Source organism: Bufo bufo, chromosome 2 (genome assembly GCF_905171765.1).
Source record: "Bufo bufo chromosome 2, aBufBuf1.1, whole genome shotgun sequence".
Classification (NCBI taxonomy): Eukaryota; Metazoa; Chordata; class Amphibia; order Anura; family Bufonidae; genus Bufo; species Bufo bufo.
In genome coordinates this window covers 262629693-262773871 of record NC_053390.1, presented here as the reverse complement: position 1 = coordinate 262773871, position 144179 = coordinate 262629693, and positions in this window count along the sequence as shown.

Genomic DNA, 144179 nt, shown 5'->3' with positions numbered 1-144179 from the left:
CAGAAGAGGACTTTTGCAACAGCAGAGGCCAGGTACAAATTTGGCCAGCCAGGGCAAACTACTGGAGGACGAGGAGTATGAGGAGGAGGAGGATGGGGATGAAGCATGTTCACAGCGGGGTGGCATCCAACGCAGCTCGGGCCCATCACTAGTGCGTGGCTGGGGGGATACGGAGGACGCAGACGATACACCTCCCACAGAGGAAAGCTTGTCCTTACCTCTGGGCAGCCTGGCACACATGAGCAACTACATGCTGCAGTGCCTGCGCAACGACAGCAGAGTTGCCCACATTTTAACATGTGCTGACTACTGAGTGGCCACCCTGCTGGATCCCCGTTACAAAGACAATGTGCCGTCCTTAATTCCCTCACTGGAGCGTGATCGGAAGATACACGACTACAGGCGCACGCTTGTAGTCGCGCTCCTGAGAGCATTCCCGACTGACGCCGGGGGACAAGTGGAAGCACAAGGCGAAGGCAGGGGAGGGGGAAGAGGTCGCCAACGCAGCTGTGTCAGCGCCAGCACCTCAGAAGGCAGGGTTAGCATGGCCGACATGTGGAAAAGCTTTGTCACCTCGCCGCAACAACCGGCCCCAACTGCTGATATGGAGCGTGTTAGAAGGAGGCAGCATTTAAACAACATGGTGGAACAGTACCTGTGCACACGCCTACACGTACTGACTGATGGTTCTGCCCCATTCAACTTCTGGGTCTCCAAATTGTCCACATGGCCAGAGCTTGCCCTGTATGCCTTGGAGGTGCTGGCCTGCCCTGCAGCCAGCGTACTCTCTGAACGTGTATTTAGCACAGCAGGAGGCGTCATTACAGACAGACGCAGCTGCCTGTCCACAGCCAACGTGGACAAGCTCACGTTCATTAAAATGAACAAGGCTTGGATCCCACAAGACTTGTCTGTACCTTGTGCAGAATAGACATTTATACGACCATCAAACATACATTCTTGTACTCAAGTCAAGTGCATTGATTCTTTGTTTTCTTTTTTTTTATTTGTCCCAATATTTTGGGGGCTACCTACCCCAATAAAAAAATAAAAATAAACATTGTTGGCTGCCTCCTCCTCCTCTATTGCTGCCTCCACCTACAACACCACATTCACCGCCTTCTCAACCTCCGACTCCATATCCACCTCCTTCTCTGAGTTGCAGGTTAAAAATTTGTAATTTTTAGTTATTTTATTTCATTTTAAGTTATTTCCCTATCCACATTTGTTTGCAGAGCAGTTGCCATGCTCTTAAGCACATTTTACTGCCTTTTACATCCCTCTAGCCTTTTCAAGGACTATTTTAGAGCCATTTTAATGCAAAAAAGTGCCAATTTTAGTGCCCTAAATTGAAAAAATTCCTATTTTCAATTGTCGGGTGACATTTTACAATTTTTGGTGTATAGAGACTCTGCTGTGCCTGGGTGACAGGGGCCTAAATCTCTCAAAATCGTCTGTTCTATTGCTAGGTGACATGAAACCCATTTTGCCGTGAATGAACCCCTGCTGTGCCTGGGTGACTGGGGCCTAAATCTCTCAAAATCGTCTGTTCTATTGCTGGGTGACATGAACCCCTTTTTGCCGTGAATGAACCCCTGCTGTGCCTGGGTGACAGGGGCCTAAATCTCTCAAAATCCTCTGTTCTATTGCTGGGTGACATGAACCCCCTTTTGCCGTGAATGAACCTCTGCTGTGCCTGGTTGACATGGGCCTAAATCTATCAAAATCATCTGTTCTATTGCTGGGTGACATGAACCCCTTTTGCCGTGAATGAACCCCTGCTGTCCCTGGGTGACAAGGGCCTAAATCTCTCAAAATCGTCTGTTCTATTGCTGGGTGACATGAACCCCCTTTTGCCGTAAATGAACCCCTGCTGTGCCTGGTTGACATGGGCCTAAATCTATCAAAATCATCTGTTCTATTGCTGGGTGATATGAACCCCCTTTTGCTATGAATGAACCCCTGCTGTGCCTGGGTGACATGGGCCTAAATCTCTCAAAATCGTCTGTTCTATTGCTGGTTGACATGAACCCCCTTTTGCCGTGAATGAACCCCTGCTGTGCCTGGTTGACATGGGCCTAAATCTCTCAAAATTGTCTGTTCTATTGCTGGGTGACATGAACCCCCTTTTGCTATGAATGAACCCCTGCTGTGCCTGGGTGACAGGGGCCTAAATCTCTCAAAATCGTCTGTTCTATTGCTGGGTGACATGAACCCCCTTTTCCCGTGAATGAACCCCTGCTGTGCCTGGTTGACATGGGCCTAAATCTATCAAAATCGTTTGTTCTATTGCTGGGTGACATGAACCCCCTTTTCCCGTGAATGAACCCCTGCTGTGCCTGGTTGACAGGGGCCTAAATCTCTCAAAATCGTCTGTTCTATTGCTGTGTGACATTGTGGCGAAACCAACCTCGCCACTGGGTTTCAGAGGGGCCTGGCTACCAGCCTCTTGCCTCAGGATTATGGCCCATACTAACTTTAAAGGAGAAGACAGACCGGCCGCACAGCTTAAATCTGTCTTTGGAATTGTATTTTATGTTATGTGAGGGTACCCAGATAGCTAATTTTATTGTATTCGTGTAGTCTGAGTGCCATTCACCTAATAATATGCAATCAGACTTGAGCTATCTGGGGATATGTTAAATGTCTGTGTTTATTGTAAGGGTTGTGACATTGCATGTTTAAATGGTGATTTCTGTCCTGTTGTCTTAACATGTGTATTGGGGATTTCCCTTTGTCTTGAGAGATAATTGAATTACTCCTCGGGTGTCTCCAGGGCAGAGAGGAGGAAACCATGATGCATTGTGGGGATGTATTGTGTCTGTGTATCCTGAATTGCTGCATATCTGTCCTGTGTCACAGTCTTCCTTCTGGTCCCCTAGGGGCATGTAGACCAGATGGGGACCTGCATAAATACGGGCGGGTAGCCCTCAATAAAGAGTGCCTGTTTTATCCTTCATCATGTTGAGGCTGGTGTTTGGGTAACTGATCAACACTGGGGGATTGCTATACGCTGAAGATTTGCTATACTCCCCTGGCTTTACTACTAGCTCTTGTAAGAGCTGTTCCTGCTCTCTGGTTTTAGGAGAGGTTCACCCACTGGAGCCTGGAGCCTTGTTGTAGGTCCAGGGTGGGTAGGAGACGGTGAGACCTCAACCAAGCTTCGGTGGTTCGTGGGGTCTGCAGTGCGTACGGTGTCAAGTGGAGTGCTTGGAGTCCTCGGAAAGCACTAGGAGCTTCTATCAACGGAGGTACCCGGTCGGGGTGCCAGGAGATCCATTACAGACATGAACCCCCTTTTGCCGTGAATGAACCCCTGCTGTGCCTGGGTGACAGGGGCCTAAATCTCTCAAAATTGTCTGTTCTATTGCTGGGTGACATGAACCCCCTTTTGCCGTGAATGAACCCCTGCTGTGCCTGGGTGACAGGGGCCTAAATTTCTCAAAATCCTCTGTTCTATTGCTGGGTGACATGAACCCCCTTTTGCTGTGAATGAACCCCTGCTGTGCCTGGGTGACATGGGCCTCGTTCTCTCAAAATCCTCTGTTCTATTGCTGGGTGACATGAACCCCCTTTTGCCGTGAATGAACCCCTTCTCTGCATTGTTGACAGGGAACTAAATTTAGTGAAAACATCTGTTACTGATCAGAAGATGCGCGACTACAAGCGCACGCTGCTGATGGCATTCCCACCTGACAGCGGGGGCACAGTGGAAGCACAAGGCGTAGGCATAGGAGGAGGAAGAGTTCGCCAACGCAGCTGGGGAACCGTTAGCTCCTGAGAAGGCAGGTTTAGCATGGCCCAAATGTGGAAAAGCTTTGTCAGCTTTGGAGGTGCTGACTAGTGTTGAGCGCGAATATTCGAATATCGAATTTTTTTCGCGAATATCGGCACTTCGCTAATTCGCGAATATTTCGGATATAGTGATATAAATTCGATATTTTGAATATTCGTTTTTTAAATTATTTTTTTTATTGTTAGATTTTTTTCTTTCCCACTTCCCTAAAGTTGTTCTTACCTGTCCTTTGGATTCCTGGCTGCTCCAGTCAGTGCCCGTTGCCGCTTCTGCCGACTTCCGTGCTCATAGAGCGTCCCCATCACCATGGGAACGTCTCCATATATTAGAATGTACTGTCGGATTTGAGAATTACGTGAAAAATCGCAATTCGATTATTTCAAGTTATAATAATCTAATTTTGATTTTAACTTAGCACTGCTATATTTAATTCTAGCCTAATATGGAATATAGCAGTGCAAAGTTAAAATCGAAATTCGATTATTATCAAAAAAAAAAATTTTTTTTTTATTGTTATATTTTTTTCTTTCCCACTTCCCTAAAGTTGTTCTTACCTGTCCTTTAGATTCCTGGCTTCCTGGCTGCTCCAGTCAGTGCCCGTTGCCGCTTCTGCCGACTTCCGTGCTCATGGAGCATCCCCATCACCATGGGAACGTCTCTATATACTAGAATGTACTGTCGGATTTGAGAATTACGTGAAAAATCGCAATTCAATTATTTCAAGTTATAATAATCGAATTTCGATTTTAACTTAGCACCTGCTATATTTAATTCTAGCCTAACATGGAATATAGCAGTGCTAAGTTAAAATCGAAATTCAATTATTATAACTTGAATTAATCGAATTGCGACTTCAACTTGGACCTGGTTTACTATGGTTGGCTTGGTAGAATTAGCGAATATGACGAATGTATTCGTCATATTCCACAAAACGAATATAACGAATGTATTCCTCATATTCCACAAAACGAAGATAACGAAGTATTCTGCATCTTCGTTTTAGCTACCTATTCATCAACTTCGCTAATTCTAGCAATCATATAGGAAAGTTTACTATAGAGACAGCTAAGTTTAATTCGCTATGCGATTATATGACTGCTTTTAAAAAAAAAAAAATAGAATAATTATAATACCTGATAATTATTATAATTATTCTATTTATAGAAAAAAAGCAAAGTAATGTAATCGCATAGCGAATTAAACTTAGCTGTCTCTATAGTAAACTTTCCTATATGATTGCTAGAATTAGCGAAGTTGATGAATAGGTAGCTAAAACGAAGATGCAGAATACTTCGTTATCTTCATTTTGTGGAATATGACGAATACATTCGTTATATTCGTTTTGTGGAATATGACGAATACATTCGTCATATTCGCTAATTCTACCAAGCCAACCATAGTAAACCAGGTCCAAGTTGAAATCACAATTCGATTAATTCAAGTTATAATAATCGAATTTCGATTTTAACTTAGCACTGCTATATTCCATATTAGGCTAGAATTAAATATAGCAGTGCTAAGTTAAAATCGAAATTTGATTATTATAACTTGAAATAATCGAATTGCGATTTTTCACGTAATTCTCAAATCCGACAGTACATTCTAGTATATGGAGACGTTCCCATGGTGATGGGGACGCTCCATGAGCACGGAAGTCGGCAGAAGCGGCAACGGGCACTGACTGGAGCAGCCAAGAAGCCAGGAATCCAAAGGACAGGTAAGAACAACTTTAGGGAAGTGGGAAAGAAAAAAATATAACAATAAAAAAATAAAAAAAATTATTCAAGTTATAATAATCGAATTTCGATTTTAACTTAGCACTGCTATATTCCATATTAAGCTAGAATTAACGAATATGGAATATAGCAGTGCTAAGTTAAAATCGAAATTCGATTATTATAACTTGAATTAATCACATTGCTATTTCAATAGGAGAGTAGCCTTTAAGTTAAAATCGCAATACGCGATTATTTAAATCGCATATTAATCGCGATAACAAGAATAATGACGAATATTCGATTTCGACGAATATAAAACGAATATTCTATCGAATATTCGCGAATTTCGTCGAAATCGAATATGGCACCTGCCGCTCATCACTAGTGCTGACCTGCCCTGCAGCCAGTGTATAGTGTGAACGTGTGTTTAGCACAGCAGAGAGCATTATCACAGGCCGCAGCCAATGTGGACAAGCTTACGTTTATTAAAATGAACTAGGCATGGATCCCACAGGACTTGTCCTTACCTTGTGCAGAATAGACATTTATACCAGCCTCAACCATCCATTCTTGTACTTAAGTGCACTTATTCTTTGTTTTATTTTGTTATATGTCCTAATATTTTGGGGGACACCCCAATTTAAAAATAAAAAACAACACAAATCAGTGTTGGCTACCTATTCCTCCTTCACCAACGCTTCCACCTACACCGCCACGTTAACCTACACCGCCACATCCACCCATCCACCGCCTCCTCATAGATCCAGATTTTTATTTTTATTTTTTTTGTATTTTATGTTATTTTAAGTCATTTCCCTATCCACATTTGTTTGTAGAACAATTGCCATGCTCTTAAGCACATTTTGATGCCTTTTGCATTCCTCTAGCCCTTTCCAGGACTATTTTAGAGCCATTTTAGTGGCCAAAAGTTCGGGTCCCCATTGACTTCAATGGGGTTCGGGTTCGGGGTCAAGTTTTTTTTTCAAGTTCGGTCGAACCTGCCGAACCCGAACATCCAGGTGTCTGCTCAACTCTATTTAGGGATGCTCACACTTTAAACAGGAGATATGGCACGGATAAATTAACTGTCTGCAGGGGACACCATCTATGGAAAAGTGTACTGAATGTCACTGATATTTTAGGGATATGCACACTTTAAACAGGAGTTGTAACACGGATAATTTAACTGTCCGCAGCGGACACCTACTACGGAAAAAGTGTACTGGATGTCACTAATATTTTAGGGATGCGCACACTTTAAACAGGAGATGTGGCGCAGATAATTTAACTGTCCGCAGCGGACACCGTCTACGGAAAAAGTTTACTGGATGTCACTGATATTTTAGGGATGCACACACTTCAAACAGGAGATGTGGCGCAGGTAATTTAACTGTTCGCAGGGGACACCATCTATAGAAAAAGTGCACTGGATGTCACTGATATTTTAGGGATGTGCACACTTTAAACAGGAGATGTGGCGCAGATAATTTAACTGTCCACAGCGGAGACCGTCTATGGAAAAAGTGCACTGGTTGTCACTAATATTTTAGGGATGCGCACACTTTAAACAGGAGATGTGGCGCAGATAATTTAACTGTCCGCAGCGGACACCGTTTACGGAAAAAGTGCACTGGATGTCACTGATATTTTAGGGAGGCGAACACTTTAAACAGGAGATGTGGCGCGGATAATTTTACTATCCGCAGGGGACACCGTCTACGGAAAAAGTGTACTGGATGTCACTGATATTTTAGGAATGCAAACTCTTTAAACAGGGGATGTGGCGCAGATAATTTTACTCTCCGCAGGGAACACCGTCTACGGAAAAAGTGTACTTGATGTCACAGATTTTTTAGCGATACGCACACTTTAAACAGGAGTTGTGGCGCAGATAATTTAACTGTCCGCAGCGGACACCTTCTACGGAAAAAGTGTACTGGATGTCAATGATATTTTAGGGATGGATGCGCACACTTTAAGCAAGAGATGTGGCGCGGATAATTTAAGTCTCTGCAGCGGACACCATCTACGGAAAAAGTGCACTGCATGTCACTTATATTTTAGAGATGCGCACACTTTAAACAGGAGATGTGGCGCTGATAATTTAACTGTCCGCAGTGGACACCGTCTACCGAAAAGTGCACTGGATGTCACTGATATTTTACGGATGCGCACACTTTAAACAGGAGATGTGCCGCGGATAATTTAACTGTCCGCAGCGGACACCGTCTATGAAAAAAGTGCACAGGATGTCATTGATATTTTAGGGATGCGCACACTTTAAACAGGAGATGTGGGACGGATAATTTAACTGTACGCAGCGGACACCGTCTACGGAAAAACTGCACTGGATGAAATTTTAGGGATGCACACACTTATCAGGAGATGTTGCACGGATAACAACTGTCCGCAGCGGACACCGTCTATGGAAAAACTGCACTGGATGTCACTGATAGTTTAGGGATGCGCACAATTTACACAGGAGATGTGGCACAAATAATTTTATTTTTTTTTTGATTTTTTTTTCTTTATTCATCTCAAGAAACACTTACAGAATTAGGAAAGACAAAATGCATACATTCCCACCCACCCATCCACCTCCCTCCCCCCACAATGCCGCCATCCCCGGGGGGAAAGAACAAGAAAAATAATTAAATATATATATATATATATATATATATATATATATATACACATATGTATGTATATATATATATATATATATATATATATATATGTATATAAAAAATAAGTCACCGTAAGGTCTTTTCCAATTATTCTTTCACCCATTCCATACTGCCCAAACCCTAAGCCATTTATCATATGAACCTCTCTGCTTGTACAAGATGGCCTCATAGTGATTTTATTGACTAGTTTCAGCCACTGGTTGACGTGAGGAGGGGTGGCTGCAAACCAGGACCTGGAGACCAGGAGATGGACCAAAAGCATCACCCTAATCAAAAAGCACTGCTTTGGCTTCTGGCAGTTTAAAGCCAACAGATCCCCAAGGATCCACAGCTCAGGCTGGCGAGGGAGCTCCATCTGCAGTAGCCGAGCAAGAAGTTCTTGTATTGCTCCCCAATAACCATCTAGAAGGGGCAATCCCAAAACAGATGAAGATAGTCTGCGTTCGGGCTCCCACAACGTATGCAGTTGGAGTTATCTTGTAATCCGCGCCTCTGAAGCCACACCGGCATATATCCTGTGCATAATATTAAACTGAACAACTATGTGGTTAAAACTAAAAGAAACTAAACCCATATTCTTCAATACACTTTCCCAAACCTCAGAAGATAAGTTAGGGTAAGTAAGTCTCCGGGACTTTTGTCCAGGCGAGAAACAATCCAAAAAGCGTGCCCTGATTAAGTGTTTATAACAATAAGCTATCTTAACCTTTACGTGGTTCTTTTTCTTTATTAGACTGTGCAAAAAATTAGACGTGTCTATACTTAATAAAGTTCTATCCACAATACTACAAAGTGCCAATCTTAACTGAAAGTATCTAAACCAAACTATTTCACCTGTGTTTTCCTTTTGCGCAATCTCCTCAAGAGAGAGGATCCAACCATCACCAACTACTTGCGCTATGTAGTGAATATTCTTAGCCCTCCAATACTGCTGACAGTCAGGGTCCCCCAGCATTGGAAGTCTTTGATTTTGCCATAGTGCGGTGCAAACCAGTGAGAATGTAATAGAGAGCCAGCTCCTGATCAATGTCCAGGCCCTGGTAACCAGCTTAATGAAACTTCCAAACTCCTGCCTCCGACTCAGTAGGCATCCTGACTCTAATAGAGTAAAGAAGTCAAGAAAGCCAAATTGGTCCACAAATTTTTTACATAGGGGGCTGGTCTCCCACTCGTGAAAAAGACATAGCTGAGATGCAATAAAATATCCCCTGAAGCTGGGGAGGTTCAAACCCCCCCCGTTACATCGGCATTGAAAAATAGTCCAGTTTCAGCCTTACCCGCTTTCTCCCCCATAGCAAATCATTAATCATCTTCTCTATCAGTTTAAAGAATTTGTCCTCTATCCAGACCGGAGAGTTTCGGAGAACATAAAGCAGTTGGGGAAGAACTATCATTTTCACCAAGGAGACCCTATCTCCTCTCGAAAGGGTGAACCAATGCTATATTTAAATTTTAGACCTAATCTTCATAATGACCGTGAGTAGATTAAGTTGAACATAGTGCTGAATATTAGCAGAGATAGTTATCCCCAAGTACTTCATGGAATCCTCGACCCCCAGGTCCAGAGGTAGATTCTCCACTGACCATTGTGGCTTATCTATAGGGAGGAGGGTGGTTTTGGACCAGTTAACCTCCAGGCCCGAAAACCTGGAGTACCATTCTACAATCTCCATAACTTTTGGCAGGGTAGTATTGGTCTGTTGCATGAAGAACAGAATATCGTCTGCATATAGAGAAATCCGATCATGATCTCCCGCAATCCCAAATCCAAGAACACCCGAGTCCTGTCTGATTTTTATAGCCAAAGGCTCAATATAAATGTTAAATAGGAGTGGCGAGAGAGGACATCCTTGGCGGGTGCCTCTCTCCAACATCAGACTCCTGGTCAGGGTCCCATTGATCTTAAGTTTGGCTGAAGGGGATTTGTAAAGCAGATGGACCATGGCTATGAACCTTGGACCAAATCCCATTCTTCCCATCACCCTCCAGTGGAAGCTCCACTCGACCCTGTCAAAGTCCTTCGTGGCATCTAACGACAGGATCAAGCGGGCAGTCCCCCCGGAGGATTGCATGTTAGAAAATAATCGATGTATATTATAATGGGTACCCCTCCCAGGCATAAACCCATTTTGGCCTGGGTGAATTAACGATGTGATCACCTTGGAAAGTCTATTGGCCAGGACCTTGGAGAGCAGCTTAATATCAGTGTTAAGTAAAGAAATAGGTCTATAAGCACCCATCTCCAAAGTATCTTTATCTTTTTTTAGAATTAGAACTATCAGTGCTTCATACATGGAGGTCAGGAGGCCCTCTCCCTGCAGCCCCTTTGTAAATACTTCTGAAAGATACGGGAGGACTATTTCCCCGTATTTCCTGTAGAATTCATATGGAAGGCCATCCAGCCCTGGGGACGAACTACCCGATATTGACCCAAGGGCCAAATGGATTTCCTGGACGGTAATCTCCCTCTCCAGGAGGATCCTCTGGCTTTCTGACAGAACCGGAAAAGAAAGACCATTCAGATACCCGTCCACGAAGCTGTCCGGCACAGGAGGAGCCACCCTGTAGACCGCTGCAAAGTATTCCCAAAAGACCTCAGCTATACCCTCCAAATCTCGCACGATCCTACCGTCAGGCCCACGAATGCCAGTTATTTCTTTCCTCCTATTCTCTTGTTGCTTAACTATCCTAGCCAAGAGCCTGCCTGGTCGTCCTGACTCCGAGAAATATTTCTGTCCCTTAAAAAACAAGCTATGGTGGGCCTTATCAAAGAGAAAATTTTTAAGGTCCTGACTGGCTTTCTGCATTTTTTCTCTATTTTGTTCCGTCTTCTGGGTGATAAACTGCTCCGTAGTACTAGCTACTAAATTAATTAATTCCTTCTCTCTTCTCTTGAATGATCCTCTCAGTGCAGAGATATTGCTGATAAACAGCCCCCTCATATAGGCCTTCAAAGTATCCCATACACAACCAGTACCAGCTGAGGGGTAGTTGATCTGCCAAAAGGAGGTTATCTGTTTTTTAATAAGCTGATGGTCACCCATTATAGCCAACCAATATGGGTTCAATCTAAATAGCGAGTCTGATTTGGCCTGACCTGACCCTACCAGAATTTCTATTGAAAAGGGAGAGTGATCTGAGAGAGTTTTCGTTCCAAATTTAATGGATTTAATATTTCTAATATTATCTCTATTGGTCAGTAGAGATGTCCCGAACTATTCGCCGGCGAACATCGCTTGTTCGTGTTCGCCGCGGCGGGCGAACATATGCGATGTTCGGTCCGCCCCCTATACGTCATCATTGAGCAAACTTTGACCCTGTACCTCACAGTCAGCAGACACATTCCAGCCAATCAGCATACCCTCCCTCCCAAACCCTCCCACCTCCTATAAAAAAGCAAGGACGACAGCCCTCTTAGATTCATTCTGAAGCTGCAGTGTTAGTTAGAGCAGGGAGAGTGCTGCTGCTGAATTAATAGGGAAAGCGTTAGCTAGGCCAGTGTTCTGTGTCCACTCCAGTCCTCAAAGACAGCGTCCTGACAGCACCCCAAAAAGCCCTTTTTGGGGCTGGTACACCAGTCTGCTTTTTTTATATATATATATATATATATATATATATTGCAGTTGCCTGCCCGTGTGTGAGAGGCCAAAGGCCCACAGACTGTACTGTGTGCACACCACTCATATAGGGTGGCACAGTACCTTGCAGATAAAAAAAAGTCATTTAATTTTTTCTCTGTAATATAATAGCAGTTGCCTGCCAGTGAGTGTCAGGCCCACACACTGTACTGTGCCCACTGCCCACCACTCATATAGGGTGGCACAGTACCTTGCACGCATAGTACCACTAATCTAAAAAAAAATGACAGGCAGAGGCAGGCCACCCCACAGGGGCCGTCGTGGTTGTGGTGCTGTGATTTCCTTTGGCACTAGAATAATGCCCAGTGTTCAGAGGCCACGTACCCTGAACTCGAAAAATTCTGAGGACATAGTTGACTGGCTTACACAGGACACACAATCTTCTACCGCATCCGCTCGGAACCTTGACGCACCATCCTCCTCCAGCTCAGCTTCGGGCACCTCTCAAGTTACCACTCGCCCGCCCGCCAACACCACCAACACTAGCACCACAGCCGCTTCACTTGATCTGTCAGAGGAGTTATTTACACATCAGTTGGAAGAAAGGAGTGATGCGCAACCATTATTGCCAGAGGATGTAGATAACAGGGATATGTCTCAGTCAGGCAGCATTACACACATGGACGTACGGTGTGATGATGATGATGTTGTACCCGCTGCTGCTTCCTTTGCCGAGTTGTCAGATACATGTGAAGCGGTTGATGATGACGATGTGTCCGTGGGTGCCCGTTCGAAGAGAAGAAAAACAGGGGGAAAGTTCAGATAAGGAGACAGAGAGGAGGAGACGAGTTGGAAGCAGGGGGAGGTTGTCGCAAGGAGCTAGTGGCACAGTCAGACAGCATGTATCAGCACCCGGGGTCAGCCAGACAGCACGCCAATCAACGCATGCTGTTGCCACTACCAGAATGCCGTCATTGCAAAGCTCAGCAGTGTGGCATTTTTTTTGTGTGTCTGCCTCTGATAACAGCAATGCCATTTGCAACCTGTGCCAAAAGAAACTGAGTCGTGGGAAGTCCAACACCCACCTAGGCACAACTGCTTTGCAAAGGCACATGATCTTACATCACAAACGCCTATGGGATTAACACATGAGTACAAGCAGCACACAAACTCAAAGCCACCATCCTCCTCCTGGTCCAGCATCTTCACTCACGTCAACCACTGCTGTCCTCCTTGCCTCTCTCAACCACCCGCCACTCCGCCTCTCACCTTCAGCAGTTCCTGCTCATCTGCCCACAGTCAGGTGTCTGTCAAGGAAATGTTTGAGCGTAAGAAGCCAATGTCACAGAGTCACCCCTTTGCCCGGCGTCTGACAGCTGGCTTGTCGGAACTCTTAGCCCGCCAGCTTTTACCATACAAGCTGGTGGAGTCTGAAACCTTCAAAAAATTTGTAGCTATTGGGACATCGCAGTGGAAGGTACCCGGCCGAATTTTTTTTTCACAAAAGGCAATCCCCAACCTGTACTCTATTGTGGAAAAGGAAGTCATGGCATGTCTGGCACACAGTGTTGAGTCAAGCGTCCATCTGACCACTGATACCTGGTCTGAAAAGCACGATCAGGGCACGTATATCGCATACACTGCGCATTGGGTCAACCTGCTGACGTCTGCCAAGCATGGAATGCGTGGCTCTGCAGAGGAGTTGGTGACACCGCCATGACATGCAGACAGGCCTGCTGCCACATCCTCTACTCCTCCTACTCCATCCTCTTTGCTAACCTCCTCGGCTGAATCCTCTTCTGCTGCTGCGTCTTGCTCCACATCAACTGCACCCCCCCAGCTGCCCAGGGCCTATTCCACATCCTGGATACGACAGTGTCACGACGTCTTGGGGTTGACTTGCCTGAAAGCAGAGAGTCACTTCGGACCAGCACTCCTGTCCGCCCTGAATGCACAGGTGGATCAGTGGCTGACCCCGCACCAACTGGAGATCGACAAAGTGGTGTGTGACAACGGAAGCAATCTGTTGGCGCCATTGAATTTGGGCAAGTTGACACATGTGCCGTGCATGGCACATGTGTTGAATCTGATCGTACAACGCTTTGTGTATAAGTACCCAGGCTTACAGGACATCCTCAAGCAGGCCAGGAAGGTGTGTGGCCATTTCAGGCGTTTCTACACGGCCATGGCGCACTTTTCCGATATTCAGCGGCGAAACAACATGCCAATGAGGCTCTTGATTTGCGACAGCTCGACACCTTGGAATTCAACACTCCTAATGTTCGACCGCCTGCTCCAACAAGAAAAAGCCGTCAACGAGTATTTATATGACTAGGTTGCTAGGACAGCCTCTGCGGAGCTGGGTATTTTTTTTGCCACGTTACTAGACGCTCATGCGCAATTCCTGTAGGCTCATGCATCCTTTTAAGGAGGTGACAAACCTAGTCAGTCTCACCGAAGGCACTATCAGCGACCTCATCCCATTTGTTTTCTTCCTGGAGCGTGCCCTGCGAAGAGTGATGGATCAGGCCGTAGATGAGCGGGAAGAGGAAGAGGAAGAGTTGTGGTCACCTTTACCACCAGAAACAGCCTTATCATCATCACTTGCTGGACCTGCGGCAAGGCTGGAAGAGGAGTCTGAGGAAGAGGAGTCAGAGGAGGAATGTGGCTTTGAGGAGGAGGAAGACCAACCACAGCAGGCATCCCAGGGTGCTCGTTGTCACCTATCTGGGACCCGTGGTGTTGTACGTGGCTGGGGGAAGAACAGACCTTCAATGAGATCAGTGAAGACAAGGAACGGGACATGAGTAGCTCGGCATCCAACCTTGTGCAAATGGGGTCTTTCATGCTGTCATGCCTGTTGAGGGACCCTCATATAAAAAGGCTGAAGGAGAACGACCTGTACTGGGTGGCCATGCTACTAGACCCCCGGTATAAGGAGAAAGTGCCTCAAATGTTACCGAATTACCGGAAGTCGGAAAGGATGCAGCAGTTTCAAAACAAGTTAAAAAGTATGCTTTACACAGCGTATAAGGGTGATGTCACAGCACAACGGGAATATAACAGGGGAAGAGGTGAAAGTAATCCTCCTCCTACCAAGACCACGCCTTCAAGGACAGGACACTTTACAGACGTGTTGTTGATGGAGGACATGCAAAGCTTTTTAAGTCCAACGCATCGCCACAGCCCTTCGGGGTCCACCCTCAGAGAACGACTCGACTAACAGGTAGCAGACTACCTCGCCTTAACTGCAGATATCGACACTCTGAGGAGCGATGAACCCCTTGACTACTGGGTGTGCAGGCTTGACCTGTGGCCTGAGCTATCCCAATTTGCGATAGAACTTCTGGCCTGCCCCGCTTCAAGTGACCTCTCAGAAAGGACCTTCAGCGCAGCAGGAGGTATTGGTCACTGAGAATAGAAGTCGCCTAGGTCAAAAAAGTCTAGATTACCTTACCTTTATTAAGATGAATGAGGCATGGATCCCGAAGGGACTGACAGTGGGGGATGCATTTGACTAAAAAAGGCCTGATGAGATGCCTTGGGCTAAAAATGGTCCCCACGCTGCTGTATTTAATCTCTGCATGCCGGATGACTTGCTTGACTTCTCCGCCACCAACTAGGGTTCAAGCTGCAATGTTTTAGTACCCTTTCTGCCTGGAAAACATAAATTACAGCAGCGGCTGCAACAATATCAGATTTTTCAGGCATGTGTACATGCCTAATTTTTCTGGCCTCTGGTGCTGCACTGTGGCTGCAAAAACAAAACAAAAAAAAGGCACATACATGTATCAATTCTCCTTTGTGATTGTTACCTTGTTGTGGTGAAGGGGCTTGCGTATCACAATGAAGCGATCACCTCTATGAGTGTGTTGGCAATGTTGGCACACCCCAGATGATAAGGTCGTTGCGTCATTGTGAACAGACCAAAAGCGATCGGCTGGATAATTTTGCATAGAAAAAACATTAATTTTCTTTGTGATCATCTAAGGTCATCATTAAAGCCTACTAGGCCAACAATGGGCCCACACTGCAAAATCATTGTTTTCTGGGTCACTTAACTGTCACTGAACTACCTCCTAATTTTATTATGTGTCAGTGTATCTTGTAGTTTGTCCTGCACGCTGTTTGTTTTTTATTTTAGCGGTGCGGACGCTTCTCATTGGCAGCTATGTTGCCTCCCCTGTCAATCGTTAGCCTGTCACGTCACAAGTAGGTGCGGCATTGTGACTCAAGCCGGCCACCCTCTGATGACACTTACGGACTTGCGCTGTGTGAACATTGGGACGCTAGCCACCACGCTGATGCTTACGTCATAAGTGGTTGCGGCGACGCTCTGTATGTGTCGTCCTCTGATGACACTTACGGGCATGCGCACTCCCTACCTTGAGACGCCAGCCGCCATGTGGATGTCTGCACGCTACAACCCCACACAGGTAAATATCGGGATACAGCTGATACATGTTTGAAACAGCTAATTAATGTTATTCAACAGCATGGTGATTGCATGTTGGGTAGGTGTGACATAGAACATCATGGTCGATTGGATCATTATAATTGTGGGTGGTACCAGTATGTTGGATTTATATGCTGTGTTTTTAGTTGTAAAATATGCTTGACAAAGGCTATTCCTAGCCGAAACGTTGCTGCTGTTTTTATGATGTTATGCGGTGATCGACTTAAATAAAGAAGAATTGTTGGATATGCTGCTGTGGCCTTCTACTTTTTCTACTGAACTACCTCAGCATGACCATAGGCTTTGAAAAACCGCCATCACCTGCAATCTCCCGAACGTGCGCATGAGCACAGTCATCACTACACCAAGATTGACGCATAGAGGAATAAAATTTATATCATGAGTGTGTCAACTATTGACAACTCTTTGCGGTTGTTTGCGATGCGTTAAACGGGGAGTTTGGTGTGTCAGAGTTTGGTCTGTCACTGTGAAGCGGGCGTAACCCTTACACTACCTGATCGATACAACATCATACCTGATCGTATATACACACTGGATGTTTTAAAGCACGTTATTCCAAACAATTTAGGAATGTTAGGTGATTTATATCCTTTATGGATTAAAACCCAACTCTGCGTCAACTATGTAATTTTCCATGGGAGTTTTGCCATGGATCCCCCTCCGGCATGCCACAGTCCAGGTGTTAATCCCCTTGAATCAACTTTTCCATCACTATTGTGGGCAGAAAGAGTCCCTGTGGGTTTTAAAATTCACCTGCCTTTTGATGTCTATGGCGGTTCGCCCGGTTCACCTGTTCGCGAACATTTGCGGAAATTCGCTTTAGCGAACGGAAAATTTTATGTTCTCGACATCTCTATTGGTCAGTGCCAGGTCGATCCTCGACATTGACCTCCTCCATTACTAACACATGAGAAGACACTCTTTCCCCTCCCCATGTACTCCCACACATCCACAAAGCCTGTCTCTCGGCAGAATCGTGACAGCAGCGTCTCAGTCCCACTAATTGTGGTGCTGGGATCTGCCGTCAACCTGTCTCTACTGGGATCCATCACATTGTTAAAGTCGCCTGTCAGAACAACCCGACAGTCTGGCCACCGTTCCACAAAGGACAACAGGCAATTGAGGGGGTGCATGGAGAATGGAGGGGGTATGTAAAAAAAAGCAAGGATATATGGCTGACCGCAAAGTCTGCCATAGAGAAAAACAAATCGTCCCTGATCATCTATCCAGGAATCAGTCAGGACAAAGTCCACTGCGTGGTGTATCAAGACTGATACCCCCCTGGAGTAACTGTTACATTTTGAATGGTAGATCTGTGCTGCCCAGCCCCCCATAAATGGGGGGTCACCATCCCTGAAAAATGAGTTTCAACTAAACAGACTATTGCAGGGAGATAGCTCCGAATTGCGTCCATCACTGCCTGTCTCTTAGCTCTCTCTCCAAGGCCCCTGACGTTCCAAGATAAAATCATAACCATTAATCAACGGCGACACAAAAAAAAAAAATCCGGGCAGGCAGCATACCCCCATGTTCCTCCCCCCTCCCCCTTCCTCCCAAATCCCCGTGACCCTCTTGCTCCATCACTACCAGTGACAGACCTCTTAACTAGGACCATCCCTCCCCCACTCCCTCAGCCGAACCTCCAAAAATAGCAAAAAATACTGATTTTAAACATTTTTCCGATCTAACCAATCCGTAGCCGCATCTGGAGTATCAAAAAAGAGCACAATATCATTAAACACAATCCATAATTTATCCGGATATAGAAAAGAGTACTTAATATCCTTGGACTGAAGACGTTTTTTAACATCCAGAAAAGTACGTCTCTTATCTTGCACTTCCTTTGAGAAATCCGGAAAGAAAGAGAGTTTACATCCATTATGCAAAATCGAAGGGGAGTCTCGTGCTTGCCTCAGAATCGTATCTTTACCGATCTTCTAAATCAACAGTTTTTTTTTTTTGCAGGTAGTTATAATCTATTTTTAATGTAGTGTTCTCTTGTTTTAATGTTTTCACTTCTTGCTTCAAATTAATCACTGTATTTTCTAATTCTTTAATTCTATCCCGGATCTTTGTCAAATCATCCTTTATAATAAGGACATCTGTCTGTATTGACCCCAATTGCACTGCCATGTTTTGTATCGCCTTTCCGTTATTTTTAACAATTGATAAAATTTCCTCTAATGGAGAGGAGTTATCCATAGGCATCTCCCCATCTCCAATATGGGGGTCCCCCTCAAGTGCCTCCTCCGGACTATGTTCTGAAATGTTCTTTCTCGTGTTAATATCCGGCGTCACTTTTAATCCCGACCTGGTGCTTAAGTTTGGAGATCTCAGAAACTGATCAATTCTAGAGGACTCTATTTGTTTCTGAGTTGCCTTACCCCCAGTCAGGTCTGTTGAGTGTCTGTTCTGTTTAGGGGCCATTTTATTTATTTATTTCCTCCCCACCCCCTCCTTGCCCCCTTTCTCGTCCCCCTTTTATATATTGATTTTTTATTTTATATATTTTTTTTTCTCCCTTCTTTCTTCTTTCTCTCCCTCCTTCTTCCCTTTTCCTTTCCCTTTATCCTTCGGTTTCCAAATGAACAATAACAGGAGGTTAGTATAAGTTATTAGTTGAAAAAACTCGGTAATGAGGGTTAAAAAGAAAAACACAATGTCCATGGGGGGAAAACAGGTTAGATATCACCCATCCACGGTCTTCACAGTCCGATTCAGATCCCAGCACCAGTCCAGAAAAGCAATGCAGATGAGCCGCCGGTCTTCACACCCAGTCCACACAGCAATGGACTCAGGGAGACAGGACACCGGAGACAGACAGAGAGCACAGGAGACCCCGCAGGTCCGACACCAAAACAGGGAGCCAGCCGGACAACAAACCATCCAGTCCAACCAGCCAGGCGGCACACAGAGGACGCAGCACACGGAGGAAGCACCACAAGGTACGGCACAGGATACACACAACAGGGGGGGGGGGGACAGCGTTCAAGACATCTGCACTTGCACTTTCATCTCCCTCAGCAAACAAGCGGTCCTATGTCCGGGAAGCAATTCAGCATAGCAGAGGGGTCGGCACAGATTCAGGCTCTCGATATCATCGATCAAGCAAGACGTTCGCTACATGGCAGCGGAGGTGAGTCGGTAAGCCTCCGGCGTTGAAAGAAGAGGGAGAGCGCGATGGTGCGCAATCACGTCATCACGTCCTCCTTAAGATGCGCTTCTGTGCCTCCTGTGGCGCAAATAATTTAACTGTCCGCAGCAGCCTATTTCATGGTATTTTGCGCAGGATGCGCTAAAAATATATATTGCTGCTGTCACACACAATAGTCCTTAAAACTTTTGGGTCTCTGAAAAGTTTTTTGTATAAAAATCTTCCTATTACACTTCCTACACTGTCTGTCCTTTTCTATGCACAGCTCTCCCTAACACTGAGTAATTTAGCGCAGGTTGCACTACAAACATATTTTGCTGCTGTTACATACAGTTGCAAGAAAAAGTATGTGAACCCTTTGGAATGATATGGATTTCTGCACAAATTGGTCATAAAATGTGATCTGATCTTCATCTAAGTCACAACAATAGACAATCACAGTCTGCTTAAATTAATAACACACTAAGAATTAAATGTTACCATGTTTTTATTGAACACACCATGTAAATATTCACAGTGCAGGTGGAAAAAGTATGTGAACCCCTAGACTAATGACATCTCCAAGAGCTAATTGGAGTGAAGTGTCAGCCAACTGGAGTCCAATCAATGAGATGAGATTGGAGGTGTTGGTTACAGCTGCCCTGCCCTATAAAAAACACACACCAGTTCTGGGTTTGCTTTTCACAAGAAGCATTGCCTGATGTGAATGATGCCTCGCACAAAAGAGCTCTCAGAAGACCTACGATTAAGAATTGTTGATTTGCATAAAGCTGGAAAGGGTTATAAAAGTATCTCCAAAAGCCTTGCTGTTCATCAATCCACGGTAAGACAAATTGTCTATAAATGGAGAAAGTTCAGCACTGCTGCTACTCTTCCTAGGAGTGGCTGTCCTGTAAAGGTGACTGCAAGAACACAGCGCAGACTGCTCAATGAGGTGAAGAAGAATCCTAGAGTCTCAGCTAAAGACTTACAAAAGTCTCTGGCATATGCTAACATCCCTGTTAGCGAATCTATGATACATAAAACACTAAACAAGAATGGATTTCATGGAAGGATACCACAGAGGAAGCCACTGCTGTCCAAAAAAAAAACATTGCTGCACATTTACATTTTGCACAAGAGCATGTGGATGTTCCACGGCAGTACTGGCAAAATATTCTGTGGACAGATGAAACCAAAGTTGAGTTGTTTGGAAGAAACACACAACACTATGTGTGGAGAAAAAGAGGCACAGCACACCAACATCAAAACCTCATCCCAACTGTGAAGTATGGTGGTGGGGGCATCATGGTTTGGGGCTGCTTTGCTGTGTCAGGGCCTGGACGGATTGCTATAATCGAAGGAAAAATTAATTCCCAAGTTTATCAAGACATTTTGCAGGAGAACTTAAAGCCATCTGTCCACCAGCTGAAGCTCAACAGAAGATGGGTGTTGCAACAGGACAACGACCCAAAGCATAGAAGTAAATCAACAACAGAATGGCTTAAACAGAAGAAAATACTCCTTCTGGAGTGGCCCAGTCAGAGTCCTGACCTCAACCCGATTGAGATGCTGTGGCATGACCTCAAGAAAGCGATTCACACCAGACACCCCAAGAATATTGCTGAACTGAAACAGTTCTGTAAAGCGGAATGGTCAAGAATTACTCCTGACCGTTGTACACGTCTGATCTGCAACTACAGGGAACGTTTGATTGAAGTTATTGCTGCCAAAGGAGGTTCAACCAGTTATTAAATCCAAGGGTTCACATACGAAAAAGTGCATGTTTACATGGTGTGTTCAATGAAAACATGGTAACATTTAATTCTTTGTGTGTAATTAGTTTAAGCAGACTGTGATTGTCTATTGTTGTGCCTTAGATGAAGATCAGATCACATTTTATGACCAATTTGTGCAGAAATCCATATAATTCCAAAGGGTTCACATACTTTTTCTTGCAACTGTACAACAGTCCTAACAAGGATTTTTGGGTCTATGAAATGTATTTGTAGAAAAATGAAATTCAATTACACTCCCTACACTCTCTGTCCTTTCCTATGCTCAGCTCTCCCTGACTTAGAATGAACTGAACACGCGTCATCGGGTTCTATATAGCACCCGATGACGCATTCCGGCCAGCCAATCACTGTAATGCCAGTTGCCAACATGGCTACTGGCATTGTAGTGAGGGTAGTACTTACCTGCACATTTATTGACTGCTTAGCAGCAGCGAAACGTGCGGGGAGGAGACCGCCATGTGTCGAGCATAGCGATGCTCGAGCCGAACTGGTATTCGGCCGAACATGCTCGCTCAACACTAGTGATCAGTATAGGTTTTTATCCTAAAGAATATTTCTGTTTAATGATGCCAAGAGATTTCAAATTGTATGCAAACATCTAAATGTTTGTTTCATATTTTACATTAACTCCTCTTTAATAGTCAATTGTATTTTGTATGCGGTGTTCTAAAGAACACTTCAGCGTATTTTAAAATAAACTAGAGAATCACTATATTATAGAAAATAAGTAGTACCCATTACAATATTATTTTCAATAGGTGTCAGTAGGGAAGCACAAGTCCAGGTTAATGAAGCACCAATGAAATATATGCTTTATTCAAATTACTACTCTAGAGTTATCTCGAGAGGCACATCTTCATTAGCTAGCCATTCTGTCTAACACTTTTAAAGAAGCTGCAATTTCGGTTTCTCTTCGAATTTTTTTCTTCTCATATTTATTTCAAGAATGCAAAAAGCACTTGCTACAAAATCTAGCATAATCACTTTCAGAATAAACTTTATGAAATGAAATTAGTTCCTTATAGCCACTGCAGAAATGGGTATATGTGGGTAAAGAAAGAAATTCATTGCTAAGGCCGACAATTTGGAGAATTGCAGTATATTAGCTGCTCCCTGTAGAGCTGTAATGCATACGTTTCAAATATGGGAACACTGTTTCTTAGATAAAAAATGTTTTACAATTATTTTAAATTATGTCATAAAATACAATAGAGAAAGAACCCGAGCAAGTGAAATGTAAGAATATTATATTAGTACAATGGTAGAATATTGGAGCCTATGGACCTTGTCAAGCAGGTTGAAAATCCCATATCACTTGTTATCTTGTAAAGTTTTCTGTTCTAAAAAAAAATCACATTGAGTCATCTTTAACCTTCATAGGTCAAGCTATCATGTCTTTAAATTTCTCAGATACTGTATGCTTTTCTCACTTAAAACAATCTTTTATAAGAGAATCTTCTTGTTGGTCTTTTCAGATCTAGATGTTAAGTCCTTTTTCAGCTTACACACTTTCATAGCATGTCAATGAGATGTACTATAAAAGTGTATAGGAAGAAAATTCCTGCAAACTTTATTATTATAAATGAGGAAGCTACAGATCTGTGTTGATTAAGGGTTGAATTTCTAATATAATTTAAAATGAGTAGATTTTATAAAGTTTATACAAATTGCCAATGTGGCAAGCAGCACTTAATGCCTATACTTATAAAACACTTTTTTAACATAGTGCAAGAAGAAAAAAAAGTGGGGGAAAAGTATGAGCTTGCTCCTATGCTTAGACTCTCAATGTAAACAGATCTAGTAACAGTATACAGTACTTCTAAAAGACACTAGCGCTTATCCCCCACCTATGGTTCCTATCCTCTCGCTGCAGTACCGCAGCAGTACCAATTCTGCTGCTTGTATTAAAGTAATCAAAACTCTATGTATTCTGACAGGATTAAAATCAGAAATAGAACTGTTTGCATTTGAATGAAAAAACTATTTACGTATATAAAAGGATATAGATAAAGAGGATTTATTGTGCAGTCGTTCAGGATAAAAAGAGGGTGTGATGAGTAGCCTGTATAAGAGAGACTAAAAAGGAGTCAAGCCATTTTTCCTGATGAAGGATAGTGTTCTATCCGAAACGCGTTGGTTTGACACCTGTAGGCATCTATTGTTCACTAAGTGACGTCACTTAGCGTTCCTTGCGTAAGCAAATATCTTACATAGGAAGGTGTTGAGCCACTAGCTGGGATACACTCTGAAAACCAGAGCACAACTAGCATACCCTGATATGAGTGCCGGCGCATAGGAGAAGAAAGGCAACATGGCACACAGAATCATAAAGCGGAGCAAGGTATTTCTATATCATGCGATAAGCTGTATATAGGCACAATACTTCTCATAGCCTGGCACATCAGTAAAAGATAGGTATACCATCGCGTTGAACCATACACAGAGATCTAGTAACAGACTGTGATCCAGCTGTAATGAAATAATTGTAGCGCACCACTATAATTCCAAAGCTATTGAAATGCAATTGCAGTTCATATTACACTCATTTTTATTGGTAAGCAGGACCAGATGGCATAAGTAAAATTCAGCATCAATGCCCCCGACATGTTTTGCAATAGAACAAGAATCTTCAGTGGTTATGGGACAAGGGTATCCTAACTACTACTCTCAACCCTTTTATAACCTATATGTAAACAAAACTCACTCATGGTGGTATTTAAAGGGGTTATGCCATGATTTAGGTAAACAATGAAAGAAAAAACATTAAAATGGATCCAGAGCTTGCCTTATTGTTTGCTATGATTGCTTTTCTAGATTCTCTTCAGGCTGGCAGCTCAAGAGACATGTCCTTACTGCTGCAGCTCTCTCCCTGTAACCATCACAGCTTCTAACAGTAGATACAAATGGTGCAGTTAAAGGATGGTACCGAGCATGTGCGACCACTTCAGCAGGTGGACGCATACATTTTTTGCCAATTAAACATTGTGGGGCTCAAAGAGTGTTATAAGTAATGGACTCCTCCATCTTAAAATGGTTTTCCAGGCATATATTTTAAAAATAAAGATGGTTGAGGACGGCTTAAAAAAAAAAAAAAAAGAAGTGATGCCTCACTGATCCCCAACTGCTGATGTTCTGATGCTGCTCTGGTCCCAACTGCTCTCCACTTCCTTGTACACACAAGAAACGGCTAGCTCTGACTGCCTGCTCAGCCATTCACTGGTTGAGGTAGGTCACCACTGCTTTATCTGAGAAAATATTGAGTGATTAAAGGTAAATTCAAATAGAATTGAAAATTTCCAAAAAAATATGTTTATAAATTTCACCTCCACTGATATTATTTCCGTTAAACACCTAAACTTAACAAATTTCCTAAATAATATTTTAGTACTTTGAGGGAAGCCATTTAAAAAACAGGGTCATTTAAGCTGGGTTCAATTAGATAGGACTTTCAAAGCCTCTATAGAACCCAATCGGCCAATAAAAATTATTTTGGAAATTATCTTAAAAATGTGAAAAAAATTGCTGCTAAAATTATTAGTCTTATAATCTCCTAAAAATTCCAAAATATTTACAGCATAATATAGATATATGTTAAATAGTAACTCTTTTAACTCTTTATGGTATGACTCACAAGCAAATTAATGTAAATGTATTTTTTGTTTATATTAAAAAAACACAAAACATATAAACCAAAATTCACAACTAACATGAAGTACTATGCATCACAGAAAAAAATCTCAGCCATTCTGCTACCATGACACTTCAATAGTTCCTCACTGGTCTCTGCTTCCCTGTGCCTCTTTAGATATGCCATCTTAACCAATCAGTGACTACAGTGGTTACTCACCTCAGCCACTTATTGGATAAGATAGCATTTCCTGTGGGTCAAGAAATCAAAGCGCTGAAAACTGCCAAACTATTGTTTTTTCCCATTTTCCCATAAAGTTTTTTTCATTGCATTACATGTATTACTCAAAATGGTGCCATTAAAAAGAGCAACTCATCCAGCAAATAAACAAAAAACAGCTCTTAACAAAAAATTAGAATGTTATGCTTAATGCGTGAATGAACAAAAATAAAAATTGACTTGGTCACTAAGGCCCAAACAGGCCTTGCAGCTACAGGCCTTAGAAAATGCTCTGGGAAAAACTGTGGTGTGGTGGTTGGTTGTTATGGGCAAGTCTGTTTCTGTCAGACATTTTTGTTAAGTAAAGCCTGATGTATAAGGCATTATAAATAAATGTAGAAGTACTGCTGATACGCATGCTACATCTGTTATAGGAAAAGTCTGTAGATAACATATCATTTGTTAAAAAGATATAAAGCTCTAGGCCCGTTATCTTTGGTTTTACACATCATTATCAATTTTTCAGTTGACGAATCAGTCTAGCTTATAAATTTGTAACATATAGGAGACTGACATGATCCATCAGACAAATGAAGTAAAACCCAGTAAAAGCTTCTCAGAAGGAATCTATTTCTTTTACCCCAAGTTGCAATGGATTGTGGCATTAACGTCGACTGTCATATTGACATGTTTCAAATTATGTGTTTTACCGTCTTGAATTGAGGCGCTAAGAGGGTGATGACCTATTAATGCAGGGTAGATTTTCCTTTCAATAATTTATTTCTCCTTAGTGTAGGATGTTATCATGGGACATCTCACCAGTAACAGCTAGACCCCAGGAGAAGCATGTATAGTTAGCTGGTAATCCTTAAAATCTCCTAGTCTGACAGAAAAATTATATTTGTGCTCTTCTGACATCGCTCATATTGGCAACCTCCTAAAACAAGCCTGATATCCTGAATTTTCCTGGTAGCTACAATTTTATATTCATGGTAAGTAAAGTATAATAAAAACAGTAGCGGCAACCTGGAAGAATGTTACTACCTGTCTTTCCACAGCGGCGCACATTTTCAAGTGGTAAAACAGTTACTCTGGCAACAATGCATTTTTTATGAAAAGCAGTGTAAATAAGGAGCTGCAGTGTGCAAGAGCATCCACAGTGCATAATTTATATCTCCCCAGAGGGCTTAATACATTATATGTCTCTTCACTGTCTGCTTTTCACAGGTTTACTGCTGATAGGATTCCAGACTTCAGCAATGTCCCTATACTGCTGTACAATATAGAAGATTATATTATTAAAAGCTGAATGCACTTGTCAGTGGGAATTCCTTAGTAAATGATAACATATTTGCCTCTATAGAGGTAATGTGAGTAGGGACATACAACCAAAAATACATCAAATTACTGGCACTGCTTGCAAACAATACATACAAAAGAGTTAATAATTAGAGATGAGCGAATTAAAAAAAAAATTGATTCGGCCGGTTCGACAATTTTTTTTCAAAAGTTCGGATCAATATGAATTTATTTGCGACGAATCGCGTTAGAAAATGTCTATTTCCTGGCTGCAGAGAGCATTTATAGTTGTGTAGAACACTGTGCCTTGCAGACACACATAGGGAGTCTGCTGTGGTAGTGAAATAATACTGTTAGTCAGTATGACATGCAGATGACAGGCGTCACTCTTAGAATCACTGCACATGTAACTTATTTGGGCAGTCATGGGGCCAAAACTGACCAAATAACTCAAGTATCAACTCAGCCTTACAGGTCGATGTTAGCGCCAAAAAGAAGCACACTCCTTTTACACCGTCGTCAGCTGATTCCACATAGATGTCTACAGAACTTGTTCTATTAAACACTTATACAAGTAGAGCCCCCCAACAGAGTGGAGAGGGTGTCAGCAGTAAGTTTGGGTTGAAGTCACTGATTATTTTTCCCTTCCTCTGATCTGTAAGAACAATAACCCCCAAAACATGGATCCTGTCTGTTGAGCATCCACCTTCACTCGCTCAGCATTTGGTCAGTAATCCATCAGCATTGCTAATGGCAAAAAAACTGGAATGGATCCAAAACAGATGACAAGTGAATGGAATATTTGCATGTCTTCTGTGTTTTGTACCCACTCCTGCATTTGGCTACCAAATCACAAGCTAATTCTGATGGGACCATACAGGTCTTACAGCTGCTACACAGAAAGGATCCATTGTTTGTCTCATTTTTCCTTGCTTCTGACAGATCAGAAGAAGTGTCAAATAAATGATGATATCAGCCAGGCCGAAAAGCAAAAAAGTGGCCCAGTCATGAAGTGGGGAGGGTGGGAACAGCATGAGAAGTCCACAGAGTGGCCCTATGACATAGTGGTGAGGTGGAAGCAGCATGAGAAGACCACAGAGTGGCCCAATGACAGAGTCTGGAGGTGGCGGCAGCATCAAGAGGCCACAGAGTGGCACAATGACAGTGTGGAGGTGGCAGTAGCAGCATTAGGAGACCATAGAGTGGCAAGGTGAAATAGTGTGGAGGTGGCAGCAGCATGAGGAGACCACAGAGTAACCAGGTGACAGAGTGGGGAGGTGGCAGCAGCATCAGGAGACCACAGAGTGGCAAGGTGAAATAGTGTGGAGGTGGCAGCAGCATCAGGAGACCACAGAGTGGCAAGGTGACATAGTGGGGAGGTGGGTTGCAATACAAGTACCAGGTAAAGATGGTGGGTGAAAAAAGGAGCACTTAGCATCAGATGTGTGGCATCATCAGAATAGTGCGTAGTGGGGAGAGAGGAGGTAAAATAATCGCGGCACTCACCGGAGTAGGCAAAAAAGTTGCTGCTTTATTGAAGCTTCCTTAGAAGACACTGCATAATGGATCCAGGGGCGGACACACTGTTGCAAGCGGCGACGGCCGTTTCGCGCGTGGGATCGCGCTTCCTCGGGCCGCTGTGTACGTCATTGCGCTGACTAGCGCTTTATACAAGCGGGCTCAGGGCGGCCGGTACCATCGGCCACAGCTGTGCGTCCCTGGATTAATGACGTAAGTTAAAAAGCATGTGAACAGCGAGTACAATTGTAAATGCTGGAGACAAGCTGGTGAATGAAAGTACAACACAGATTACATAGCAATCTCCATGACATGAAGTTCATGGCTGCAAGTTAATACATAAATAAAAAGAGGGGGAGGGGAGAGGGATTTACAAATATAGCGCTTCAGACATAAACATGATTGGATGCACTAAGCTAAATGTGTTGGTAATATTAAGGCTGCATATGCTGCGGAGTGTGGATACCGCACGCCTCATTGTAAACTATTCGCCCCCCTATTTGAGACGCATCCGAATTACAAAAATACTGACATGTCGTTCTTATCATTCATACCCGCTGCACCCATTGCTCCAGTCTGCATAATCCACCTTGCTTCCCTCTGCAGGAGTAGGCGATGCCGGTCACCCCCCCTAGGGATGGGATGGACATGTTCGACCCCTGCAAAGGAGAGACACCGTGGATGAGCATCATGGGCGGTGCGGATATGGTCAATAAGACGTGGACTGCCTCTACCTGACCGTATAGAACTGACATGTTCGCGGATGCGCTCAAATAGGGGGCGAATCGTTTTGCCTATATAAAAGCGCTTACAGGGGCAAAAAACCATCAGAATAGTGGCTGAGGCAGGTAGCCAGAAGAAACCGTTCTCTTTTGTCAAAGTGTTGGTGTGGCACCATGGATGATCTAGCCTGATGCATCAGGGATTGGTGGGTGCAAATCCTGGCTGATCCATGCCTGATTAATCTTGACAAAGATCAGTCTGTCCACATTTTGGGTGGACAGGTGAGTTCTTCTTGGTGTAACTATGGCCACCGCCGCACTAAACACATGCTCTAATGCCACACTACTGGCCGGGCAGGACAACTTTTCCAGGGCAAACTCTGCTAGTTGTAGCCACAAATCCAGTTTGGCTGGCCAGTAGTCCAGTGGATGTTCAATGTGGGGTAGGAGGGTACTGTCCTAGTATGCCACCACTTGCTGGTTCAGGTCCTGCTCCAGGTCTAGCTGCTGCTGCTGGTGAGTAGTTTTTTCACTAGGCGGGTGAAGAAAGCTGCTCATCAGCGACTCTAGACTCAAGTTGCTGCTGTTGGAGCTGGAACTGCTCCTACCCCCCCACCCTGCCACAGCAGCCATGGCAGTGGAACATCAGCACAGAGGGCCCCCCGCGGTCAGATCTTAGGCCCCTTTCACACGAGCGAGTTTTCCGCGCGGGTGCAATGCATGACGTGAACGCATAGCACCCGCACTGAATCCTGACCCATTCATTTCAATGGGTCTGTGTACATGAGCGTTGTTTTTCACGCATCAGTTCTGCGTTGCGTGAAAATCGCAGCATGTTCTATATTCTGTTTTTTTCACGCAGCCCTGGCCCCATAGAAGTGAATGGGGCTCCGTGAAAAACGCATTGCATCCGCAAGCAAGTGCGGGTGCGATGCGTTTTTCACTGATGGTTGCTAAGAGATGTGGTTTGTAAACCTTCAGTTTTTTATCACGCGCGTGAAAAACGCATCAAAACGCATTGCACCCGCGCGGAAAAAACTGAACAACTGAACGCAATCGCAGACAAAACTGACTGAACTTGCTTGCAAAATAGTGCGAGTTTCACTGAACGCACCCTGAACGCATCCGGACCTAATCCATCACGCTCGTGTGAAAGGGGCCTTAGAGAGGATGGATAGGCAGCAGCCAACTAACTACATAGGATGTCTCTATAATAGTTCAGTTTGTCCTCCCTCTCAGCGGGTGTAAAAAAGGCCCTCATTTTTGACTGGTAGCGAGGGTCCAACAAGGTGGTGACAATTCGGCTGTCACTACGAAAGAAAGTGAGCATGCCTCAGGCCATTTGTGTAAGTGACTCAGAGGGATTCCCTGCCTCCATCTTCACTGCATACTGCTACGGTGTGTCTGGGTCCTCTGTCTTATCTTCCTCATCGCCCTGTAGCAAATCTGGCTCCTGCTCCTCCTCTCCTGTCACCTGTGTGTAAAAACCACCCATTTCGCTACACATTGCTTGTGCTCCAATGTCCTCCTCCTCCTCCAGTTCAGCCCCCACAGGGCTCATGTGGCCGTGAGATCTAGGCACCACATCTCCAGTCCCCTGACCAGCCAGATTTAAAAGCATCTGTTCCAGGACATGAAACATTTAGGCCTCTGCCACTCCCCTGTGCAGGGCCTGGCACTTCTCTGTCTGACATACTGTTAGATCAAATAAATAAATAGAAAAGGAAATTTAAACACCCCCAAAAAGTCTGTAACTTTCTCACTTCACCACACAACGGCTAATAAGCCCTTTCCCCCCCACTAATACACTCCAAAAAGGGCTGTAATTTTCTTACTTCACCACACAACGGCAAATTCTTTTTTTTGTGCCACTAATACACGCAAAAAAGGGTATTAGAACATATAACTGCACCGCTGAACAGCAAATAGGCCCTTATTTTTTCTACTTATACACTCCACAACAGGCTTTAAAACATATAACTGCACTGCTGAACGGCAAATATATTTTTCTTTTGCACTAATACACGACAAAAAGGGCTTTAGAAGATACAACTGCACTGCTAAATGGCAAATAGGCCTTTTTTTCCACTTATACATTCCACAAAAGGCTTACGAATATATAACCTCACCACTTAACGGCAAAAATATTTATCTTTTTTCCACTTATACACTTCACAAAAAGCTTTTGAACATATAACTGCACCGCTGAATGGCAAATATATTTTTATTTTGCCACTAATACGTGCTAAAAAGGGCTGTAATTTTCACACTTCACCACACAACGGCTTATATGCCCTTTTTTCCCACAAATGCAAACAAAAATGCTTTAGAACATATAACTGCACCGCACAAGAGCAGATAAGACATATAAATATTTCCTTGTAATAAACCCTGTTAATGGCTGTATCAAACAGCACTTGCACCCCAATAACAAGAACGGTTTGCTGGAATTACAGAGTTATGGTAATTTGGAACCCCAGTCAGTGCAGCAAGGTGTAATAGGATTGTTCCTATTACCTAGACTGTAACCTCCCCTACTGAACCCTGTTCTACATAAATGCTGTGGAATGATTCCTCTCTATCCTTTCCCTACACCTTGAATAATCTTTCCCTGAAATTGTAAATAGTTTTTTTACCACAATGAAGTCTTTCCTAGCACTGTCCCTAGTGCCTGCTGACGTCTCGCCCTGCACTAAGTACACTGGAAAATGGCAAAATCCAAGATGGCTGAGGCTATTTATAAGGCTGTGACATCACAGGGCTGGCTGGATGCTGATTGGCTACATGCATGGCATTATGGGAGATCCTGTGTTCCCAGAGTTCCTTGCTCCATTTCCTCACATGTGCAGCAGCCATTTTTGGAAAAATTTTAATTCGTTACCACGAAGAGTGAGGCAATTCGGTACAAATCAAATTTTTCCGGAAATTCGGATCGAATTCCACTTCGTCAACTTCGATTCGCTCATCTCTAATAATAATAATAATGATAATATTTATTTATATACAGTAGCGCCACCATATTACGCAACACTTTACAAATTCAGAGGGTTCATGTACAAAATAAAAGACATCATAAAGTACAGTAACTAGCTAATATACAACTGAAACACTATAAGTGAGGGCCCTCTTCTCAAGCATTTACAATCTATGAGGGTTATCTCAGGAATTTAAAAAAATACAGTATCTGGAGTAATGTGCACCACTATTTTAACTGTATCATTGCAAAAATGTCACTCTCCAGTGTTATTTTCACTATTCCACAGTCCTTACTATCTTTAGTTTCTTTAGGGGTCGGTAGTAGATCATCAAGTGCCTGTATCTCCCAGGAAAATATTGCAGTCATCTCTTGTTAACTCCTCCCTTCCTTACCTAGAAAATAGTCCCTTACAGTGATTCCACTAATAAATAGCACTATAGTATGTAATGCCCCCCAATTTCCTTCTTTAGAGTCTCGGGAGAGAAAGAGTTTTATATTTCTATACATTTAGAAGTAGGGAATGAGATTAATGAATGAAAAGTGTCTGGGCCACTTTACCTGCTATTTCATTGAACAGGAGGGAAAGCAAGGAGGAGATATACTGTAGTTGATATACTGGTGGTAGTAGTACTTACAGATCATAGTGGCAATCTCCCTCTGGCTCTGTGCAGTCACTGGAGGGAGCATCCTTCAGGACACACCCTGTTTTGGGACTCCTGCTTGGTTGTAGTTGGGGTGCCCTTGATGGAGTAGGTTTGGGTGGTGCAAAGTAGGAGTACAGATGCAGAGGTTGGCAAATGGTGGAGACAATAACCAGGCCCATTGATTGCAATAAATACAGCTTCTCTTTACTGAATATAATGAAACATTCAACACCACAGATAGCAGTAAAAGTGTCACGAGTATGTCACAACCTATTACTGACCCTATTGTGCCTGGGGTCAGAAGGTTGCAGCGGGTGGTTATGCGCTCGGTTTCTCAAGACATCGCTCCAAGATCTAATGGTGAGAATAGTTTCCGGTCCAGGTTTTTCTGCTTAGGTTTGCGATCCTTTTTGTCCCATTTAAGAATCTGTAGCTTTTCCTTTCAGCTGTTCTCTGTCAGCCACTCCCAGCTACTATGTATTCTCCCTTTCCAGGACGTCCCCCATGGCAGCACATAGGAGGATGTGCTTATAGGCCTCTGTAGGGACATGAAGCAAGAGAGTTTAAAAGGCCCCTTCCCACCCCACCCCTATCCTGTGTTCTTCTGTCCCTACAGGGAGTTGCAAGAAAGGCCCTCCTTAGGGTGAAGAAAAGGGCTGGATCTGGGTCGGGTGATGTCCGGCCATTCCTCCCAGTTTCCTCAAGGCACTGCTAGTACCTTTTTGCGAGGTTCCCTAGCCTTTCCAGCTTACCTCTCTCACACATGGCTGCGGTATCTGGGAGTCGAAGCTGCTTCCCCTCTGAGGGCTCTGGGCTCGGCAGTGGGGACGTCACTTCCAGGGAACACTCCAGGTACAAGAAGTGACGCCACTCCCCAGGATCCAAGATGGCGACACCCAGTGTTCCATGCTGGAGACCTGGATGAGGGCCTTGCATGAGTGGTCGACTCTCCCCTAGGGGATAGAGTCATAGAGTCCCCAAGAAGGAAGGAGGAGCGCAGCTGCAGCAGCGGGTGGACCTTTAAGGTAAGGTCATATAAAAAAGATGCCAGCCAGCAGTCAGGCTTGTCTGCTGTTCCAGATGGAGTCCCAGATATCTACCAAGCCTGAAATGGCTGGCGATACCCCTGCTCAGGGATATGTAAGTTGTTGTTTTTTTTACCAAGTCCTGCTTTATCCTGTTTTATTCTGCTTTATTGGTGTACTCTAGAACTAAGGGATAGTTCCTTTGTTTCTTTCTAGGGGGAAAAGGATCCGGGACATAGATCCCAGACAGAACCTAAAAAGAAAACAAAGAAATGTATTTCCTGTGCTAGAAAGTTACAGGAATCATACAAAAAAAACTGCTGTGCCCTGATTATATTGCAAAACTTCTGAAGGAGGAACAGCCGTCCTTGATTCCTCCTTCACCAGCTTCTCCACCAGTTTCAGATTACAGACGAACAAGGCGATAATACCTATTATTCGGACGGGGAGTTAGAAGGAGAAGAGTTAATCTGTCCCTCAGGTTCTTCTAAAGACCAGAAAAAATGGAAGAGGTTCAGCAACCCAGAACAACTCAAGACGAGATGTTTGCAGGATTAAGGGCAAAGAAAAGGAAGCTGTTTCCGGTCAATTACAGTCTGAGAAAAATGATACTGGAGGAGTGGGAAGGTGCAGAAAAGAAACTTTCCATTCCTTGAGAATTCAGAAGTCGCCTTCTATTTGATCCGGAGGACACTAAATTATGGGAAGAAGTTCCAAAAATAGATGTCCAGGTAGCAAAAGTTGCAAAAAAGATGACCATCCCATTTGAAGACTCATCCCAATTGAAAGATCCCATGGACAAAAAATCTGATGGTCTCCTAAAAAGGGTCTGGGAATGTTTAGCCGCAACAATCAATACTAATATTGCCGCCACATCTGTAGCCAGAGCTATGGGATTATGGCTCAATCAATTGGAAAACCATTTAAAAATCAAGACACCTAGAGAAATAATTCTGAATTATCTGCCTTTGCTTTTATTGGTGACGCTTCTGCAGAATCTATCCGTTTTGCCACACGAAGTGGAACACTATCAAATACCACTAGAAGGGCCTTGTGGCTGAAGACCTGGACAGGCGACATTTGCTTAGATTAGATAACACAACTCAGAAATCTCAGAAAACAGGAGTGTTAACTCTACTCCATCTGTAGCTTCAAAAAATAAGTTATGTGCAATACCATTTTTCGGTTCTTACGTATTCGGACCTGTATTGGATACCATTTTGGAAAGAGCAGCTGACATGAAAAAAGGATTTCCAGAAGAGAAGCCCAAGAAAAGTCAACCCTTTCGGAGAACAAACAGACAGTCCCAGCACTCATCGAGTAGAGGGAAGGGAAAAACTGGTAGATGGAGCTACCCCAAAGAAGGCAGAGGAAGAGGGTTCCTTCTCAACCCGAACACAAATAATCCCGGAAAACAATGACGCCATCCCTGTGGGAGGAAGACTTTGTTTTTTCAGCCAGGAATGGGTTTCCATTACAAAAAAATCCCTGGGTAATCCGAACCATTCAGGAGGGTTACAAACTAGAATTCAAGCCTCCTACCCCACAAAGATTTCAGATAACCAATCCTCACTCAGAAACACTACAGAATCAACTTCTTCTGGATATTCAGTCTCTGTGCAAGATGAAGGCCATTGTTTCAATACCCTCACATGAACAGTTCAAGGGTCATTATTCCAAACTATTCCTTGTAAAAAAAAAAATGGATCGTTCAGGACAATTATAAACCTCAAATTCCTGAACAGGTAGGTGGATCTCCTATCGGAAATTCAAAATGGAATCCATTCAGTCAGCCATTCCGCTCATCACCCCGGTAGCATTCATGTGCACAATAGACTTGAAGGATGCACATTATCATGTCCCTATTCATCCTCATCATCAAAAATATCTGATATTTGCAATAAAAGTGAACAGCCACAAACATAATTTCCAATATCAGTGTCTGCCATACGGAATCTCATCAGCTCAGAGGATTTTTACAAAACTGATGGTAGAAGTGATGGCTCACCTAAGACAGTACAAAATAATTATAATCCCATACCTGGGCGATTTCTTATTAACACCCCAATCTCAGAAGATATTGAAAGATCATCTTCAATTAACACTGGATGTGCTGACCAAATTGGGTTGGATTATCAACTTCAAAAAATCGGATCTGCGGTTGTAAACCAGGAAGATTTTCTTGGGTACCCTTCTAGATTCAGTGAAAGAAAGATCCTTTCTACCTATAACTAAACAAAATACCATGGTAATAAAATTCCAACACTTCAAAAAGAAGAAAAGTTGCACGATCAGAGAGGCAATGTGGATTCTGGGCATCATGACATCTTGCGTACCCATGATTCCCTGGGCCCATTTTTATTCAAGACCATTACAGAAACTGATACTATCTCGGTGGGACAAGAATAAAAAATTTCTAGACAAAAGGATTTTCCTTACCACAGGGATAAAGAACTCCCTAAACTGGTGGTTAACTCCAGACAACCTAGTGAAGGGAATTCCCTGGAAGCTGGATCCAATGGTGATGGTAACCACAGATGCCAGCAAGTTAGGCTGGAGGATCTATATTTTCAAAGAGAATGGTCACCTCAAGAGAGTCTGGGATCATCAAACTTAAAAGAGCTAACAGCGGTTCTGAAGACGCTGAAACAGGCTGAAAATATCATAAAAGGGAAGCATCTAAGAATCTAATCAGACAACATCACTACGGTGTCTTACCTCAAACACCAGGGGGGAGCCAGGAACCTCTTGCTGCAGAGGGTGTCAAATCAAATTTTTCACTGGGCCCAATCAAACGCGTTATCAATCTCAGCCTTACATCTGAGGGGCAGAGAAAACACGACGGCAGATTTCCTGAGCAGGAAAAGAGTCGATCCTGGAGAGTGGATGCTAAACAAAGAAGTGTTCCAGGAGTTATGTCACAAATGGGGTCAGCCTCAGATAGACCTATTTGCGACCAGAGTAAACACACAGACAAGCTGTTCTTACTCTCTAAATCCAAGAGACAATCCTCTAGCAGTGGACGCAATGTCGCAAACCTGGAACATGGATTTCGCATATGCTTTCCCACCAATTCCTCTTATTCTGGCAGTATTGAGGAAAATTGTCGAGAGCACTACAAAGGTGCTATTGATTACTCCGGCCCGGCCAAAAAGGAGCTGGTACTCGCTCCTCAGAGCAATGTGCATAGAAGAGCCATTGATCCTCCCAAGCAGACAGGATGTTATAGTTCAGGGCCCTCTAAAACATCCAGATATGAAAACCTTGAACTTGACGGCTTGGATCCTGAAAGGGAAATGCTAAAAAGGTAAGGTCTTTCGGAAAAAGTAATTGCAACGTTACAAAATAGTCGCAAACCAGTTACTTTAGCCATATACGGTAAAATCTATTTAAAATTTGGTTCCTGGTTGTCTTCAGAATACCTAGACGGTTCCTCACCTATCATTTCGAACATCCTAGACTTTCTATTTTTTTTTTTTTATTAAAAATTTTTTATTATTTTTTTCAACAAGAAAAACAGGGGTTACATGGTGTCAAGGTATAGGCATGCAAGCCTATGAAGCTACAAAGAGTAGAGAGATAAGTTACTATGCAATTGAACATATGGTGCAATAAGGATCCAAGTAATGCATTCTGGACATTTTGACACGTCACCTAGACATCACATAGACATGAAAAGCAATGTTATGAGAGAGACTTAAGCATTACAGGAAGAATAAATTCCACTGGAAAAGAAGATCTGTAATTTAAGGGCCGCAGGGCAAGAGGTAGAGCTTTCCGCCCTCTAGTGTGGGTTTCTGAAAGTAATCCAGGGGGACCATTTTTTGAGAAATATGTCGTGGGATCGCATTTCCCAAGAAGAGAGTTCTTCAAACCTATGGATTTGGTCCATTTTTTGGATCCAATCATCCATGGTAGGAACTTGAGTTTGAAGCCAATGCTTGGGGAGCAAGAGGCGGGCAGCCATTAACATTTGCATAAAAATGTATGGTGGATTTACCTTCTGATCTTCAGTAGGGAGGGATAGGAGAGCGAGCTGTGGAGATGGTGGTATAGAGGACCCACAGATCTTATTTGATGTAGCAAAAATCTCTACCCACCATCTATGTATGTTGGGACAAGTCCACCAGATGTGGAAGAAAGTTCCCTTTTCCCCACAGCGCCTCCAGCACGCGTCCGAAGCGGATTCAGAATAGAGTGATGTTTTGTCGGGCGTGTTGTACCATCTGGTAAGAACCTTGTAACAATTTTCCTGGATTCGAACACAGCGTGAGGCGCCGTGGGGATAGCTAAGGAGACCGGGTAGACTATCAAACGAGAAAACTGTATTAAGGTCTTTCTCCCAGCTACTCACGAATGAAGGTTTGGCAAGCATAGGCGGTAAGCGTAGCTTACTATAAATTAGTGATATTAATTTCCTAGGCATGGATTGGAGTGAAACAATTGACTCAAGCCAAACTATGGGTCGTGTTAAATCTCCTATAATAATATGTTGTTTCAAGTAAGCTCTTAGATATGCTATGGTAAAGATATCACATGGATGCGGATTTAAGATGGTATTTAATGCTTGAGGACCTATCCATTCACCCGAAGGAAGAGCCAGAGTGTTAATGTATATAGAAGAAGACTTTAGTGCTTGGGAGGTTGCTGATTTTAATGTTAAGGGGGCTGTGTCGATTATATCCTTCACCATCAGCAGGGGGAGGGGTATGGTATAGCGCAGTGTGAGGAAGAGAGCCATTTCCAAGCCTCAAGTGTAGCTTTTATTATTGGGTAATGGGAGAATTGTCCTGGGAAAACTGTTTGATGGCCAAGCAGCAGTGCTTTAGGGGATTTCTTCAAGATATCCAACTCCATTTCCACTAAGGAGGAGGGCATTGAGGAGCGCAACCAGGCAACTACTCGGGTCAGGAGGATAGCCCTACCATATATTTCAGGATTAGGCAGCCCGATCCCCCCCGCATGTCTAGGCTTGGAGAGTAAGGAGAATGGGAGTCTCGCTCTCTTACCATTCCAGATAAATGTCCTGAATTTTTTAAAGATTTGCTCGTAATAATGTTTGGGGACTGGGATAGGTAAAACCTGCTGTAAGTAGGTAAGGCGAGGGAGGATCAGGGAGGTAAGGAGATTTTTGCGTCCGAACCAAGAGAGGGTTGGGTTAGATTTAGCTAAATTATCTATGGCCTCAAAGATGGACTTCTTGAGAGGAATATAGTTAAGGGAAAAGAGATCATGTATATTTGTACTTAGTTTGACCCCGAGATATGTGATTGTTGTTGAGGACCAGTTAAATGGAGAATCTGTCATCAGAAGATTCTTTGTGGAATTGGGAATTCCCGTACAAAGTACCAAGGATTTAGCAGCATTTATTTTAAAGTCTGAGGCTATGCTAAAACATTTAAGGTGACTTTGAATCCGTGGTAGGGAGATTTTGGGGTTAGTTGTCATCATTAGGACGTCGTCGGCAAAGGCTGCAACTTTTTGTTCCCTGCCTCCCAAACATAGACCTGAAATCTCCCCGTCAAGTCTTATGTTAGCAAGAAGGGGTTCTAGTGCTAGAATGAAAAGGAGGGGCGAGAGGGGGCAGCCCTGTCCATTACTTATTGGGAACGGGACAGACAGGTTTCCATTAACCTGCACTCTTGCCGACGCCTGCTCATACATGGCAAAAGTTGCCTGTATAAAGGGATCAGGAAGGCCAAACCTCGCCAGAGTATATTTTAGGTATTGCCAATTTACCCTATCGAATGCTTTCTCCGCATCCGTACTAAGGAGAAGCAGTGGGGAAGAAAATCTTTTGGCATGGCAGAGGGTATTAATTACCCTGGCCGTGTTGTCTTTGCCCTCTCTGGTGCGGATCCTTCCCTTCTTTCGGTATAAGGGAGATATGTGCCGTGGTCATGTCTCTGGATAGGGGGTGACCCGTTAGTGATTGATTGCAGACTTCTAGGAGATAGGGGAGAAGTATTTCCCGAAAGGTCTTATAGTATGATAAAGGGAGACCGTCTGGGCCGGGGCTCTTTCCTGATGGTGTTTGTGACATGGCATTTTTAAGTTCTGTAATGATAAAAGGAGCTTCCAATTTTGATTTTTGATCAGGGGAAAGATAGGGTATCCCAGATGAATCCAGGAAATTTCCTATAGCAGATGTTCTCTTTTCAGGCTCTCAGGGGGGGGGGAGATTATAGAGGTTATTGTAGTAAGTCCGAAATTGCTCAGTGATCTGGGATAAAGAGAAAATTGGTTTGCCATCAGATGTAGATAGTTGATGAACGTAATTAGAGGATCTTCTCCCCTTAATCCTGTTCATCAAAAACTTAGTGGCCTTATCACCGTGAGCAAAAAACTTGTGCTTAGTGCTCATGTAATATTTGGCTGCTTTGGACGATAGAAGGGATTTTAGTTTCGCCCTATTTTCTGATAGTTCTTTTAAGTGGGAGTCAGAGGCGGAGGATTTATGGGAGGATTCCAGGCTCTGGATTTTTTTGAGGGTTTCATCTATGGCTTTTTCTTGAAGTTTCTTTTTATAAGAACCAATGCTTATGAAGTGGCCTCTGATGACCGGTTTATGAGCGTCCCAAAGAGTGTTGATGGAAATGTCTGAACCTTTATTTAGGGAAAAATAGTCTGCTAAGTGTTTAGATATCTGGTCTATTGAATCTTGGGAACCCAATAGAGACTCATTTAGACGCCAACTAAAACATGAGGGGTTATTTGTGGGGGCTAGTATCTTAATAAAGATAGGGGAATGGTCTGATAGGTGAATAGAGCCTATCGAAGCTGTACTACACAGATGAAGGAGTTCCTTAGATATGAATAAGTAGTCCAGCCTGTGATAGGTGTCATGGGTAGAAGAATAAAAGGTGTAGTCCAGGGCATTAGGATGGTGAGAGCGCCAGGAATCAACCAGGTTAAGACTCCAAAGGTTATTTCTGATGGATTTAAGGGATTTGCCAGATTGGGATGATTTGTGGGATGAGACGTCTAGTTGCGGGAAAAGTGCAACATTCAAATCACCTCCCAATATCACCACACCCTCTTTAAAAGGGGTAATAATTGGAACTATACTGGCTATCCACTGAGATTGGTTAATATTAGGGGCATATACGTTAGCGAAAGTGTTTATTTGTTGGCCAATTGAACCTTTTATTAAGATAAACCTTCCGTCTGGGTCAAGTTTTTGGTCAATAAGTTTAAATGGGACTTTTCTATGGAACCCTATACTAACCCCACATGAAGCAGACGAATTGCCTCCACAGTGGAACCAATCTGAGTAGTAGGAAAACTGCATATTGGGGTAATGGTTAAAACGGTAGTGTGTCTCTTGGAGGAACACCACCTCGACTTTGGCTTTTCTTAGAATGGTAAAGACTTGGCTCCTTTTTGAAGGGGAGTGAAAGCCCTTAACATTGTAAGAAGCAATGTGTAAGTCAGTCATTTGATGAGGTGTAAATAGAGTTACCTCTAAGCTGGAAGTGTCTCCTCCAAGAGAGGGCGTGGGTGATGTGTGATCTTGTCTCTAGGCGAGCAAACTGAGTCAGGATATTACAGATCTCTCTTGTAGCCAATTTGAGTTTCTCATACCTTGAGGGAAGAACAGGGTAAAAACATTGAACATAACATAAGGGTACAAACATAGAAAAAATCAGCATAATTGAATATACTGCATACATGTGGGGGGAAAAGTGGTCTGGAGACCGAAAAGGAGGTCGAACAACACCTCAATTGAGGCTAATGGATTTTCAGGAAGAATGGATCTGTCTAAGCGGTGTATCAGGTATATTAACACTGAATAACAGATCGAACATTAAGCCAAGTTAATCACATAAGATTATAAAAACCTGCTCGGAATAAAGGGTTAAAACCTTTGCGCCAATATAAGGGCAGAAATTCCTATGGTTTTGCTTAGTGTTCCTGGGAGAGGCTTCTAGGAGTAAGCTGCAAGCTTCTTTTCTTAGACCTGGAGGACTTCGGGGTACGAGGGACTTCAAATGGAACCAATTTAGGAAGCTCCGGAAGGTCACGTAAGTCCTGGAAAAGTTCCCAATTCTCAATCGGCATGGGATCCATATTCAAGAGATCATAGGTGGCTTGTAGATCTGTGAAAGACTTGATAAAGACCTTTTTCCCAGCAAAAGAGAACGCAAGTCCAAAAGGATAGGACCAACGGTAAGGTATTTTGTTGGACCGGAGCCAATCGGTCAGGGGTTTGAGTGACCTGCGTTTTTTTCAGAGTAGAGGGTGCCAAGTCTTGGTATATCTCCAGCTTGGAATCTTCGTAAGACAGGTCAGCATTACTGCGGGCTTCTTCTAAGATGGCGGATTTTATCGGAAAGTTTAAAAACTTACAAATGACATCCCTGGGTGGGTCGGAGGGCTTGGGCTTCGGACGGAGGGCCCTATGAGCCCGTTCTATGATCACATCCTGCGGGAAGTCGGGGCCTAGCAGCGAGCTACAGATAGCGAGGACAGCCGCCGGAATATCTCCAGGTAGTACCGCTTCTGGAATCCCACGGAACCTAAGGTTGTTTCGGCGCCCTCTGTTTTCTTGGTCCTCAATAGTGCTATGCATCTCGTTTAGGTAGTTTGAGCAGCGGCGCAGGGCATCTGATACTGCTGTGTGATGGTTCAGGGACGCTGCTTGGTGGAGCTCCAGGGTCTCTACCCTGTCCCCTATGTGCCGTACCTCTTGTCTAAAGGCTGAGATTTCGGCGAGGATGGGTTCCATAACCCTGCTCAGGGCACGATCTAGGTATTTCCTAGTAAGGGGTAGGTCGGAACTGACCTGGGAGTCCTCCGTTTCGCTCTCATCTTCCGAGAGGGCAGGGGCCCGCTTCGGCGCCTTAGGATGCGTTGCCGGCGCCATCTTAGTTTCTCTCACCGCAACCGTTGCTGCCGCTTTCTTAAGGAATTTCTCCATATCTCCAGGAGGTATCTGACCCTTTGGGTTGGTGGGGTGATCACCTTGCTTCTGGTTGCCGATTTTCACCATTCTTATCCAAATGTGCTAATGTAAGCTGGTGTTATAGACGAGCCTCCTGGGAGAGCAGGGAACTATGCGACCATCTTCGTCTGGCGCTAGCTCCGCCCCCCACATCCTAGACTTTCTGCAGAAAGGGTTTTATTTAGGTTTGAGACCGAGTACCTTAAAAGTCCAGGTATCGGCTATTTCGGCTATTTGTGAACCTCCGTTTGAACCATTAGATGATATCTCATCAAAATATTTGACCATGAAAGCTGCCTTCCTGGTAGCCATTACCTCTACCCATAGGATAGGGGAAATTCAAGCTCTCTCTATGAAAGAACCTTATCTAAAAATTCTTGATGATAGAGTAATCTTAAAATTAGGATAATTTTCTACAGATAATAAACAGGTGGCTCACTCTGGTTTACCACGACTGGTGCACAGGTTCAAAGAAGCACCCCTAGTTCTGACTTCTACAAATATATAATGGATGGAACCGGCACTCAAAACAATAGGAATTCACGTGGAAATGAGGTGAGGGTATTTAAAAATTTATTAAACACTACAACATGTGTACACAAGAAATAAAATATGTAAAATATCAATAAAAAACATCAATAAAAAACATATGTCAATTCTATAAGTATATTGCCTTCGGGATTGACTATGTCAAAAGAAGCTGCATCTGTATCTTCCCTGTTAGGTACGACTCATTGGATCACAGCTGTTTGTGACAAAACGAGTCTTACTTCAAACCACGTTTATGGCTATGTTCCAGATTATATTAGGCACGTACAGGTTTCATATGACATATATTATTCCAAAAGGCACCACCGTATACAACACCCTGGAACATAAATTGTTAAAACATAATTAACTCTCTCGCTCCACTTTATACGGTATACAGATTGTCTATCCGATGTGATTTTTTCAAAGGTCTGGGCACACCATGTATGTGACTCCAACCATACGGTAAGTCTAATTCACCCACACATATAGGGCCTTTTAGCTCAAAGATATAGCCTCTATGTGGTTCCGGTTTTATTTGTCCAGATTGTATATCTACTCACTGTGTGCCACGTAGGTTCACTTTATTCGTTCTGCGGGGGTTCCTGCTGTGGCGTCCCACGCTTCAACCGTTCTCCGCTCTGGCTGTATTGGTTTTGGTTTCACCGGAATCTCGCCTCAAGTCTCGCGAGAGTCCTTATTTTGAATATTTTCTTACGTGAGTAGAATAGAGGATTCTCACGCCTCTTTAGTGATGAATTTTTCGTCTTTTAGTACATGGCCATGCACCGTCGAAACAATTGTCTCACAGGTATTACGTCCAGACGCGTTTCGAGATAGCTTATCTCTTCCTCAGTGGGTAACCTGTGAATTGTGGTGTCTCGATTTTTATGTTCTCCTCATAATTGATTAATTAATTTCACTTGTTTTGCAAGCCTTGGGGACTGAATTACGGTGTTCAGACCTTGCTCTCTATTGGTCTTTTCGTTTATCATGTGATTTTTCTTCATGTGGTTTGCGATTTTTCATCATGCGGTTTGCGATTTTCCATCATTGGTTTTTAATCATGCGGTTTTTTATTTGTCATAGTGCCATATGTCCTTGTATATATACATAAGTTGTTTTATATTTTCAAAGGCAAATTAATATCTAATACAGAATAATATAATATAAAAATCTCCATCTTGTTGGGTTTGAAAATATTTTGGTTTGTATTATGCACACTCATATTTGAAACAATCGGATCAGTTTTAAGACATTCATTCCACCCACCTTTCTTTCTTATAGACTCAATCTTGTGTAGGTGGTGTATTCTAATGCTGATCTAATGTTTTTCATCCATTTCCCTCCAATCTTGATGAATTTTGTTGCATGCGTTTGTCATGCGTTTGGAAAGCGCCTGACTGTATAGGGAGGGTGCTTAGGGACTGATGGTCCTCCCCCTCCCCCTTTTCCCCTTAGGGGTATTTAGGAATCTGGCCCCGTCTCAGTAATGGTTAAGTAGGTTGCAGATTAGGGTCATTGAGGGTTAATCACTGGGGAACCTCCTTAGACAGGATGGGGGCGGTGCAGGAAATCCTGAAGGTCACATATACCTTCTCTCTGTCCTGGTCACTTCCTCTTGCAAGTGGAAGCAGATTGGTATGGACATACCCCTTTGCTCTGTCCACACCAGGAGTCCACAGGTGGTTCTGCCCTTTTGAGCTGCTTCCTGGTGAGTTACATGAGGAGGGGAGGGTTAGCTGTGCTCTGTTAGAGCAGCTTGAGCTCTACCCTGCCATCCTCCTCCCCTGTGCCTGCTTCTGGGGCTTTGTGCAGCTGCTGCTGCAGTATACATGCAGCTCCAGCGCTTCAGCGAAGGTCCGGCGGTCTGCTCGCCGTTCCTCCTAACCCCCCCGACTTTTATTATTCCCCAGCTTCCCGCGTGTGTGCGCCGTTTCTTTAGACCCATCCTGTGATGTCTGTGGTGCTGCGCTGTGTCAAAAGCCCCCCCCCCTCCCAGCTTCTGTTCCATGGCGTTAGGGCTAAGCAAGCCGGGCGGGATTGTTGGTCTCCCCGGTAATACAGGGCAATATGGGGTCCTCACCCCTCCCCCTGCTGCTTTGGACGGCCTGTTTTAGCTCCCATGGCGCAAGCTAGGTCGCTTCGCCTAACCCCCGCCCCCCTTCCCCTGCAGCGTTTACCGGGTCCCGTACTGGGCACCGCTGGGCAGGCGAGTTTTCATATGTGCTGCTTGTTTTAGCTTCCCCCAGTCTCCTGTCCAGTATTATAGATTAACCCCTCGTGCTTGCCATGTCCGATTTCGGTGCACCTGTGCCTATGGCTTCTAAGGGGTATTCCTACTGTCCCAGCTTTGCGATCAGAGCCCCTTCCGTACAATGAGACTCTCTGGGTCTTATTTGCAGCCATTATGGCGACACCCCCCCCCTCCTTCCTCCCCTTCACGCAGGCACAGGTGCGGTTTTTCTCTTCCCTTAGGTTTGCCTGGAGGCATGGCCGTAATGGATTCCACATGCGCCAGTCCTGTCGCCGTTCCTGGGTTTCAGGGAGAAATGGGCGCTCCAGATCCTCAGGTGGCGCTTATCATCATCTTTAGGACGGATGTCAGGCGCATCGGAGGAGTCTGGTTATACAATCACCGTATCGAGGCTGTTGCCTGACCATCACTCCAGGGCTCGGCCTGGTCGCTGCAGCCCGTACCCGCTCCTTTGGAGGTTCCGTCCCTCTCTGTGACTGGTGAGTACTGCGGGGAGGATGGTTCTTGTGCAGAGTTAGAATCACTGGTAGATGCGGTGTCCCTGCCTTAATAAATAAAAAATTAAAAAAAAAAAAAAAAAAACAATCTCGATGGTCGCTTAAGGCTTAAAAATAGGGTGGATTTACAGAGCCTGTAGGTTACCCGCACATATTTTCCTGGAAATTGGGCAACTCAGGTGCAGCCCTGAGCAACGGGATATCATTAGCATATATGGCGGTTTTTTCTGTCTATACGTTTAAAAAAAAAAAAAAAAAAAAGAAATAAAAGAAAATTACTAACCGAATTAATATATTATAGGCATTAAAATATACAAATGAATAACAAAGGGTATTATAAAAAAAAAAAAAAAAAAAAAAAAAATAATGGAACTGAGTATATATATATAAATATATATATATATATATATATATAGGTATTATATAAAAAAAAAAAAAAGTAAAAAAAAAAAAAAAAAAAAGTGATTATAAAGAATGAAATTATACTAAAAATAAATGATTTAACAATGTAATTTTATGGATAAAAAAAAAAAAAATGGAATATATATATTACGATAAAGGTATAAAAAATAAATAAAAAAATAAATAATAAAAAAATAAAAAAAGAATAAATACATATATAAATAAATAAACAGGTTTGATCGATGTATATATTTATTATGTATGTTTATATTCTCCTGAATGAGAAGCCTTGCTTCTATCTTGTGTCTTGTTTATTGGCTGGCCTTTTTTGCGGATGTTTTTCAGGATAGATCAGTCCTGTCGGTTGTTCTCACAATTTCCCTTTCAGCATGGAGTGTAGTATTTAAAAAAATAAAAAAATAAAATAAAAAGTAGTACTGCCTGTTATGCTCCTATCTGCGGGCACTAGGCCGTGTGTATATAAAAAATTAAAATAAAAAAAATAAAATATATAAGCGTTTTATTTGGCCTTTCAACAATGACATACAGGACATGGTTAGTACATATATACGGAGGCGAGACGCAGAAGTAGTAATCCCTCTAGCATTCAGCTCTATAGCTCGTGGCTATGGACCTTCCTTTAATGTAAATGGTTGTGAGTTCATATCATCACAGCCGCAATTACGGTTTTCTCTTTCTGCAGTCTACGGTACGGGTCTCCGTCCCAAGGTTCCGTTGGTATGGTTGATACCTGGGCACTGCTGCTGAGCTTATAACATGTCTGTGCAGGCGGGCAGCTTGGTGGTGATGCACTTTCCTCATGTCCAGTGTTACAGGAGTTACAGTGCGGTGGGATCCAGTTGGGTCGAATCCAGGGGAGATGTACACGATGTTAGCAGTTCATGAGACTTTCTTCTAGTCCAGCTGGGTTGGTTGCCGTGAGGGCGGTATTAGTATACTGGTGCCACATGGTTTGTATGAAGCAGGGCTGCCCCTTGTTGAGTGGATATGGCGGAATCAGTAGTCGCAGGTATAACTAGATCGTAAGCCAGTAGCGGATAACCAGGTCCGTTCGTAGACATCGCTCAGGGGGAGCCTTGATATAACACCATTCATGGAGTTACACTGTTAAACTGCAGCCTTTCATTCCCCGTTCGGATCTAGGTTGTGATGCGGGTCAGACCCACTGACAGGTCCTCTTGACAGGACTTCACAGGTCGGCATGGTGACCCTCCAAGCATTATTTGCATGTATCGTTTCATTGTATGGTAGGCGATACCGGTATAGTTAGGGAGTATTTAGTTTGGATAGTCACGTCCCGTCTCCTTCAGCCTTCTGTTCTGGCTGATTGATATTTTCTCCAAGGTGTTTGTCTCTTCATTCAAGGCCGCACTGCGCGGGGGGTTGTTATTCCAGAATTTTTGTATGGGGTAATAGTACTCGGGATTGGGGTCCGTCTATACATGTCGATCCAGTTAATATAAAGGGGTGGGTACCTCCCCTCCGCCTGGTTTCGATCCGGCTGGTCGGTTCGTTTGGTATTCTGTAATGACTTCACGCATGGTGGGGCTCCAATTTTTTTTTTCCTTTAGGTTAGGTTTCCCCCAGGCGGTTTGACAATTTGTGGGTGATTTGGGCGGGCGCTCGGGGCGCCCGGGGGGTTGTGTACCCGGACTGGTTTGTTCGGGTACGGTAAAATAAAATAAATCTGGTTGCATTTATTATCTATGCCAGTCTGGACAGGCACAATCCTGTTCTCTATATAGAGCTTTGAGGATACAATTCTGATTACTCCTACTGGGACACAGCTTTTATCATCTCCACTGGGACTCACCCATATGATATGGGCTTATTACACTGGGACTTTAATTGTGAGAAACATCTAGGTCTCCAGGAAAATCGAGTATTCATCGATTAAGGATATTGTTTTGTTAGTTGCTTTTTAATTTTATGCATGTATCTTACCTTCTCCAGAGCAAGGGGTGGCTCTCTTCGTCCAGAGCACCTAGCGTGATCAATTACAGTGAGCCATCCGTTAACTCTTTCCAAGTGCACTATGGTTTGACAATTTACCTTGGTCTTTAAAAAAAAAAAATAATAATAATAATAATAATAACAAAAAAGAAAATACTTTTTGGATGAAATATAACTATTCTGTGTCTAGTTGTGCGATCCTCTTTTGCGTGTTGTGGCTCGGGCTTATTGTTTTTTCTTTCAGATTGGGGGCGTTTAGCCGTTCGATGGCTGGCTTTCGTATACCTTCTGTGCGGTGCGGAGAGAGGAACAGAGGCTGGTGGGCCCTCTTTGGTTTTTCGAGAGGTGGAAATCTTTTGGACAGGGATCCTGGAATTCTGGTGGTCATAACTCCTTCCAGAGGTGGTTGGTATAGAGTTCCGCCGGAGGCACGGTGATGCTGGTGACCCGCGCTGTGGTAATGCACCTTTGTCTATTCCAGAGCTCTGGACCTCATGTGTCCTGACATATGATTATCCCTTTCTCACCCACCTCCTCAGGCAGAGTGTCCCATAGTCTCACTGCTCTTACCGTAAATAATCCTCTTCTATGTTGTGAAAATACATTCTTACCTCCAGACACAGAGAATGTTCCCCTTGTCACAGTCCTGGGGATAAATAGATGAGGGGAGTGATCTCTGTACTGACCCCTGATATATTTATACACAGTTATTAGATCTCGCCTTAGTCGTCTTTTTTCTACAGTGAATAAACCTTATTTTGCCAATCTTCCAGGGTACTGTAGTTGCCCCATTCCAGTCATTACTTTAGTTGCCCTCCTCTGAGCCCAGAGCTGTACACAGTACTCTATGTGTGGTCTGACTAGTGATTTGAAAAGTGGTTTGCCTATGCTCTCATCACGGGCCTTATTGGCCTTGTTTTTTAATGGGACCTGATGGTGTCTTCCTTTTGGGTGTTAATTTGGACAATTCCTTTTCTGGCCTGTACGTGAGCTAAAACAGACTCGGTTATGCTGGGTGGTGGTCGGAGCCCCGTTGGGAGAACGGGCCTCCTCCGTGGCGGCATTTGAGTACAGCGGAGATATGGTGGTAGCAGATGGAGTAACTGCCCGCTGGGAGTCCAGCGGTTGGCAGACAGCTCTGATGATTACGGTTTAACTTGCCCGCTGGGAGTCCAGCCTTTGGCATACCGTTCCAATATTATGGTTTATTAAGGTTTGCCGCTTTAATAAAGAAGCTGTGGCCGATCACCATCCAGCAATAAAGTGATACAGTTGTCGTGTTTGTTATAAGTCAATGTTGGGTAAAGGGGCCAAGGGTGAGTTAAAGGTGGTATCCCCTCCCCCTGTTACCCTGGATACCAGCAGTCTGGAAAGCGCCTGACTGTATAGTGAGGGTGCTTAGGGACTGATGGTCCTCCCTCTCCCCCTTTTCCCCTTAGGGGTATTTAGGAATCTGGCCCCGTCTCAGTAATGGTTAAGTAGGTTGCAGATTAGGGTCATTGAGGGTTAATCACTGGGGAACCTCCTTAGACAGGATGGGGGCGGTGCAGGAAATCCTGAAGGTCACATATACCTTCTCTCTGTCCTGGTCACTTCCTCTTGCAAGTAGAAGCAGATTGGCCCTCCCTCCCTCCCTTTGCGGTTATTCTTGGGAGGCGGGTCGAAGTGCACGGTTCTGTTCAGTTATGGATACTTGGTTATTCTGTTTTGTTTTTCTATTTTTAAGAGACCCTGCTGGGAGTCCAGCGGTTTTGGATATTGCTCCGATGATTACGGCTTTGGAGAGCTGCGAATTTTGGTCGAGTTTATCAATAAAGTGAAAAAAAAAAAAAAAAAAAATGAAAAGAAGTCACAGCTGGCGGCATTTGAGTACAGCGGAGATATGGTGGTAGCAGATGGAGTAACTGCCCGCTGGGAGTCCAGCGGTTGGCAGACAGCTCTGATGATTACGGTTTAACTTGCCCGCTGGGAGTCCAGCCTTTGGCATACCGTTCCAATATTATGGTTTATTAAGGTTTTCCGCTTTAATAAAGAAGCTGTGGCCGATCACCATCCAGCAATAAAGTGATACAGTTGTCGTGTCTTTTGTTATGGGTCAAGGTTGGGTAAAGGGGCCAAGGGTGAGTTAAAGGTGGTATCCCCTCCCCCTGTTACCCTGGATACCAGCAGTCTTATTTTTATAGTTGCGTTTTTTTCAGGGAATGTGCAAAGTGGTCCTATCTACCTTCTACATAAAGGATTTTTTACAAACTCATTGCAATTTGTAATTATCAGAGGTTTCCCAAGTTTCTTTGATTTTGTTAGTGGATCTACATAGGTGCGTTCTACAAATCTTTATAGGGGCTTTACGTTGTGTATCATCCATATTATCGCACCTATACTGCTATGGAAATATTTTTATGGTATGTCTAATTACTATCCATTCTCTAATATATCCATAATCTTTATTTGAGTCAGAAATATGGGCATATCATTGATAATCTATTTTTATACGATGCTCTATTTTTATACATATGTATCCTCATAGTTTAGTTTCATGATTCAATTAAAATCAAAGATTTCTAGATCTGAATTCAGACCTGCAGGGAGGAGGCTACCAAAATCGTAGATTCTTCTGGACTCAGCCCGGGACATTCTCATAATGTGATTGCCTCCTCTCCAGTGTAGGTCTACCTTCTCCAGGGCCACAAACGAGAAACCCCTGGGGTCACTGTTATGTGACACTTTGAAGTGCTTTGATAAAGAGTGGTTTTCATAACCTTTTTTGATGTTGTTTAGATGTTCCGTAATTCTCACTCTCAGGGGTCTCTTGGTTCTGCCAATGTACTGTTTCTGGCAGGGGCACTGGACAAGGTAGACAACACTGGAGGAGTCACATGTTAGGCAACCTTTGATGTCCAAAGTAAACTAGTTTTGGGTAGATTGGACCCTAATGGTCTTTTTTGGGAATGTTGAATTTTTACACCCCAAGCATCTCCCACATCTATAAAAACCATTCATGTTCAGCCATTTTTGAAGTGTGGGTACTTCTTTTTCCTTGTGATTTTTTATTGAAGGTGCTATTTTTAATCCAAAATTAGGTGCTTTAGTGAATGTGATTAGGGGGGAAGTGTGAAGCATGGGCCCAATAATCCTATCTCTTAATAAAAAGTGCCAGTGTTGATTTATAATGTGACGTATCTGTACGGATTGTGTGCTATATAGTAAAATCAACCTAAGTTCACATTCTTTAATTGTGCCTTTGTGCGTGTGTGGCTGAAAGAAGGTCTCTCTATCTGTTTTTCTTATTTTCTCTAGAGCGTCTGTCAGAACTTTTTCGGGGTAGTCTTTACATTCAAATTGTTGTTTCATATGTGTGGGTGAATTAGACTTACCATATGGTTGGAGTCACATACATGGGGTGTCCAGACCTTTGAAAAAATCACATCGGATGGACAATCTGTATACCGTATAAAGTGGAGCGAGAGAGTTAATTATGTTTTAACAATTTATGTTCCAGGGTATTGTATACGGTGGTGCCTTTTGGAATAATATATGTCATATGAAACCTGTACGTGCCTAATATAATCTGTAACATAGCCATATACGTAGTTTGAGGTAAGACTCGCTTTTTCACAAACAGCTGTGATCTAATGAGTCGTACCTAACAGGGAAGATACAGATGCAGCTTCTTTTGACATAGTGAATCCCGAAGGCAATATACTTATAGAATTGACATATGTTTTTTATTGATGTTTTTTATTGATATTTTACATATTTTATTTCTTGTGTACACATGTTGTAGTGTTTAATAAATTTTTAAATACCCTCACCTCATTTCCACGTGAATTCCTATTGTTTTGAGTGCCGGATTCATCCATTATATAATCTTAAAATTAGACTAGCCTTTTTACCAAAAGTAGTCTCCTCCTTCCATAAAGAACAGGAAATAATTCTTCGGTCCTTTTGTGCTTCCCCTAGAAATGCCAAAGTGGAGCGTTTCCATTGCTTGGATGTACAGAGGACAATAGTTAAATATCTGCAGTCAACAGAAAAAATAAAGGCCATAAAGTTACTAAACAAACTTTGGCTAGATGGATCAAAGATACAATTCAAGAGGCATACTCTTTACAGAAAATGAACTGTCCAATCTCCAATAAAGCCCATTCAACCAGGGCTAGGGCAACATCATGGGCAGAAAAAGCTAATGCCACGATAGATTAAATCTGTAGAGCAGCTAAATGGACAACTTATAATACCTTATAATACCTTTTGCAATTTAGTGTTTGGATGGAAGGTCCTTCAAGCAATGGTCCCCCCTTAAAAAGTAAAGTGATTGGGTATTTCTCCCATGTGCTGTCATGGGGACGTCCTGGAAATCGGTAATTAGTCTTACTGATAATTGTTTTTCCAGGAGTCCAACATGACAACACTAATATACCTCCCCCCCCCCGGGTTAAAAAAATTAAATACAAATTCCAGTGTGGTGATTTATAAGACACTGGATAAGGAGGGTGCGGAGGAGCCTTTTAAACTCTCTTGCTTCCTGTCCCTACAGAGGCCTATAAGGACATCCTCCCTAGAGATGTCCCGAACTATTCGCCGGTGAACAGTTCCCGGCGAACATCGCTTGTTCGCGTTCGCCGCGGCGGGCGAACATATGCGATGTTCGGTCCGCCCCTATACGTCATTATTGAGCAAACTTTGACCCTGTACTTCACAGTCAGCAGACACATTCCAGCCAATCAGCAGCATACCCTCCCTCCCAGACCCTCCCACCTCCTATCAAAAAGCAAGGACAGCATCCATCTTAGATTCATTCTGAAGCTGCAGTGTTAGTGAGAGCAGGGAGAGTGCTGCTGCTGCTGATTTAGAAGGGAAATCGTTAGCTAGGCCAGTGTTCTGTGTCCACTCCAGTCCTCAAAGACTCATATGATCTGCTGTAAGGACAGTGTCCTGACAGCACCCCCAAAAAGCCCTTTTTAGGGCTAGTACATCAGTCTGCTTTTCTTTTGCTCTGTAATATAATTGCAGTTGCCTGCCAGCGTGTGTCAGGCCCACAGCGTGTACTGTGCTCACTGCCAGTGCCCACCACTCATATCTGGTGGCACAGTAGCTTGCATTTAAAACAGTATAACAATTTTGTCTCTGTAATATAATTGCAGTTGCCTGCCAGCGTGTGTCAGGCCCACAGCATGTTCTGTGCCCACTACTGCCAGTGCCCACCACTCATATCTGGTTTCACAGTAGCTTGCATTTCAAACAGTAAAAAAAAAATTCTCTGTAATATAATTGCAGTTGCCTGCCAGCGTGTGTCAGGCCCACAGCGTTTACTGTGCCCACTACTGCCAGTGCCCACGACTTATATCTGGTGTCATAGTAGCTTGCATTTAAAACAGTAAAACATTTTTTTCTCTGTAATGTAATTGCAGTTGCCTGCCAGCGTGTGTGTCAGGCCCACAGAGTGTACTGTGCCCACTACTGCCATTGCCCACCACTCATATCTGGTCTCACAGTAGCTTGCATTTAAAACAGTGAAACAATTTTTTCTCTGTAATATAATTGCAGTTGCCTGCCAGCGTGTGTGTCAGGCCCACAGAGTGTACTGTGCCCACTACTGCCAGTGCCCACCACTCATATCTTGTGTCACAGTAGCTTGCATTTAAAGGGCTTCTGTCACCCCACTAAAGTCTTTTTTTTTTTTTGGGCTAGTTAAATTACTTATATTGCGATATATGAAAATATAATGGTCTTACTTACTTTGATTCAGCAGTTTCTTCTAAAAACAAAGTTTTATAATATGTAAATTAGGTCTCTACCAGCAAGTAAGGCGGCTACTTGCTGGTAGCAGCTGCAGAAAACCGCCCCCTCGTCGTGTTGATTGACAGGGCCAGCCGGGATCTCCTCCTCCGGCCAGCCCTGTCGGCATTTCAAAAATCGCGCGCCTGTGTTCATTCAGCGCAGGCGCTCTGAGATGAGGAGGCTCGCCTCCTCAGCACTCCCTCAGTGCGCCTGCGCCGATGACGTCTTCTATTTCGGTGATGTCATCGGCGCAGGCGCACTGAGGGAGTTCTGAGGAGGCGAGCCTCCTCATCTCAGAGCGCCTGCGCCGAATGAACACAGGCGCGCGATTTTTGAAATGCCGACAGGGCTGGCCGGAGGAGGAGATCCCGGTTGGCCCTGTCAATCAACACGACGAGGGGGCGGTTTTCTGCAGCTGCTACCAGCAAGTAGCCGCCCTACTTGCTGGTAGAGACCTAATTTACATATTATAAAACCTCGTTTTTAGAAGAAACTGCTGAATCAAAGTAAGTAAGACCATTATATTTTCATATATCGCAGTATAAGTAATTTAACTAGCCCAAAAAAAAAAAAGACTTTAGTGGGGTGACAGAAGCCCTTTAAAACAGTAAACCAATTTTTTCTCTGTAATATAATTGCAGTTGTCTGCCAGCGTGTGTTAGGCCCACAGCGTGTACTGTGCCCACTACTGCCAGTGCCCACCACTCATATCTGGTGTCACAGTAGCTTGCATTTAAAACAGTAAAAAAAAAAAATCTCTGTAATATAATTGCAGTTGCCTTCCAGTGTGTGTCAGGCCCACAGCGTGTACTGTGCCCACTACTGCCAGTGCCCACCACTCATATCTGGTGTCACAGTAGCTTGCATGCATTGTACCACTAATCTAAAAAAAAATGACAGGCAGAGGCAGGCCACCCCGCAGGGGCCCTAGAATAATGCCCAGTGTTCAGAGGCCACGTACCCTGAACTCGAAAAGTTCTGAGGACATAGTTGACTGGCTAACACAGGACACCCAATCTTCTACAGATTCCGCTCGGAACCTTGACAAACCATCCTCCTCTAGCTCAGCTTCAGGCACCTCTCAAGTTACCACTCGCCCGCCTGCCGCCACCACCAACACTAGCACCACAGCTGCTTCACTTGATCTGTCAGAGGAGTTATTACACATCAGTTGGAAGAAATGAGTGATGCGCAACCATTATTGCCAGATGATGTAGATAACAGGGATATGTCTCAGTTAGGCAGCATTACACACATGGACGTACGGTGTGATGATGATGATGTTGTACCCGCTGCTGCTTCCTTTGCTGAGTTGTCAGATACAAGTGAAGCGGTTGATGATGACGATGTGTCCATGGATGTCACGTGGGTGCCCGCTCGAAGAGAAGAAGAACAGGGGGAAAGTTCAGATGGGGAGACAGAGAGGAGGAGGAGACGAGTTGGAAGCAGGGGGAGGTCGTTGCAAGGAGCTAGTGGCACAGTCAGACAGCATGTATCGGCATACGAGGTCAGCCAGACAGCACGCCAATCAACTCATGCTGTTGTCACCACCAGAATGCCGTCATTGCAAAGCTCAGCAGTGTGTCTGCCTCTGATAACAGCGATGCCATTTGCAACCTGTGCCAAAAGTCGTGGGAAGTCCAACACCCACCTAGGTACAACTGCTTTGCGAAGGCACATGATCTCACATCACAAAGCCTATGGGATCAACACATGATGACTACAAGCAGCACACAAACTCAAAGCCACCATCCTCCTCCTGGTCCAGCATCTTCAGCCACGTCAACCATTGCTGTCCTCCTTGCCCCCTCTCAACTATCCGCCACTCCGCCTCTCACCTTCAGCAGTTCCTGCTCATCTGCCCACAGTCAGATGTCTGTCAAGGAAATGTTTAAGCGTAAGAAGCCAATGTCACAGAGTCACCCCCTTTCCCGGCGTCTGACAGCTAGCAGATTTTACCATACAAGCTGGTGGAGTCTGAGGCCATCAAAAAAATTTGGAGCTATTGGGACACCGCAGTGGAAGGTACCCGGCCGAATTTTTTTTTCACAAAAGGCAATCCCCAACCTGTACTCTATTGTGAAAAAGGAAGTCATGGCATGTCTGGCACACAGTGTTGGGGCAAGGGTCCATCTGACCACTGATACCTGGTCTGAAAAGCACGGTCAGGGCAGGTATATCACGTACACTGCGCATTGGGTAAACCTGCTGACGGCTGACAAGCATGGAATGCGTGGCTCTGCAGAGGAGTTGGTGACACCGCCACGACTTGCACGCAGGCCTGCTGCCACCTCCTCTACTCCTCCTACTCCATCCTCTTCGCTAACCTCCTCGGCTGAGTCCTCGTCTGCTGCTGCGTCTTGCTCCACATCAACTGCACCCCCTCAGCTCCCCAGGGCCTATTCCACATCCTGGATACGACAGTGTCACGCCGTCTTGGGGTTGACTTGAGTCACACCGGACCAGCACTCCTGTCCGCCCTGAATGCACAGGTGGATCAGTGGCTGACTCTGAACCAACTGGAGATTGGCAAAGTGGTGTGTGACAACGGAAGCAATTTGTTGACGGCATTGAATTTGGGCAAGTTGACACATGTGCCGTGCATGGCACATGTGTTGAATCTGATCGTACAAAGCTTTGTGCATAAGTACCCAGGCTTACAGGACGTCCTCAAGCAGGCCAGGAAGGTGTGTGGCCATTTCAGGCGTTTCTACACGGCCATGGCGCACTATTCCGATATTCAGCGGTGAAACAACATGCCAGTGAGGCGCTTGATTTGCGACAGCCCGACACGTTGGAATTCAACACTCCTAATGTTCGACCGCCTGCTCCAACAAGAAAAAGCCATCAACGAGTATTTGTATGACCGGGGTGCTAGGACAGCCTCTGCGTAGCTGGGTATTTTTTTGCCACGTTACTGGACGCTCATGCGCAATGCCTGTAGGCTCATGCGTCCTTTTGAGGAGGTGACAAACCTAGTTAGTCGCACCGAAGGCACCATCAGCGACATCATCCCATTTTTTTTCTTCCTGGAGCGTGCCCTGCGAAGAGTGCTGGATCAGGTCGTAGATGAGCGTGAAGAGGAAGAGTTGTGGTCACCATCAACACCAGAAACAGACTTATCAGCATTGCTTGCTGGACCTGCGGCAACACTGGAAGAGGAATCTGAGGAAGAGGAGTCAGAGGAGGAATGTGGCTTTGAGGAGGAGGAAGACCAACCACAGCAGGCATCCCAGGGTGCTCGTTGTCACCTATCTGGTACCCGTGGTGTTGTACGTGGCTGGGGGAAGAACAGACCTTCAATGAGATCAGTGAGGACGAGGAACGGGACATGAGTAGCTCGGCATCCAACCTTGTGCAAATGGGGTCTTTCATGCTGTCATGCCTGTTGAGGGACCCTCATATAAAAAGGCTGAAGGAGAACGACCTGTACTAGACCCCCGGGAAAATCAGAAAGTGGCTGAAATGTTACAGAATTACCGGAAGTCGGAAAGGATGCAGCAGTTCCAAAACAAGTTAAAAAGTATGCTTTACACAGCTTATAAGGGTGATGTCACAGCACAACGGGAATCTAACAGGGGAAGAGGTGAAAGTAATCCTCCTCCTACCACGACCACGCCGACAAGGACAGGATGCTTAACAGACGTGTTGTTGATGGAGGACATGCGGAGCTTTTTAAGTCCTACGCATCGCCACAGCCCTTCGGGGGCCACCCTCAGAGAACGACTCGACCGACAGGTAGCAGACTACCTCGCCTTAACTGCAGATATCGACACTCTGAGGAGCGATGAACCCCTTGACTACTGGGTGTGCAGGCTTGACCTGTGGCCTGAGCTATCTCAATTTGCGATAGAACTTCTGGCCTGCCCCGCTTCAAGTGTCCTGTCAGAAAGGACCTTCAGCGCAGCAGGAGGTATTGTCACTGAGAAGAGAAGTCGCCTAGATCAAAAAAGTCTAGATTACCTCACCTTTATTAAGATGAATGAGGCATGGATCCCGAAGGGACTGACAGTGGGGGATGCATTTGACTAAAAAAGGCCTGATGAGATGCCTTGGGCTAAAAATGGTCCACACGCTGCTGTATTTAATCTCTGCATGCCGGATAACTTGCGTGACTTCTCCGCCACCAACTAGGGTTCAAGCCGCAATGTTTTAGTGCACTTTCTGCCTGGAAAACATCAATTTTTTCCGGCCGCTGCTACAGCAGCGGCTGCAACAATGCCTAATTTTTCTGGCATGTGTACATGCCTAATTTTTCTGGCCTCTGGTGCTGCACTGTGGCTGCAAAAACAAAACAAAAAAAAAGGCACATACATGTGTCAATTCCCCTTCGTGATCGTTACCTTGTTGTGGTGAAGGGGCTTGCGTATCACAATGAAGCGATCACCTCTATGAGTGTGTTGGCAATGGCAATGTTGGCACACCCCAGATGATAAGGTCGTTGCTTCATTGTGAACAGACCAAAAGCGATCGGCTGGATAATTTTGCATAGAAAAAACATAAATTTTCTTTATGATCATCTAAGGTGATCATTAAAGCCTACTAGGCCAACAATGGGCCCACACTGCAGAATCATTGTTTTCTGGGTCACTTAACTGTCACTGAACTACCTCAGCACGACCATAGGCTTTGAAAAACCGCCATCGCCTGCAATCTCCCAAACGTGCGCACGAGCACAGTCATCACTACACCAAGATTGACACATAGAGGAATAAAATGTGTCAACTATTGACAACTCTTTGCAGTTGTCTAAAATCTATTCGATACACGTCCCCTGATAGGGGACGTAACAGGGATTAAACTGATAAGAATAGTACTACTTAACATACCACTCATATAGGGTGGCACATTATATTGCACGGCGCACGCGCAGTTCCCCAAATTGGAAGTAGGAGGGCCAACCAAGCATCTTTTTCCATCTCCCGGTTCCTAAAATCTATTCCATACAACGGCCCCTGAAAGGGGACATAACAGGGATTAAATTGATAGGAATAGTACTACTTAACATACCACTCATATAGGGTGGCACAGTACATTGCACGGCGCACGCACAGTGCCCCAAATTGGAAGTAAGAGGACCAACCAAGCATCTTTTTCCATCTCCCAGTTCCTAAAATCTATTCCATACAACGGCCCCTGATAGGTGACAAAACAGAGATTAAACTGGTAAGAACAGATTTTTTTAATAAAAAAAAAAAAGAGGACAGCCTCTGCAGAGCTGAGTATTTTTTGGCCGCGTTACTGAATGCTCATGCACAATGGCTGTAGGCTCATGCGTCCTTTTGCTGAAGTGACAAACCTGGTCAGTCAAAACCCAAGGCAACATCATCGACCTCATCCCATATGCGTTTTTTCTGGAGCGTGCCCTGCGAAGAGTGCTGGATCAGGCCGTAGATGAGCATGAAGAGGAAGAGTTGTGGTCACCATCACCACCAGAAGCAGCCTTGTCGTCGTCGTCGATTGCTGGACCTGCGGCAACGCAGAGAGAGGAGTCTGAAGAAGAGGAGTCAGAGGAGGAAGGTGGCTTTGAGGAGGTGGAAGACCAACCACAGCAGGCGTCCCAGGGGGCTTGTTGTCACCTTTCGGGGACCCTTGGTGTTGTACGTGGCTGGGTGGAGGAAGAGACCTTCAATGATGTCAGTGAGGACAAGGAACGGGACATGGCTAGCTTGGTATCCAACCTTGGGGAGTTTGCGGTTGTGCAAATGGACTGTTTGTGGTTGTTTGCGGTGCGTTAAATGGGGAGTTTGGTCTGTCATAGTTTGGTCTGTCACTGTGAAGCGGGCGTAACCCTTACACTACCTGATCGATACAACATCATACCTGATGTTTTAAAGCACGTTATTCCATGGGAGTTTTGCCATGGATCCCCCTCCGGCATGCCACAGTCCAGGTGTTAGTCCCCTTGAAACAACTTTTCCATCACTATTGTAGCCAGAAAGAGTCCCTGTGGGTTTTAAAATTCGCCTGCCTATTTAAGTCTATGGCGGATCGCCAGGTTCGCCCGTTCGCGAACGGAAAATTTTATGTTCGCAACATCTCTAATCCTCCCATGTGCTGTCATGTTGGACTCCTGGAAAAACAATTACCGGTAAGACCTATTTCTGCATCCCTTGTTGCCAGATATAGACCTTTCTTCCAGATCTTCTATTATGACCTCAGGTGGACAACTGTTGCTGTGGAGCCGTTGGAACTGGTGCTGTTGGATCTCCAATTCACTCCTGTTGTTGTTGTCTCCCTTCAGGGATTGTTTGTGGTGTTTGTGTTGTTTGTCCTTTTCCTGTTGTTACCCTAGGTGTCAGTTATGAGGACTAGTGCTCCCACCACCGTACTCACTACCTAGGGCTTATTTCAGGGTAAGACAGGGACGAGGCACGTGATCGGCGTATGGGTTAGCAGCCCGTCTAGGGACATCAGGGCAGCCAGCTGCCAGTGCTAGGCGAGCTAGGGGTCACCACTCCTCCCTCTCACTAGTGGAAGGGTACTACTCTTCCCTCCCCTATGTGCCCCACATCTGACACCGGTCTTAATAAAGCCCCATAGCTAGTGGTGGATTCGCCAAAGTTAGGTGCATCCAGTGAGAGTCTAAATGTAAGTTTTGATATTTAGATCCGTGCTGCCAATATCCCGAACCAGAAATCCAGAGCAGCTGGGAAGACTAAGTTCCTCCTTTCCACACAGACAATCACAGACAATCACTGCAAGCTGGCCGCGTTGCCTCTCTCTCTCCTGGTTTCCTCCTCCTGTAATCCCTCTCAGAGACAAACCAAAGAAGATAGTGAAGTAATGCAACAGTAGGTTCAGCCAAGGATATTTATTGTACTTAAAGGATATCATATAAAACATGCATGTGATAAAACCAGATATCCTAGCAAGCCTGACCCAGGTTTTGCCACGCTTTTTCAAGGTCGCAGATTGCGGCGCAACTATTTGACACCCTGTATGATTAATTTATGCATTTGCAAATGCTTTATCAAATGACAAATAGTGGCTGAAATTGCAAGACATACAAGAATATACTCTAAGGCTAGTTTCACACATGCAGCACAGCAATCCGCCAGGCCATTCTGGCAGAGAATAGCCTGCTGGAGTTCTTTGGATCTGCCATACCCGGATAGTGCCTTCTGCCCGCCAAAACCCTTTTGACTATAATGGGAAACGACAGGGATCCAGTCAAAAAATGCCAGTCAGAAATTCCTGAACATAATTTTTCTTGTCTGTCCAAATCCACATGTGTTAAATTAGCCTATGGTGCTCGTCAGTTGAAACATCATGTGACAGGGTGTATGTTTAACAAACTGTACATAGTCTAGGCACTTGTGTTCTACCCTTATGGGCACTTCAGTTAGCGCTCTGCACTATAGTATAAAATGGATCCTAAAAGTCATAGCAAATGCTGGTTCTATGAGATCTTTGAAGATGATTAGAGCACAAGTGACCACGCATGTCTCTTCCCCACACCGTCCCAAAAAATGATTTATCTGACCCAATCTCCTGAGTAGAACAGTAATTGAGTCCTCATCTAGTCTTCAAACTTGTTGGTTTGGTGCAGGAAAGTGATGCAGTGATATAATCACAATACCTGAACCGCGATGTTGACATCCTATGTGTGTTTACAGCAGCCTGCACCCTATAAGATGACGAATGGTAGTGCAAGAGGCCTATGGCTCTCAGCATTCGTTTCAACTGTATGTTTGAAAATAGTGCTTGCCTGGCACCAGATCAGAAGTCCAGAGCATATTCCCTGGATGCCTGGTGCTAGGGAAGTAAAAAAAGCAGAACCCCAATGGAAACGTAATATATTGTATCACAAGTCAATGGAATACATCAAAGTTTGTGGACCCATCAAACCATCATTACTTTGCTATGACCAGAAACAACGATGCTCATCGCTAGTAAATGTGGGAACATCCAAACACTTATGCTTACTTTTTGCACAAAAGAGCTTTCATTGTAGGAGCTGCTACTATTTTTGTCCAAGAGCTGAGAGAATAAGAACAGGCTATTGGCTACTGAGTCGCAAGATGCCTTCTTGTTTAAAATTGTGCCCACGTTTCCAAAGGGTTTACATGAGGACAGGCTGAACAAACATTCCTGACTAAAATGTTTATTATGAAAGGAAATAATGTGGAGTCTCAGGGCAATGTGGTTTTTTTTTAATAGTATCTTTTTATTTTATTAATTTTAGCAAAAAGCGTAACAAACACTTCAAATACAGACAATCAGCAATTGAGTCCAGTACAATCAATTACATGGGATCAGTCATAGCAGCTCCTCTTGTCCCATACTCAGGCCAGAAGCGAATATCAAGTTTAGTATGAATAATACCCAATATATTATGTCTCAGGATGGTTAAAAGTACTGCGCATACACACACACATTCATACACACCTTCATCGGCCGGAAACAACCTCACTGTCACCTATGGTACCAGAGTCTGGGCTCCAATCCAAGGGTCCCATATCTTCATGAAACGATCAGGGGTCCCTCTTCGCTCATATACAAACTTATATAATTCAAGGTCAGTATTAACTAGATGTACCCATTGTTGCACAGTAGGATTCTTAGGAGGTTTCCAATTGAGAAGGATAGTTTTCCTGGCATAGTATAAGAGTATTCTATAAAGCTTCCTGCCAAATTTGGTGGGAACAATCTCGTTGGCTACCCCCAACAAACTAGTGAGCTCAGTACAGACATTAGGAAAGCCTAGTTTATCATTAATATACGTATGAATCTCCTCCCAGAAGCCATGAATGATCGGACACTGCCAAACCATGTGTATAAGGCAGCCGTTTTCATGTCCACATCTTGTGCATTGAGGGTTTGGCAATTTACCCATTTTAAATAACCTCTCAGGGGTATAATATATCCTATGAAGCCACTTAACTTGAATCAACTGATCCCTAGCACTTACCACCGTGGATCTCCATGTATAGCTAAATTCTTTAATATGCACATCTTCCAAACCTTCGACATCCCTTCTCCACCTGACAAATGCGTTGTCTAGGGGGGAGTCCTGCAACGCCATCAGCGTTGCATAGAGAGCCGACACTGATTTGACCAAAGGAACCCTCCTAATCACTGCCTCCACTGGGCCACACTCCAGCTTTAAAGGTTCTCTACCAAACTGAGCCTGACAGGCATGCCTAAGTTGAAGATATCTGTACAAACAATGCTGGGGCAAATTAAATTCCTGCTTCAAACTGTTAAAGGTTCTAAAGAGGCCCTTATCATACAGTTGGGTAAGGTAACGCACCCCCCTCTGGGGCCAAAATTCAAACTCCAGTAATGAGAACAGCTCCGGTAGCACTCTGTTTTTCCACAATGGCAAATATGGCGACCAAGTAATATCATTCTCACCAGGGTTACACATCTGACCCCATTTAACCCAAACCTGTACTGCAGCCACCATCGATTGGGTATAATGTACTGCAGACCTAGCCCCCCTCCTATATGCCAAGTTCGTAAGTGCCTCATAGGACCCTAACAAAGCTGCCTCCAACACTACCGCCGGATTACCCGAGTCAGCCCGTACCCACCACGCCACATAGCTCAACTGCACCTCTACATAGTACATGTACAGGTTTGGTAAAGCAAGGCCTCCCCGCAGGTAAGATGCCTGAAGGGTGGATGTCGCTATTCTGGGAGAAGACTTATTCCATAGAAAGGGAGCGATTACTCTATCCAAGGTAGTAAAGTGTCTCTTGGGAAGTAGCACTGGGGCAGCCCTATATAGGTATAGCAATTTTGGGAGAAGAATCATTTTTACAACATTGATACGCCCAATCAGAGTTAAAGGAAGGTTTTCCCATGCTTCCAGTTTTCGAGTAATGGATTGCATTGTAGGAACAACATTCAAATCATAAAACTTTGCCACCTCTTTATGAACAATAATTCACAAATATGTAAATTGCTCTGAAGATTATTGTCTACCGAAATGCGAGCTGGGTCAAAGTCATCAATTAGGCAGAGACTAGACTTGGCCCAGTTCACACGAAGACCTGAGAAGCTACCAAATTGATCAACAACATTTAAAAGGGTATCCAAGGACTTCCCTGGATCAGCTAGGTATACCAACATATCATCAGCATACAATGAAAGCTTTTCTGATATTCCAGCTATTTCCCAGCCTTCTATACCTGAGTTAGAGGAAATGAGTATCGACAAAGGCTCCATAATTAATGCAAATAATAAGGGAGAGAGAGGGCAGCCCTGTCTAGTGCCTCTACCTAAGGGGAAGGAGTCCGATGTGTATCCATTTACCCTGACTCTTGCCGAAGGGGATCTATAAAGCATCTGTAGCTAGCACAGAAATTTCTCCGGAAAACCCATTCGAATCAGTACTGCCCACATAAATTCCCACTCTACTGAATCAAAGGCTTTTTCATTGTCTAAGGACGCGAGAGCCCTCATACTATTATCATGGTTGACCTGAAGGTTAGTGAACAATCGCCTTAAATTAATATCTGTAGTTTTCCCTGGCATAAAACCCGATTGATCTACCCCAACCAAGGAGAGAATTACCCCCCTCAATCTTAATGCCAGCACCTTCGCAAAGATTTTGACGTCAAGAGATAGGCCGATAAGAGCTACACTGGTCAGATGGTTTCCCCGACTTGTGAATCACTACTATCGTTGCCTCCAAGAAAGACGGAGGCAACGAACCTCTTTCCAGTGCATATCTCAACAGCTTCCCGAATCTATTAACAAGGTCTTTAGAAAACCGCTTATACCATTCAGCAGGAAATCCATCGGGTCCCGGGGTTTTTTTGGTTGCTAAGGAGCTAATGGCCACTTCAATCTCCAGGTCAGATATGTCTGCCGCCAGGGCCTCCCTGTCATCTCTGTCCAATGAAGGAACATTAATACCTGCTAATAAATTGACAATCTCCCCCGAGGTGCACGTGATCTTGGGGGCATACAATGTCGCATAATAGGAGGCAAACTGGCCGCAGACATCTCTAGGCTCCCTCAACAAGAGCCCCTGATCATTCAGAACTCCCGTCACCACCGTTTGCTGAGTCTCAGATCTAGTCAAATACGCTAAAGCCCTGCCACACTTATCACCATCTGAAAAAATAGTTTGTCTCTGATTTAAAAGTTTCTTCTCAGTATATTCAGTTAAATGTAAAGTAAACCTACGCTGTGCATCCAGCCACAAAGTCTGCTTCTCAGAACACGGATCTAGTATAAATAACCTCTCTCTATCAGCTAGCTCCATCTCCAGTTTCATCCGCTTGATATTCAGTTCCTTTCTGTGAGTTGCAATAGCAGCAATCAATGCCCCCCTCATTACTGACTTAAAAGCATCCCATTCTACCAGGGGATTCGTAGATCCTTCATTTTCTGCCCAGTAATTTCCCATTGCGTCTAGACTATCGCTCACCACGGGTAATACCTTGAGCCACATGGGGTTTAACCGCCACTGCTTATCGGTCGAAGCCAACGGCTGTGACAGAATCAGAAGGAGGGGGGCATGATCTGAAACCCCTCTTGGCAGATAATCACTGGACTTGATATAAGGGGATAAATCTCTGCTGACAAAGGCTAGATCTATACGAGAAAGTGAGCCAGTAGAAGCTGAATAGCACGAAAATTGTGCATCCGCGGGGTGAAAATAGCGCCACGTCTCTACTAAATCATAAGTACTAGCCCAATGTGACAGCACATTGTTGTGTGAGGCCTGGGGAACCCTTCTGTCCCATACAGGATCTAAAGTGGCATTGTAGTCGCCCATAATAATATAGGGCATTGCTGGAAATCCTGCTATTTTAGCTGTAATTAAATCTAGGACCTCTCTGCGGAATGGCGGAGGAATATATAGACCACAAATAAGTACTGCAGGCCTCTGACACAAGCATGTAAAATCACATATCTACCATAAGGGTCTAACTGTACAGACAGTATTTGAAAAGGAAGACTTTTAGCAATTAAAATAGACACACCTCTAGCGTGGTTTGAGTAAACCGCATGATATGTGGGGCCTATCCATGGGCGCCGCAAAGCTAGTAATTTCTGGCCTTGCAGGTGTGTTTCTTGCAATAACATTATGTCAGGGTTATACCTCTTCAGATAGTTGAAAACTAAAGACCTTTTAATCTTATTATTAAGACCCCGAACATTCCATGAAAGTAGCTTAATTACCGCCATTTATCCTCCCAAAGATAAAATCTCCAAAATCCCCGACCAATGAAGGCACATTCACACACACATACATTCCACATCAAAGAACCCACCAACAGAGATACTCTCTCCAGCCCACCCATTCCCAACCTTCCCAACCCACCCTGCCCAAACCTTCCTAACATGGTTGAGCCTGACACCCCAAACTAGAAACTCCTGGGTACGATAACCTACCCTAACTCATTAGAACACGTATACCATATAGGTACCTTAGTGATAGAAAGCAAGTATACAAGTTTTCCCATAACAGTGCATATTCGTACAGGGTGTTGCCACCCAGCATACCTATATAGGGTTAACATCTGATCAATAGACAAAGTCAAAGAACAGGGATTCTAACAAGAGTAATAGTGGTGCATTAAACTGCTTCCTTTTCTTCTGGACCTCCGCAGTAAAGTCCGGGTAAAAGGACAAACGGACATTCTCATAGCTGATATTGCCCTTCTGCCGAGCAGCTAGCAAAATAGCATCTCTGTCCCTGTAGTTCAGGATCTTCATAATGAAAGGTCGAGCAGGGGATCCGGCGGTAAGGGCCTGGTTGGAATCCGATGCGCCCTTTCTATAACAAAGCAACTGGAAAGAGAGATAGGATGTAACACTTCTTTTATGAGTTGTATATTTCTGGGGTAGACCCCTCCGCTCGCTCCGGTAAGCCCAGGACACGGACGTTGTTACGTCTGTTGCGGTTCTCAGCATCCTCCGCCCTGGCTTGCAGCACCTGTACCTGTTGCAGCAGCTGCCTGGTGTCATTTCCAGCTGCTCTGGACGCATCTTCCACATCACTCACTCTTTTCTCCACTGCAGATGTTCTCTCACGAATTTTGTCAAAATCGTGTCGCAAACAGCTAAGGTCAGACTGTAGATGGTCTATCTTTGATGTAAGAGCAGCTTGACAAGCAGCTATAGCTTTCATAATTTGAGAGGCTTCAGCAGAGGCACCAGGGACAGGAGACCCCTCACTTTCCTGCTCAGTCTGACTCATGGCGTCCATGAATCGTTTAACAGTTGATGGAGCCACAGAAGAAGTTTTGCGGCCCATAGAAATAGTCCACAGAAACCGGCTGAGGTATGTCACTCCTGCAGTAAATCAAGTTGTGGCTTTATTCAATCCGGCAAGTCCTGCCACTCAGCCAAGCAGACTGCCAGCTATCTTTACATTACTCAGGGGGGGGGGGGTAAGTGCGCCAGCACCACCACTAAACTTTCAGATACACTGCAGTGGACTCTGCAACTTTTATGTATAAGGACTCCTAGTAGGAATATCGCAGCAGGACTTTAGGAGAATAGTGGGAGTAGTATCCGGAGGGAGACACTGAGTGTTTCGCCGTCCCACTCCGTCTGCTGGGACAGAGAGAAGCGCCGCTGCACACACACTCCACAGGCAAGATGGCGCCCACCACGCGGCTTCCTTCTCGCTGCGGCCGCGGGACCCGAGACTCCAGCAGGCACCGGCAGCAGCCCGAAGTGAGTTGCCAGCTACTGTCGGCAAGCCGTACCTGCACTGTGCACCTTGCGATGACTCCTGCCACAGCTCCGCTCCACACTCCCCTCAGGTTGCGTCCCCCCGCTCCTCTCCTCTGCTCTGTCGGCACCCGCAACGCAATAGCCAAGCCGCAGCGATCCAGCACCGGGCAGAGTGCCCCTGAGAATGAAGGGATCCGATATAAACTGAATGGGCTCAAGAAACCCCGATTATGCCAGGTGTGTATAGGGTAATTCACAGGATTTTGTAGGAGCACTGCGATCCTGCTTCCTCACTCCATGTTGGTTCGGCCACTGTGTTTGACTGGGAAAGAAAGCTCATTGACAGTTAACTCATATCCCATTCCTTATTACCTATGTAATAACTTATAGCATTAACAGTGTCCACCATATAGGAGTATTGGCAATACTGAGATGAGTTCTATTGATCATTATTGATTTTGTAGATAAGGACTTAGCAAAAGGACTAGCATTAGAGATGAGCTAATCGATTCTAATAAACTGATTTGTCTCATCAGCAGGCGTTCTGTTGAAATTGGTGATCTCCCAATTCATAAAAAGTTGTATAGTTTTTTTCCTGGAAAAATTTATTTTTATTGATGTACAATGAATGTATGCAATACACCATGTTATGTAGCCAGCTTCACGTATATCCAGCCATCCATATCATATTCCCTCTGGTGTGGGGAGACTGATGCCAGAACTATAGCGGGAGATGTATGACCAGTTTTAGCACAATTTGCACCATAACTATCTTTTCGAGCTTGAGCTGAAAGTAGCCAAAGTTTAGACTTAAACTTTATCAAATATCGCACAGAGCGTAATAAATGCGATGTAGTGCAGATATGCAACATGTTGACAGGAACTGAAACATTTTCTAGCAATTGCAACATTAAGGAGAAGAGCAGGAAGAACTGATTATAGCCAGCTCTGAGGCAAAAAGTCCCAATTTTGCTTACAGCATTCCACTCTTCATGAGTTTACAATTGTCTGGATTATGCTTACAATATTGCATATATTTGCCCCTTTTCTCTGATAACACATTTCTAAATGTGAATGCCACTTTATTAACCTCACCCATTTTTCTCAGTAGATTATTTTGGTGCAAACCCTTCTTTATGTAGTGAATACAGACGTTGGTATGTGATAAATCTGGTGTAAACTACAGTAGATGGCTTGTAATTTTGGCTGATTTTTCACTAGTTTTTGGCACAGACTGATTGATAAATCTCTCTAATACTGTTTTATAGGATTTTTCATATCATCCTTCAGTTTTGATACTGGATGCAAAATAGCAATGAAAAAAAATTATGTAGCATGCTATGTTTTTCTGTCCAGGGTTTCAGTCTGTGAATGATAGATAGATGCACAAACTGCACATACTCATATATCAATTATGTCTAGCTCCTGGGTGGACAGAAATGATACATTTGAGCCAAGCCTTAGTATGCTCTTCAGATATGATTACGTTGAAGTGTTACGTGTGGTTGTATATAATCTATATATAAATATATATAAATATGCTTTTAGGGTGTGTTTTTTTTGTCCACGATAGTTCATGGACTGTTGTTTGAATTAAGAATTTTCGTGGTTATTTCGCATTCTGATTAATTTCAAATAGTGATACATTTGGTAAAATATGTTGTACCTCATGCAGCTGATCAACTGTATACCCCACGCAGTCAACAGCTGCAAGAGGGTGGGCATGGTTTACGTGCGGTTGACTGCATGTACAGTGCCAGGTCTCTCTGAGAAACCTATTTCCCCATTGACTTCTATCAGAAAATGAGATGCTGTGGTTCCTAACTGCAGCATGACTGCATCACAACCGTGCTGCGTGGCCATACCTTAACATTATGGGTTTTGCCGCAGTGTAATGCAAAGGGGCAGTTATGCTGACCATTTTTGTAATATACTTTAATTACTGAAATCATACATTTCTATTAGAAAAATAGCTCTAAAGTGGCCCATTTTGAGCCTTAGCAACGCTCCTCTGTCTTCTGTTTACATAACACAGTCAGTGTTATCAAGTCTCCACTGTTATGTAAACAGAAGACAGAGGAGCGTTGCTAAGGCTCAAAATGGGCCACATTAGAGCGTTTTTTCTAATAGAAATGTACAATTTTAGTAATTAAAGTATATTACAAAAATGGTTAACATCACTGTCCCTATACATTACACAAATAAAAATAGAATGGCAGTTACACTTTAACCTTTGGCAATTTCTGCATTAAAAAAATGAAATATCTACATTTTTAGAGGGTCTTAAAAATGGTTGCAATGTTGCAGCTAGGAAAAGCTTTAGTGTGTTATTGTTTATATAAAGATGGCTTGCTGTCAGATTTTCAGTGCATCTGGTATCATTTATAATGTAACCTGGAAGGATTTCAGTAATGACAATAAAAAGTATTAGAGCAGTGAGTTTCTCACTATTATATGAAATAGGATAGAAAAACAACAGACTCAAAGTTTTAAATAGGTATTGTTGTTAAGATTGCCATCAGAAATGTATGGGCTTCATAAATTGTCAGGGCTCCCGGGGCACCATATCATGTCTTCAAGTTCTCTGGCTCTCGAGGGTGGATGCTATGTAGCTCATTCATGAGGTTTACTCTATAGACAGCTTTGTAAAATGCACTACAAGTTCGCTGCTTGAGTGCAACTTTTTGTTGCGCATGAAATAAAGAGTTTTAGCATGCAATTTAGTGGAGGTGAGTGACAGATAACACAGCCAGCCACTTATTTGGCAAGGCTGTAAAGCCTCATGCACACAACCGTTTTTCGGGTCAGCATCCGAGCTCGGGTGCGGACCCATTCACTTCAATGGGGCCACAAAAGATGTGGACAGCACACGGAGTTCTGTGGCCCGGCAAAAAAAATATAGCATGTCCTATTGTTGTCCGTTTTGCGGACAAGAATAGGCATTTCTACAATGGGCCGCCCATTCCGCAAATTGCGGAAGGCACACGGGCGGCTTCCGTTTTTTGCGGATCCGCAGTTTGCAGACCGCAAAAACGGAACGGTCGTGTGCATGAGGCCTAAGGGGTATTCTTTGTTCAGGTGGAATTGTCCAAGGATGGCAGAGTGAAAAGCCATGAAATAATGAAAAGAACTATTACCCAACCGATAAATCTTCAGCTCCAGTGCTCCTGCTTGGTCACTTGATGGGCCCATCTACTCTGGCTATAACAGTCATACCGTATGTCTAGGCACATAATTAAAAAAGCAGCAGCACTGGAACAGTATGAAATTGATCAGATGAGTAATTGTTCGCTATTTACTGTATTTTATAGCATTCCCTCCCCCTTGGATAATTGTTTCATGACCTTAGAAAACCTATTTAAAGGGGTCGACCGGATTAGAAAAACATGGCTGCTTTCTTACAGCAGCCATGCTCATGGGTTGTTTCTGGTATTATTGCTCACCTCCATTGAAGTGAAAAGAACAAAGCTGTGATACTACACACAACCTATGGACAGGCATGATCCTGTTTTTGAAAGAAAACAGACAGATTTTTCTGATCCTGGACAATCCTTTAAAGGTCAGTATAGTACCATCTATATTGCTCTGATTCTATTACACAGTGCTAGTAGAAACTTTAGTCCATTAGGATAGTAGTCTATATAAGTAAATCAGATTTGACAATATCTTATCAGGCCAGTTCATTATTCAGGGAAAGTTTTTTAGATGCCTTACCAAATGACTGACATTCAGTCTTAGGGCTCTTTCACACCTGCGTTATTGTCTTCCGGCATAGAGTTCCGTCGTCGGGGCTCTATGCCGGAAGAATCCTGATCAGGATTATCCTAATGCATTCTGAATGGAGAGAAATCCGTTCAGGATGCATCAGGATGTCTTCAGTTCCGGAACGGAACGTTTTTTGGCCGGAGAAAATACCGCAGCATGCTGCGCTTTTTGCTCCGGCCAAAAATCCGGAACACTTGCCGCAAGGCCGGATCCGGAATTAATGCCCATTGGAAGGCATTGATCCGGATCCGGCCTTAAGCTAAACGTCGTTTCGGTGCATTGCCGGAGCCGACATTTAGCTTTTTCTGAATGGTTACCATGGCTGCCGGGACGCTAAAGTCCTGGCAGCCATGGTAAAGTGCAGTGGGGAGCGGGGGAGCAGTATACTTACCGTCCGTGCGGCTCCCCGGGCGCTCCAGAGTGACGTCAGGGCGCCCCAAGCGCATGGATCACGTGATCGCATGGACACGTCATCCATGCGCATGGGGCGCTCTGACGTCATTCTGGAGCGCCCCGGGAGCCGCACGGACTGTAAGTATACCGCTCCCCCGCTCCCCGCTCCTACTATGGCAACCAGGACTTTAATAGCGTCCTGGTTGCCATAGTAACACTGAAAGCATTTGGAAGACGGTTCCGTCTTCAAATGCTTTCAGTACACTTGCGTTTTTCCGGATCCGGCGGGCACCTCCGGCAACGGAAGTGCATGCCGGATCCCAACAACGCAAGTGTGAAAGAGGCCTTACCTTGATCTTTAGATCAGTGCTTGATATTAAAGTTGAAATCTATAGTAAATCTTCTAAATGTTTGTCATTTTCCACTTACACAATATTTCCATGTGAATTGCATAACAGATTATCATCATTACTGTGATGAATTTTTATGACAATAGCTCAAAGGCGTACTATCATTTTATTATCTTCCAGATTTAGTATTTGTAATGGTGGAACCACATCACAAAACACACCTTTCTTGTTCTGGCATCAAAGTCATAAAACAGGGACTGATGAATGCCAATTAAGGATAATTAAAAGAGCACTGCAAACATAGATGTTTGAAGTTATTTTCATGTTGAGTTTTCCCCGTAGGTTTGTGCTGAACATGCACATTTTTTTAGATCTGTTGGGAAAACACAGCTCATTGAAATAATTTGATGCTAAGTGGTAGACACTATATCAGCATTCTAGGCACATCTTATACATAGAAGTATGCTAATCATGCCTAATGCAGCCTGATTCGTGAACTCTACATTTTTTTAAGGAAGATCTTTGATGCAACCACGTGATTGAAGCATAGCATTTGTTTTTTTTCCAGAAATAGTGATCTTGCAGAGACTTTGCATCTGCTAGTGATTTTTAATCACCTCTGTCTTGTAGCATCAGCTTCACAATTCAGAGGTTGTTACCTTCAGCTCAATGTGCCTGAAAGACTGAAACAGCTGTCTTTGTGCTTTCTAATTATATAGATATACATTTAACTCAGATTTTGCTGTACAAGCTGTTTAATGTGAGCATAAATGCTCTAGGGGAATATACCTTAAAATGGATTTGAGTCTTGTGACTCGGTGTTGATTTGCATTCTAGTACCCAGAATTTTTGCTGGCAGCCATAGAGTTGTGGCAGGTGCAGGAACCCTCATTGACACATATATCATCTGATTTGCCGATGATACGGTTCTGGAGATCTTTATTCTTAAACACTATAATTATATTTATTGTCTCATCAATACTGAGCTTTCTAAAAGGCAGTAGCATTTAAGGTTTGCTGACTTGTGAAAATGTTTAGACAGTTGATTGTTAAACACAGAAAACATGTATTAAATTTCAAGTTTTTCTCTCATGATTTTATGCTTTCATCCCAGGAGGAAAAATCCCAAAATACCACAATTATAATGTGACACACAGATACAGTATGTGTTGCAGCATGATAGTTTTAGCAGGTAAGAAACGGTTGTTTTAAAGCAATCACCTAACATTCAAATGATCTTCTTCTGATGAAATAGACAGTAGCATCACATAAATACTATCTACAGGGTTGAAAACAAAAAAGATATTAGCTATTTTTAAAGGGGGTTTCCACTTTAGAATAATTTTCCATATGCATAGGACCTTTGCAGAAAACAATGAGTGGTCCCTAGTGCAACATTCCCTCTATTGCCACAGTAGACAACCACTGCATATAGATACTGTTAGACTACCCATATGCAGTGTCCCACTACGTGGCCGTGGGCACTGCAAACTTGTTTTATTGTCATATATTATGCCTGTATGCTGTATTTCATCTCATGTCATATTCTCCCATGTCACAATGTGATTCTACATGTAAGATCCTTTACACAGGCCTAGTTAGGGTGCACTACACTCGTTTCTCCACTAGATGGGGCAGTGTTAAAAGTGTATATATAGCTTAGCTCAGGCCCAAGTTAGGCAGTTCAGTCCAGTTCAGAGCAGAGTTACTTTTTAGTCAGTGTGCAGCCATGATGTAGCTGCTTGCTGGAGGGAGGCCTCCTGCCTCTCTGCTCTCTCCCTGTTGACTCCACAGTCCAGGGTTAAAGCCCACAAGATTCAGCCCAGAGGTGAGAAGTCCACTTCTACAGCTCACTCCTTAGGGGTGACCAGTGACAAGCTGCAACTGCAGGTATTCAAGGGGATTATTATATATATTTCAAGTCGAAAGATAGCAAATGGCCATACTTAAAGGCTTCCCAGGCACCTTTGCAAGCAGGTATAGGACACAGCTTCTGGTATTCACACCTTCCAGTTTAAACCCTTAGGACAGATTGGCCATCTGTCAGAAAAGCACTGGAAAATAGGGGTTCAAGGATTCTGAAAACCCACCTTCAAGTCAAGTTAAAATCAGGAGAGAGTTTTTACCAGCCAAAGATTTTTATTACTTCAAAGTCTAGTCTGAAGCAGGTGCTTTCACAGTCAGGTCCATAAATATTGGGACATCTACACAATTCTAACATTTTTGGCTCTATACACCACCACAATGGATTTGAAATAAAACAAACACGATGTGCTTTAACTGCAGACTGTCAGCTTTAATTTGAGGGTATTTACATCCAAATCAGGTGAACGGTGTAAGAATTATAACAGTTTGCATATGTGCCTCCCACTTGTTAAAAGACCAAAAGTAATGGGACAATTGGCTTCTCAGCTGTTCCATGGCCAGGTGTGTGTTATTCCCTCATTATCCCAATTACAATGAGCAGATAAAGGTTCCAGAGTTCATTTCAAGTGTGCTATTTGCATTTGGAATCTGTTGCTGTCAACTGTCAAGATGAGATCCAAAGAGCTGTCACTATCAGTGAAGCAAGCCATCATTAGGCTGAAAAAACAAAACAAACCCATCAGAGAGATAGCAAAAATATAAGGCGTGGCCAAACAACTGTTTGGAACATTCTTAAAAAGAAGGAACGCACCGGTGAGCTCAGCAACACCAAAAGACCAGGAAGACCACAGAAAATAACTGTGGTGGATGACCGAAGAATTCTTTCCCTGGTGAAGAAAACACTCTTCACAACAGTTGGCCAGATCAAAAACACTCTCCAGGAGGTAGGTGTATGTGTGTCAAAGTCAACAATCAAGAGAAGACTTCACCAGAGTGAATACAGAGGGTTCACCACAAGATGTAAACCATTGGTGAGCCTCAAAAACAGGAAGGCCAGATTAGAGTTTGCCAAACGACATCTAAAAAAGCCTTCACAGTTCTGGAACAACATCCTATGGACAGATGAGTCCAAGATCAACTTGTACCAGAGTGATTGCAAGAGAAGAGTATGGAGAAGGAAAGGAACTGCTCGTGATCCTAAGCATACCACCTCATCAGTGAAGCATGGTGGTGGTAGTGTCATGGCATGGGCATGTATGGCTGCCAATGGAACTGGTTCTCTTGTATTTATTGATGATATGACTGCTGACAAAAGCAGCAGGGTGAATTCTGAAGTGTTTCGGGCAATATTATCTGCTCATATTCAGCCAAATGCTTCAGAACTCATTGGACGATGCTTCACAGTGCAGATGGACAATGACCCAAAGCATACTGCAAAGCAACCAAAGAGTTTTTTAAGGGAAAGAAGTGGAATGTTATGCAATGGCCAAGTCAATGACCTGACCTGAATCCGATTGAGCATGCATTTCATGCAAAATGCCCCAAGAACAAGCAGGAACTGAAGACAGTTGCAGTAGAGGCCTGGCAGAGCATCACCAGGGATGAAACCCTCTCACTGCAGTCCTTGGTAGCCATTTGGCGCTGGTGATGTCGTGGAGTGGGCCTGCTGTGTAACCTACATTCCCTGAAGTGTATGGTAGCCGTCATGGCACCTAACAGGTAAAATTTAGCGTAGGTATGTGGAACCTACACTCCCTGAAGTGTATGGTAGCCGTCATGGCACCTAACAGGTAGAATTTAGCGTAGGAACCCGTCTAACAGAGATCGCCTTGACGCTCGGCAGACGGGCTCAAATAATTTTGTACAAAACGATTTGCCAAGTATCTCGCACTTATAGTGTAGCACTTGTTATTATTATGCAATTTTGTACTCTATATTGCAGTTAATTGTCGCATTGCATGTTTCTGTCTTTCAAGAGGCCTGGCAGAGCATCACCAGGGATGAAACCCAGCGTCTGGTGATGTCTATGCGTTCCATACTTCAGGCTGTAATTGACTGCAAAGGATTTGCAACCAAGTATTAAAAAGTGAAAGTTTGATTTATGATTATTATTATGTCCCATTACTTTTGGTCCCTTAACAAGTGGGAAGCACATATGCAAACTGTTGTAATTCCTACACCGATCACCTGATTTGGATGTAAATACCCTCAAATTAAAGCTGACAGTCTGCAGTTAAAGCACATCTTGTACGTTTAATTTCAAATCCATTGTGGTTGTGTATAGAACCAAAAATGTTAGAATCGTGTCGATGTCCCATATTTATGGACCTGACTGTATATATATATATATATATATATATATATATATACAGTACAGACCAAAAGTTTGGACACACCTTCTCAATCAAAGAGTTTTCTTTATTTTCATGACTATGAAAATTGTAGATTCACACTGAAGGCATCAAAACTATGAATTAACACATGTGGAATTATATACATAACAAACAAGTGTGAAACAACTGAAAATATGTCATATTCTAGGTTCTTCAAAGTAGCCACCTTTTGCTTTGATTACTGCTTTGCACACTCTTGGCATTCTCTTGATGAGCTTCAAGAGGTAGTCCCCTGAAATGGTTTTCACTTCACAGGTGTGCCCTGTCAGGTTTAATAAGTGGGATTTCTTGCCTTATAAATGGGGTTGGGACCATCAGTTGCGTTGAGGAAAAGTCAGGTGGATAAACAGCTGATAGTCCTACTGAATAGACTGTTAGAATTTGTATTATGGCAAGAAAAAAGCAGCTAAGTAAAGAAAAACTAGTGGCCATCATTACTTTAAGAAATGAAGGTCAGTCAGTCAGCCGAAAAATTGGGAAAACTTTGAAAGTAAGGGCTATTTGACCATGAAGGAGAGTGATGGCGTGCTGCGCCAGATGACCTGGCCTCCACAGTCACCGGACCTGAACCCAATCAAGATGGTTTGGGGTGAGCTGGACCGCAGAGTGAAGGCAAAAGGGCCAACAAGTGCTAAGCATCTCTGGAAACTCCTTCAAGACTGTTGGAAAACCATTTCAGGGGACTACCTTATAAAGCTCATTAAGAGAATGCCAAGAGTGTGCAAAGCAGTAATCAAAGCAAAAGGTGGCTACTTTCAAGAACCTAGAATATGACATATTTTTAGTTGTTTCACACTTGTTTGTTATGTATATAATTCCACATGTGTTAATTCATAGTTTTGATGCCTTCATAGTCAAGAAAATAAAGAAAACTCTTTGAATGAGAAGGTGTGTCCAAACTTTTGGTCTGTACTGTATATATATATATATCTATACAGTACAGACCAAAAGTTTGGACACACCTTCTCATTCAAAGAGTTTTCTTTATTTTCATGACTATGAAAATTGTAGATTCACACTAAAGGCATCAAAACTATGAATTAACACATGTGGAATTATATACATAACAAACAAGTGTGAAACAACTGAAAATATGTCATATTCTAGGTTCTTCAAAGTAGCCACCTTTTGCTTTGATTGCTGCTTTGCACACTCTTGGCATTCTCTTGATGAGCTTCAAGAGGTAGTCCCCTGAAATGGTTTTGACTTCACAGGTGTGCCCTGTCAGGTTTAATAAGTGGGATTTCTTGCCTTATAAATGGGGTTGGGACCATCAGTTGCGTTGAGGAGAAGTCAGGTGGATACACAGCTCATAGTCCTACTGAATAGACTGTTAGAATTTGTATTATGGCAAGAAAAAAGCAGCTAAGTAAAGAAAAACTTGTGGCCATCATTACTTTAACCTCCTCAGGACCGCCGTACGCAGGATTGCGTCTTTGCGGCGGCCCTGCTCTTCTGGGTGGACGCGCCGGCGCGTCCTCTCGCGAGACGCGAGATTTCCTGTGAACGCGCGCGCACAGGCGCGCGCGCTCACAGGAACGGAAGGTAAGAGAGTTGATCTCCAGCCTGCCAGCGGCGATCGTTCGCTGGCAGGGTGGAGATGTGTTTTTTTTAACCCCTAACAGGTATATTAGACGCTGTTTTGATAACAGCGTCTAATATACCTGCTACCTGGTCCTCTGGTGGTCCCCTTTGTTTGGATCGACCACCAGAGGACACAGGTAGCTCAGTAAAGTAGCACCAAGCACCACTACACTACACTACACCCCCCCCCGTCACTTATTAACCCCTTATTAGCCCCTGATCACTCACATTGATTACCCCCCTGTCAATGATCAACCCCCTGTAAAGCTCCATTCAGACGTCCGCATGATTTTTACGGATCCACTGATAAATGGATCGGATCCGCAAAACGCATCCGGACGTCTGAATGAAGCCTTACACGGGCGTGATCAATGACTGTGGTGATCACCCTATATAGACTCCCTGATCACCCCCCTGTCATTGATTATCCCCCTGTCATTGATTACCCCCCTGTAAAGCTCCATTCAGACGTCCGCATGATTTTTACGGATCCACTGATAGATGGATCGGATCCGCAAAACCTATCCGGACGTCTGAATGAAGCCTTACACGGGCGTGATCAATGACTGTGGTGATCACCCCATATAGACTCCCTGATCACCGCCCTGTCATTGATTACCCCCCTGTAAAGCTCCATTCAGATGTCTGCATGATTTTTACGGATGCACTGATAGATGGATCGGATCCGCAAAACGCATTCGGACGTCTGAATGAAGCCTTACAGGGGCATGATCAATGACTGTGGTTATCACCCCATATAGACTCCCTGATCACCCCCCTGTCATTGATTACCCCCCTGTAAAGCTCCATTCAGATGTCCGCATGATTTTTACGGATGCACTGATAGATGGATCGGATCCGCAAAACGCATCCCGACGTCTGAATGAAGCCTTACAGGGGCATGATCAATGACTGTGGTTATCACCCCATATAGACTCCCTGATCACCCCCCTGTCATTGATTACCCCCCTGTAAAGCTCCATTCAGATGTCCGCATGATTTTTACGGATGCACTGATAGATGGATCGGATCCGCAAAACGCATCCGGACGTCTGAATGAAGCCTTACAGGGGCATGATCAATGACTGTGGTTATCACCCCATATAGACTCCCTGATCACCCCCCTGTCATTGATCACCCCCCCTGTCATTGATTACCCCCCTGTAAAGCTCAATTCAGACGTCCGCATGATTTTTACGGATCCACTGATAGATGGATCGCATCCGCAAAACGCATCCGGACGTCTGAATGAAGCCTTACAGGGGCGTGATCAATGACTGTGGTTATCACCCCATATAGACTCCCTGATCACCCCCCTGTCATTGATTACCCCCCTGTAAAGCTCCATTCAGATGTCCGCATGATTTTTACGGATGCACTGATAGATGGATCGGATCCGCAAAACGCATCCGGACGTCTGAATGAAGCCTTACAGGGGCATGATCAATGACTGTGGTTATCACCGCATATAGACTCCCTGATCACCCCCCTGTCATTGATTACCCCCCTGTAAAGCTCCATTCAGATGTCCGCATGATTTTTACGGATGCACTGATAGATGGATCGGATCCGCAAAACGCATCCGGACGTCTGAATGAAGCCTTACAGGGGCATGATCAATGACTGTGGTTATCACCCCATATAGACTCCCTGATCACCCCCCTGTCATTGATCACCCCCCTGTCATTGATCACCCCCCCTGTCATTGATCACCCCCTGTAAGGCTCCATTCAGACATTTTTTTGGCCCAAGTTAGCGGAATTATTATTTTTTTTTCTTACAAAGTCTCATATTCCACTAACTTGTGTGAAAAAATAAAATCTCACATGAACTCACCATACCCCTCACGGAATCCAAATGCGTAAAAATTTTTAGACATTTATATTCCAGACTTCTTCTCACGCTTTAGGGCCCCTAGAATGCCAGGGCAGTATAAATACCCCACATGTGACCCCATTTCGGAAAGAAGACACCCCCAGGTATTCCGTGAGGGGCATATTGAGTCCATGAAAGATTGAAATTTTTGTCCCAAGTTAGCGGAACGGGAGACTTTGTGAGAAAAAAATTTAAAATATCAATTTCCGCTAACTTGTGCCAAAAAAAAAAAATTTCTATGAACTCGCCATGCCCCTCATTGAATACCTTGGGGTGTCTTCTTTCCAAAATGGGGTCACATGTGGGGTATTTATACTGCCCTGGCATTCTAGGGGCCCCAAAGCGTGAGAAGAAGTCTGGTATCCAAATGTCTAAAAATGCCCTCCTAAAAGGAATTTGGGCACCTTTGTGCATCTAGGCTGCAAAAAAGTGTCACACATCTGGTATCGCCGTACTCAGGAGAAGTTGGGGAATGTGTTTTGGGGTGTCATTTTACATATACCCATGCTGGGTGAGATAAATATCTTGGTCAAATGCCAACTTTGTATAAAAAAATGGGAAAAGTTGTCTTTTGCCAAGATATTTCTCTCACCCAGCAGTGGTATATGTAAAATGACACCCCAAAACACATTCCCCAACTTCTCCTGAATACGGCGATACCACATGTGTGACACTTTTTTGCAGCCTAGGTGGGCAAAGGGGCCCATATTCCAAAGAGCACCTTTAGGATTTCACAGGTCATTTACCTACTTACCACACATTAGGGCCCCTGGAAAATGCCAGGGCAGTATAACTACCCCACAAGTGACCCCATTTTGGAAAGAAGACACCCCAAGGTATTCCGTGAGGGGCATGGCGAATTCCTAGAATTTTTTATTTTTTGTCACAAGTTAGTGGAAAATGCTTTTTTTTTTTTTTTTTTTCATACAAAGTCTCATATTCCACTAACTTGTGACAAAAAATAAAAACTTCCATGAACTCACTATGCCCATCAGCGAATACCTTGGGGTCTCTTCTTTCCAAAATGGGGTTACTTGTGGGGTAGTTATACTGCCCTGGCATTCTAGGGGCCCAAATGTGTGGTAAGGAGTTTGAAATCAAATTCTGTAAAAAATGACCTGTGAAATCCGAAAGGTGCTCTTTGGAATATGGGCCCCTTTGCCCACCTAGGCTGCAAAAAAGTGTCACACATCTGGTATCTCCGTACTCAGGAGAAGTTGGGGAATGTGTTTTGGGGTGTCATTTTACATATACCCATGCTGGGTGAGAGAAATATCTTGGCAAAAGACAACTTTTCCCATTTTTTTATACAAAGTTGGCATTTGACCAAGATATTTATCTCACCCAGCATGGGTATATGTAAAAAGACACCCCAAAACACATTCCTTAACTTCTCCTGAATACAGAGATACCAGATGTGTGACACTTTTTTGCAGCCTAGGTGGGCAAAGGGGCCCATATTCCAAAGAGCACCTTTCGGATTTCACAGGTAATTTTTTACAGAATTTGATTTCAAACTCCTTACCACACATTTGGGCCCCTAGAATGCCAGGGCAGTATAACTACCCCACAAGTGACCCAATTTTGGAAAGAAGAGACCCCAAGGTATTCGCTGATGGGCATAGTGAGTTCATGGAAGTTTTTATTTTTTGTCACAAGTTAGTGGAATATGAGACTTTGTATGAAAAAAAATAAATAAAAAAAAATCATCATTTTCCACTAACTTGTGACAAAAAATAAAAAATTCTAGGAACTTGCCATGCCCCTCACGGAATACCTTGGGGTGTCTTCTTTCCAAAATGGGGTCACTTGTGGGGTAGTTATACTGCCCTGGCATTCTAGGGGCCCAAATGTGTGGTAAGGAGTTTGAAATCAAATTCTGTAAAAAATGACCTGTGAAATCCGAAAGGTGCTCTTTGGAATATGGGCCCCTTTGCCCACCTAGGCTGCAAAAAAGTGTCACACATCTGGTATCTCCGTACTCAGGAGAAGTTGGGGAATGTGTTTTGGGGTGTCATTTTACATATACCCATGCTGGGTGAGAGAAATATCTTGGCAAAAGACAACTTTTCCCATTTTTTTATACAAAGTTGGCATTTGACCAAGATATTTATCTCACCCAGCATGGGTATATGTAAAAAGACACCCCAAAACACATTCCTCAACTTCTCCTGAATACAGAGATACCAGATGTGTGACACTTTTTTGCAGCCTAGGTGGGCAAAGGGGCCCATATTCCAAAGAGCACCTTTCGGATTTCACTCGTCATTTTTTACAGAATTTGATTTCAAACTCCTTACCACACATTTGGGCCCCTAGAATGCCAGGGCAGTATAACTACCCCACAAGTGACCCCATTTTGGAAAGAAGAGACCCCAAGGTATTCGCTGATGGGCATAGTGAGTTCATAGAACTTTTTATTTTTTGTCACAAGTTAGTGGAATATGAGACTTTGTAATAAAAAAAAAAAAAAACATCATTTTCCGCTAACTTGTGACAAAAAATAAAAAGTTCTATGAACTCACTATGCCCATCAGCGAATACCTTAGGGTGTGTACTTTCCGAAATGGGGTCATTTGTGGGGTATTTGTACTGTCTGGGCACTGTAGAACCTCAGGAAACATGACAGGTGCTCAGAAAGTCAGAGCTGCTTCAAAAAGCGGAAATTCACATTTTTGTACCATAGTTTTTAAACGCTATAACTTTTACCCAAACCATTTTTTTTTTACCCAAACATTTTTTTTTAATCAAAGACATGTAGAACAATAAATTTAGAGCAAAATTTCTATATGGATCTCGTTTTTTTTGCAAAATTTTACAACTGAAAGTGAAAAATGTCATTTTTTTGCAAAAAAATCGTTAAATTTCGATTAATAACAAAAAAAGTAAAAATGTCAGCAGCAATTAAATACCACCAAATGAAAGCTCTATTAGTGAGAAGAAAAGGAGGTAAAATTCATTTGGGTGGTAAGTTGCATGACCGAGCAATAAATGGTGAAAGTAGTGTAGGTCAGAAGTGTAAAAAGTGGCCTGGTCTTTCAGGGTGTTTAAGCACTGGGGACTGAGGTGGTTAAGAAATGAAGGTCAGTCAGTCCGCCGAAAAATTGGGAAAACTTTGAAAGTAAGGGCTATTTGAGCATGAAGGAGAGTGATGGGGTGCTGTGCCAGATGACCTGGCCTCCACAGTCACCGGACCTGAACCCAATCGAGATGGTTTGGGGTGAGCTGGACTGCAGAATGAAGGCAAAAGGGCCAACAAGTGCTAAGCATTAATTCATAGTTTTGATGCCTTCATAGTCATGAAAATAAAGAAAACTCTTTGAATGAGAAGGTGTGTCCAAACTTTTGGTCTGTACTGTATATATACATATATATATATATATATATTTATATATATATATATATAGATAGGAATAAGAGCCTGTTTCTTCTGAGGACTTACATTACCCTACCCCTGTATGCATGAGACTGTATTTCCAACAGACTGTTTATTCCTTGGATGTAATGTTACCAGGAGCAACGTTCAGTAAAAGTTATAAGTTGGATTGCACCATCCTTATCTCAATCTTCAGTTCGTCAATTAACACTACAGTAAATGGTTGTACCACCACAAAAGGTAATGGCGTCACGATTACAAGGGACCTTGCCATAGGCACATTAATACAGACCATCAAGGGAACCTCGTATCACCATCTGGCCTGTGTCCCTTACACCAGAGTGTGCCCCAGGGAATTCCTGTGCCGTTCTCCTTATCACTTATGCGAGCCTCCCCAGGGACGACATAACCGTAAGTAACCAGAACTGTATTTACCTCTGCCCACCTATTGCTCACACTGTGACCTCACATGTAATTCCCCTGTTGGTCTGGCATACTGCACATACACGTTCAGGTTTTGATTAGGTTTTCTGATGCAGTTTTTGATGCAGTAGTTGAGAAGCGCAGGCAAGTAAGATTGGCAGGAAGACAGGTAGAGAGGGCACATACAGACAGGCAGGGGCTGGAACAATGAGCTAAGATGCAGGTTGGAAACTCCACATAGTCATCTTCAGTGTTCTGTAGACACTGAAGACGAACTCTCCTTAGCAATGCCCAGTTACAGTATTACTAAAGAGACTCTTTACACCAAATTTTCTAGTAAAATGTAACACATTTCCATAAAAAAGTATGTTATAAAAATGTCTAACATTCCTGTTCCGACACTATGCTACAAAAGAAAAAAAGACAGTTACACTATCCCCAAGTGATGCAGCTCTGAAGGGAAGGGATAGAGACCATTTATGTATTTACATCAGTTAGTTATGCCCCCCCCTCTTAGATGTTGGTTCACTAGACTAAATAAATGTCTAAATGCCTCTTATCAGTTTAGTTGCTCTCCTTTGCACTTTTTTCACCTCCAGTGCTTTGTAAAGTGGTAATATTATGTCACTGTCCTGCGAGTCCATGCCTCGTTTAACACTTAGGATACCGGAGGTTTTTTTGTTTTTGTGTTTTCGTCTGTAGTTTTTATTTTGGAGTGTGTGTGACTTTTTGATCACGATTTATAAAAAAAAATTGCGGGTAGAGAAGACATGAAAAAATTGCAAATCGGCCATTTTTATGCTTTTTTCCGTTATGTCATTTGCTGTATTGGAAAAATATTTTTAGATTTAAATAGTACAGATGTTTTCAGACACAGTGATGCCCATGATGTTATTTGTTATTTATGTATTTATTTTTTTATTCTACTGAAAGGGGAATGATTTATACTTTTATATTTATTTTTATATATATATTTTTTAACAGTATTTTTTTAACTTTTTTAGAGTAGCTCGTGTTTGAGGCTACAAAACTCTGTATTTTTTTATTTTATTCTGTACCATTATATTTATTATGTATCCATATTGGTACAGAATTGCTAATTTCTTATGTTCGCCAAAATAAGAATTGCAGCTTCAATATCCTCGGACCCAGCGTATTGAAATCAATTACCGGCAGCCTCATTGGGCGCAAATGATACTGATAAGAAGCCCGGAAGCGCAAACTTCTGTGTTTTTCACCCTTTAGATGTCGTGATCACACTTGATCACAGCACCTAAAGGCTCTAGGCATTATTACCGGTTGTTGTCATTAGCCGCGGATCTCAGCTGTTTGGAACAATGGACACCCATCGACCATGGCGCCCGCTGCACGCGCGAGCGGATGGCATGTTTGCCCATCTAGCGCCATACATGTACGGCACTGGTAGCAAATGGGTAATGGGTTAATACATAATGGGTTAATATCCTGCTAGCCTTAAAAGCCGCTGGTTGACACTGTTATTTAGTCTAAATCTAAAAGTCCACCCAAATCCTTCTGTACAAGTGACTCTCCCAGTGTTAATCCCCCTAGAATATATAAAGCATGTAAATTATTTGAACCTAGATGTAGCAAATATACATCTGAAAAGAATTAAGCAGACTAATTATTTTCATATGCATATCTGTTGCAGTAAAAATATCTGGTGTCCTTTATTATAAATTGATACTGCAGTGGAAACTTATTATTTTTGTGGGTTATCTAAAGTGCTTAAAGTTTTTAATTATGTTTAATTGCCTATGAATTTTTTTATCAAATAAAATTTATGACTAGTTGGTAGTGTTGAGCAAAGCAAAGCACTCAAAGCGGAATTCGGTCCAAAGTTTAGGAAACTTCGATTCGCAACAAAGCCAAATTTCCTTGAGCTTCATGGTAACAAATCAGGTTTTCCTTAAATGGCTGCTGCACGTGGTACAAAGTGAAAGTAAGAAGCCCGAGAATGTGAGATCACCTATAATGTTGTGCAGCCAACCAATCCGCAGATAGCCATCCCCTGTGATGTGACAGTCCTATAAAACCCTCATCCCTCGAGGTCGCTGTCATTGTCCTGTTAGCTGACCATAGGGAGAGACGTGGCAATCACTCAGGTGCTAGGGACAGTGATGCTGGAATATTGGAGAGGGAAAGTTCAGAGAGATCATAGGGAAAGTGCAGGGAGAGTGCAGGGAGATTGTAGGGAGAGTATTTTGGAAACTGTAGGGGGAGTGTAGGGAGACAGCAGGGAGACTGCAGGTTCAGTGTAATTATCATGTGCATCACATTCTAGGGCACCCACATTCAGAGCTAATTCCTTATTTTAGTGATACAGTTAGTGTGCCTAAGTATATAAGGCCGGTGTAATATATAATTGTGTGCATCACGTTCCAGTGGCCCCACATTCTGAGTTAATTCCTTATTTTAGTGATACAGTTAGTGTGCGTGAGTTTATAAGACAAGTGTAATATATCGCCATGTGCATCACATTCCAGTGTACCCACAATCTGTGTTAATTATCACTTATTTTAGAGATACAGTTAGTGTGACTGAGTATATAAAGCAGGTGTAATATATCGCCATGTGCATCACACCCACATCCTGAGTTCATCCTTTATTTTAGTGATATAGTTAGTGTGCCTGAGTATATAAGGAAAGTGTAATGTGTCGCTGTGGGCATCACGTTCTAGTGCACCAGCATTCAGAGTTAATCTGTTATTTTTGTGATACAGTTAGTGTACCTCAGTATTAAAGGGGTTATCCAATATCATAAACAGCCCCCCATGTGCCGGGTGCCTCAGAGGGAATATGCTTACCCCGCTCCCCACGCTGCTGCTGGTCCCCGTCTGCCATTGACTGCTCTCATCTGTGTACAGGGAGAAGCAGCAGTGGCGGTGCGGGAAACAGGAGCGGTGCAGGGAGCGGGGTAAATATATTCCCTCTGAGGGGCCTGGGGGGCTGTTTATGATATTTGATAACCCCTTTAAAGGCAGGTGTCATCTATCCCCATGTGCATCACTGTGCAGTACACCGACATTCATAGCTAATCCCTTCTGTTAGCTGTAGCATTAAGTTAACTCCAAATTATGGGCTGGTTTTATAGCCCTAATTCATAACTGCAGTTTAGTGAAAGTAATCATGGCGAATCCCTTCTGTTTGCAATACAGTTGCTATACACTATAGCCAACAGACAGTTGCCTGGGTGGCACAAATGAGGACCAAACATTTGGAGATGATGATGTAGCTGATCGCATGTAGGAGCCGGGTGGAGGTGGCATCATCATCATCAGGGGTTGAAGGTGGCAGCGTGCCTGTGAGACAGCAGGGTGGAAGCATGCTGTGAGTCAGCAGGGTTGAAGGGTGCCCATGAGACAGCAGGGTGGAAAGAGTGGCAGATCTGTAGTCAAATGTGGGAGGGCTACATCGTCTGCTACTTCGGGAGACTACCTGTGAGGAACACAATAGCAGTGCATGGGTTCATGAAAGCACCGGCAAGCAGGTTTCACACAATGGTGGAGGGAAAATGCCATACTTGACAGTGTGGGAATTTTTCACCTAGTCACTGGGGGATGTTAGTGTGGCAGTATGCAGGATGTGTGGGCAGAAAGTGATTCGCGGCCAGGGTGCTAATGTGGGCATGATGGCCCAGCATCAACACATGGAGCATCACCATAAAATTGCGTGGGAAAACCGTGCCACTCATTTAGTGTTAGTAGGACAACAAATCCCAGCAGCTGTGTCTTATGCAGGTAAGTTTCTTTTATTTCATTCCAGAAAATGTCCTATAACCAGGACGCATTTCGGCATGCAAGCCTTTCTCAACAGGTACATCCAACAAATGGGAATGGTTGGTGATATTAACTTCCTGTTTGTGGCACATTAGTATATGTGAGGGGGGAAACTTTTCAAGATGGGTGGTGACCATGGCGGCCATTTTGAAGTCGGCCATTTTGAATCCAACTTTTGTTTTTTCAATAGGAAGAGGGTCATGTGACACATCAAACTTATTGGGAATTTCACACGAAAAGAAATGGTGTGCTTGGTTTTAACGTAGCTTTATTGGAGAGTGGTCCCACAGGGACGTCCTCACCCTGGTGGGTGGTGGAAGACACAGCTGCTGGGATTTGTTGTTCTACTGTTCGTTGGAGGTTGCTCTTCTCCCGTGCAGCATGCAATTTTGAGCGAGTGCTGGCCTGTCTTCCCTTTTGATTGTTCAGACCCATTTAGTGTTAAGCCTGATGCACCAACCACTGCATCTTCCACCGGCCCACACCCTCTCTCAAGCAGTCAGGGCTTGTCACATCAGCAAAAAGAAGCTGTTCTTTCTCATCGACTTCAATGTCATCTATTGCTCCTGAGGCTCCGCATCCTACTCCTAATCACTTGTTTTGACAGCAATCGATCACCGAGGCGATTGCAACAGTATGCGTGCGCTCATCCAACAGTGCAGAAGCTGATCATGCACCTGGCCAAGTTGCTGGTACTACAGTGCGTCCTTTTCCATGTAGTTGACTCTGCACATTTCAGAGAACTGATGGCTTGTGCCTAACCAAGGTGGGGAGTCCAGAGCCAAAAATGTCCAGGGAACTGTGCATGCACTTCAACCATTCTTACCGTGCACACACTCCTTGAGCTGCAAAGGCAAAATGCTCTTCCCTAACATTGCCTAAGATGTTATATTTCGACCAGTAGGAACTCCGCGCTCCATATGTTAGACCGCCTGTATGAGCAGACGAAGGCGGTTAGCAATTTTTTAATGCTGCAGACAGACAGGTCTACTCCCAGGTGAAACTTTCATGTTAGCCAGTGGCAGTTCATGCATGACATGTGCTGTTTGCTCGGACCCTTTAAGAAGACCACTTTATTTGTCAGTCGGCAGAACGGGATGAATTCCACTCCTTCACATCCTGGAGGGGATGCTGATAAATCTGATTGACGAGGGGACAGAAGACGTGGTGCCTACATCTCACAACCACCTGAGCCCTGAGGAGGATAAACTGGCAAAGGAGGAGGATAAGGAGGAGGACATACATGCCCAGGAATTTTATACACAATTAGTTGGTTTATCTGCCCCAGCGACAAGAGAGGAGCAGGAGGAGCATGAGGAGCTGGAGGGTGATAACAAAGACGACGCAGATGACGCTAACAGACCGTCGCAGTATGCAGTGGAAATGGAGGCCGGGAGGCCCTTCGAGTCCCTTGCACAAATGGCCTGATGCATGCTGTCATGTTTGTGTAGTGACAGCTGCATTGTCAGGATTTGGCAGAGGGAATGGCTACTGGGTATCTACATTGTTAGACCCTAATTACCGGTCAAAAATGGGGAAATTTTTTTACCTTCTAAGAGGAATGCAAAAATTTTGTACTATAGAGACATGCTGTGTAGTCGGTTGGTTGCTGCCTACGAGCGGCTCAGGAAGGTCTGAATGAGTGGACCCTGGTCCACTGCCATGACTGGTGTGTGTGTGTGTGTGTGTGTATTTGGAGGGGGGTTGGCTGGCAGGAGCAGCACCAGCTCCATAAGCAGCAACTTAAGTCTGGAGCCTCTGATGAGTAGTTTTTTTCAGCCGCCTTCTGAATAAACCACCCAGCAGCATCAGTTGGACATGCAGCAGAACCTCAACCAGCAGATGGTGGCATATTTGGACTGCACTCTGTCACCCATGATTCAAGATCCCCTGGACCACTGGGTATGCAAACTTGAACTGTGGCCACAACTGTCCGAGTTTGCCATGGGAATGCTTTCCTGCCTGACCAGTAGTGTGGTATTAGAGCAGGTGTTCAGTGCTGCCGGAGTCATAGTTACCCCTAAGATGAAAATTTTGAGAGACTAACCTTCATAAGATTAATCGAGCATGGATCAACCAGGATTTCCAGACACGGGTGCTTAATGCAACAGAATAGATCATTCTGCAACTAATGATCTTACTGCAGTGTGCTGGCACACTGGAATATTGTGCACAATGGGCCGTTACTTCTGGCCACGTGCTTCTGCCACCATTTTGATGCTGTCACCTGCCTGATGCCACCCACCTGCTGCGTTTACTGCCATTTCTACGAAGGGGCTTTTTGGTCTAGTGATATGTACATATTTAAATTTTTACAAGGATATGCATGCCACTGACCCTTGCTATCACACTGCTGTTGTTAGGTTCTGCTACTACTGTGATCTGCCACCATCTTGTGCTGTATGCCACTGCTCCTTCCCCCACTTCCTCTTTATGGGGCCACTATTGTCTCTGTTTGGCAGTGTTCACCTCACTGTTCATTTTTACATTCTTCTGATCCAGCAAAAAAGTTAGTAGTTGGTTAGTATTTCATCAGTGTTTATAAGCCAAAATCAGGAGTGGGTCCAAAACAGAGAAGAGATACAAATATTTCCATTACATTTTATCTCTGTTTTGGACCCACTCCTGTTTTTGACTTACAAATACTGATCAAATACTGATACAAAATACTGACCATGTGATAGAGACCTTATAGATGCTCAGAATACAGTATCCGTTTTTTAACCACTTCCAGACCGGGCCATTTACCCCCTTCCTGACCAGGCCTAATTTTGCAAATCTGACATGTGTCACTTTATGTGGTAATAACTTTGGAACGCTTTTACCTATCCAAGCCATTCAGAGATTGTTTTCTCGTGACACATTGTACTTCATGTTAATGGTAAATTTGAGCCAATATGTTTAGCATTTATTTATAAAAAAAATCCAAAATTTAATGAAAATATGAAAAAATTAACTGTTTTCTAAATTAGAATCTCTCTGCTTTTAAGACGGATAGTGACGCCTCATAAAAATATTCATTAATTAACATTCCCCATATATCTACTTTATGTGGGCATCATTTTGATAATGTAATTTTTTTTTTTTAGGACGTTAGAAGGTTTCGAATTTTTGAAGCAATTTTTTAAATTTTTAAGAACATTTCCAAAGTCAACTTTTTTAAGGAACAGTTCAGTTCTGAAGTCACTTTGTTAGGCTTACATAGTCGAAATCCCCCATAAATGACCCATTGTACAAACTACACCCCTCAAGTTACTCAACATTGATTTTACAAATTTTGTTAACCCTTCAGGTGTTCCACAAGAATCAAAGGAAAATAGAGATGAGATAAGGAGTTGCAGAGGTGGCGCTCAGTGGGTGCTATATGTGAGAAGCAGCGGTATCGCGGCAGAACCACAAAAATCTGCCGCACAGGGAAGACAATGTATTGTATTAAGATACTGCGCTGAAGGACATTTTATGGTAGTGGATATTACTGTACAGGTATTGCAACTAAACAAAGACTGGCACGCGAAGATATATCACTATGCAGGTGTTAAGCTGGTTTAAAACTGTTTACCTGTAGTGAAGGCTTCAGTTTGCGCGCTTCTGTCTGCGTCCCTGTAGTTTGGTAAGGCGATTTTTTCTTTCTTTTTTCTTCTTTTTTTACTTTGGTTGTCGATTCGCTTTTTCTTTATGTTCTGAGTCAGATAGGGTAATCCAGCTGCAGGATTGTTCAGATCCAGAGTCTGTTCGAAATGCGTTGGAGAAAGATACCTGGCACCTGTTGGTCATTGTATGACCGCTGTAGTGACGTCACTAACTAACTCCAAGTGAGCGCCAACCACTCCCCTTCACACACCTCCACTTGCGGCAGCAGCGCGCCACCGGCCGGGGCACGAGGCAGCACGCCAACCCATCCTGCAGCTGGATTACCCTATCTGACTCAGAACATAAAGAAAAAGTGAATCGACAACCAAAGTAAAAAAAGAAGAAAAAAGAAAGAAAAAATCGCCTTACCAAACTACAGGGACGCAGACAGAAGCACGCAAACTGAAGCCTTCACTACAGGTAAACGGTTTTAAACCAGCTTAACACCTGCATAGTGATATATCTTCGCGTGCCAGTCTTTGTTTAGTTGCAATACCTGTACAGTAATATCCACTACCATAAAATGTCCTTCAGCGCAGTATCTTAATACAATACAGAAAATAGAGATGAAATGTGTAAATGTCACTTTTTTGGCAGATTTTCCATTTTAATCCATTTTTTTCTTTAACACATCGAGGGTTAACAGCCAAACAAAACTTAATATTTATTACCCTTATTCTGTGATTTACATAAACACCACACATGTGATTGTAAACTGATGTAAGGGCACACAGCAGGGAGCAGAAGAAAAGAAGCGCCGTATGGTTTTTTGGAAGGCAGATTTTGCTGGACTGGTATTTAGATGCCATTTCCCATTTGAAGCCCCCCAGATGCACCCTTAGAGTAGAAACTCCCAAAAAGTTAACCCATTTTGGAAACTAGGGGATAAGGTGCCAGTTTTATTGGTACTATTTTAGGATACGTATGATTTTTAATGGCTCTATATTCCATTTTTTGTGAGGCAAAGTAACCAAAAAATTGCTGTTTTGGCACTGTTTTTATATTTTATTTTTTACAACATTCATCTGACAGGGTAGATCATGTGCTATTTTGATAGAGCAGGTTGTTACGGATGCAATGATATCAAATATGTCTACTTTTATGTTTTTCTATGTTTTTGTGTCTCCATTTTCTGAACGCCATACTTTTTTTTATTTTTCTGCCGATCGTCTTGTGCATGGGCTGTATTTTTGCAGGAAAAGTTGATGTTTTTATTGGTACCATTTTTGGGTACATATGATTTTTTGATTATTCATTATTACACTTTATAGGGCAAGGTGACCAAAAAATTGTTTGTTTTAGCACAGTTTTTATTTATTTATTTTTACAGCATTCACCTGAGGGGTTAGGTCATGTGACATTTTTATAGAGTAGATTGTTACAGATGTGGCAATACCTAATATGTATACTTTTTCTTATTTATTTAAGTTTTACACAATAATAGCATTTTTGAAACAAAAAAAAATATGTTTTAGTGTCTCCATAGTCTGAAAACTATAGCTTTTTTATTTTTTGACCGATTTTTTTTAAATTAGGTTCTCATTTTTTGAGGGATGAGGTGACGGTTTGATTGCTACTATTTTGGGGGGAATACACCTTTTTGATCACTTGGTGTTGCATTTTATGTTATGTTAGGTGAGAATAAATGACAGTTTTTTTTTTTTTTACGGTGTTCATTTGAGGGGCTAGGTCATGTGATATTTTTATAGAGCTGGTTGTTACGCGGCGATGCCTAATATGTATACATTTTTAAATTTATTTTACTTTAAAACAATATCAGCATTTTTGAAATAATGTCTCCATGTTCTGAAAGCTATAGTTTTTGTTTATTTTTTTGAGCAATTTCCTTATGTAGATGCTCAAAGCGTTTTATTGGTACTATTTTGTGGGACATACACCTTTTTTTTTTTTTATATTTAATTTACATTTTATTTTTTTCAATAAAAAGCTATTAAACAGAGCGGAAGGAACAAAAATAAGCCAAAAATATAAAAAGAAAGACAAAGCTTATACACATATGCCAAAAATGTTAATATAATTTCAACATTATCATATCCAGTAACATTCAATCCAACACTGTAAACTCAAGCCTAATACCTTTAAGCCCCACTGTTCCCCCTCTTTCCCTTAGCTGCTGTCGCTGATAGCCCGAACCCCGTATCCCCCACCCGTACCCGTCCCTATACTCCACCCTTCAAGCTGATCTAATCAATTCACCTCACTTCTGCAGAGCAGCATAATAACGCATGCCTCACCTACTCCGCCTCTCAACCTCCTCATAGAGCTTTATTTGGGACATGATCAGTCTCCACTCCTCAAGTACAGGGGAAATGGGGGAACCCCATCTCTTGACTATCAGCACCTTTGCAATCAAACAGCCCTTCAGCCAAGCTAATTGATGTACGGAAGGGTTAGGACTGTCAGGTATATAAACGCCCAAAATTGCCGAGATCATATCTGGTGCAGAGGATTGGGGAAGATCCCCCTGCAATGCTGTAAATACCTGCTCCAAAAATGCTTTATCACACTGCATTCCCATAAAAGATGGATATAACCAACATTGGGTCTGCCGCACTTTTGACAGAAAAAATCACGTCCTCGGTTATTAGCAAATTTAGCCTGCATTTGCGGTGTATAGTATAACCTGTGAATAATCTTAAACTGGATCAAACTATAGCTGGCTGCCGATACTACCTTTTTCATATTTTTAAAAATCTGTGACCAGGGGAGGGGGGAGATTTGTAATTCCTGCTCCCATTTAGGTATACTTTTAAAAGGAAACACCGTGGACAGTGAATCTTGCATTTTCGAGTAAATCTGTGCCATTTTAATCTTTTTCCCTGCGTGAGAAAAACAGTAATCAAAAAATGAATGTTGTGCAGTAATCATATATGTTTTGTTAAGTGTGCCGTCGTATGCATGTTTTAAATGTGCGTACATAAATCGATCTAAGAAAGTGTTTGTGAAGGTAAAGTCCCCAAAAACTTTAAAACGATCTACAACAAACAAATGAGCCACTCTGGTAATACCCCTACAACTCCAATAAGTGTAATCAGTTATTTAAAAAATTCCCCTAAATTCCGATTTTCCCACAACGGGGTAAAATAAAAAGCATGTGTCACCTGCAAGGTCGTTTTCAATGTGTCCCAAACCCTCTGTAGCGTTCTCGCGATTCGGCATCTAGTGTCCAAGGTGCCAAAATGTGCGGATTCTAAGTGCATAAAAATATTATCCAATGACCTACCTAATACCCTAGTTAAGTACTGCCCTAGTGCATTCTCTCCAGCATTACAACATCTTTGTAACTGCGCAGAGAAAAAATAGTCTTGAAAGAATGGGAGTGATAGTCCCCCATTTGGCTCAGCCAGCCACAGATACCTCTGCTTTATGCGGACCCTCTTCCTCCCCCAAATTAGGTAATTTATTAAGATTTCCAATCTATAAATAAAAGCATTGTCTATCCAGATAGGGGAAGCACAGATCGGATACAAAACCAGCAGTAATATGATAATTTTTACTAATGCCAGACGATCGGTTTGCGATATTACCAATTTTTGCCAGGCTCTAATTTTCCCCTTTACTTTATCTATTACCGGGGAAAGATTTAACTCATAAAATCTACCTATGGGGACACCTATCTTTATCCCCAGATAATTCAGGGAATCATCCGTAGACAATATCCGAACCCGGGAGCCTCCGTCGGGGGCATTTCGATTCAGCGGGAGGAGTGAGGACTTAGTCCAGTTAATTAAATAACCAGACAGTTGAATAAACTCCTCTATCACCTGCATAACGTAGGGGACAGCATTCCAGCCCTGATCCAAAAAGAATATGATGTCGTCGGCGTAAAGCCTGATTTTGTCACTCTCTCCCGCTACCCCGAACCCCCAAATATGACTGTCCAAACGAATCCTGCAAGCCAACGGCTCCAAAAATAGCGCGAATAATAATGGAGAAAGGGGACATCCCTGTCTCGTGCCACGTTGAAGCTCAATATTGGAGGAATTAACCCCATCAATATTAACTCGGGCGATTGGTTGGGTGTATAACAGTTGAGTCATTGCAATTAAGGTAGACCCCAGTCGAAAGTGAGCCATAGTCCGCCACAAGAAGGACCACTCTACCCTGTCGAACGCTTTGGCAGCGTCCAAAGACAGGATAGAGTGGTCCGGTCCCACCCCCCCTACCGACAGGTTCAAATACGTCCCATACAGATTCGCCTGTATCTGTCTCCCAGGTATAAATCCTGTTTGATTAGGATGAACCAGGGCTGCAATCACCTATTTCAGACGGTTTGCTAAAAACTTTGCAAAGATCTTATAGTCAGTATTAAGGAGTGATATGGGCCTATAAGATCCAACCTCACTACCATCCTTATCTTTTTTTTAAATTAAGATGATGATTGCCTCCCTAAAAGATGGAGGGAGAGAATTATATCTATGAGATTCACTTAACACCTGCAACAAAATAGGGAGGAGTACTTTAGCTTGATATCTATAAACTTCAAATGGCAAACCGTCCGCCCCGGGGGATGAGTTATGTTTAACCGACCGAAGAGCATCTTCCAATTCTGCCTGTTGTATGGGGTGATCGAGCATTCCAGTTTCCTGAGGTGAAAGAAAGGGCATTTCTAATTGGTCTAAATAGTCATCGATTTTAGAGGAACTACATACCGTTTCGGATGTACAGTTGCAAGAAAAAGTATGTGAACCCTTTAGAATGATATGGATTTCTGCACAAATTGGTCATAAAATGTGATCTGATCTTCATCTAAGTCACAACAATAGACAATCACAGTCTTCTTAAACAAATAACACACAAAGAATTAAATGTTACCATGTTTTTATTGAACACACCATGTAAACATTCACAGTGCAGGTGGAAAAAGTATGTCAACCCTTGGATTTAATAACTGGTTGAACCTCCTTTGGCAGCAATAACTTCAACCAAACGTTTCCTGTAGTTGTAGATCAGACGTGCACAACGGTCAGGAGTAATTCTTGACCATTCCTCTTTACAGAACTGTTTCAGTTCAGCAATATTCTTGGGATGTCTGGTGTGAATCGCTTTCTTGAGGTCATGCCACAGCATCTCAATCGGGTTGAGGTCAGGACTCTGACTGGGTCACTCCAGAAGGTGTATTTTCTTCTGTTTAAGACATTCTGTTGTTGATTTACTTCTATGCTTTGGGTCGTTGTCCTGTTGCAACACCCATCTTCTGTTGAGCTTCAGCTGATGGACAGATGGCCTTAAGTTCTCCTGCAAAATGTCTTGATAAACTTGGGAATTAATTTTCCTTTCGATGATAGCAATCCGTCCAGGCCCTGACGCAGCAAAGCAGCCCCAAACCATGATGCCCCCACCACCATACTTCACAGTTGGGATGAGGTTTTGATGTTGGTGTACTGTGCCTCTTTTTCTCCACACATAGTGTTGTGTGTTTCTTCCAGACAACTCAACTTTGGCTTCATCTGTCCACAGAATATTTTGCCAGTACTGCTGTGGAACATCCAGGTGCTCTTGTGCAAACTGTAAACGTGTAGCAATGTTTGTTTTTTCCTTTGTTGTATCCTCCCATGAAATCTATTCTTGTTTAGTGTTTTACGTATCGTAGATTCGCTAACAGGGATGTTAGCATATAAATATCCAGCAAAAATTGTTATCTAAACAATGGGTTAAAGATCAAAAAATAGAAGTCCAGCTAAAGAGTAACCCTAATAAGTCTATAAATATATTAATTTTAATATTCCATTACAAATTCTTATTCTTATATGTCCAGGCACACACCAGGCCAACAAAGATGCTACTAGGGAATGGGGTGACTGACCCTATTAACATATACTATAGCTTGGCCCTGAGCCCAGAGGCAGCTCCTGATGGTGGAGCCCCCCTGTCCTCGAACCTAGCTAACAACTCCTATACAGCCCTCGAGTGATCAAAAATTGGGTGATATATAGGGTGTTGGGCTGGTGTGGGCATGGACAGAGAGGATCAAAAACAAAAATATGAAAAAAAGCACAGTGTATACAGCCCCGACGATAGAAACTATCATCAGGTACACGGTGCAGCAAATTACTAAACTAAAACAACACCTAGATAGGATAACGCTAGATGCCACAGAATTAGACCGTGGTCAACCCCAACGCGTTTCCCCCACGGTGTGGGATCATCAGGGGGTAATAGATAAAAGATAATTAAATAGATACAGACGGCATATAGAGTAAACGGAAGGAAGCCCCGATACAGTTGGCAAATCCGTGAAAAAGCCGTTCAATAAATGGTGTCAATTATGACATTCAGTAATGAGATCAAAAAATGTTTGGACCAGATGACGATGTTGGGAGGGGCGGATAGAGGAGCATATAACGACAGTCTTGATGTATCATATGTGTGCATCATATCTGCAGAGAAAAAGAGAAGGATATCCATATATACGTATGAAAGGCTTAAGTATGTATCCCAACACCTCATACAAAAGTGTGAATGACCACCACCAGTATGGGTTATAATAGAGGGATTCACTCACGGTATCAAGAGGAAATTCCATATACTTAAGGGCACTCGATCAGTCATATAGATAAAGTAAATAACTCCCTTATAGAAGCCGAAGTGTGCAGAGACCAAGCGTGTCACTGATGTTCACATGTATCAATCACAGTGGTAGACTATAAACACAATAAGAAGATCATCAAATAGTCATATACCACTCAAAACACAGGGGATCATGGAGGTGAATAGAAAGATGAGCATACCTTCAGATATATGTTGAATCACCAACAACAGTCACCCATGCCAGGTCAACCTATTAGATACCGGTCCACTGTATGACAAGAAGGAGCATGTATCACCAAGGTCCCGCTGCAGACAACTCATGTCTAGAGGTACTGAGGTCAAGTTACTTACTGTTGGTAGTCAAGCCATAGACACACGTCCCCTCCCTGGGTCCAGCTATTACTCTCACAAAGTTACCCCCTCTTATACTCACCATAAAGAGTCTTTTAATTGTTAATACCTGTGTCAGGGTGAGGTCCCAACCAGTGACTCCGCCTAGGACTGCAATGTACGCCATCTGGAAGGCATATACGGCGCCATGAAAAGTAGCGTGCGTTCCAAGGTGGAACGCACGTGACGCGACTTCCGGTACCGGAAGTAGCGTCATCGGGACATAAGTTCCAGCCCAGTGCCAGCCTGAACAGCTAGCCAATCACCTAGAGGGCGTCCAGGTACGACGTCATCTCCTCGGGCCGATGCGTTCCAGCATGGAACGCAGACCACCGGATCATGCACTAGACTGTGAGCATAATAACAAAAATTGCCTAACACAGGTAGTAAACCTAATTATAGTATATAATGAAAGCCAGAGAATAGCAGGGGTAAGGTATATGATACAGTGGCCAAAACAGGCGACCATGCCCTACACCCTGCAGATCTTAGTTTATATGAGGACTCAGTGAGCGGGGGTACACATATAAAGGACAAGATTTTTGAGTAAATAGATAAAAACTGATAGAACAATATATAATAAAACCGGTGAAACCGTTTATAATCACCGTTACAGATAGTCATAATTTCGGTGCTTCGCGCACCCGGTCCAGTAAAGGGACAAAACTAACTACCGGGCTCATAAGTAGCAAGAATAGAGTTAGGGAAGGGAAAGGGACAGAGGAATGGAAGATAAGGACCTAGCGCAAAAGGGCAAAAAGGCCAAAGGCAAGTCACAGAAAACATGAAAAAGTTAATCTTTCATTTAGCCCGCGGGGGGACTGGGACCGGAGTCTATGGATCCATTCACTCTCCTTTTGTAGGATCCTCCTATCCCAGTCACCCCCACGTGGAGATGGATGTACCAATTCTAGTACTGTGAATCGGAGGCACCTAGGGTCTCCCCCATGGAATTCGTTCACGTGTGTCGCAATCGGGGTAACTTCCTTATTTTTGACATCATTTACATGCTCAAGGATACGTCTTCTCAATTCCCTGATAGTTTTCCCCACGTAGTCAAGGGGGCAAGTGCACTGGCATAGATATATAAGACCCCTAGATTTACAGTTGATAAAGTCACGTATCTGAAAGGTCTGCCCAGAAACTGATCCAATAATGGTTCTCGCTGTGTTCAAAAACACGCAGGCCTTACAGCCACCACATCTGTAAAGGCCCACCGGTCTGCGGTCCAGCCATGTGCCCACCTTGACTGCAGGCGTGTAGTGGCTAGTCACCAACCGATCCCTAAGGCTTCTACCCCGGCGGTAGGAGACAGACGGACGTTCGGTCACGGCCTCAGAGAGGTCGGGATCCATACTCAGAATTGGCCAGTATTTACTTAAAATTTTCTTAATGTTCTGATTAGCCGTATCGAAGTTCGAGACAATTCTCATCGGTTGGGGACTCTCAGGTATCTTAGTTTTAGGGATAAGAAGATCACTTCGGTCTTTGCCCTGGGCGTGCTTGAAGGCCTCCCTGAGTATTGGTTGAGGATATCCCCTCGCTACAAATCTATCCTGGAGCGCTCTGGCTTCTTGAAAGAATGCCTCATTACCGGAGCAGTTCCTCCGTACCCGGAGGTATTGTCCTCTTGGAATGCCGCGTTTAAGGGAGGTGGGATGGTAGCTGCTCCAGTGAAGGAGAGAATTCGTGGCTGTGGTTTTCCTATAGATGTTCGTGGAAAGTCGATCCCCCACTATAGTGACTTGAACGTCAAGAAATGTAATGCTAGACGGATGTTGCTCAAAGGTGAAGTGGAGTCCGATCTCGTTCGTGTTGAGGTCAGATACGAATTGTTTGAGCTCATTAGAGCTACCCTTTAAGACGACAAACACGTCGTCTATATAGCGAGTCCAGAACTGTATATTTCTGGACCACCAGACGACGTGGTCGGGAAAAACGAGGGTATCCTCCCACCAGCCCAGGAAGAGGTTGGCGTAGGTGGGGGCACAAGGGCTGCCCATCGCCGTCCCCCTGAGCTGGTGGTAAAATTTGGAGTTAAACAGGAAGAAGTTATGAGTTAGAGTGTATTCAAGCAGTCTGATAATAAAACTGTTATGTTGATCATACTGAATGCCCCTAGCACACAGAAAATACTCAATGGCCTTGAGGCCATACTGGTGTGGAATAGAGCTATAGAGTGACTCGACATCAATACTGCATAAAATGCAGTCAGAGTCAAGAACCAGAGCGTCAATTTTGTTGAGGAAGTCCGCCGTGTCCCTCGTATAGGCCGGGAGGGACACAACGAACTCCCTCAGCACTTTATCCAAATACACCCCACAATTCTGAGTGCCTTTATGGATCTTTGGAAGCCCATAAAAGGTTGCTGTCAAGGGATTGGTGGGTAGGAGAAATTCAAATTCCGAGGTCCCAATGACCTTGTGCTCAAGGCCACCAAGCAGAATATATTTCAACTCAGCCAAGAAAATCGGGGTAGGGTTAGATGGTAGAATACTGTAGCCCTCACGGTCCTTAAGTAGTTCAAGGCACATGCGCACATAGATCTCGTTATCAAGCACAACCAAGTTCCCCCCCTTATCTGAAGGTTTTATAGTGATAGTGCGGTCTTTTTCGAGGGAACGCAGCGCCTGCATCTCTGATAAAGAGAGATTAAAGGATTTAGAGGGTTTCGGGGCTGCCCTGTCAAGTTTCTCAAGGTCATTTGTCACCATCTGCAGAAAAATGTCGATATGTTCATAATTACCTGGAGGAGGCATTTTTTTACTTTTTGATCTAAGATCAGTGAAAGGGCCTGAGCCGGTGATGCGGGTATGATCCCTATTAAGATCGGTTAGGGTTTGTACGTCATCAAAGTCCGCTTCATCAAGGCCCAGTCTATTGCATGTGTCTCTATTTGAGATTTTAAAAAATTTTCGCCACTTAAGCCTCCTACAGAAGAGGTGGAGGTCCTTGGTCCATGTAAATAGACTGAAATTAGAAGTGGGTACAAATGATAACCCTCTCTTAAGGACCTCCACCTCAACCGGAGTGAGAACTCGCGTAGACAAATTGACAATTTGAAGATCTATCATTGACCCTTGTCTGGGCGGCCCCGATCGCGTAACTGATATGGCATTGCATTCTTCTCTAAAAAAGATGCTGAAGTTGGCTGTTGTTGAGTTAGGGTATTGGAATAGCCAGAGGGAGGTGACGAGGAAGAGGCATTCGGAAAGCCTGTTCCCCTTGTCCCTCGTCCCCTGCCCCTGTATCCACCTCCCTTTTGCCATCCTCGGCCGCCGCGTCGCCTAGTGTCTTGGCGACCCGAGTAGGAGGATTTAATATAAGGTTTACTATATGAATCAGTGTCTGAAGAGTCAAACTCTGAGGAAGAAGGTTCCGGTCCTGCTACTGGTCCCTGGGTCACAATGTAAGCCCGATTCTCCTTGAACTCACTGAGGTCCCTGACGAATTGCCTGTGTTTACGTTCTTTAATTAGTCCCTGAAAACGCTCAACAGCAGTTTGGAGGGATGCCTCACGCCTAAGAAAATCAGGGTCCTCTTTCAGTTTCAAGGCGTTATCAATTTGCTCATGGAGTTTTTTAGATGATACTTCAAAACCTAGTTTTTCTTCTTCAAGAAGCAAATGCATTAGGTTGAGTGAACTTTGTGTAAGTAGCTCCTCCCACCTAACTAAAAGAGAAGGCGAAGATATTCTATCTGCTGGCTTAACACGCAGGCGCAACCCACGAGGGACGATTTTATTGGCAATGTAACTCTCCAGGGACTTTATCTCCCACCAGGATTTAATATTTTCTTTATAACCATTGTATAATTCATTAAAGACCTGCTTGCTAGTGGCCTGTTGGCCCAGTCCCGGTACGTCCTTATCAGAGAATATATCCTTTGCTTCGATAGCAAGAGCCTCGGTGAAGAGAGTCCCTGAAAGGAAACTGGCCATAATTTAATGTACAGAATAAATATCCAGCAAAAATTGTTATCTAAACAATGGGTTAAAGATCAAAAAATAGAAGTCCAGCTAAAGAGTAACCCTAATAAGTCTATAAATATATTAATTTTAATATTCCATTACAAATTCTTATCCTTATATGTCCAGGCACACACCAGGCCAACAAAGATGCTACTAGGGAATGGGGTGACTGACCCTATTAACATATACTATAGCTTGGCCCTGAGCCCAGAGGCAGCTCCTGATGGTGGAGCCCCCCTGTCCTCGAACCTAGCTAACAACTCCTATACAGCCCTCGAGTGATCAAAAATTGGGTGATATATAGGGTGTTGGGCTGGTGTGGGCATGGACAGAGAGGATCAAAAACAAAAATATGAAAAAAAGCACAGTGTATACAGCCCCGACGATAGAAACTATCATCAGGTACACGGTGCAGCAAATTACTAAACTAAAACAACACCTAGATAGGATAACGCTAGATGTTAGCATATGCCAGAGACTTTTGTAAGTCTTTAGCTGACACTCTAGGATTCTTCTTCACCTCAATGAGCAGTCTGAGCTGTGCTCCTTACAGTCATCGTTACAGGATGACCACTCCTAGGGAGAGTAGCAGCAGTGCTGAACTTTCTCTATTTATAGACAATTTGTCTTACCGTGGACCGATGAACAGCAAGGCTTTTGGAGATACTTTTAAAAACCCTTTCCAGCTTTAAGTGAACAATTCTTAATCGTAGGTCTTCTGAGAGCTCTTTTGTGCGAGGCATCATTCACATCAGGCAATGCTTCTTGTGAAAAGCAAACCCAGAACTGGTGTGTGTTTTTTTTTATAGGGCAGGGCAGCTGTAACCAACACCTCCAATCTCATCTCATTGATTGGACTCCAGTTGGCTGACACCTCACTCCAATTAGCTCTTGGAGATGTCATTAGTCTAGGGGTTCACATACTTTTGTCCACCTGCACTGTGAATGTTTACATTGTGTGTTCAATAAAAACATGGTAACATTTAATTATTTGTGTGTTATTAGTTTAAACAGACTGTGATTGTCTATTGTTGTGACTTAGATGAAAATCAGATTAGAAGATCACATTTTATGACCAATTTGTGCAGAAATCCATATAATTCCAAAGGGTTCACATACTTTTTCTTGCAACTGTATATATACAGTCAGGTCCATAAATATTGGGACATCGACACAGTTCTAACATTTTTGGCTCTATACACCACCACAATGAATTTGAAATGAAACGAACAAGATGTGCTTTAACTGCAGACTGTCAGCTTTAATTTGAGGGTATTTGCATCCAAATCAGGTGAACGGTGTAGGAATTATTATTTTCTTTCAGTTGTATACGGAGTGAATCCGTACCGTATTTAGTCAATGCACCCTGCAACCTCCTAACTGTCTCCCTCATTGCATTTTCCTGCTTATGGAACTCTGCTCGTTGTCTTTTTATTTTACTACACTAAAGGCCCCTAATGTAGGCCTTCAAAGCGTCCCATACAAAATGGATATGAGTGGAGCCCTTTATTACGGTGCCAAAATTCAAGGATCTCTTCGTTGATCAAATCCCGCTCACCAATAACCTCCAACCAATAAGGGTTCAGTCTAAAGGCTCTATTGGGACGCGTATTTAACCTCACCCCCCTGAGCAGAAGCAGAACCGGAGAAAGGTCAGAGATTCTGTGCAATTCATATTTCATCTTCACCATTTGATCAGACATAGCCCCATTTGCGAAGGCTAAGTCGATTCTTGACATTGACCTATACGTCCGGCCGAGCATGAATACGCACTTTTTTTCCCATACAGATAGAGCCAAACATCAACCCATGCAAGCTCCTGAGTGATGCTGCCCAAAAGGGACCGAGTATGCCTCTGCTCAGAGGAGAGAGATATCCTATCCAGTTCCGGATCCAAAACCGAATTGAAGTCACCTACCAGCAACATCGGGCACGGGGGTTTACTACAAATGAATGTAGACAACAAAGACAGGACAGTGGATGCAAAAGGTGGAGGGATATAGACAAAAGCTAAGATAGTCTCCTGTCCATTCCACTGACCCTGGAGAAAAACATATCGAACCGCCCTATCTACCCGAACATCCAACGGGTGAAAATCAACCCCATGATGAATATACACACTCACACCCCTCGAATATGATGAGAGGCATGAGTGGTATTCCAGTTTCGCCCATCGCCTCTTTAATTGGGGGAGCTTCTCAACCGTTGCGTGCGTCTCCAATAAGGCCACTATTGCCGGGAGGTGCCGAGCCATAACATCAAACACCACTGTCCTTTTAATTCTGTCCCCCAGCCCTCGCACATTCCAACACAGGACCCTACGCGTCATTATAAGCTATTACAGGACGAAGCCTTCCGCAGACCGGCAGGAGAGGGGAGAGAGGTCCCCTAGGTACCTAAACCCACCATTTGGCTCGCAGAGAATATTATCCCCATCAACCTCTTCCACTATCGCCAACCCCGCTCCCAATCAAACCCCCCTCCTCACTCTACCACCATATAGCCAACGTGTAAAAGTACAAACGCCATCAAAATATAAATTAGAGATCCCAACAAGGGCTATAAACCGGTCAAATCAAGCCACTGTACGGACTCTGTAGGTGTAGAGAAAAATTGCACAGAGTCGTTATAAACAACCCTGAGTTTGGCCGGATACAGCATTGCGTACTTTATATGTGCAGAAATTAATCTTTTTTTCACGTCATAAAAAGAGCACCTTTTATTTTGTGTCTCTCAACAAAAATCCAGGTATATTTGAATGTCATTCCCATCAAAGCCAGTTTTGAGGATCTCTCTTTTGCGTCTAAGTACCCAATCCCGGTCCTTGAAGCAAACTAATCTAGCTAATAGAGCTTCTATGTAGAAAGATCGTAATCCGATCCCAATGCCACTTTTGCACAAAGTCCGCTGGGTTCTCTTGTTCCATCCCCTCAGGAAACCCCATCAGTCTTATGTTATTCCTAAGGATCTATCCTCCAGATCTATCACTTTATTTTTCAACCCAAAACATTCTTGCTCCAAACCCTTGAGGCGTTTTGTTAAACCCAACAACTTATTCACAGCCGCTGTCTCCAGCTCCAAATCTTTCACTTTTACTCTTAATTTTGTAATTTCATCCCTAATTTTAGTGATGTCCCCCTGTAGAGCCGCCATTGTGATTGTTAATTGAGATACAGTGCTATTAGTCATCATATTCACTGCCCCCAAAATTTCAGCTAATTTATTATTAACACAATCCAGGCTTTCCCTGTCAGCCTCCCTAGAATCCGCGGAAACCGACATTGAAGCGACTGGCTTATTTCCCGCCGCCTCAAGGTGGCCTCCCATTTTTTGGGACCCCCCTAGTTTTGGGCGTAGGTGACCGCAAAAATTTATCTAAGCGTGCTTGGGGACTAGTCCCGGGACCTCCTTTTGGGGTGCTTACACCCCCCCTCCCCCGATTTATGAAACTTAGGAGGCATTATAACTAAGTGTAGTAGCACCCTATATCAAAGGGCGTGACTGGAATTTACATTTGCTGACGCACAACCTAGAGAGAAGATGGAAATTCAATTCATGCAAAATAAGTCAAAAGCATACAACTGTAGCCATCTTTTCGGGGCATAATAGACAACCGCATATTACAGAAAAAGAATAGAGGTTAAACTGGGTAAAAACATAAGTGTTGTTATGAAAAATATGAACACTCCATTTAATCCAGGTTAATTAAAGTTAATCAAAATTAGTATCTGTTAAAGCGTATATTAGGATTTAAGGCTGAATAGCGGAAAAATAGTGGTCATGCATCCCACACTAAAGCAGGGCGACCCCTGCAGATCTCACCAATCTTCAGCCCTTTTCTCTCAGTTTTCAGGGAGGGGACAGCGTAAAAACTGCCAAACGGGCCTGAAAGGTTCCAATAATATACATCAATACAGTTCAATGCAGTGTAGAAAAACACAAGCAAAAACACTTAGGCATGAAGGTCTCTCCCTCTCTCACAAGGAGCCAATCTTCATCCCCATCAGAGGTAGTGCAGAGGTCAGGACGGCCTATTAATTGCGCAACTGGAACAAAACTGGAACAAAACCGGAGGCAAATACAAGGCCGTAACTGGGCTTGGGGCACTCTTGCTCACACCAAGTGCGCCCTTCAGCTCTTCCGCCCAGGACGCTGGCACCCTCAGGGCCACACAGGACCCCTACTCCGCACACCCACACCTCACACCAGTGTTTAAAGACACTAAGCGAGTTTGCCCAATGTCTATGTCCTTCAACCGCCGCAGAATAACACCGCCCTGAGAGCAAATAGGCGCTGCGTCTGAGTCCGGCAATATAAGCCCCCCTCTATGTCCAGACCACCACGAAGGCTCAGATCACGCTGGCACACGGGCCATGTGACCAATCCCACTTGCCTCCAAAAATGCTCCTGTAGTATGTTGTCTCAAAAAGTCCTGATGTTAAATCTCCACCTCCTTAAACTACTATCCACGGTAGAAGATAAACGACTGAAACGCTGAAAAAGACATCAAATAGAGGGCCCAGAACAAGCTTCACCCAGACATCCGGCCATCCATCAGAAGACTCACTGGTGGTAGACCTGCCATCAGCAGAAGGTCACCTGGTCACCTGGGCATCGGGATCGGCGGGCTGCAGCAGGGAAAAAGAGGCGGTGAAGAGTCCCACACCCGCGTCAACCGTTCATCCGGCGTCCGGCATCCGACATCCCACAAGGACAGGCGATGGAGCGTCCGAGCAAGGAGCGAGGCGAGGGGGCGGGGGCGCGGCACGTCCTACATCATGCCGCTATGCTTCATCTGAGAAAAAAATGGGCACCGGGCTGCACATGTTCTGACATACACCTTTTTGATTTCTTGGTGTTGCACATTTTGTGATGTAAGGTGACAAAAATGGCTTTTTTTTACAGTTTTTATTTATTTTTTATGGTGTTTATGTCATATATTTATAGAGTCAGCCGTCACGGACGTGGCAATGCCAAATATGTCTATTTTTATTTTATATTTTATATTTTTAAGATTTTTAAAATTTCTTAATTGGGGAATTTTTTTTATATGTGAAACCTTTTTTTATTTTTTATAAAAACACTTTTTTTTTTTCTTTACACTTTGTGTCACCCATAAGGTCATACAAGACCTCTGGGGGACATTTTACTTCACTTTTTTTTAATTTCCATTATTGATTTCTCCTGTAACTGGGGCTGACATAGTAGCCCCAGTTACAGGGGAAATACACCCCCAAGAGAGGCTGTACAGCATAATACACCGCTGTACAGCCTCAGTACAGGACTGATCGAGGTCTGTGGAAGACCCGACAGCTCCTGCATTCTCACGGCCCCGGTGGTCACATGACCACCAGGCCATAACAGGAAGCCCATAGCGCTTGGATCATTTTGTGAGTGCCATTTTATTTTAGGCTTAGAAGTTAAGAAGCAAATCTTGAAATTTTTCAGAAAATTTCCAAAACCCACTTTTTAGGGACCAGTTCAGGCCTGAAGTCACTTTGTGAGGCTTACATAATAGAAACGATAATAACATAATAATAACATAATAGAAACCACCTAACAAAGACCCCATTTAAGAAACTACATTCCTCATGGTATTCAAAACTAATTTTACAAACTTTGTAAACACCCTTGTGGTGTTCCACAAGACTTAATGGAAAATGTAGATGACATTTCAGAATTTCAGTTCGAAGGAAGGTGGCTGTGATTCAAAGGGCTTGATCAGGATAGGATACGACAGCTTTTAGGTGATGCCAAACAACGAGGTTCCACAGGAGGATAATCTCGGTCACAAAACCACCCCCTGTAGATATAAAGGTGCAGGCACATAGTGAAGGTCCACCAATGTTTCCAATGGTAATAGCTTTTATTATACTCACAAAGATATAAGATCAATAGGCATAAAACAGAATAAAATCTCTGTGGTTATAACACCGCTCGACCCAGGTTTCGCCACACCAGCTTCATCAGGAGTGGATGATACACCCACATATGGACGTTCCTTTTATATGGGTGTCAAAATAACATTTATCTTCTTCCATCCCCCTTACATTATAAATCCACAGATTTTTTTTTAAACAATTAAAATCCACTATTTTTTATTTTTTTTAATTTTTTTACAATCACAGGAAAATCCATATAAAAATAGAATAAATATAGAAAAAAAAATTGTTAATATAAAATAGCAATTTTTTTGTCACAATACCAACTCCTCTCATAATGTCCGAATAAAATTTGAACAAAATATAATAATAAATCACATACCAGCTAATGTCATTTTCTTATTCACTCTTATTCATTCTTTCTCCACCTAAAATAACTTCATTTATCCAACATATCATAGTTCTTGTCTCAGATGATATATGATCAAACCATTATTCACAAGGAGGATTAACCCTTACAATTGATACCAGCAGTAAAAATTTGCAGTAAAAAAATAAATAAAAATTAATTACTATTCCACCAAACAAGGTTTAAAATCTAGGTCGATGTTCAGACCATTGGGCTGTAAAGACCGCATTCTGAAGATCCATTCCACCTCCCGGCAGTTAATTGCTGCCACCGGATCTCCTCCTCGCCAGTTCTGTTTGACCCTTTCTATCCCCATGAACCACAACCACTTTTTTCCATGCATTTTTTAAAAATGTATGGAGACGCTATGTGTCTCAAGCCCTTTTTTGATATTATTTATATGTTCTTGGATTCTTGTTTTAAGTTTTCTCAAGGTCCTCCCAATATAGATTAGTCCACACGGACACTTCAGGAGATATACACTCACCTAAAGAATTATTAGGAACACCATACTAATACGGTGTTGGACCCCCTTTTGCCTTCAGAACTGCCTTAATTCTACGTGGCATTGATTCAACAAGGTGCTGATAGCAGTCTTTAGAAATGTTGGCCCATATTGATAAGATAGCATCTTGCAGTTGATGGAGATTTGAGGGATGCACATCCAGGGCACGAAGCTCCCGTTCCACCACATCCCAAAGATGCTCTATTGGGTTGAGATCTGGTGACCGTGAGGGTCATTTTAGTACAGTGAACTCATTGTCATGTTCAAGAAACCAATTTGAAATGATTCGAGCTTTGTGACATGGTGCATTATCCTGCTGGAAGTAGCCATCAGAGGATGGATACATGTTCTCATTCTGTTTACGCCAAATTCGGACTCTACCATTTGAATGTCTCAACAGAAATCGAGACTCATCAGACCAGGCAACATTTTTCCAGTCTTCAACAGTCCAATTTTGGTGATCTCGTGCAAATTGTAGCCTCTTTTTCCTATTTGTAGTGGAGATGAGTGGTACCCGGTGGGGTCTTCTGCTGTTGTAGCCCATCCGCCTCAAGGTTGTGCGTGTTGTGGCTTCACAAATGCTTTGCTGCATACCTTGGTTGTAACGAGTGGTTATTTCAGTCAACGTTGCTCTTCTATCAGCTTGAATCAGTTGGCCCATTCTCCTCTGACCTCTAGCATCCACAAGGCATTTTTGCCCACAGGACTGCCGCATACTGGATGTTTTTCCCTTTTCACACCATTCTTTGTAAACCCTAGAAATGGTTGTGCGTGAAAATCCCAGTAACTGAGCAGATTGTGAAATACTCAGACCGGCCTGTGTGGCACCAACAACCATGCCACGCTCAAAATTGCTTAAATCACCTTTCTTTCCAATTCTAACATTCAGTTTGGAGTTCAGGAGATTGTCTTGACCAGGACCACACCCCTAAATGCATTGAAGCAACTGCCATGTGATTGGTTGACTAGATAATTGCATTAATGAGAAATAGAACAGGTGTTCCTAATAATTCTTTAGGTGACTGTATAACCCCCATACATTCACAGGAGATTTCTCCTTTGATATTATAAATCTGACCTTTGTTTGATTCCACTTTTGAACATGCAGAAGCCGCACCATGTAAATTGGTTCTTACTCTCCTTCTCAGCCTTTACTGGAATATGGCTATGTACCAAAGTATCTCTTAAATTTGATGCTTTCCTAAAGAGGAGTTCTGGTTTATCAGGGATAATATCCCCCAAGATCGGGTCATTTTTGATTATTGACCAATTTTTTCTCAAGGAATTTTTTAAAGGTCCCACAATAGCACTAAACTGGGGGGAAAAAACAAACCTATAATCTTTCTCCTGATTATCCCTATTTCTTTACTCTTTCTTATCCCTTGTTGCAACAATGTGCCTTTATAATCACTTTTTTCGGTGCAGTTTCTATATATGCGCATAAATTGCCCATTAGGGATATTTTCAATCCAGGGACTATAGTGACAGCTAGATGTGTCAATATAGCCATTTACATCAGTGGGCTTAAAAAAAGTATTTGTTTTAAGTTTGTTATCCTTAACAAATATGGTAAGATCTAAAAAATTCAAACTTTCTGCGTTAATCTCACTTGTGAAGGTGAGATTCCAGCTGTTATTGTTTATCTCCCTGAGGAAGTCTTTTAACCCTTGTTCATCACCCTCCCACATTATCAAGCAGTCATCGATGTATCTTTTCCACAGGGTAAGTCGGCCACCGGACTGTGGCCAGTGTAACCTTCGCTGAATGGTTATTTCTTCCCATGCGGTCATAAATAAGTAAGGGAAACTGGGCGCGAATTTCGCCTCCATCGCCGTCCCAGTTTGCTGCAAATAAAACTTGTTTTGGAACCAAAAATAATTGTGGGTCTAACAGAATTCCAGACATTGACATATAAAATTGCTTTGTATATCTGTTATATCTCCATCGCCATCAAGTTGTTCTTTGATGGCATTTGTAATGGGTTCAGTTGTCTGGGTACAGTGCTTGCACTGTGCCTTTAAAAATTCTCCTCCAACCTGGATGGCTCTCTGTATATCTTCTTCCTTGGTTAGCTCTCATAGGATGAGCCAGTTTGGATCCCTGCTGTAATGATTCAAATAAGTGCACACAACTTCCTTTGTTCTTTGAAGCAGGCAGAATGCTCTCTTTTTATTAAAAAACACACATCTTATATACCCCTGGACACAACAGATTGAACATTGTAGCCACTCCCAGGTGCCTCTGAGTCTGATAGATAAGAAAGTCAGAAATTTGAAGCTTCCCTATCTCTCAGATATGTGAGGACGTTGGGGGGTGGGGAATGCACAGAAATACAACACATTTCCCTTTAGGTGGACAAGTAACATGGTCCTGGGACAGGGGGACACATAGGAGCACACAGGGCAAGTCAATAGGGGGGAGCAAAGGGCAACATACTAAGTCTTAAAGTCACGGCACTCCGTGACATAACTCCCTCTTGTAGTGCCAGTCCGGGGTTGCCTTGACGGGTAACCTTGTGACTGGTCGCTAGGTGGTCTTGTGCCAGGGGTGCAGGGTTACTTATACATCCAATTTCCGGGACAGGCCATCAGCATTCTTATTGTCTCTCCCAGGCCGGTACTGTACTGAAAAGTTAAAAGGTTGGAGGGCAAGGCTCCAGCGTAGCAAATGTTTATTTTCTCCAGCCACCTGATTGAGCCAGACCAGGGGGTTGTGGTCCGTTAGGATGGTAAACTCTCGCATAGAGGTAAGGCTGGAAGCGCTTGAGGGCCCATATGAGGGCGAGGCACTCTTTCTCTATGGCAGAGTACCCCACTTCTCGGTCCAGCAGCTTCCGACTTTGGTAGGCCACGGGATGTTCTTCCCCCTGGTCGTTGACTTGGCTCAGCACCGCCCCGAGTCCGTACATGGAGGCGTCTGTATGGACCAGAAATTTGCGGTTAAAATCAGGTGCAGCCAGTACAGGGCCGTCTCCTAGGGCAGTCTTCAGTTTTTCAAAAGCCTCGTTGCACTCGGGGGACCACAGGACAGCTCGGGGAAGGGACTTTTTGGTTAGGTCGGTCAGGGGCTTGGCCGTCGTGCTGTAATAGGGTACAAATTTTCTATAGTATCCAGCTGTCCCCAGGAAAGCTAACACCTGTTTCTTGGTTTGGGGGACCGGCCAATTGAGAATGGCCTCTATCTTGGCTGGCTCGGGTTGTTGGGTTCCCCCTCCCACTCTATGGCCGAGATACTGGACCTCTGCCATCCCTATCTGACACTTGTCGGGGCGTATGGTCATCCCTGCCTGCTGTATCCTACCCAGGACTGCATCTAGGTGTTGCAGATGCTCTCCCCAAGAGTCACTAAAGATGGCTATGTCATCCAGGTAAGCACAGGAAAATTCCTGTTGGCCTTCCAGCAGATGATCTACTAGCTGCTGGAATGTGGCTGGGTCATTTTTAATCCCGAACGGCAAAACTTTAAATTGAAATAAGCCGAACGGGGTGATGAAGGTCAATTTGGGGATGGCGTCGGGGGCCAAGGGGATCTGCCAGTAACCGCGGCTGAGATCAAGGGTGGTGACCCAAGAGGCACCTTCTAATCGGTCTAGGAGCTCATCTACTCGGGGCTTGGGGTAGGCGTCAGTTGTGGTTCTATCATTGAGTTTTCTGTAGTCTACACAGAATCTCGTAATCCCATCTTTTTTGGGGACTAAAACTACCGGGGAAGCCCATGGGCTTTTTGAGGGCTCTATTACTCCTAGGGCTTTCATATTGTCAAGTTCAGTTCAAATGTGCCTTTGCAGGGCTTCGGGGACTCGGTAGGCAGGTTGGCGTAGGGCAACTTGGCCTGGGGTCTCTACTTTGTGACTGGTCAGGGTTGTAGCCCCGGGGTGGGCTGAGAAGAGGGGGGCCCTGGCATGCAGTATTGCTTGTAACTGGTTCTGCTCTCTTGGGCTCAGACGGTCGCCCAGTTTAATCTGCTCTAGGCTGCTAGCATTTCATGTTTCGGCTAGCAGATCTGGGATTGCCCTATCACTGGCTTCGGTATGGGAAGGGGTGCAAATTGCCGCCACGTCCGCAGCGCGATCTATATATGCCTTGAGCGCGTTCACATGGCTGATGCATTTGACCTGTTGTTGCACCCCCTTGGCAATAACATAGGTAGTCTCTCCCTTCCTTTCTAATACCTCAAAGGGTCCCTCCCATGCCGTTTGTAGCTTATTTTGGCGCGTGGGTCTGAGCATCAGTACCCTCTGCCCCGGGATGAATTCCCGGGGTCTGGTGTGGGCATCATACTGCTCTTTCTAGAGTATAGAGTAGTTGTGCACACCTCATTTGGAATAATACAACTAACGCATAGAGAAATCTATTGATTAAAATTTTATCCAATAATTAGATGGCAGTATATAAGGAGTCTCAGAGACACTCAAGGGCGGACCAGGATCAGGTAAGCCAATGGGTGTCTTAGATAGTCCCCATATGATTATATACCTCTAACCGTTCAGAGAAAGTAATATAATGGATATTATTTTAGATATAAGGTAGTAATCTATTGATTAAAATTTAATCCAATAATTAGATGGCAGTATATAAGGAGTCTCAGAGACACTCAAGGGCGGACCAGGATCAGGTAAGCCAATGGGTGTCTCAAATAGTCCCCATATGATTATAAACCTCTGACCATTCAGAAAAAGTACAGGGTGGGCCATTTATATGGATACACCTTAATAAAATGGGAATGGTTGGTGATATTAACTTCCTGTTTGTGGCACATTAGTATATGTTAGGGGGGAAACTTTTCAAGATGGGTGGTGACCATGGTGGCCATTTTGAAGTCGGCCATTTTGAATCCAACTTTTGTTTTTTTCAATAGGAAGAGGGTCATGTGACACATCAAACTTATTGGGAATTTCACAAGAAAAACAATGGTGTGCTTGGTTTTAACGTAACTTTATTCTTTCATGAGTTATTTACAAGTTTCTGACCACTTATAAAATGTGTTCAATGTGCTGCCCACTGTGTTGGATTGTCAATGCAACCCTCTTCTCCCACTCTTCACACACTGATAGCAACATCGCAGGAGAAATGCTAGCACAGGCATCCAGTATCCGTAGTTTCAGGTATTGCACATCTCGTATCTTCACAGCATAGACGATTGCCTTCAGATGATACGAGATGTGCAGCAACTGAAACTACGGATACTGGAAGCCTGTGCTAGAATTTCTCCTGCGGTGTTGCTATCAGTGTGTGAAGAGTGGGAGAAAAGGGTTGCATTGACAATCCAACACAATGGGCAGCACATTGAACACATTTTGTAAGTGGTCAGAAACTTGTAAATAACTCATGAAAGAATAAAATTACGTTTAAACCAAGCACACCATTGTTTTTATTGTGAAATTCCCAATAAGTTTGATGTGTCAAATGACCCTCTTCCTATTGAAAAAACAAAAGTTGGATTCAAAATGGCCGACTTCAAAATGGCCGCCATGGTCACCACCCATCTTGAAAAGTTTCCCCCCTCACATATACTAATGTGCCACAAACAGGAAGTTAATATTACCAACCATTCCCATTTTATTAAGGTGTATCCATGTAAATGGCCCACCCTGTACTATAATTGATAATGTTGTACATATAAAAAATAAAAAGTAGATATGTAAAATATGGCAATTCTCTTCAAGCGGGTATGATCATTAATCAAAATTCATCAATATAGTGATCGAAATTCATCCACAATTTAGCCAAGTGAAAACACTATCCATAATGGGACCACAAGATAAAAATAATAAAGTTAAATGCAAACGTGAAAAATACACTGCTCAAAAAAATAAAGGGAACACAAAAATAACACATCCTAGATCTGAATTAATTAAATATTTTTCTGAAATACTTTGTTCTTTACATAGTTGAATGTGCTGACAACAAAATCACACAAAAATGTAAAAATGGAAATCAAAATTTTCAACCCATTGAGGTCTGGATTTGGAATCACACTCAAAATTAAAGTGGAAAAACACACTACAGGCTGATCCAACTTTGATGTAATGTCCTTAAAACAAGTCAAAATGAGGCTCAGTAGTGTGTGTGGCCTCCACGTGCCTGTATGACCTCCCTACAACGCCTGTGCATGCTCCTGATGAGGTGGCGGACGGTCTCCTGAGGGATCTCCTCCCAGACCTGGACTAAAGCATCTGCTAACTCCTGGACAGTCTGTGGTGCAACGTGACGTTGGTGGATAGAGCGAGACATGATGTCCCAGATGTGCTCAATTGGATTCAGGTCTGGGGAACGGGCGGGCCAGTCCATAGCATCAATGCCTTCGTCTTGCAGGAACTGCTGACTCACTCCAGCCACATGAGATCTAGCATTGTCTTGCATTAGGAGGAACCCAGGGCCAACCGCACCAGCATATGGTCTCACAAGTGGTCTGAGGATCTCATCTCGGTACCTAATGGCAGTCAGGCTACCTCTGGCGAGCACATGGAGGGCTGTGCGGCCCTCCAAAGAAATGCCACCCCACACCATTACTGACCCAATGCCAAACCGGTCATGCTGGAGGATGTTGCAGGCAGCAGAACGTTCTCCACCGCGTCTCAAGACTCTGTCACGTCTGTCACATGTGTAGGTCCTTATCTCGTATTGATTTAGCCCTGGGATCGGAATAGCTTCTGCCCTGTTTGAAGGTTTTCGGAGAGATGCTATCTTAGAGCATCTCAACGGAAATAACCAAATAACGCCATATCAGCATGGCTTCATGAGGGATCGGTCATGCCAAACTAATTTAATCAGTTTCCATGAGGAGCTAAGTTCTAGACTTGACAGCGGCGAATCAATGGATGTCGTATATCTGGACTTCTCAAAAGCATTTGACACTGTACCACATAAAAGGTTAGTATATAAAATGAGAATGCTCAGACTGGGAGAAAACGTCTGTATGTGGGTAAGTAACTGGCTCAATGATAGAAAACAGAGGGTGGTTATTAACGGTACTTACTTAGATTGGGTGACTGTCACTAGTGGGGTACCTCAGGGGTCAGTATTGGGCCCTATTCTCTTCAATATATTTATTAATGATCTTGTAGAAGGCTTGCATAGTAAAGTATCAATTTTTGCAGATGACACTAAACTGTGTAAAGTAATTAACACTGAATAGGACAGTATACTACTACAGAGGGATCTAGATAGATTGGAGGCTTGGGCAGATAAGTGGCCGATGAGGTTTAACACTGACAAATGTAAAGTTATGCACATGGGAAGGAATAATGCAAGTCACCCGTACATACTAAATGGTAAAACACTCGGTAACACTGACATGGAAAAGGATCTAGGAATTTTAATAAACAGAAAACTAAGCTGCAAAAGCCAGTGTCAGGCAGCTGCTGCCAAGGCCAATAAGATAATGGGCTGCATCAGAAGGGGCATAGATGCCCGTGATAAGAACATAGTCCGACCACTTTACAAATCGCTAGTCAGACCACACATGGAGTACTGTATACAGTTGTGGGCTCCTGTAAACAAGGCAGACATAGCAGAGCTGGAGAGGGTCCAGAGGAGGGCAACTAAAGTAATAACTGGAATGGGGCAACTATAGTACCCTGAAAGATCATCAAAATTAGGGTTATTCACTTTAGAAAAAAGACGACTGAGGTGAAATCTAATTAATATGTATAAATATATCAGGGGTCAGTACAGAGATCTATCCCATCATCTATTTATCCCCAGGACTGTGACTGTGACGAGGGGACATCCTCTGCGTCTGAAGGAAAGAAGGTTTGTACACAAACATAGAAAAGGATTCTTTACGGTAAGAGCAGTCAGACTATGGAACTGTCTGCCTGAGGAGGTGGTGATGGTAAGTACAATAAAGGAATTCAAGAGGGGCCTGGATGTATTTCTGGAGCGTAATAATATTACAGGCTATAGCTACTAGAGAGGGGTCTTTGATCCAGGGAGTTAGTCTGATTGCCTGATTGGAGTCGGGAAGGAATTATTTTTTTTTCCCCTAAAGTGGGGAAAATTGGCTTCTACCTCACAGGTTTGTTTTTGCCTTCCTCTGGATCAACTTGCAGGATAATAGGCCGAACTGGATGGACAAATGTCTTTTTCCGGCCTTATGTACTATGGTACTATGTTACTATGCCCTGGGTCTACGGCGTGAGGTACTGTACTTGTACCGTTTTTGATCACTCCCCACTTTAAGTTTCCCTGCAAACTCCCTATTCCCCATTGCTACGGAGTACTACTTGGAAGGTAAACCCATTTTGGCTGCAACTTTTTCTCCGTAATCCGATGATTGCCTCATTGCGGGAATTTTTTGTCATAAATGTGGGATCCACTTCAACCCCTATGGTATGGGATTCCATGAAGGCATTTTTGCGGGGAGTGATTATGCAGGGTATAGTGAGTATTAATTCTAAAACGAAGGAAAAAGAGCAATCTTTGAAGAGGGTGAATGAGGTGGCTGAAGCTTTCTACATTAATAATCCATCAGTTGCTAATTTAGCAGTCTGGAAGGCCGCATAGAACTCTTTCAAGACGTATTTGTTAGAGGTAGCTGATGAGATTTTTTTTGTCAAGCAGCACAATATGAAGCTGGAGAGGGCAGCGGACGGTTACTGGCCCATATTGTGCAGGCTCAGAAGGGCCCGACGCATATAGCCTTTATCATGGGGGAATCAGGTCATTAGGTCACTGATTCAGTAGGGATTTTAGAGGTCCTTAAAGACTATCATATGAATTTATATACTTTACGTCAGCGGCGTACCGCAAATATAGGTAGACCACGCAGCTGCTATGGGGCCCATGGCAGATGGGGCGTGAAGCGCAATACGTTGGTAAGATATTAGTTTCAGTTTAGTATTTCTAAGCTGGAATGGTTTATTGCAGCTTAGCTCCCCCTCTGTGGAGGTGTGGACTATTCCCACAGCCTACACCATGGGTGGAGAAGGAAGTTAGGGAGGAGTGCAGCCCACCCCCTGCTAGGGGTAGGGTGTGTGTGTTAGGAGCTCCCGATATAGGGAACCAAGCCAGGACCAAGTCTCATGCTGAGACATTGATCACAATCCCCAGCCTGAGCCCTGCAGTCTCAGCTGGATGAAGCAAGCAGACAACCTCCAGTTCCAGGAAGAAAGCATTCCATGAGAATACAACTGTGAGTAAAGTCCAGAGACCCAGGAGAAGTCATATTCCTCCTCAGCTAGTCAGTCCCCATACAGCAGAAGATATAAAGTAGTGCAGAAACCAAATTCCTGGCACAGTATAGAGCTAACAAGCAGATGTCCTTTCTTGCAAGCTCCAGGTTGATAGAGCAGAAGATTCATTCCTGCCAACCATTGCTGAAAGCCTGCTGGGACCTAAGACCAAAGCTGTACCTTGCTTGGATGAAAGTTACCCTCAGTAAAGACGAGTTTGAACTTTACCAAATGTCTGGACATCAGTTTCTGCTGCAAAATCCCTCTATTACTCCTCCTACACTCCACTCCATTTTATTGCAAGTGAGCCAGGAGCCAGGAGCCAGGAGTCCAGCCGTACCCAGGTAGGAGACACCGTTGACACCATTATCATCACCATACAAAGACTTTATAGGCAGTCACACCACTCTGACATTCCTAACCTGGGACGTGAGTTATAACACCTTTGAAGTACCCTGAGAACGCTGCAATTGGCGTCACAACAAATACAGAACATTTAACCACCTGTTCCTGGCCACGGCAAAAAGTTCCTGCCGCTGATTGGGCAGTGTATCGCTTGCAGCCTCACAGCAGGAGCAACACAGCAGGCTCCGAAGACAGAACTGTGCAGGCAGGCCCGGCAGTTTTATACCGCGCTCACTCCCGCGCTGCCTCAGTCAGCCACTCAGTCACCGGACCGGAGAATGGACTGCCTAAACACAGCCCCGGGTTCCAGTATCACAGCTGCCGGTCCAGCAACACTTGACTTGCCCCTGTTTTGTGCCGCCTGACCACAGCCATAGTCAGAGCTGGGCAGCAGTCAGTGATAGACTGCTAAAAAAAAGTTCATGGGGGAATTATTGATTAGAGGTAAGACAGAGGGCAGCAGCAAGCAGTCGTTTTGCATGGTTGGGGGAACACTGTTCTTTATATAAGGCTCATAGAGGACTCAGGACAGTGTGCTCCAGCCCCCCAATGAACTCTGCTTGCTAATAAATTTCTCATATAGAGGACAGTGTGCCCAGGCTACTTTCACACTAGCGTTTTTACTGGATCCGGCAGGGTCAGCAAAAACACTTACATTACTGATAATACAACCATCTGCATCTGTTATGAATGGATCTGGTTGTATTGTCTTTAACATTGCCAAGATGGATCCGTCATGAACTCCATTGAAAGTCAATGGGGGACGGATCCATTTTCTATTGTGTCCGAAAAAAACTGATCCGTCCCCATTGACTTGCTCCGCATCTCATGCTGCGGTTTGCTCTACGGTATGAGAACGTAACCAAACGGAACGCTTTTTGGAGCATTTCGTTCTGTTCAGTTACGTTTTGTACCCATTGATAATGAATGGGGCCAAATGGAAGTGTTTTTTCCTGGTATTGAGACCCTATGATGGATCTCAATACCGGAAGTTAGAAAGTAGCCTAATACGTACCTCACTCCCCGACACCCGCGTCACTCCTGATGCCTACACGACTGCCGCTGCTGGGGTATGGCAGGGGAGGAGCCAGGGCAGGTGGTGGGATTGACCAGTGGTGGTTTGTGGGCGGAGTTAGTGGGGCCTCATTCATATTATTGATTTTTATGTAAGCCTCTGCCTCACGTCTTATGGCTAGTACAGAAGAAATAGAAACTTTCCTAGAGGGGATATCTCTGCCTGCTTTATCTTTAGAACATCGGGTACAGTTAGACTCCCCTCTTCGCTTAGATGAACTAAAAGCAGCAGTTCTCAGTATGCCCAATTAAAAGGCACCAGGCAAGGATGGGTTTCTGATGGAGATCTATAAGTTATATTGGTCAGTTATTTTACCACAATTGCTAGCTGTTTTTAATGATGCTTATGATCGAGGTGAACTTCCACCCACTATCCGTGCTGCTACAATAGTAGTCCTTCTCAAACCAAGTATGGACCCCAAAAGCCCTGATTCATATAAACCCATCTCACTTCGGCCTACAGACGTTAAAATTCTGGCAAAAGAATTATCGAATCGGATAGCCACAGCTATTTCTACCATTATTCATCCAGATCAAACTGGCTTTATGCCCAATAAATCTACTGCTATAAATCTTAGACGAGTTTTCCTGAACCTCCAGGTAGCCTCAGACAATGCGGGCTGGGTAGTATTGTCACTAGATTCCAGTAAGGCATTTGACAGCATTGAATGGGGTTTCCTATGGGAAGTCATGAAAAAGATTTGGACCTAAGTATATTAGATGGGCGCAGTTATTATATTCACTACCACAGGCATGTATGCAAGTTAATGGTTGTCCCCTTTCCCCCTTACTCTTTGCCACAGCCATTGAGCCACTAGCGGCCCAGATTCGAGGGAGCATGGCTATAGAGGGCTTTAGGCACGTTCACAGGTAAGAAAAACATATTTTTCGCCCTACAACACGCACCGGCCCTTAAGACGCACCTAGGTTTTTGAGGAGGAAAATAAGAAAAAAAAATATTTTAAACCAAAAGGTGTGCTTTTGGTGGGTTTTTAACTAATGGTGGTCTGTGGATGACACTATTATGGGGGATCTGTGGATGACGCACTGTTATGGGGGTCTGTGGATGACACTGTTATGCGGATCTGTGGATGACACTGTTATGGGTGGTCTGTAGATGGCACTGTTATAGGGGCATCTGTGGATGGCACAGTTATGGGGCATCTGGGGATGGCACTGTTATAGGGGCATGTAGGGATGGCACTGTTATGGGGACATCTGGGGATTGCATGACACTGCTATGGGGGATCTGTGGATGACACATAGCATCTTATGCTATGTGTCAGCCATAGATCCCCCCCCATAACAGTGTCCCTGTGTAGTGAATGACCCCCAATACAGGGGGTGGGGATCAGCATTTTGTTTTGCAACGGAGCCTGGTGCAGTCATGTTTTCTATTACACTGGGCCCCGCTCACTGTAGTAATCATATATGCAATTTTAAACTGTAGAATTCCTCTCCAATCCAGACTGTAGTACTTACTACTAACTTCCATAGCAGGCAGGAGGCTGCCTGCTTCATTCATAAAGTGGGAGGAGCAGGTGCGTGACATAGTGAGTTACGCTGCCGCCTCCCGCCCGCCCTCCTGCCTGATACGGAAGATTGTAGTAAGTACTACAGCCTGGATTGGAGAGGAATTCTACAGTTTAACATTGCCTATATGATTACTACAGTGAGCAGGGCCCGGTGTAATAGAATACAGTGACTGCACTGGGCCCCGCATCCATTACAAAACAAGATGCCAGCCCCCAGCCCCTCCTCCCTCCCCACTGATACATACACACTGCGGCGGTGTATCAGTGTAAATTGCAGCATTTGCCCCTATAAGACGCAGTGCTATTTTTCCGGAAAATACGGTACTTCTTGCAAATGCTGCTGATTCACTTGTGCACACTACGTCGACTATACATACTTTTGGCACCTACTCAGGGCCGCACATTAACTTTGTTCTTACTGGTTCTTATGCCAGTAGACTTGGCAGCAGCATTGGGTCACCGTAATGGAGGAACTACAGTGTGTCACCTCATTTAAGTATTTAGGAGTAGTGGTATCCATGAAGCCTAAAGAGTATATCCGTTGAAATATACAACCTCTCCTTGACAGATGGCAATCTAAAATCACTGCATGGAATAAACTTCCACTGTCAATCGTGGGTAGGACTAACCTTATTAAAATGATACTTAAGCCACAAATGTTAGATTTTTTATATAACTCCCCAGTTTGAGTCCCAGGTCACATCTACCAAAAGATAAATAGATTGTTTCATTCATTAATATGGAAGGCTGGCCCACCTAGAATTAAGCCAGAAAAATTGCAACTACCAATTAAAACTTGAGACACATGCTTTTTAACAGCAGGAATAAGAAGGCCAATTTTTTTGTTGATGTACAGAGTTTTGGATAGGGGAAAACAGGAGCTGAGAATAGAGGGCAGTATATATTGTACGCCTCTTTGGAATAATGCCAGATTGCCTGAGGTGTATATGCAATGAGCAGGATACGGGTATACGCTGACGCCAAACTATGCAATGGCTGGGTCAGGTGTAGATGATAGTCTATGTTTTGTTTGTGACGCCAATTGCAGCGTGCGCAGGGTACTATCACAGGGTCCTCCCATGGTGTTATAACGCACGTCCCAGGTTAGGAATGCCAGAGTGGTGTAATGGCCTATAATGTCTCTATAGGTGGTGATAATGGTGTCAACGGTGTCTCCTACCTGGGTACGGCTGGACTCCTGGCTCCTGACTTGAGTGTAGTGATAGTAGGAGTAATAGAGGAATTTTGCAGCAGAAATGATGTCCAGACCTTTAGATGAAGTTCAAACTTTTCTTTACTGAAGATAACTTGAATCCAAACAGAATACAGCTTTGGTCCTTGGTCCCAGCAGGTTTTGGCAATGGTTGGCAGGAATAGATCTTCTGCACTATAAATCTGGAGCTTGCAGGGTAATTCGTCTGCTTGATAGCTCTGTACTTGTGGCAGGAAATAATCTTCTGCATGTTTCTATACTTCTGCTGTATGGGGACAGACTAGCTGAGGAGGATATGGTTTCTCCTAGGTCTCTGGACTTGACTCACAGATAGGCTCTAAGGGAATGCTTTCGTCCTGGAACTCTGGAGGTTGTCAGCTTTCTTGTCATCCAGCTGAGGCTGCAGGGCTCAGACTGGGAATATGATAAATGTCTCAGCCGAGACAAGATCCTGGCTTTCTTTCCTATGCAGGGGATCTCCTTACACACACACCCTACCCCTAGCAGGGGGTGGGATACACTGAATCTAACTTCCTTCTTCACCAAAGGTGCAAGATGTCGGAACAGTTCACACCTCCACAGAGGGTGAGCTAAGCTAGAATAGACCACTCCAGCCTAGATACACTAAAATGAAACGAATTCCTTACCAATCCATTGCTGCCACCTGCTGGTGATCATGGAAAATTACAAGGAAATTTACATTTAACAAAGTTTTAAATGTACAGTTGTGAAGACATGAGCAAAATCATATCAGATGACAAGGTAAAGGCTCTTAGAAGATAGTAGCGGGGTAGAGGCGTGTAGTAACACAACTCTGGGATGTTACATATAAACTATCACAACTTGCACAACTTGATACTTGGCGGTCACATGGCATTGTATTGGTTAGCCATATGTATAGGGATGGGGTTCTTAAATCATTTACCCAGTTACAGGAGGAGTTCCAGATACCCCACACCACATTTTATTACTACCTTCAGGTTAGGCATGACTTGCAGCCCCAGAATAAACTTAGATCTATTATCCCAACTAAATGTGTTATATATGACTTATTGAAAACTGCTCTCTCCATGAAAGGGCTGATCTCTGCGGTGTACAGACAATTTATGAGTAAACAAGCCTTGTGTCTACAGGAAATCATGGATAAAGGATGTTGGGGAGATATCTCTCGATGTTTGGGAATGGGTGCTACAACAAACTAAGTATCTGTCCATCAGTCCAGCACACCATGTATCTCAACAGTTTTTACTTCATAAAGTGTACTATACCCCATATTTTTTTACACAGAATTGGGGTACGTGACACGTCCCAAAGAACACGATGTGCAGGAGCCCCGGCAGATTTATTACATGTTTTTTGGAGCTGTTCAAAACTGTTAGTCTTTTGGTCCGCATTGATGAATGAACACAGAAGAGTTTACCAGGTCTCTATACCACAGAATCCATTAACATGTGTGTTAGGATATGTGGCCAATCTACCCCTGCGGGATGGTGATAAAATGGCATTAGCAAAAGTGTTATACCAGGTTAGAAAACTAATAGCATCTCTGTGGAAAGACCCGTAGGCCCCCTACTCTCTCTACCCTCATGAAAAGAATCTCGAGTTTACTCAAGTTAGAAAAAGGAATTTTCATCAAAAGGGGAACACAAAAAAGAAATATTGATTAGTGTTGATCGACCATGCTCGGCCGAACACCAGTTTGGCACGAACATCGCGATGTTCGGCACATCGCGGTGTTCGGTCGAATACCGCATGTGCTCGAGTCTCCTCCCCGCACGTTTGTTGGCTGCTACGCAGTCAATAAACGTGCAGGTAAGTACTGTAATACCGTAGCCATGTTGTTACTGGCATTACAGTGATTGGCTGGCTGGAACGCGTCATCGGGTGCGATAAAGATCAGTGTTAGTCAGGAAGAGCTGTGCTGTAGAAGGGACAGATAGTGTAGGGAATTGATTCAATTGAATTAAATTTTTTTGTTAGGTAGGGTTGGTGTTAGAGACCCAAAAGTCCTTTTAAGGACTATTGTTGTATCTGGCAGCAATATATATTTTTAGCACAGCCTGCGCTAAATTGTGTGCAATTGTTTGGCCGCTGCATTGCTGCCACAACATTACCTGCGCTATATCTCCAGTATAATATTAGCGCATCCTAAATATCAGTGACATTCAGTGTAATTTTTTCACCATTGGTGGCAGCGACATTACCTGCGCTACATCTCCTGTATAAATTTTGCCCTTCCTAATTATCAGTGACATTCAGTCTAATTTATTTGCGCATGCACTGCGCTAATGTACGTGTGACATACTTGCAAGCATATATACCATTTAATATGCGGAAGGTGAGCAGTAAGGGATGGGGAAATGGCCGTGCTGCTGATGGTGCACACAGAGGCCGTGGCCCTGTGCACGGTGAAACTGTGATTGCTGCCAGAGCACAAGAAACAGACTAATCCATGATACCTAGCTTCATGTCCCAGTTTGCAGGGTGGCGCGGGACACCACTCTCAATGTCACACCAGTGCGACCAGGTGGTCGGTTGGAATGCTTTCAGTCGGTTAAGCACCACCATGTCTTCCACAAAGTCCAGTCTCAGTAGCCAAGAGTCTGGTCAACAGAATTCTCACCCTGATCCTCCTTCCTCCCACCATGGAGAGTCTTGGCAAACTAGTGATCCCACACTCGGATATTACGAGGAGCTCTTTTCAGCACCATTCCTTGATTTGGACCTCTCACCAAGGCCGCTTGAAGAGGGACATAAGGAGATCTTGTGCCCTGATTCCCAAACTCTTGAGCATCCACAGTCAGAAAAAGATGACAGTGGGGAACTAGTGTCTCAAGAGGTTCATGATAAGGATGAGACACAGTTGTCAATAAGTGAGGTTCTTGTTAGGTCAACAAGTCAGGAGGATGACAAGAGTGAGGAAGTGGAAGAGGAGGTGGTGGACAATGAAATCACTGACCCAACCTGGGAAGGTGGCAAGCCGAGCGAGGACAGCAGTACAGAGAGGGAGGGATCCGCAGCACCGCAACAGGCTGGAAGAAGCAGTGGGGTGGCAAAAGGGAGGTTCCCCAGTCTGGTGCATTTTTGAGGAAAGCGCGGACGATAAAATAATTGTCATTTGCAATCTGTGCCATACCATAATGAGCAGGGGTGTGAACACTAGCAACCTCACCACCACCAGCATGATAAGCACATGGCATCAAAGCACCCTAATAGGTGGGCTGAACGCCTGGGTCTACAATCAGTGTCTGCGGGTAACACCACTGCCTCCTCTTTCCCTGTATGACGTGTTGGCCAATCCCCTGTCCAAGACGCAGGTCCAGATGCCTCCCGCCCTGCACCTGGACCTTCACAAGCACCATCAGCTAGCACATCTACTTCTGTGTCCCAGCACAGCGTACATATGTCCATACCCCAGGCCTTGGAACAAAAGCACAAATACCCAGCCACCCACCCACAGGATATAGCACTAAATGCACACCTTTCCAAATTGCTGGCCCTGGAAATGTTGCCATTTATGCTTGTGGACACTGAGGCTTTCTGCAACCTGATGGTGGTGGCTGTCCATCGTTACTCAGGCCCCAGCCGCCACTATTTTGCCCGGTGTGCCGTCCCTGCCTTACACCAGCATGTGTCCCATAACATCACTCGTGCCCTGATCAACGCAGTTATTGGGAAGGTCCACTTGGGAAGGTGCTTGTCACCAGGGACTCTACATTTCCCTGATAGCACACTGGGTGAGCGTTGTGGAGGCCGGGAGCGAGAAGTATCCTGGGATGGCACAGGTGCTACCGACGCCAAGGATTGTGGGCCCTTTTTCCATCAGGATTTCTGCCACCACCTACATTAGTGGCTGCAACCCCCCCTTCTCCTCCTCCACCTCCTCCTCCACTTCCACCTCTGAATTGTCATCTTGCAACACCAGTCAGCCATCAGTCAGTAGCTGGAAGCAGTGTAGCACTGCAAGCAACAGGCCGTGCTGACACTTATTAGCTTAGGTGACAAACAGCACACCGCCGCAGAGCTGTAGCAGGGTATAAGGGATCAGACTGAGCTGTGGCTCTCGCCACTCAACCAACAACCGAGCATGGTTGTGTCTGATAATGGCCGTAACTTGGTGGCGGCTTTGGAGCTCAGCAAACTCACACACATACCATGCCTAGCCCACATGTTAAACTTAGTGGTTCAGCGGTTTCTCAAAACCTACCCCAATTTGCCTGTTCCCATTTCCGAAAGTCATCTACAGCTGCCGCCGGTCTGGCAACCATACAGCAGCGCTTTCAATTGCCAGCTCAGGACTGTTGTGCGCCGTGAACACGCGCTTGAACTCCACGTTCCACATGTTGGCCAGGCTTTGTGAGCAGCAGAGGGCAGTAGTGGAATACAGCAACATGGTTGTCGCCTTTCCAGTAAGCTTCCGCTATTCACAAGCGATGAGTGAGCATGAATGTCAGACCTCTGTGAGGTTTTATGCAACTTTGAGGAATCAACACAGATGGTGAGCGGTGATGCTGCTATTATTAGCATAACCATCCCACTTCTGTGTCTACTGATACGCTCGCTGCTCACAATGAAGGTGGATGCTTTGCATGTGGAAATGGTGAAAATGGGGGAAGACAGTACACAGGTTGATAGCCAGACCACCCTCATTTCATATTGTCAGTGCAAATGTAATGATGATGAGGAGGAGGAGAAGGAGGAGGATAAGGAGGAGGAAGAGCAGTAGACTGTTGCCTCCGCTACAGAGGGTAGTACCCATAGCAGGTTTATTCCATCTGTTCAGCGTGAAGGAGCTGAAAAGGAGGAAGAAGATGAGGAGATTGAGAGTCATCCTCCTGATGAGGACAGCATAGTCTTACCTGTTGGGACTCTGGCACACATGGCTGACTTTATGTTATGCTGCCTTTCCCGTGACTCTTGCGTTGTACGCATTTTGGCCAACACCGATTACTGGTTGTTCACCCTTCTCGACCCCCGTTATAAAGAGAACTTCTCATCTCTCATTCCTGTGGTGGAGAGGACTAGCAAAATAGTGCAATACCAGAAGGTCCTTGTGGAACAATTGCTCTAAAAAATTCCAGAGTACGTAGTTCCTCGGGCAACACAGCAGTTCCAACAGAGGCAGGACAACACTCTCCAAGGCCTGGGACAGTTTCATGACACCCTGCCAGCACCCTCACCCTGATGCGCGGCCTACTGTCACAAGGAGGGAAAAATTTTGGAAAATGGTGAAGGAGTACGTAGCAGACGTGCCTTGCAATTATTGGGTGTCCAAGCTGGACACGTGGCACAAACTGGCGCTCTAAACCTTGGAGGTGCTGGCCTGCCCAGCCGCCAGCGTTTTTTCAGAGCGGGTATTTAGTGCTGCTGGGGGCATAATAATTGATAAGCGCATCCACCTGTCAACTGAAAATGCTGAAAGGTTGACTCTTATCAAAATAAACAAGGTCTGGATCGCCCATGACTTCTCTACTCCAACAGAGGAGAGCGTCTGAGCATAAAGGCACTTTAAATGTGTCTTTTATGGTGTATTAAATACACTGTATTCCCATGCACCTCTTCCACCACAAAAAAGGTATATGGTTCAATCTTCCTTTTCTTATCCTCCTCCGCCATCATATCAATATGCTCCTAATGTTTTAGAAGGTCAGCTCAGCAGCAGGCACTCGCCCCTAATGTTTTAGAGAGTCAGCTCAGCAGCAGACCCTCAACCATAATTTTTTCAATGGTCAGCTCAGCACAGGCCCTCGCCCATAATTTCTTCCATGGTCAGATCAGCAGCAGGCCCTCACCCCTAATGTTTTAGAGTCGGCTCACCAGCAGACCCTCAACCATAATTTTTTTGATGGTCAGCTCAGCAGCAGACCCTCACCCCTAATATTTTAGATGGTCAGCTCAGCAGCAGGCCCTCACCCATAATGTTTTAGATGGTCAGCTCAGCAGCAGGCCCTCGTCCATAATGTTTTAAATGGTCAGCTCAGCTGCAGGTCCTCGTCCATAATTTTTTCCATGGTCAGATCAGCAGCAGGCCCTTGCCCCTAATGTTTTATATGGTCAGATCAGCAGCAGGCACTCACCCCTAATGTTTTAGAGTCGGCTCACCAGCAGACCCTCAACCATAATTTTTTTGATGGTCAGCTCAGCAGCAGACCCTCACCCCTAATATTTTAGATGGTCAGCTCAGCAGCAGGCCCTCACCCATAATGTTTTAGATGGTCAGCTCAGCAGCAGGCCCTCGTCCATAATGTTTTAAATGGTCAGCTCAGCTGCAGGTCCTCGTCCATAATTTTTTCCATGGTCAGATCAGCAGCAGGCCCTTGCCCCTAATGTTTTATATGGTCAGATCAGCAGCAGGCACTCACCCCTAATGTTTTAGATGGTAGGCACAGCAGCAGACCATCACCCCTAATGTTTTAGATGGTCAGCTCAGCAGCAGACCCTCACCCCTAATGTTTTAGATGGTCAGATCAGCAGCAGGCCCTCGCCCATAATGTTTTAGAGGATCACCAGCAGGCCCATGCTCCTAATGTTTTTGAGGGTCACCAGCAGGCCATCAATCTTAATTTTTCCATGGTTTGTATGTTGCCTTCCTTTATGTGTAATAAAGGGTGTATTGGAGTGCCGGTTCTTTGTAATTTTTGGCAGCCCTTTCACTTACATAGGCATAGGCTTTGTGAGTGTAGGAGTCCCACTACCTGAACAATTATACCACAATGTGAATGAGCTCCCTTCCCCATCGGGTTCCCGCGCTGCTTTGATGGGGACCTGATGGCAGGGAAAGCAGCCCGATGCTTTCCACAGGCATCGGGGCTGTCTTCCATGTAAGCCTTTGAGATCCAGCCCCCTGGATCTCATAGGCAGGAAGGCTGTAAGTGTATTACAGTGTGTAATACACTTACAGACAATGCATTACAATACAGAAGTATTGTAATGCATTGTACATGGGTTTAGACCCCCAAAAGGTGTGGAAAAAAATAGAATAAATAAACAAAAGTGAAAATAAAGTTTAGCATAATAAAAAAAAAAGTTTCAAGTAAAAAAAAAGCGTTCTTTTCCCATAATTAAGCAGACAAGGTTGCCATGAGATTAGCGATGAGAGAATACACGGAGCAAAGTATCACACATGAGAAACAATGCGCGCCTATGCGGGATAGAAAGGCTTTACTATTTCCATATGCGGATAAAGGAAGGATGAGTGGCAAAAGGAGAAATAAATCCAATAAAGCTAATAATCAAAAGAATGCACCCATTACCTTTGTCACAGGTTGTAGCAGGGAATATACACAGATCTGTAACATTATTCGGCAACATTTACCTGTGCTTAACTATGACAAAGAATGGGCTAATATAGTCTCAGCGTGAGCGAAATTTGCAGCAAGAAAGGCCCTACTATAGGTCAGAAAGTTTGCCCTTGTCTATTTTATAATCGTTTAGAGAATAAACCCACTTGGCTCACTTATAAGGGAAGTTTTAAAAGTGGCAGCAATAGATGTTTTTGCTGTAATTACATGAATGTCTGCCAGACTTTTACTTCTACAGCAAATGGCACTAATTATAAGATACAACAATACATGAATTGTAACACTGAGTATGCCGTTTATGTCATTACTTGCAAAAATTGCTTGCTGCAATATGTAGGTTGTACCACTAAGCAGATAGGGTCAGAATTAGGAAACACTTGTCTGACTTCCTACATTGCAAAACACGTAATGTTTCAGCGGCCACTTTCCACTTTGCCACTCTTCACAAAGTCAGTATTACTGCATTTGTAGTGCAGGGGGTGGAAAGGGTTTCTTTACCTATTAGAGGGGGCAACCACAGACAGAAGCTCCTAAGTAGGGTAGCTTTCTGGATGTTTGGATTAGGGACTTGTGTTCCAGGTGGTCTTAATTGAAAATATGATCTAGTTCTTCAGTATAATTGATTGTTTTTATGAAACTTGGATCCCTTCTGGATCATTGCAATCCCTTTTTTTTTTTTTTTTTTTCACCCCTGTTTTCAGCACTGGTTTTTCCTTTGTTGGAAGAGCAGGTGTTGGAAATTATTTGATTATATGTCATCATACCCTGGTCTATAAGAAGTGGATATGCTTTAGTCTTAATATGTCATGATGAAGGACCAACATGTCTAGGGTCCGAAACGCATAGACTACACTGATGTTTGGATTTTATCTGCTATAAATAAATAATTATTTTTATGGGAAGCTGGATCTGCTGATTTTTGGGATTTGTCTGACCTTGTCCAGGTCTTTCATCCATGCCTCCCTTAACAGACTACGCAGTTGAGCACTGCAGTGTTTGCTTTGACTTTGAAGAATTTTTCCCATAATTAAGTACTGTAATAAAAAAAATAGGAAAAAATAGGGAAAAAAAAGAAAAGTATACATATTAGGTATTTCCACGTCCATATCGACCGACTCTATAAAAATATCACATGATCCACCCTGTCAGGTGAATGCAGTAAAAAAAAAATAATAATCTGTGCCAAAAAGTGCAATACCAAGCGATCAAAAAGGCATATTTAGCCCAAAATTTTACCAATCAAACCAACATCTCATCCCACAAAAAATAAGACCCTACCTAAGAAAATCGGCCAAAAGATTTAAAAAAATAGGGCTCTCCTGAAAATGGCAACACAAAAATAAGATTTAATTCCGTTCAAAAAAGCATTTACTGCGTAAAACGTAATAAAAATTAAAATGATAGACATTAGTTATCGTCACATCCGTAGAAACCTGCTCTATAAAAATATTGCATGAGATGCCCCATCAGTAAATGCTGTAAAAACACATTTAAAAACTAGGCCAAAACAGCAATTTTTTGTCACCTTGCCTCACAAAAAGTGTAATGCCAAGAAATCAAAAATAGAGATGGCCTTGAGGTTCGCCGATCGCACGTCCTCGTGACAGCGACGATCCATTCGGCTGTCTGTCCTATCAACTTTAAATTTTATTTTCATTGCCAACCACGGGTATGGGGGAATCAGTGTTCGATGCCGGAGAGGGAGCCTGAGAAAGGGCTACCACATCCAAGGGAGGTCAATGGCTGAAATCTGATTGGCTGTTGTTGCCTTGCTCCTTTTTTTCCCCTAATTGTGAACCACCCAGAGAGGGTGGGACAAGTTATTAAAGCACAAGCGTCCAAGGAAGGCAGCAGGCGCATGGCAATTACCCACTCCCGACTCAGGGAGGTAGTGACGATAAATAACAATACAGCACTCTTAAGAGGCCCTGTTATTGGAATTATTACACTTTCCGTTAATGAGGATCTATTGGAGGGCAAGTCTGGTGCCATCAGCCGACTTGCTTCCAGCCTCCACAATGTTCACCCAGTGTGCCGTCATGGTGAGGATTGTGTTGACCAGACTCTTGTCTACTGAGACTGGACTTGTAGGTGAGGGTCTGCTGCCACTTTGTTGACTCTAAATAACTTCTAGGCGATCGCACGTCCTTGTGACTGTGACAATCCATTTGGATGTCTGCCCTATCAACTTTGGAGCAATTTTTCAACAAGGACCGTTTTTCTTGTCTTCTCCTCCAGAGGAATGAGAGATAAGAAGTTCTCTTTGTAGCGGGGGTCGAGAAGGGTGAACAACCAGTAATCCATGATGTCTAAAATGCGTATAACGCGTGGGTAGTGGGAAAGGCAGCCTAACATGACGTCAGCCATGTGTGCCGGAGTACCAACAGGCAGGACTTCGCTGTTGTCATCAGAAGGTGAGCTTACCCTGTAAAACATTATATGCGAGGGCCTGCAGGTGAGATGACCCTGTTAATCATTATATGCGAGGGCCTGCAGATGAGCTGACCCTGTAAAACATTATATGCGAGGGCCTGCAGTTGAGATTTCACTTATCTTTTTTCTATCTCTGGCCCTGATACACACAAGGTATTGTAAAGATGTCAGAAGTCACTGCAGACACCCTTCTATAAGAAAAGTACGTAAAAGTATGGAAAAAATATACTAGGTTTCTCTTATATTTTTCTATCTCTAGCCCTGACACACACAAGGCATTGCACAGATCTCAGAAGTCACTGCAGACACCCTTCTATAGGAAAAGTATGGAAAAGTATGGAAAAAATATAGTAGATTTCACTTATATTTTTTCTATCTCTGGCCCTGACACACACAGATGTCACAAGTCACTGCAGAAACCCTCTATAGAAAAAGTATGGATTTTTTTTTATTTTTATGGCTATATTATATTACTGCCACCACACACAATAGTCCTTAAAAGGACTTTTGGGTCTTTGAAACGTTTTTCAACTAAATAGATTGCGATCACACTCCCTACACTAGCTGTCCCTTCCTAAGCACAGCGCTCCCTGACTAATAATGAGCCGAACACATGCCATCGGGTGCTATATAGCACCCAATTGCGTGTTCCGGCCAGCCAATCACTGTAATGCCAGTAACTAACAAGGCTACGGCATTACAGTGATGCCAGTACTTACCTGCACGTTTATTGGCTGCATAGCAGCCAAGAAACGTGCAGGGAGGAGACTCAAGCATAGGGCTCGAGCACATGTGGTACTAAGCAAATTTGTATCTCGAATTTCGCCACTTCGAGAATTTGTGAATATTTAGAATATTGTGCTATAAACAGTATATTGAATATAGTGCTATATATTAGTTTTTTAGAATATTCGTCATTTTTTCCATCTGAAGTGAACACTGAACACTGTTCAGTTCAGATGGAAAAAAATGACGAATATTCTAAAAAACTAATATATAGCACTATATTCAATATAGAGCTATATATTGTTTTTTTAGAATATTCGTAATTTTTTTCCATCTGAAGTCATGATTCCTCCCTGTTTAAGTTGCTGTGGCCCACAAGCAAGAAGCGGGGAGGAATCGTGTTCAGATGGGAAAAATGGCGAATATTCTAAAAACAAATATATAGCACTATATTCTATAGTGCTATTTATTTGTTTTTTGACCCACGCCTGTATTGATCGCGTAATATTGGCATATTACGCGATCATTACATTGCCGATTTTCGAGTAAAAAAAAAAGAATATAACGAATATTCTAATTTGCGAATATTCAACAAATATTCTACAAAATATTCGGGAAATATCACAAATTCGAATATGACCCTTGCCGTGTACTCTACCTCCAGCCACATACTTACTTGTTCTTTTTATGTACGCGGAATGCATAATTGTTGCAGCCTCGGAGGAATTCAACACCAGTGACAACCACATGTTATCGAATTTCAACTATTATCATTAGGGTTTTTTTTCAAGAGGGGGGATTTCACTAGACATGCTTTAAATCCAATTTTATATTTTTAGTTCTTTTAAACATATGAATTTGACCTGTATTTGTACTGGCCTTCGGTAAAATTGATATCCATTGACCATCTAATAGACCTCCAGCCACATACTTACTTGTTCTTTCATGTACGCTGAATGTATAATTTTTGGGGCCTGTAGTCCACTGGCCTGCTGTAAAATTTATATCCAATGACCGTGTAATCTATCTCTAGCCACATACTTACTTGTTCTTTTATGTATGCTGAATGCATAATTGTTGCAGACTCGGAGAAACACCAGTGACGACCACATGTTATTGTATTTCAACTATTATCATTAGGGTTTTCTTCAAGAGGGGGGATTTCGTTAGCCATGTTTTTAATCCAATTTTATATTTTTAATTCTTTTAAACATAAGTATTTGACCTGTATTTGTACTGGCCTGCAGTAAAATTGATATCCATTGACCGTGTAATCTACCTCCAGCCACATACTTGCTTGATCTTTTTTGTCTGGTGAATGCCTAATGTTTGGGGCCTGTACTCCTGCGGCCTAAAATAAAAATTTTCTAGGCTCCAGCAGGCCACATTTTTGACAGTTTAAGATGCATAAAAATGGCCCCTGATTAAAATTTAAAAAATTGTAGGAATTTTTGCCATTGACCCCCCTCTGGTATGTCACTGTCCATGTTGTGGGAATCATTTGAGCACTTCTTGTAAGTATTTGGTGGCTGCAAGAATGACCTGAAGGTTTTTCAGGTTCGCCTGCCATTAATGTGAATGGGGCCCGCCACGAACTTGCGGTTTGTGAACATTTGATCGCGTTTGTGCGATTGCGTTCGCAAACCGTCCCAACCGATGTTCGTCCATCACTAATCAAAATGGTACCAATCAAACTGCCATCTCATCCCACAAATAATGAGAATCTACCTAAGACAATCGCCAGAAAAATAAAAAAAAATAGGGCAGTCAGAAAATGGCAACACAAAAACCAGATTTCATTAACAAAACTTAACAAAAATAAAAAATAATAGACATATTGGGTATCACCGCGTCCATAACAATCTGCTATATAAAAATATCACATTATATGCACCATCAGGTGAATACTGTAAAAAAATAAAATAAAAAAATACTCCAAAACTGCTTTTTTTTTTACCTTGCCTCACAAAAAGTGTAATACCAATCGATCAAAAAGTTTTTTATACCCTAAAATGGTACCAATGAAAAGGTCACCTCATCCTGCAAAAAATGAGCCCCACATAAGACAATCACTCAAAAAATAAAAACCAATGGCGCCCATAAACAAATCCATCAAAATCTGTGCTGTAAAAGCCATATGGCGCTCCTTCTGTTCTGAGTCCTGCCATGTGCCCCCACAGGAGTTTACCACCACATATGGGGTATTACTGTATTCAGGAGAAAATGGGTAACAAATTTTGTGTGCTTTTTCTCATGTTACCCCTTGTGAAAATGAAAAATTTGGGGCTAAAGCAACATTTTATTGGAAGAAATTCAACTTTTCATTTTTACAGCCAAGTGTTAAAGTGCTCATAACCCCCTTTAATATATTCTTTGAAGGGTGTAGTTTCCAAAATGGGGTCACTTTTTGAGGGTTTCCACTGTAGAGGTATGTCAGGGTCTCTTAAAATACAAAATGGTGCCCAAAAACTATTCTAGCAAAATGTGCCTCCAAAATCCATATGGCGATTCTTTCCTTCTGACCACTGCCATAAAGCAGTTTACCACCACATATGGGGTATTTCTGTAAACTGCAGAATCAGAGTAATGCATATTGAGGTTTAATTTGCTGTTGACCCTTGCTGTCTTGCAAGAAAAAATTGATTAATATGAAAAGTCTGCATAAAAAATGAAATTCTGTAACATCAGTTTTGCATAATTTGAGGGGTGTAGTTTCGAAAATGGGGTAATTTATGGGTGGTTTCCATTAAGTAAGCCCCTCAAAATCACTTTATAACCTAATTGGTGCTTTAAATAAATGGTTTGGGAAATTTTGTTGAAAATTTGAAAAATGGCTTCTAAACTTCTATGCCTTCTAATGTCCTAAAAAAATAACAAAATGATGCTAACATAAAACAGACATATAGGGAATGATGACTGACAACTATTTTATTAGGCATTACTATCTGTCTTAAAAGTATAGAAATTCTAATTTAGAAAATTGTGAATTTTTCCAAATTTTTGGCAAATTTTTTATTTTCTTTATGAATAAAGGAAAAATATATTGACTCAAATTTAGCAGTCGTGAAGTATAATGTGTATTGAGAAAACAGTCTCAGAATAGCTTGGATAAGTAAAAGTGTTCCAAAGTTACCACATAAAGTGACATTTTAGATTTGCAAAAAATGGCATGGGCAGGAAGGAGAAAACTGGCCCTGGGTACAATGTGCATATTAGTTATGGTTGAACAATGGCCAAATAAACCTTATTCTGGGAACTTAAGTTTTTGCTAATTCTAACATATTACCTTTATTCTTTGGTTTGATGCCCGAAGCATTCCTATGACTTATCTGGAAATCTGTCAGCATGCTAAGATTATTTGTTTGATTTTGTTTATTACATATAGTTTAATATCTAGGGAGTGTTATTAAAATGTCACTCATTTCACTGTACTCAAATTAAGTATTTAATTTGTATCACATAGCTCATTCTAAGCCACATCACATAAATCTAATTTTTCAGAATGTGTGAAGGACAGTATGAGGTAGAAAATGTATTGATCTATGTATCTATCTATTGTGTCATACACACATGGACATGGATTGCTGTGAACTGCAAATTATATTTTAACCCACCATTGAAAGCTTAGAGAAAATAAAATAAGAACAGAAGTTAATTTAGTCTTGTTATCCTCCCTCCCTCTGGAAAACAGCTAACTAAGCTCATCCTTGTCAGAATATAAATGGGAGTAAATTGGCTGGCTATAGACCAATAGCACAAAATTCATAGCCTGGCTTATAAGAAGCAAGCTCTTGGGGTTATAGAGGCAGAAGACAGTTCAACATTTTCTCTTGTTCCATTAATTTTCACTTGCTTTAAAATTGCAGTTTATTGTCCTAGAAACAATCAATTATAATGTATTTTCCAAAGTCCTAAGTGTTTTTTTTTTCCATTTAACACCGTACTATGTTAGCTCTGTTACTGATTGTTTATACTGCATGTTAGTATTTGATATTCCTATTCAAACTATTAGACACAATGGCCACATCATACCATATGCCAGAATAAAATGATAAATTACATTATTATTTTTATTTGCGTTATTTTTTATTTTATGTATGTTTTATCAGAATAAACCCTTGTCCATATCACTATTAGAAAATATAGAAAATACATGCTACAGGAGATAATGACTTTTAGGACCCTTTCCCTTTGAGCCAGAGCAGAGATCTGCTACATACAGTGATTGCAGTTATGGTGGACTCTACATATTTGAATGGGCACCGTGTACAGTTATGTCACTCGCATTTTTACAGCAGTGGCCTCTGCAAGGTAAATGCACAGCCACCGGTATGTCACATAGTGATGACAGCTGTTCTTTGGTTTTAACTGCAGAATTTAAGGAAGATCTTTGTCCAGATGGGGTAACACCTTTAACTTTACACATAAATTAATTGAATTAAACAAAATACAATTATTGATTTAATGAAAAGAGTCAATTTTCTACCTGTGTATAGGAGGTATTTAATTATTTATCATGATATTATTTCCAATTATCAGTGTACTAACTATCTTAAACTTTATGAGGTGACACCAATGTATCTTTACATTGTGACAGATAGCTGCTGGAAGGAGCAGTGAAAAAGAGATAAATGTAAAATTTGGCACCATTAGGGTAGACTGTCCGTTTTTGGATTAACCCTTCATCCTGCTGTATTGTATAACCCGCTTCTACTGATTGTCCTGGCATTCAGACCATGGCTTATTTCTGGATTAACTCCTTGTCTGCTGTTGGAGCTCTAACTGTTTCTCCTGGTTCTGACCTTGCTTGTAACCTGGGTGACTAGCAGCCAGGATTATCCGGCCTTGCGGCAGGCTCTGGTGAGGGACCTAGTGGTAACCTTAGCTTCCTACCAACCTGAGTGGGTAAGGAAGATAGGCAACAGTTTCTGAGTTTTCTTGCTGTGGTTCTGGATGGTGACCACTGTATTTCCCTACAGTCCACTTGATATTCAGTGGAGGGTGATTGGAAAGTCTATGAAAAAAGGGGATAAGACATTCTTCAGATATATAAATGAAAAAAGGAAATTAAAACAAGGAATAACTAAATTAAAAACAAAGGACGGAAGGTATGTAGAAGAGAATAAAGGGCTAGCCGACTGCCTTAATGAATACTTCTGTTCAGTTTTTACAAAAGAAAAAGGAGAAGGACCTCCACTAGAAAGAATGACTATTAAATCGTTTGATGCATGTATCTTTACAGAGGAAGATGTTCTAAGTTTGCTGTCTAAGGTGAAGACAGATAAGTCACAGGGGCCTGATGAGATACACCCAAAATTATTAAAAGAGCTTAGTGGTGAGCTGGCAAAACCGTTAACAGATTTATTTAACCAATCATTAGTAACAGGAGTCGTCCCGGAAGATTGGAAATTGGCAAATGTCGTGCCCATTCACAAGAAAGGTAGTAGGGAGGAATCGAGCAACTATAGACCAGTGAGTCTGACATCAATAGTAGGCAAATTAATGGAAACCCTATTAAAGGATAGGATTGTGGAACATCTAAAATCCCATGGATTGCAAGATGAAAAACAACATGGGTTTACTTCAGGGAGATCATGTCAAACAAATCTTATAGATTTTTTTGACTGGGTGAATAAAATAATAGACGGTGGAGGTGCAGTAGACATCGCATATCTAGATTTTAGTAAGGCTTTTGACACTGTCCCACATAGAAGACTTATCAATAAACTGCAGTCATTGAGCATGGACTCCCATATTGTTGAGTGGATTAGGCAGTGGCTGAGTGACAGACAACAGAGGGTTGTAGTCAATGGAGAACATTCAAAACAAGGTAATGTTACCAGTGGGGTTCCACAGGGATCTGTACTGGGACCGATTTTGTTTAATATCTTCATAAGTGATATTGCAAAAGGCCTCGCTGGTAAGGTTTGTCTTTTTGCTGATGACACAAAGATATGTAACAGGGTTGATGTTCCTGGAGGGAAACGCCAAATGGAAAAGGATTTAGGAAAACTAGAAGAATGGTCAGAACTCTGGAAACTGAAATTTAATGTGGATAAGTGCAAGATAATGCACCTGGGGCGTAAAAACCCAAGGGCAGAATATAGAATATTTGACACAGTCCTGACCTCAGTATCTGAGGAAAGGGATTTAGGAGTAATTATTTCAGAAGACTTAAAGGTGGGAAGACAATGTAATAGAGCAGCACGAAATGCCAGCAGAATGCTTGGATGTATAGGGAGAGGTATAAGCAGTAGAAAGAGTGAAGTGCTTATGCCGCTGTACAGAACACTGGTGAGACCTCACTTGGAGTATTGTGCGCAGTACTGGAGGCCATATCTCCAGAAGGATATAGATACTCTAGAGAGAGTTCAGAGAAGAGCTACTAAACTAGTACATGGATTGCAGGATAAAACTTACCAGGAAAGGTTAAAGGACCTTAATATGTATAGCTTGGAAGAAAGAAGAGACAGAGGGGATATGATAGAAACTTTTAAATACATAAAGGGAATCAACTCGGTAAAGGAAGAGAGCATATTTAAAAGAAGAAAAACTACCACAAGAGGACACAGTTTTAAATTAGAGGGGCAAAGGTTTAAAAGTAATATAAGGAAGTATTACTTTACTGAGAGAGTAGTGGATGCATGGAATAGCCTTCCTGCAGAAGTGGTAGCTGCAAATACAGTGAAGGGGTTTAAGCATGCATGGGATAGGCATAAGGCCATCCTTCATATAAGATAGGGCTGGGGGCTATCCATAGTATTCAGTATATTGGGCAGACTAGATGGGCCAAATGGTTCTTATCTGCCGACACATTCTATGTGAAGGTTGACAAGCTTCTCTTCAGTTTTTTGTGGACAATCTAATGAAAAATCACATACAGACCAAAATGTTGTAGGCGTAGATCCTGCCTGTTTTTAGACGTCTTCAACATAATACCCTTTAATCACAAATGACCTGAAATTAAGTGGGGTGTCCAGTAGTTAAAATTAAAATGTGGCAGCAGTGTGTAAAAAAAAATCCATCATTTTCACCAGTTACATCACCTGCTATAAATGCTTTGTTTATACTGCGGCATTGCTGCTCTTTACCTGCAGACAGAAGGAAACAAAACAATAAAAGTCCTGGCCTCCCTACTTTCCCAAACCCATTGATTTGCCTCTTTCTTACTTAAGGTGGGAGGGTGTTGAGAGTGTAAAGGTCAAGGTATAACTTTCAAGCTCTGCAGCAGGCCATCCTGGCCACTGGACTTCAGCAATATGAAAGGCCCAGGAGCCGTAGCTCCTGTATAGCCACAGCTCTGCCAAACAACACTGGACATATTGAATGCTTCTCACAAGTAATTCACCAGCCAGGCAGAGAGGAGGGGCTTTCATCATTTTTGAGTGGTGTAATGGAATGGATAGCTTTCAGCCACCGGTGTCAGTGTGGCTGGGCTGAATTAGAAGGTCCTCTTGGCTGTGGGTATTGGCTGAGCATGCTGCAATGCTGTATCTGGAGATAGATGGAGCTGAAGAATGAAATAATCCTTACCCTCTATCTCCTCCTGGTGTCTTATCGCCATCACAATGGCCTGGTCTCTTCTGAGGCACCTGTTTTCAAAGTGCATGCACTGTGCAAGATTCAAAGACTTTTTTTCTGCCAGATGCTATGGATGGCAGAAAAAACACCTGATTTTACAGACTGTCTGTGAATTTATGAATGGTTGCCAACCCTGTTCATTGGCCATATTAAGTAGCCTTGAACTTGGGTTTGGCTTCTGGGGAATGAACAGGAACCTAAAACAGAGGGCTAAAATATTATTTTGCGCTGTATTCTGTTCAGTCAAATTCTGAAACATTTAAAGTATAACTGTCATTTCTCATCGTGTAAGGTGTGATTTAAGTGTGTATGTCATATACTAGCTAACTAGGGAAACTCTGGGATGATATAAAGTAGCGCTGATGGCAATGATCAGCACATGATAGTGTTACTGGACACTTACTGTCAGCACTGATAGCTGGCATCAGCATTCCTTCTGTTCTCTCAGTGTTAATCAAGGACTGAGAAGGCTTGCCTCTCAATTTACAAATAGTATCCAGTAGAGCTCTGAAAATGGAATTTCCTAAGCATCACTCAGTTTGTTTTTCTAAGAGAACACTTTTTGTGCAGCTTTCTAATAAAAAGTAACATAATTCTTTAATAACGTTTATTACAAAAACAGTTACATTTGCTGTTCCTACAGTTACACTTTAAGTAATAGTTCCACCCTTTGTGTATTGAGACAGATTAGATTCTATGCCTCATCTATTTGTTCTAACTAGGGATGAGCTAATCAACTTCGAAGTCGATTCGCCTAAAACTTCACTCTAATACTGTACGGAGCAGAAACTCCGTATAGTATTAGAATGTATTGGCTCAGAGGAGCCAAAGAGTTATTGCTTCACGAAGTCTCGCGAGACTTCACGTAATAACTGCATAAATTAATTTGTACTGTAAAAAAAACATTTCCCGAACTCGGGTTCGGTTCCAAGGTACCACATGGAACCAAATCTGAGTTTGGGAAATTGTTTTTTACAGTACAAATTAATTTATGAAGTTATTACGCGAAGTCTCGCAAAGCAATAACTTCGGCTCATCGGAGCCAATACATTCTACTACTGTACGGAGCTCCTGCTCCGTACAGTATTAGAACAAAGTTTTATGCAAATCGACTTCAGTTGTTTCATCCGAACTCGATTTACTCATCCCTAGTTCTAACCATAAAGTGTATTGTACATCATAAAGTAACCAGAACCATTAAAATGGTCCAATTTTTGTCATATCTCCAGGATATTCCACAAATGTCAGATTGGTGCATGTTCCACCTCTAGGATCCACTCCTATCTCCAGAACAAGGCCTCTGAAGTAAAGGGAGAGAGGCCACACATGTGCAGCCGCTGTCCTTTCACTGCTATGGAAGATACAGAGATAGGTGAGCACTGGCTTGAGTATTTCTGGCAGTCCCATAGTGGCGAATGGAAAGATTGCTGTGCTTGCTATTAGCCTTGTCCAGCAAAAGGGAGGAGGTGGTGTACTGAGCACACAGGGGCGTAGCAGTAGCAGTGCTCCAAGAGCTACACCAGCACCTCGGTTCTCAAACTGCCTAATTTTCATCAATATAAAAACAAATATATCACTTGTGATTTTGTGCTGGTGCTTGTACTTATACCCAGTAGCCAACCTGAACAAGCAGAGATGCAATGGTAGGAAACAAAGCATCAAGCTCAGGCTATGTAAACTTTAGCTAGGTAAATTTTGGACTGCTTCACACTGCCTGTAGCCACTGTAGCCTGTCAATACATGTCCTACTTTCTCTAAAGGCATTGTCTAAGTGAGCCCCTCATTCTTTACACTACCCCAGATGGTGGGGATAGACTTTGCTGAGGGGAACACCAGGTTGCTAGCTCTTAAGGAGGATTGGCACATGAGGCAGCTGGTCCAAGAGAACCAGGAGGAACTTGAGCAAGGTATTAGAGGTACAGACGTAGTCAGCAGGCCGAGTCATAACCAGGAGCAACAGTGCAGGACCGAAGGATAAGGCAGAGGCAAAGTCAAACAGCAGTAGGTCAGGGCAGGTGGCACAGGTGCAGGTCAGGCAATCCGGATCGGCAACAGGAGAGTCAAGGCCAGCAGGCAGGGATCAAACAGGTAGCGGAGTCCAGAAACACAAGCACGAGTCAGGTACACAGGAAGAGATATCAGAAACCTTTGCAGGACACAAGGACCTTGACACTCAATCACCTGGAAAGGGGGCTGAGCCACTTATATATGTGCAGCAGTGCTAGGAATGGTCAGCAAGGTCACATGCATGCCGGCCCTTAATAAAGTGCTACAGGGAAAAAGCAGTAAGCTTGCTGTGGCCAGGGCTGAAAGGAAATTGTAGAACGGATCCCAGGACTGCAGTGGTGAATGGGAACACCGGCAGCAGATCACCGCTGAACACGGAACCCTGGACCACGACAGTAAGCAGGGGAACATCGGCGGACAGAAGCCGCTGTTACATAGCCAAGCTGAAGTCACTCATACTGAAGATAGCTGTGCTGTAAGGGAGCAGGACCATGAAGTGGAAATGTTCCTAAAATTGTAATATGATTTTTCCTTCACAAAATGTGTCAAGAATGTATGCCTTAATGTGTGTGTATGACGATGTAATTATGATACAGGTCAGGCGACCAGCCAGCAAGAATAAGTGAGCTAACATAACTCTATGATGTCTTGTTCCATTATGATGCTGATATGATTGTTCCTTTTAGTATTATTGATTGAATGCTAACCATTGTGGATTTCTATTGATTTTCTTCTACCATTATTGATGCTATCTCAGACCTCACCTTAATTTCTGTGCACTAATATTGATCACTGTAATGAAAATTGTTAGAAAAAATCGGTTGTCATTCAGAACGTGGAAATTAACATCTCTTTTATTCTTGAATGCTATGGACCACAATTTCATCTCAGTTTTCGGATTATTCGCCTTTCCTGTTCTATACTCTATTATCATATATAAATTATTAAAAATGTATCCTCATCTCCTGGTCTTTTGTGATCACTAAGTGTTGAATATCTAAGGCTTCTATTATCAAATCTATACACACAGTATATGCATACTAAAATCCTGAAAAAAATCCTTCCCTTTCAGCTTGACTTTGATTTTAGTGGGTATGCTTAGAATATTTTCTGGCTATAGATATTTCTCAATTAACTAATTCCATCACACTTAGACTGAAATATGAAGATGTGGTTCTCAGGAATACTGTATGTGTAATATATATATATATATATATATATATATATATATATACAGTACAGACCAAAAGTTTGGACACACCTTCTCATTCAAAGAGTTTTCTTTATTTTCATGACTATGAAAATTGTAGATTCACACTGAAGGCATCAAAACTATGAATTAACACATGTGGCATTATATACATAACAAACAAGTGTGAAACAACTGAAAATATGTCATATTCTAGGTTCTTCAAAGTAGCCACCTTTTGCTTTGATTACTGCTTTGCACACCCTTGGCATTCTCTTGATGAGATTTTAGAGGTAGTCCCCTGAAATGGTTTTCACTTCACTGGTGTGCCCTGTCAGGTTTAATAAGTGGGATTTCTTGCCTTATAAATGGGGTTGGGACCATCAGTGGCGTTGAGGAGAAGTCAGGTGGATACACAGCTGATAGTCCTACTGAATAGACTGTTAGAATTTGTATTATGGCAAGAAAAAAGCAGCTAAGTAAAGAAAAACGAGTGGCCATCATTACTTTAAGAAATGAAGGTCAGTCAGTCAGCCGAAAAATTGGGAAAACTTTGAAAGTAAGGGCTATTTGACAATGAAGGAGAGTGATGGGGTGCTGCGCCAGATGACCTGGCCTCCACAGTCACCGGACCTGAACCCAATCGAGATGGTTTGGGGTGAGCTGGACTGCAGAGTGAAGGCAAAAGGGCCAACAAGTGCTAAGCATCTCTGGGAACTCCTTCAAGACTGTTGGAAGACCATTTCAGGTGACTAACTCTTGAAGCTCATCAATAGAATGCCAAGAGTGTGCAAAGCAGTAATCAAAGTAAAAGGTGGCTACTTTGAAGAACCTAGAATATGACATATTTTCAGTTGTTTCACACTTGTTTGCTATGTATATAATTCCACATGTGTTAATTCATAGTTTTGATGCCTTCATAGTGTCACGGCTGTATGTGGGCAACAATAGTAATACACAGTACAGAGCTACTGACTGGACCCAGAACTAGGGAGGATAACGGGTGACCCCTGTCCGACCCTCAACGCTCTCCCTATTCTGCTAAAGCACATGCCCGGATCCAAATGGCGGAAAGAGGCATGCCCACGTGCCTAAGACTAATGACCACTGTAACCCCTACAAAAGTGGAA